We start from the raw sequence: 128859 nt of genomic DNA, 5'->3' as shown, positions 1-128859 counted from the left end.
CCTATTCTGTTGACCCCTGCTGTTCAGTAGGGACACCTCACTAGAGACACAAAGGGGTGGCTGAAGGCCACCCACCTGTGGGGATTTCGCTGGAACAGAATCTGCCTTGGTGGCTGGTCCGAGAGCTTGGCAGATGGAACCATTGGGAATCTTTATCTCCTGTGGGTAGGAGCCCCTGTTCCCTGGCCATAGAGCTCTGAGGGGGGGGGTGTTGAGAGGCAGGAACTGGAATAGCCTCTCAAGAATGAGGTGAGGGCCCCTCCCTCCCTCCTGCCTTTCGCTTGGCACAGCTATCAGCCAGCTTTCTTGGCAGTTGGGGAGGTATTGCCGCCTTGGGTGACAGGGTTCATCCACGTCTCCCCGCCATCCTGCCCACTCTGCCCATCACCTTCCATTTCCCCAGTATGTTGAATAGGATGGGTGGCAAGAGTACCCAGCTGGGTGTCAGTGCCTGGCCTCTGCCTGGGGTGCTTCTGGCCTCAAACCATGTCCTGGCTGACACTCTGATCTGCACATTCCTCTAAGAGATGTTTTGGGACCGGTAGCAGCGGCCCAGACCTGCAGGATCACTCTCTTGGGCCTCCGATGCCCACAGCTGTTTGAGAGTGCAAACTTGGGCCCCTGAGGTAAACAGCAGGGCTTAGTGATTATTGACTGGTGAACCTGTTCCTAAGGCAGCCCTGGGCTTAATAGAAATGGTCTTTTTTTGGGACCCTGACTACTAATGATGAAGAAACTGACCCAAGTGTCCTCAAAGGATTGGTTATTGATTAGGAGCAGTTTAAATTATATCCTGAGCTGTTCACAGTGGAGATGTAAAGCCACTGGCTATGGTGGTCAGGGTGTCTAAGGAGCTGCAGGACAGAGCTGGCCACGGCCTTTTGCTGTCCCCCACAAGTGAAGATCATTGAAGATGCTCATTCCATGGGGAGAAACTGCTAGAAACGTGTCGATTCTAAGACAGATGGTCTATGACTTGCCCTCCAGAATAGTCTTGGTTTGTGTGTTTGTCTGCTTGTCTTTCTGTTTATCATACAGAGAAGGACCAGGATTTCATCAGGACGTTCACATACAAATCTATAATGTACTTCCACCACCTACCTCTCTCTTTCCCCTCGTCACACCCTAGACAATATATATATATATTAGGAAGCTGGGGCTCAGCAATTAACGATATGTGCTGCTTTGCGGGGTGGGGGTGTTAGTTCCAAGCACCCGCATGGGGACTTATAACCCACCGTAACTCCAGATCGGGATCTCACATCCACTTCTAGCCTTTCAGACACAAGCATGCAGGTGGTGCGTAAACATTTATGCACACCAGCTCACACTGGTATGATTATAAAAGTAGATCTTTTACAGAATATTTTTTTGGCTTCTGTCTCAGTTAGGGTTTCTACTGCTGCAACGGAAGACCATGACCAAAAGCAAACTGGGGAGGAAAGGGTTTTTTTGGGGGGAGGGGAGTGACTTACACTCCCACACTCTTGTTCACTATTGAAGGAAGTCAGGACAGGAACTCAAACAGGACAGGACGGTGGAGGCAGGAGCTGATGCAGAGGCTATGAAGGGGCGCTGCTTACTGGCTTGCTCCTCATGGTTTGCTCAGCCTGCTTTCTTATAAGAACCCAGGACCACCAGCCCAGGGATGGCTCCACCCACAATGGGCTGGCTCCACCCACAATGGGCTGGGCCCTCCCCCCACGGATCTCTAGTTGAGAAAATGCCTTGCAGCTGGGTCTCACAGAGGCATTTCCTCAGCTGAGGCTCTTTCCTCTCTGATGACTCCAGCTTGTGTCAAGTTGACACAAAACCAGTCAGTATAGCTTCTTTCCTTTCTTCTTCTCTCCCTCCTTCTTTTCCCTCCCTCCCTCCCTCTCTCTCTCTCTCTCTCTCTCTCTCTCTCTCTCTCTCTCTCTCTCTCTCTCTCTCTCTCTCTCTCTCTCTCAACCGGAGAAAGCCTAGGGTGTTTTAAGACTCCAGATTGGATCCCCTTCCTTGGCTTCTTAAGAACTGTGATTCTAGGCTCCTACAACCACACCCAACTCCAAATATTCTTTAAATAATTATGTTTGCAGGAAAAAAATTTTGTTTTATTTGGGTTTTTTTGAGACACGGTTTCTCTGTGTAGCCCTGGCTGTCTTGGAGCTCATTCTGTAGACCAGGCTGGCCTCGAACTCACAAGATCTGCCTGCCTCTGCCTTCCAAGTGGGAGGTTAATGGCTGGGATTAACCTCCCACCTCCCACCTCCCACCTCCCCCCCCCACCTCCCACCCCCCACCTCCCCCACCTCCCACCTCCCACCTCCCACCTCCCACCTCCCCCTCCCCACCCCCCACCCCCACCCCCCCCCCCCCACCCCCCCCCCCCCCCCCCCCCCCCCCCCCCCACACCCACCCCCCCCCCACCCCCACCTCCCACCTCCCACCTCCCACCTCCCACCAACGAGAAGACTTAATACATGTCTATCTCTATAACGTGCCCTCTACACCACTGATGGCCTAGTGACAAAGACCCAGCGGTCACATTTAGCTTGGGGCCAGATATCTCTTGCTGACTATCTGTTCTGTAGACAACAACCTTGGAGCCATGCTGTTCCTATCCCAAGGACAGTTCTGATGTTGGAGTCCAGATCAGACGGGCCGATTATTGGCTCCTCGATGTCTTTTCCCAGGACCTCCCACCTGCTTGTGACCCGAGGTGAGAAGGGCCTAGAGACAAGGCTTCCTGGCCAATCTTGTGGCTTGTGTGTATGTGTGTGTGTGTGTGTGTGTGTGTGTGTGTGTGTGTGTGTGTGTGTGTGTGTCACGGGCAGGGGTGAGTGTGAGAGGGGCAGTGTGGGAGGCGGACCAGTGTGGGGAGGGTGGGGAGAGTTTAACAGAACAAGTGTTTGTTAATGGCTAACTGTGCTGTCTGTCAAAACTTGCAAAAACTTCGGCTCTGTACAAACAACCCTATGTAGGAGTGAGTCTTGGGGGAAATCAGAAGGAGCGTCATGAGCGAGGATGCTCAGGAGAAGGGCAGCAGTGGTAGAAGGAAACCGTCTGCAGCCATCACTCCCCATCTGGGTCTTGCTGTGCCTCCCCTGTGCAGGCGTCTAACACACACAGGCCCTCCCACCATAAAAAGTCATGCGGATAGAGAGGCAGCTCTGCAGCCAGGGAGCACCTGCTCTTCAGCTCCCAGCCCCACGTGGCAGCTCACATCTTTACCTTTAAAGAGAAATGAAGTTACAATCTCAAAACTCCTGAGGTGGGAGATTGGGAAAAGCAGCTTAAACGTGGCCATGTGTAACGCCTGAGGTGCCCATGTGTGAAAAATCAGTGTTATCTGCCCAAGGAGAGCGGGTTTCAAAAGATATGAGTGGAGAAGATATGAGCTGTGAGAAGCTGAGGTGGGAGGGCCACCGGAGAGAAAGGGGTGGGGTCAGCTGGAGTCCAAGCTCAAAACCAAAACCAACCAAACAGAAAACCCCAAGATGCATTCTCTGGTTCCTCTCCACTCGCCACCCACGGGAAGGAAATAAGAAAATGTCACTGTGGCACTATGGGGCAGGTGGAATTCAAGCCAGAGAAGGAGCCCAGTGCAGGAATCCCGGAGACTGGCCCTGCCTCCCGTACCCCCTGGGGGTGGGCACATAGGAGGCCAGTATCTGTGAGGGAGAGCTGAGTGGTTTGGTTTTCTTTACCTGAGAAACACGCTGCCAGCACCATGTCTGGGAACACAGACCAGCTGGTAGACCTGGCCTAGCATTCGCTCAGTCCCCAGCCCACAAAAACAGTGACATCTCCCTACTCAAGAAGGAGAGGCAGAAGCACAGGTTTGAGGTCAGGAGCTGAGAGAATTGCTCAGTCAAGATCACATCCCCAGGCAGGGGACACCCACCAGTACCAGGCACACCCTCAGTGCACTGGTAATCCCACACTGGGGACTGAAGAGCTGGTGAGCTCCAGACTTAGGAAGAGACTCTGCTTCACAAACTAAGGTGGAAAGGGACAGGAGGAACACTAAAGACAGTCTCTAGTTCCCATACACATACATACATACATATATACATACATACATACATACACACATACACACATACATACATACTTACATATATACACACATATATACATACACACATACTTACATATATACACACATATATACATACACACATACATAAACACATACACACATACACACACATATACATACTTACATATACACACACATACACACATACATATACACATACATACACAAACACATACATACATACTCACATATACACATAGATACTCACATATACACATACATACATACACACATACATACTCACATATACACATGCATACTTTCATACACATATACACATGCACACACACTCATATACACTCACACACATACATACATATATATGCTTACATACACATATACATACTCACATATGTACACTCACCCACACACACATGCTCATTCACACACACACACACACACTCACACACACACACACACAGAAAGAGAGAGAGAGAGAGAGAGAGAGAGAGAGAGAGAGAGAGAGAGAGAGATGTTTGTATGTCCTGCCTTCTCAACCCTACCTCTATGGCCCAGGCTTCTCTCCCAGCTTCACTCCACTTCCCTCTCAGTCTGGATGAGGCGCTAATCCTGAGTCTAGACCTGCAGTGTGGGCACAGTTGCTGCACTTGCCAGTGGGTATCACCCAAGAAGCAAGCGCTCCCTAAAACCTGCTTCTCCATTCCAGAGAGAATCATCTGCAGAGACACCTGTGGCTTGAATAAAAACGTCCCATCCACTTCTCCTGAAAGCCTGTCTGCTCTGTGGAACCAGGCAATTTGCGTGTTTACGGCTGCGTCTGGGCCTGTGCCGGCGGTGGCCACAGTGCCTATGGCAGCTGCTGCTGCTGTGTGCTTTTGCAAATCTGCTGCACTTTTTAACAAGAGCAAACAAGGTGTCCAAGAATGGAAAAGAGATTCTGCAGCGACAGTGCTGGGATCAGACAGTGGGAGAACTCGATTCTGTAAGAGTAATTCTCACACCATGGCTCCAGTGAAAAAGCACAAGAATGCAGCTGGGCAATGGTGACACACCCCTCTAATCCCCGCACTTGGGAGGCAGAAACAGACGGATCTCTGTGAGTTCGATGCAGTCTGATCTACAGAGAGTTCTAGAATAACCAGGGCTACACAAAGAAACCCTGTCTTATTTTTCCCGTGCTGCCACTGAGTTTCACAGAGGTAGAGGCTCTGGGTTCATTCAAGATTCGGTGTCACTCATAATCCACCGCCAGGGCCAAGGAAGGCCATATCTGCTGGAGGAGTAACGGACATCAACGCTGCTCCACTAGAGGGCCGTCGACCGCCCTCACCCACGGTGGCCTAGCACTTGGCACACGGGAAGCTGCCAAAGCCTTGGACAAGTGAAGTGCCGAGCCCATCTCTCTGTGCTTGCATCCAACTGCGATGAGCCAAGCTGGTGGAGCTGAGCACCAAATCGTCAGGTCGATAACAAGAAGCCAGGGGGGTGGGCAGAGCTCCCTAAAACTGATCCAGAGCGGAAGCCATGGAAAGCTGTTGGCTGCAGTTGTGCAGAGGTTAAGAACTATGACAGAGTCTCAGGCCAAGGACTTCAAATGCAAAAAATGAATAAACAAAATTTGGGCTCATTAAAAAAAAGGAAAGAGAACCCCTGTCTCAAAAACAAACAAACAAACAAACAAAAAAACAGAGAGAGAGAGAGAGAGAGAGAGAGAGAGAGAGAACACATGCAGAAGAACCTTCAGGAGCTACTAGTGTCTCACCCCTCCAGGGAAGACGCTGGGAATGAAACCCTCCCCTTCCTTGGTCTTAAAAGCCAACTATGTGCTTATCCTCTTCTAGGCCTGAGCATCTCCCATCTAAAGTTAGACACCCCAAAACATTAAAAACAACACCCAACAGAAAAACAGACAAAGGCATGAATGCCAGTTCCAAAGCCAGGATAAAACAGGCTAATAGGCACACGGGAACCCATTGGCCCCCATGAATAATTAAAGGACACTAAATAAAACAATAACGAGATAACATTTCGTGTATCAAATTGTCAAGCTTTCTTCCTAGTGAAAGACTATTCCCAGGAATCCTGGGACCACCACGGCGTTTCCAGACAGATGTTTTCTTTTTAAGGGGAGGGTTAGCTCTGAATACCACTTATGAGAATGGAGGTCCATTTTTCCAGAGGCCAGTCTGGCACACCCAGACGACTCACAAAGACCTAAGACAAGGGTTATGGTGGCTCGACAGACCAGAACGCCAGTCACGGAGTAACAGTTAGCAGACAGTATGAAAATGGACGTCAGTTCTCACAAAGAGCTTGAAGAACTTACGCCATGTCTTAGCCATCCACACCTCTGATTGGAACAGATACAGTGTTCTTTTTACTTCTCTGTTTTCTAGCACGCTCCTACGGAAGACGTGTATGGACTTGTCAAAAGATAAAACTAATTTGTTTAATTATTTAAAAATTTATCTGTGGGGCAAAGTTAAATAACATCTTCACCCCCCCCCAGGGACAATCTACATATTGGAGCAATGAAACCCCCCAGATTATCCCTGACTAGACCTTCCTGTTCTTGTACCTCAGTTTTGACTACCAGAGGGATTTTTCTGCATTTTCTTCATTTCACGTTGTCGGGCTATGAAGGAACGGAAGAGGAGCTAGGGAAGAGGGTGACCCAGGGGTCAAAGGGATGCTCTGACTCTCAAGTCCTGGCTCTGCAGAGTTCCATGTGACTTAGGGCCACACCTCTACCACAGGCCTGTGTGCACTACTATAAAAAAAAACCCAAACGAATCCCGGTACTGACCCCTGAATCTTGGTACCGAGACCTGAATCCCGGGACTGACCCCCGGAGTGGCTGGAAGATTTAATGAGCTACTGCACTGTGAACGGCTCAGCATGTGGCCAGGCGCAGACTACTCAATGGACACTGTCTAATTGTCTTCACCTTGGAAGCCAGACATTTCCCTCCCATGGCGTAGGCAGGCTGCACAGTGTCTGAGCAGCAATGGCTTCCACGAACCCACCTGACCCAGCCTGGAAGGCAGACTGGGGACAGAAGCCAGGCTCCAGAGCTGTGTGTCCATCACGGCCGTCTGACTGGGGCTCTGACCCTCACACCATTTCCGTCTCCATCTCTCAAGCCTTCTCCTGACAGAGCTGATTGAGGCCTGAGCCCCATGTCACCTCAGCTCACTGCCCCTACAATAAGATGGGCCTTAGACATCATAGGACAGCTCTACTCACTGACCCCCTGAACCCTATGTCTACCCCGTGTCTCCAGGGCTCTTGCAGTCAGCCCAAGGGGAAACTGCTTACCAAGATGGCCTAGTTCTAGAATACAGAGAGAGGTCGGGGAAACAGGCAGTTCCCCCAAAGTCAAAACCTTTCTTCCAGGTACCTCGATGGCCTCAGGGGCCATACAGAAGCCCTCAGACAAAATTGGGATGGAAAATGGCTATATTCTGAAAGTCAAAGGTGGAAGTCAGAACTGTTGGCCCAACCTACTCTCCCCAACTCTCCAGAATTGGGCTGCCTGGGGCTAATGTCCTCCTCGAAGCTGCTTTCTCAGGCTACAGCACACTGCATCCGTCTCTGCAATTCCTAAACTCCTTTCCCTGAAATTAAGGGCTTGGCAGAACACATGGGCCAGCTTTGGCTTTCACATCTCCTGAGTAAGGGGGAAATGACTGACTCCAGTAATCTCTCTTTTTATAATTAGTTAAGGGAGAGAAAGAAGAAAACACCCATGAACGTGCTAATGCCAACCAGAAAACAGATTACGTCCAGGGACTTCATTGAGCACCCCCACGTGTCAGCTAGTGATGACACACACTTCGCATCGGCCACCCAGCAACAAGCGCTGCCATTCAGAATGAGTAAAAGACACTGGTGCTCGGCTTGGGTGAGGGGTGGGGATGGGAGGCAGCAGGAACCCTGAGTGCCGTGTCACCCACAGAGAGTTAAAACCACTTGTACCCGGTGTGATTTGACAACTCCGTGAGCTGTGAAGGCAAAGCACCTGCAGACAGGAAGCACCTTTGAAAAATGAAATTAACCAAGTAGGAGGGACACTGGCGGGCGGAGCGGGGTGCTCAGTTCACACCCCAAGCTGCTCTCCTAGCAATCTGGCAACTGGGTCAGGGCTTCTGCCCAGTCGGCTAACCAGTCACCTGCCAAGTTGCAGGTCTTCCCCTCCGGCTGCTTTCCCTACATACACGCACACACATGCACACATGCACGTACACACAGATATATACAGATACACACAGAACATACACAGATATACACATACACACATGCTGACACATGCTCACATATACCACACGCGCGCACACACACATACACACACACACACACGCACGCATGCACATGCACACACGCACACACACGCACGCGCACACACACGCACGCGCACACACACGCATGCGCACACACATACGCATGCGCACGCACGCGCGCGCGCGCACACACAGAGGTATACACAGATATGTATGCGTGTGTATCTGTCCTGAGCTACACTCAGAGCTTGAGGCAATTAGAATTTGTAGGCAGTAGAACTGAAGAGAGAGCACGGGGATGAAGAGATGGTTCAGCGGGTAAGAGCACTTAACTGCTCTTCCAGAGGACTCAAGTTCGACTCCCAGCAACTAACACTGAGCCGCTAACCCAATCTTCCGGGATATCAGAAGACTCAGGACTCTATGTCCACGTCCCCCCCCACACACACACACATACAAATTAAAATAATACAGAAGAATAGATAGTGTTTTCTGGATTTTTGAACTGCCTGAAACCAGGGACCAAGGAATCCTAAGCCCAGAGCAGCCTGCGTATTATCTTAGTGGGAGCTACTGGTGGCTTTAACGTCCTCTGTGTGGGCTCTGGGCTCCGACCTGGTTCCCACCTCTTCTGTCTCCCACCATGGTCTCCCTGCGTTACGTGCTCCCCAGTGTGAGCAGGGCAGTGCTCAGACTGGCAGGCTTCCAGTTCACCCCAAACATCACTCAAGGAGGTGTACCCCTGTCAGGCCAGCTGAATTGGTGTTTTTCTTCTGGGGAGTGGCCCCCTTTTTGTGACTCAGATCTTGGGAATGTGGAAGCCCGCTTGGCTCCAGCTAGTTATGATCCCAGGAGCCCTCCGCAGGCTTTAAGTGAACGTCCTTGTGTTTCTTAGCTCCCCCACAACAGCCCTCAATTCCCCTCAGTGGACTCCTTTTGTCCTTGCTAAATCCCATCCAATCTTCCGTCCAAGGGCTGGCAGATCCAAGTGGAATTCAACACCCAAACACTCACACAAAGGCTCGGATTAGCCGCCGGCTTTGTCTGGGCACAGATGTGCGGCAGCTTGGGTGGGGGCACAGGTCTCCCGTCACGTGAGTCCGCGGGCCAGCTGGCTCTGCACTTAGGGGCCGGGAGAAGAGAGGAGGAACTAAACGACCGAGATTCGCCTTCGGTGCACCACGCCCCACTTCTCTGGTAGTTTTTGGGGGTCACTTAGCTGGCGACTGCGGAGGACTGTTCTGCTGAGAAGTCCCTTAGTCTACCCTCCTAGCGCTTCCAACAGGTATTCTGGTCTCAGCTCCAGGTCTACCGAAGTCTGGCCAGAGACAGGCTGCAGCAATCCTCTAAGTTACCGGAGAGCCACGCCAGCCGCCGGGTCCTTAGGGCACCTTTATTTTAGGGGGAGTAGAATGTTCCTAGAGAGGCAGGCTTTAAGCTGAGTGGCTGGGGAGGGCACGGCTGGGTTCAGAAAGAGTAGCATCCTTCAAGGGGCTTGAGAAGGAGTCAGTGGGTTGAGAGGGCACTGGGGAGCCCCTCGGGCTGAATCCCAGAGTAGGACTTAGGGAGCACGTGGAGGAGGGCTTTGTTGTTGCTAAGGAAATGACAAGGTGTTGCAGAGCCGGTTCCTACCCTGCCTTCTCACCTCCAACCTAATCCTTTTCCACGCTGCTGTTCAGTCATGTGATCTTGGAGACTATGAATGTAGGCCTCAACACACACGTGGGACAGAAATATCTCATCCCTTATTCAATGTGAGGTAAACCAGGCTCCATTCCTAAACAAAAGAGCTGGTCAGAAACACGACATTAGTCAGTTTTGGGGTGAGTGTAGGTATCTGCTCTTCCCTAGGGTGGTGCAGATATCTGCTCTGAGAGGCTTGCTGGCTTGGACAAGATGTCTCCTGTCAGGGGCACACTTCTATGTGCCAGAGAAAAATAGGAAAGAGAACAGGAAATATAGCAGGGATGAGAATCCTTCTGAAGAAGATAAATGCTCCAGCAAGTATCCTAGAGCAAAACACAGTCCCACGGGAAGCTAGGCCACCAATCGAGAGGAAGAAGAAAAACCTAAAAAGCAGCATGGGGCCTGGGCCGGGTGCCGGGGTAATAACTGTGCTCGTCTAGCTGGAGTGATGATTAGATCGGATTAAACGAAACCCACCACAGCACAGCAGAGAGAGGAGGTCAGGAGTCACGTGCATGACTCCCCTCTTCTGCCCTCTCCTGTGGGATCACAGAGGACAGGTTCCAGACCTGCCCGAGTCCCTTGCCCGCAGCGTGTGGTGTCCAGGCCACTCAGGCTCCTACACTCCTCCAGAGAGACATAGTCATCGGCTAAGCTCCCGGAGCTCTGAGATGAGGAACTGACATGACTGTGAAGGAGAAATGGAGCTACTGAGCAGGCAGCTACCTCAGGCAGGTCCGGGAGGTCTCCTGGGTGAAGGAAATGAGGCTATTTGGGCATGGGTTAAACAGGAAGAACGGCAGGAGAGCTGGGGGAAGGGGGAGGAGGGAGGCGAGTGTCTCAAAGGCCAGGTGAAGGGTTGGGCAAAGTTGCATGGTCCACAAAGGCCATGACAAGAACTCTGGCCTGGGCTCCAGGGAAGCTGGGAGGATTCTTAGAGCACAGGAGAAGCAGAATCTAACATTTGGTTTTCAGGCCTGAGGCTGGACCAACATGGCTAGTAATTTTCTAGACTTGAGGAACTCCAGACACTTTTCCAACCACCCAAAGGAGATGCAGCATGGACTCAAATCCTCCTGGCTACACCCCTTCCCTGCCCCTCCCCACCCTCTTCTCGCCCCTCCCCGTCCCCCTTCCCCTCCCCACCCCCTCCCCACCCCTTCCCACCCCTCCCCCGTCCCTCCCCTGCCCCGCCCCTTCCTACCCCTCCCCTGCCCCTTCCCTTCCTCTCCCTGCTCCTTCCCACCCCTCCCCAGCCCCTCCCCACCCCCTTCCCTGCCCCGCCCCTTCCCGCCCTCCCCACCCCCTTCCCTGCCCCGCCCCTTCCCCTCACCGCCCCTCCCCTGCCCCTTCCCACCCCTTCCTCTCTTTGGGGCCTGGAGAGATCTCAAGGCCTCAGGCAAGCTAGGCAAGCATCGATCACTGGGCTACCCACCCTCCCCAACTTCACCTGTGTCCAAATAAGGGTTGGAACAGGGACACTTCCTGGGAGGTGGAGATCCTGCTACAAGCTGAGGGTTCAGTCAGTGGGAAGTGCATGGTTTTGTATTTCCTGGTGGAATGATTTCCTCTCCGGAGTAGGTATTGGGTCAGGGTAAAAATGACCCAAGAGATTTGGCTTCAGGGAATAGCGATGCCACCAGCTATGCCACCTTCTACCCCTGGGAGCACAAGGGGCTACTGAGCCTAGGGTTGGCCGAATGAATCAGTTAGGCATGTGTGACAAACACCTCAAATCCTGACTCTTGGCAGGCAAAGATTGGAGGACTGCTGTAAACTCCAGGCTAGCCCGAGATTCAGAGTGAGCTCCAGGTTAGGTTAGCCTGGACTACCATGTGAGCCCATGTCTAAAAAAAAAAAAAAGTACAGAATGAAGACGGCTGCTTGCTTTTGCAGAGGACCTGGGTTCAGTTCCCAGAGCCCATATGGCAGCTCAGAACCATCTGCAACTCTACTTCTAGGGCATTCGGTGCTTTCCTCCCGGCTTTTCATGCACTGCACACACGTGGCACACTTACATACACATGAGCACTCATGCAGAGAGCATAAAAAAGTCTTAAAGCAAAGCAACCGGGGTTGGGGATTTAGCTCAGTGGTAGAGCGCTTGCCTAGCAAGCGCAAGGCCCTGGGTTCGGTCCCCAGCTCCGAAGAAAAGAAAAGAAAAAAAATAAAGCAAAGCGACCAGCATAACAGCACAGGTGGGAAGGCACACCTGTGTTTAGTTCTGGGCCGAGAGTGACCCATCTTACAGAGAAAGGGGTCTGGTAGGAGGCAGAGACAAAGTACAAAGGAAGAGGAAAGAGGGGAGCAGAAGAAAGCCAGTGAGGCACAAGGCTGCAGCTGCTCGGCAGGGACTGAGCTCAGAGGCCAGGACAGACATCAGACATCCTCCCCTGCGGCACCTGTTCTTCCCTGTGGCCAAGCTGAGGGGACGTCAGGTCAGGGGTACAGATACCAGGGGATGGAGACTGGAACCTGCTGCTATGGGAAAGAAAAACCAGATCAAAAGCAATTTGGGGGGAAAGTATTTCTTTGGCTTATACTTCCAGATCACAGTCCACCGTGGAGGGATGCCAAGGCAGAACCCACAGTGGTCTGGGCCCTTTCACATCAATCAGCAATAAAATAAAGTGTCCACAGCATGCTTACAAGCCTGTCTGATGGAGGACATGCTCACAGGCCTGTCTGATGGAGGACATGCTCACAGGCCTGTCTGATGGAGGACATGCTCACAGGCCTGTCTGATGGAGGACACGCTCACAGGTCTGTCTGATGGAGGAAATTCCTCAAATGGAATCCCCTCTTCCTAGATGTGTCAAATAAACAAAAAGCTAACCAGTGCTTTTGACCCCTTCTCAGCTCAACACAAAACCCCATCAGTCCCTGTTAAACCATAACCTTCCCTTTCTTGTTTATCCCCAAGATCTTGTGCTACCATCACGACATAAAACATAACTTTCAGATCCCACCGTCTTTAACATTTTCAAACGCTCAAAGCCTCTTGCCTGTGGGTAGCATAGAGAACTCAGCCACCCCCTCCTTTAGCTCTAAGGGCTTAGACAATTCCATAATATGGTAGGCTCAGACTGGCTCCACTCCATACCTGAAGCTGTACTTGGTCATCCCCTGATCCTGCATCTCCCATATGCTGGGGTCTGCATTGCCCCCCTGAGGCTGCACATTTGCTAATGGCCTCCTGGTCTCTCTTCAGGGACTCCAGCCATGCCACATGAGGTCAAGCCTCAGCTTCCTCCCATGGCCCCTTCAATCTTTGGAGACCGATTCCATTACACCCAATGCTACACCTTCACCAATGGCTGCTCCTAGCTTCTCACAGCTGTTCTTTATAACCCCTTGAATCTGCAGCTTTTGTGCTGCCAGAACCAGTTAACACTTGGGGGTTTCTTACACACTACCAAGTGTGGCCACCAGGTTGAGCAGCTGCCCTGGAGTCCTCTGAAGCTCAGCTTCTGTGCCTGTGCGCTGCTGACTCTGAGGAGATCTGACTCCCGGATTATTACACCTCGGATCGTGTTGGTCTCTTCTTAGTCGTAGCTGATTCTCCCATCCCAGCTTACCAGAAACTACAGATCCTGAATTCAAATATATCATATTCTCCTGAGAGTCTTTAAGACTCCCAAACTTCCCTCAGAAACGTCCCAAGCCAGACCCCCACCATTTCTCTCAGCATTCTTATCTTCCAAACTCCTAGAAAACATCCCATTAAGTTCTGAGCACTCAATGACTTTTCCAGCCCAGAGTTTCCAAACGCCACCACAATCTCCCCCAAAAACAGCAGGAAAAAAAAATGTCAGTGCAACTCCTCACAGGTGGCCCATTTCCATCCTACTTTATGCTGTTGCTGTGGTAAAATACTGACCAAAGCAACCAGGGGAGGAAAGGGCTAACTGGTTTATGCTTCTAGATCATGTCCTTGGTCCAGGGCAGTCGGAGCAAGAACTCAAGGCAGGAAACTGCTGGCAGGAACCGAAGCACTGCCGCTGGGAAACCGGAGGGCACTTGCTGGCTTGCTTCCCCTGGCTAGCTCAGCTATCTTCCTTCAACGGTCCAGGCCTACCTGCTGAGGGGTGGGACCGCCCACAGTGGGTGGGTTCACCCACGTCAATCAAGCCCTCAAGGAAATGCTCCACCGACAGGGCCACCGGCCGATCTGATGGAAACAATTCAAGTCATCTAGGTTTGTGTCAAAACCTAGCCAGCACAGAGGCTATTCCCTCCTTCTCTTCTGAGCCAGGATTTCTGCTTGGTGGCACGCCCACAATATCGCCTTATGTGACCTGTGGCTCCCGGAAGGCAAAGCAGTGTGTCCCCAAATGTGCAGAATGGAGCCTTATAACACACTCAGATATCTGCTCCTAAGCCAGCTGTGCCACCTTACCTAAACCTTTCGGGACTTGGGGTTTTCCTTTTTTTAACCTCAGTAAGAGGGTGATCTGAGACTGAAAATGCTTTCCATACATAGTTTTGCCCACCCTTGTGGTTCTGCATTTCCGGCTGGTCGTTGGGGTATCGGAAGGTTGCGAGTCGCTTCCTGGTGAGGTGGTACTCAGACGCGCTGGTTTGCACTTCCTCCTCGCACTGGGATCTGCCCCCACCACCACCCCACCCCGCCTGCTGCCTCCCAAGAGCCCCTAGTCCCAGCTGCTGACCAGGATCTCGCCATTTTTTTTTTTTCAAATCATGAAACTTAAGACGGCTGCCCACGCTGTGCTAGTTGTCTTGGACTTCCACTTTCTTTCCAGCAGGCGCTTCTGTACAGAGTGCAGCACCTATCTCAGACCCCGGAGCGCAAGCCCAGTTAGACCCTCAAAGGCCTCATGATGCAGAGGGCAAGCCAGAGTCCGTGTGCCAGCCAAACTGATGGGGGCTGACTGAGAAGAGGGTAAGAGAAAGAGGGGGAGAGAGGAGAGAGAGAGAGAGAGAGAGAGAGAGAGAGAGAGAGAGAGAGAGAGAGATGGGAGGATGAGGTAGGTTTCTCTCCATCAGGACTGATTGGGCAAGACCAAGGGTTCAACTCACAGTGTGTGTTGGCTCTCTGGCTACATCAGTCCTCTCACAACTGGGACACTTCTGTCCCCTCAACGGTGGGTAGGCATATGTTTGGGACAATGGGAGAGAGGTTCTCAGTGGAGAAGCTAGATTCATGTCTCCCAGTGGCCTCAGTGCCTGATGATTTCTGTTGAGATTCAAGGGACTGTGACTTCCTCCTACGGCCAGCTGTGTATCCCAGTGTTTTCATGGTACAACCTCTCAAAGTCTCCCCAAGCCTTCAGCAGGAAAGGGAGTGACTGAGAGGCTGAAGCAGGCCCTAGTTTTGCAATGCAGGAACACCCCGAACCATTCACAGCCGTCTGAAAAACACTCGGTAGCTGTGCACACATCAGAGACTGTCTCACCTTTGGACTTTCTCCAGACCCAACAGGCACACTGCACAGGGGAGCCGTGGATGGGGTTGACTTGGAGCAGCCTGACAAAGTGCAGGCTACACCGCTCTGACTTCAGACACTAGCAAAATCCTGAGGCAGCCGACTCCTCTGCTAGAGTGCAGAAACGGAGGCCACACACTTCCCATGTCTGAAAGAGAAGCCAGTCGGACTGAAGGAGGGAGGGGCCAGGACTCCCAAGGGTTGGGTTCATCTCGGACTTCTCCGGGGAACGCAGCCTGTGCCAGGGGCATTGAGAGCTTCCACAGCCTGCCACCCCTCCCCCACTTTGCCTCCAGCCTTTCTCCAGCCTGTGCTCTGTGGCCATTCCTTGTCACTGTTAAACAATAGGTCTCTCTGGCAGCTCGGCCCTGCCTGGGAGACAGAGTGGGGGAGACAGGAGGCAGGAGAGCTACAGGGCTGAGACACAGCCAGCCTGCTGCAGAGAGGGTTCCCAGCTCCAGGGACAAAGCCACCATGTGCTGTCTGATCCTGTCATGTGCAGGACAAGCCATCCCAGATGCCTTGAAGGCTGGCACCTTAGGGCATTCAAGAGCTTTTGCAAATCCTTGAGGTCTGCAGTCCAAGGCCGGCCCTCCCACTGTGATAAAGAACAGGGAGAGGCCAGATAGCCAGTCTCCTCCGGTCCCCAGAAGTTACCAACCTGAAGTCACACAGCCAAGGCAAAGGAGCCCATGAACACCCGTGTTCAGCCACAGAAAGTTCTCCCTACTGGCTAACTGCTGGTCCTACTGGCTGCCCCTCCCCGCACCCTCTACTTCTTAAGTCAGTGATGTAGGTATTTCAGGAGGGGATCCCCACCCCACCCCCCAGGCCCCAGGAAGAAAAGTCTCCAGGTCTCCAGATGAAAGGCAAGGCGTGTTGTGCTAAAAAGACTGGAGAGAAACTGTAGCTTCAGCACCTCGGCGGCCAAGGCAGAAAGACCCCGTGGGTCTGCTAATGAACCAAGCAGAATGCTACCCCTCTGAAGCCATCAATCGGGCTCCTTAGAGCAGAAGACCCAGACCCCTTACAGACTTGAGCTTGTGTAGGTTGCAAATGTCAGTTTGGCAATGTCTCTGTAAAGGGCCAAATGGCAACTCTTTCGAACTATGAGAGTTGTTGCAATTGTACCTGCTCAGCTATGCTGTGGAGGCAGACATCGAAGTAAGCATGGCCGTGGTCTAGGGCCACTCGCTGTACTGCTTATTAAAACTGGCAGTGTGTAGCTTGTGTGTGTGTGTGTGTGTGGGGTGATGTGGCAAAGTCTAGAGATGGTGAACATCCCGGGGTCCCTGTTCTTCAGAGCTGCAGTGCTGCAGAGAAAACCTGAGTGCAGCTCAGGTGAAGCCAGGCAGGATTTGTTTGGGAGCTTTTGCAGAGTCTGGAGCCCTGCAAGAGTTCAGAACAGGACGGGCTCTTACGAGGACGCAGAGATGGATTCGTGCACAGGCATTTGAGGTTGGCCTTGAAATGAGGCCGTGTTCGGCACAAAAGCGTGGGAGAGACGGAGCTGTGCAGACGGTGAGCAGGAACCCTGGAGGAAGCAGAATCGAGGCTGAGTGCTGGCCTTCTCATTCTGTAGAGCCAACTGCCAACCCCGACTCTCAGACTTCCCTACCTTTTTTTCCCTATTTTTAAAAGATAGGGTAGAGCTCAAACCTCTCAAACTTCCCATCATTCCCTGATGCCTGCCATCTCTCCATGTGCCTTGCTATGGTCCTGCCAATGTCTTCAAGGGGTTTTAGGGGCTGAGGCCGATCATGTCCTTGTAAACCTGGAGGCCGAAAGGCTTATCAAAGTTGCAGGACCAATCCATAGCAAATGTACGCTCAGTACATTGGGTTAGAATGGGAGACCCTGGTTCCCGTCTGCCTTGAGGTCCCCACTGGACTTCCTGATCATCTGCCCTGTGGTACTTTGCCAGGGCTTCCATGGCCCCTTCCAACCCAGGGGGCCTCAACTAGAGAAGCTAGAAATCCAAGGTCAGGACAGTATGGCTAGTGGTTTGCTGGCTACCACCACTGTACCCTGATGTGTAGAAATGCTGTCCTCATCTCTGCACCTGTCTCCATACAGCATCCACATGTCTGCATGGGGTACGGGAATCCACGTTCCAAAGTGGATTTAACAGAGCTCTTACTTCCCATTCTCTCATCCTCTGTCACTTCACAGGCTAGTTGTCACGGAGTTCACGGACATCCCCACCCCAATTAGTCTCTGAAGATGGTAGGGTGGTCCAGGCTGGCACTAACACAGGGTACTGAAGCCACGAGGACAAGATCAGTAACACAGACACCCGAGGCGGGTGAGGATGAGAGGGTGTGGGTCAGAGACGTGGAAACGGGAAGGTATCAGAGGACAAAGAGGCTAAGCTGAGGGACGGGGACTGCATGGCAGCTTTGCTAAACCTGAGCAGGCCAAGTGGCCGACTGGAGAAGGTCAGTGGAGAGGGTTCAGGAGACCCAAGGACTAGCATTGGAGAGTGGCGCAGTGCTATTGGACAACAAATTCTGGTCGCCCTAGAATTTCAACTAAAGCCCAACAGAGGCAGGGGCAACCCAAGTTGTGAGTGGCGTGTCGTCTCAGGTTAGTAAGTGCTAACAGTCTGGGAAAATCCTGGTAAAAATGCTATCTGGAGAGAGCTGGGTCAGGGGAGGAAAAGGAAGCCAAGGGCTGGAGAAGGCGGGGAGCAGGGGGAGAGGTGGTTAGTTTCAGAGACTGAGAGGGTTCAGGAGGCCCAAGGACTAGCACGCACAGAGCACACTGCATCCACCGTAACGGGACCAGTCACGACACGAGCTGGCGGCACTCTTGTCAGAAGAAAACTGGACATGTTTCATCTTTTAACTGTTTATTGTATAATATAAAACTACAAAAGACTGCTCATTTCCATGTACATTTAATCTGTCCAATTGTTTAGAACACAGCCCTCTGGGTTCTGATGTGACGTCTGTAATATTGCATAGAAAAGGCACAGCTCTCAGGACTGTGGGGAAAGGTCACACCTTCTTCCTCAAAATCCACGCACCAACACGTCCCCATGTACACGTTCAACACTTTAGCTGTAACGTATGGACTGCTCCTCTCCCAAATTCCCCAAAAGTCCAAAATCTATACTGGCTTTGTCTGCAAGAGCGTTTGATCCCGGCTGAGAGCCGTGTAGAGCCACCCTTGGAAGCACTGGAGACAGTCGCACATGGGCGAGCGGATGCAGACCCCGCTGGCATCCGGGTGCTGGGCGTCAACAAGAATCAACCACTTACAGCTAGGACAAGTCAAATATGCTCTTTCTGCTATTTTCAGAAATGTAAAAAGGTTCAATCTGTAAGAGCAAGGTTTCAGAGTTAAGACAATTCACAGAGTAGAGCAGCGATCGCTGCAGTCTTTGTGTCTGTCATTTAAGAAGGCTGCCCTTGCAGTGCTCATAATTCATTGTCTACTGCAAAGGTGGTAAGAAATTTAGGCTTTAAAAATGATCCATAAGTTGATACTTTGGCTCTTTGGAGCTTACGTCGTTAAGAAATTTTCCTTGATTGACCTCAGGATGGTTGGGGCTATGGCGATAAAAAGCTCAATTGCTAAAGACACTGGGGTGGTGTAGGAGGCTGTGGCCATTTCTCACCCTTTGGTATGAAGGTGGGTGCCTGTGTGTTGCCCTTCCGTCATCAAGAGAAAGTGCTACTAAGAAAACTTTAAAAAATTATCAACCCTTTTTATGCTTGATTTTCTTAAAAATTTGGAGGTATTAGAACATTCCTCATCCACACCTTTTTGCATATTTTAAATAGACCCATATTGAAGATGAGAGTTAAGAATGAATGTGGACTGTGTATCTGATGAAAAGACAGGTGGGGGCTGGCTTGGCTCCCCCTTTTAATACATACAGATCTACATTCCTACAAGCAATACATTCCTACATACATTCTGCACCATACCCACCCGGATGTTATTAGAGCGCCACAGTAAAATAAATATATTTACACAGAAAAAAAAAAAAAGGAATAAATAACTTATGGGGAAGCCATCCCTTTAAGTCTCTCAGGAGTCTACTCTCACCTTGTCACGTCATTGCACGTCACTGCCAACCACCTCTCCAGGCCCGGGCACCCCAGGCTGTCTGCCTGGTTCTGGGTGCCACAAGACTGTCTTTGTGAAGGCGAGCTGCTACCTCCAGAAAGTGTCTGGAGGCACAGTCCCCGACTCCCACCGGGACTGGGAGATCTTGTCCTGGATCCAACCCTTCCCTGTTGGGACACTGCTCAATATAAATAGGACACAGAGACCGTCAACTCTTGGTGGGCTTGCTCTTCCTGAAAACGGCCGTCAGCTTCCCATGCATGTTTCAAGAATTAGCACTTTGCCTGCCGGTGTTGGGGGTGGGTGTTTTGATTTTGAAGCCCAGCCTTACAAATGCACTAGAGTTAGAGAACCAAGTTTGGGCAATGCTTCTCTGTGCTTATTTGAACTGTTGCCCAACATATGGGATTGTTTAAACACACGATTTGCTAATCCAACAGAAGTACAGTTGTTCTAAGTTACTGTAAGTCAGTGTTTGACAACGGCCATCAATTGTTTTGTGCCGTTTTGCTGGGAATAATCAACACTACTGTACATGCACATGTATGCAGATGTGTGTGGCATGTGGCCAGTTCACGGGATCCTCCCGTTATAAAACAGAGTATGTCGGATCCACTCTCTACAAGAAAGCAAAGTTCTTAAACTGGAGAGGCACAATGACACTTGGAAGCATGTACAACCCTCACATTACATATGGTCCCTGGTCCTACATGAAAGGAGACATAGGCGTGAGAGGCCGTGTGGAGGGCGCCTGTGGGAGAACCCCGGCATCAGCTTCTCACGGCTCTGGGGCTGATAATCAGCCTGTCGGACACTTTGAGGAAAGGCAAGTCAGAGACTAATCACGCCGTCCACAAATCTTCTACTTGAATGAGCAGTTCCGCCATCACAAATGCATTTGCTTGCCATGTGCATTATAAAAATAAAACTATCTATGGCTTGTTTAAAGTGCCATTTATAAAATTTATCTTTTTAATTGGCCAGAAAGACCCACTTTATCCATGGCAAGAAGTGAGCAGAATTGGTTGGTGACTGTACATTGACAAATGACCAACAAAGACAACAAAAACAGAAACGAAATCCCATAATTTAAGGTTTTTAAATAAATATAAAAGTCATTTCTAGGGAAGCCATCTGCATACCAATGTAGGTTGGAACCTGCACTCAACAGCTCAAGTTCCCTGCAATGAAGAGCCGAGGGACAGAGGTGGCTTCAGCGACAGGCATGATCCGCTAAAGCGGAGGACCGCATCTCGCCGTGCACGTGTGGGGGAACCACTGGAGAAAGAGCTGCTGCTTACGGGACCTGCACACGGAGGAGGCCAGAGACGTGCACAGAAATCCCTGTCTGTGTGTTTGGGGATAACAGCTTTGTAAAGTGTAGTTAAAGTAGCAGTTACCTAGAGAAAGCAACCAGATTGGACACCATGACATAAGGTGGTGAGCTGTGGCTCTGGTCGCAGATGTCAGGAGAGCAGTGAGGTGTGCTGATCAGAAAGATGCCATCGCAGCTCTTGGCAACAGGAAACAAAAGCCCTAGGGAAAGGACACTAGGAGAGGCAGCTCAGCCACGATGGTGCCTTCAGGGAAGACTTTCTTCTTTATGAGCCCTAAGAACTGCAGCAGGGCTCACCTCTGCGGAGAGGTCAGTTGCTTGTTGTAACATTTTGTTGTGTAAAATTGTGGTCTCATCATAAAAGCTATGCCAAAAGGGAAAGACTGGGGTTTCATTTTAAAAAATTAAAATAAAAACAATTAAAACAGCAACTTGGCATAAATACAGTTTTGTTTGTTTTTTTTTTTTATCCCCCTGCTGCCCCCTACTACCACCACCACCTTGAGACAGGGTTCTCACTGTATAGTTCTGACTAGACTAGAACTCAGAAAATTCCACTGCCCCTGCCTCCCAAATGCAGGGCTTACAGGGGTGTGTCACCACATCCTGCTGAGTCCATTCTTAAAGAAGACGATGCAGCCTCTGCTCAAAAGAGGGAGCTAAGGAGCAGTCACGTCAACCTACCCCTCCCCCACCCCAGATACACAGCCACCTCCCCGCCAACTGCTTAATGCAAGTTTGATGAGCAGACAGGGCTCTGGCTTTGGAAGTCACAGTGCTGGCGGGTGACCTTGCCAGGGGCTGGTGCTTGTGAAATTTGGGTGTCAGATCACCTGGCCCTTTATTAAAGCGCTGTGTGTATTTGCATTGGGGACATCAACTGCAGATTGACGTGATCCGATTCTCTCTTGCACCATACACATATAAAACATTACGAGTCTATAAAAGTACAAGTGCACCTTGTACATCTCACGTTTGCAGGAACTGTGTGAGCAAATCCTATCAAAATAGCTATTTCATATGTATAAACAGCATTTGTTTTTAGAAAAACAATATCATAAACTGCAGAATCTGTACAAAAATATAAAATAAATTTGGGTAGCGGTTTTCTAAACAGCCATGTGAATGCAACACTTAGGAGTAGTTAATGCCTCTAAAAAGGCCGAGTTGCCAAGTCAACTTACACAGGGCAAAACGCCAGAGAAGGTACTGAGATTATCCAAATAATATAGATATATATTCTTTTTTTTTACCTCTTGCAATAAAACTTATAGAAAAAATAGACAAATATGCACATGCAATTTACAGCTTTTCCAACTTAATCCTTGTGCTTCACTTGAACCGTTCATGTTCACCTTTCAACATTAGCAACACAGTCTTCCAAAGTCTTCTCTCCTACGCCAGGGCAGCAGGTCTCTGAGGAACCCACTCAGAAGAGTGTGTTAAAGTGGTCATACTCGAATGAAGGCACTCCAACTCTGCTTGAAGAAAATACTAGTGTGATCCTTTTGTAAAATTTTCTTTTTCTCTGAAAAAGGCAAGCAAGGGTCCATGCACAGTGCGGAGAAACTGTCGGGGCTACAAGGGTGCAGGGCCTGGCTGGGCGCAGTCAAGGGGCCCCAGATCTCAGGAGCCAACAAGTACCTCCATGATGTGGTCCAGCTCTGTGAGATCCATTTTGAAAGGCTGACTTGGGGCAACAGGCTGATTGCTGTAGGGAGCCAGGGTCTTGAGGAGGTCATCAGCTGACACAGGGGCCATCTTTGAGGCTGTCCCTGATGCAGATGTGCAGGGGTCAAAATCATACATGGATGTATCAATGTCAGCAAACAAGATGTCATCCAGGGTCAAGTCTGTCAGGAAACCCGTGGATGTTGTTATTTCAAAATTCCCAGGCAGAGAGTCCATGAATCTTGAGTCGTCTGTGCGGCCTTCCTGGGGCCCCTCGGGTTTCTGGACACTGGTCTCACTGGAGGTTCCTTTCGAGCCCTCAGGGGCTGCTGCTGCGACAGCCTCTGTGGAGGTAGATGTGGGACAGAGCTCCTCGATCTCGTCCAAGGCGGAGGAGAAGCTGTCCTTCTCTGCTGAGAGAGCTGGAGAAGAGAGTCTGGTGGGAGCCGCAGGGTGCACAGCCTGCAAAGTGCAAAAAGTGTCATCGTCGCCCTCGAGCAGCGAGGCAGGGGTGAGGCAGGCCTCCAAGGGTGTAGTGCTTCCTAGGTCACAGGGGTGAGCAGGAGGCGAGGCCAGGGGGGTGAAGGCAGGTGGGGCCTCCCGGTAGCTGTCACTCAGTGAGTCGCTGGGCTGGGAAGTGGGGGTGAATGCAGGCCTCAGGCTGCCTTCCTGCTTGAGTTCCTCCTGGATCCGCCTCAACATGTTGTTAATTAAGACAGTCTTCTGCAAGCTGGGCTCTGTCAGAGGCCTGTGGTTATACAGTTTCATAAGGGAAATGTTGAAGATAGTCTGGCGCTGTAAGGTGTAAGACACCCTGGATGGAGCATCGGAGGGGGACACGACTTTGCCTTCCAGCCCATCTTCATGCTCGTCAAACTTCCGCTTTCCTCCTTTACCCAACATATATCTACAAAGGAGAAAGACAGAGAACAGCATGAATCCCACGAAGACGCGGACTTCGGTCTTGTCTGTGTACTTAGTCTCCTGCCTAGAGAAGCAGGTGAAGTCAGTTGGGAAGGCCCTGTCCACAGAGAAGTAGGATCCACCCTTGCATGCCTGCAGGGCGATTTTTATCACTAGGTAACCCAGGCCAATGTACTGTGTGAGTAATGTGTACGACACAACTCAGAGAAGTTAGGAGTTACCATGGAAACCATGATTTTTACTTTCTCAGCTCATGTACTTGCGTTCGCTTGCCTAACATTATCACACAGGTTCAAATTCCCTCCCCCAAATGGGTTTATTTTTAAAGCTTACGAACATACAATGCATGACCTCAACAGACAGAGGTGCTGTAAGTTACAGCATGAATACGGCGTGAGTGAGGGAGAGCGTCGTCCGAGGAGGAGAGCACACACAGTCCTGGTAGAAGCAGTGTCACTCTCTACACATTTCTCCCTCCTCGAGTTCCCGAAGCCTTGCTGCCTGACCACAGGGCTGAGCTGCCACTATCTTCTACTCTAAGCCAAGCGGCAGAACGCACATTCCTGCCCTGGGTCTCCGCCTGGCTTGCTTTCCCAGCCACAGGGAACTGTCTGGATAAACTGCTTTGGAACTGAAGGACCCTGCTGACTGGAAGCCCTGCTACTCCGGCACTGGACACATGTCACAACAAATACCTACTGTGACCCCAGAGATACCTGGGTATTTGAAAGATACAAGGGACTCTCTACCCCAGACCCTGAAAACCTGATGAGGTCCCTTTGTGAGAACTGTTGTCTAGAGGTCTCTTTCAGAACGGCAATCCTACCTCCTAGTCTCCATTGACCATGGTCCTGTCTCAGAACTTCTGCTATGGAAAACCTCTCAGGACCAACCTTTGTCTCATCTTTTAGACATTTCCAGGCAGGCTTTCAGTATGAATAGATTCATACTGAATTTTTATTCAATTGCGTTGAATCCCTCAATAGACCTACCAGTGTTGTAACTCAGCACCACACCCAGGCAGGTTAGCCGCTGTCTAAGCACTGGGTCAGAAGAGCTCACCCTAGACCCATGTGAGCCCGCTCCAAAGGTTCGTTTTTCTCTCTCTCTCTCTCTCTCTCTCTCTCTCTCTCTCTCTCTCTCTCTCTCTCTCTCTCCTCCCCCTCTGCAGCCCCTCACTCCCATGCTTACTCTAAATCTACAGAGGCTCAGGTACTCGCCAGACCACGTGAACTCCGTCGTATGCCTCACAAGCCATTCCAATTTCAAATCTGAGTGTAAAGAAGGCCAGCACAACGAATACACTTCACGGAAGTTCCTTCCAATGCCCTGTTTAAAGGAGGGCCATGCAGCCCCTGCACAAAGCAGACCTCTAGAAGGCCAGAGTCTGGCACATGATCCCATAAAGGATGCTTGGTTCTGATGGGAGAAGTGAAGACGGCTGCAGCCTATCCACGCCAGTACGGTTTTGAGATCTGTGATGCTTATAAGGAATGTGGAACTCCTTGTATGAAACCATTCCCTCATTTCGTAAGCATCAACAAGATGGATATCATCATTAGGACCAAAGACCAGTCCCATAATCAACACAATTGTTCATGAGACAAGGAGGGTCTAATGACAACGGCTTCTCTTTCGCCTCTCAGAGTTCCTACTGCTTAGTGGGCCCCACTTTGTGTCTACTTAGCACTGACATTTCTTGTTTGCAGTACCTGCACTCGTTTAAACTTGACAAACCAGAGAAGAGGTAGTTTTATTTCACTCTGCAAAACGCAATTCAGCAGAAGCATTATAGACAACTTGATTTTGAAGCAAGTAACTGTGTTCACAATTTGATGTGTATTTGTTTACAATTTGAGCATTTATACTCAGGGGGAAAATGCCACTTTGCCCGAAGAGCTTGTAAGTGCATTTAATTTACACACAATGCTATCCGATCTATGTTATGCCACCCTGTGATCAGGCCACTTAAATGTGTAAGTGCACGCGTGCATACATGCACACCCTAGGCCAGCGCTTCTCACGCCATGGTCCACAGGTGGGGCTGGGTGTGAACTTGGGCCATTCAGAGGAGGAACAAAGATTCTGTATTACTTAGGGAGCAGCACAGCAAACTGCAAAGTGCCTGTTAGGTCTGTGAATCTGACCCCTTCACCCCCAACCCCACCCCTGTCAGGTCTGTGGATCTGAGCAATCCCCCCATCCCCCCTCAATCAGGTCCATGAATCTGACTCACAGCACCAGCTGTTTCCCTCTTTTTTTTTCTTTCATTTTCCTTTTACTTTATTTTCCAAATAATCATTTTACTAGAATTCACAAAGTACCAGGTAGGAAGGTGAAAATATCAAGATGGCCCATCCACAGAAGTTTGAGAAACACTGAAATATAGCTAATATCAAACCAGAAACTTATTGCCACTTGGCACTTTTAGTGATTTTCAATAGTAAAATAACTTTGGTACCAGAGTGTAGACTTCTAATCACTAATATAAAACTGAGTAAGGACTTGTTACCAGAGTAAATGGGTCCTTCCCGAACTTTCTGCTCTCTCCCTCCCCTTTTCTCCTCGGTTTTACAAATGAGATCTCTGCTGACAGACCGGTCTAAGCTTCTAGACCTACACAATCTGCTTCCTAAGCAGCTGGGTTATAGAGATGTGCTGCCATAGTATCTTTTCAATAACACACTTCTTCTGAAAATTCTTATAAATTAATTTGTTACACTGGGCAAAGTGGTACAAGCCTTTGATCTCAGCACTCAGCAAGTCAGAAGTTGGCAGATAAATGCATTCCAGGACAGCCAGGGCTCCCTGGAGAGACCCCGAGCTAGTGTTGTGCGTGCATGTGTGTGCTTGCACATGTGTGCATATGTACATATGGGAGGTCAGGGGGCAACTTGATGGAGTTAGTTCTATCCTTCCACCATGGGTCAGAGAGAGAGAGCAATTAAGGCTCTCTCAGCAAGGACTCCTGAGCCATCTTGTTGGCCTAATAACATATTTCTTTTTTTTTTTCGGAGCTGGGGACCGAACCCAGGGCCTTGCGCTCGCTAGGCAAGCGCTCTACCGCTGAGCTAAATCCCCAACCCCAACATATTTCTTTAGAGATAATTGCTGCTTCCACAGGGTCACACCTAGGGGCTGGAGAGATGGCTCAGGGTTAAGAGCCCTTGCTACTGCTGAGACCCAGGTTTGGAAGCTAGCACTTCCTTGGTGACATCTACCTGGCGTCAGCAGAATCCCAACAGCTGCACCTCAGACTCCACACGAGCAGACCTAACCTCAGTCAGAACGCTCCATCTGGCTAGAGCTGCAGGCTCACCCTGGTGGTTTAGGAAACCTGTGGAGACATCTGTGATGCTCCCTTGAACAGGAGGGTGAAGTCCCTGTAAGGAAGTTCTGTGAATAGGACCAGGTTAACAAGCTAAATATTGAGTGTTTTTCAAGTGTATAAATCAGGACCTCTGGTGCAGTATATGTCAAAAACGGCTTACTTTCATTTTTTTGTTTTGTTTTGGAGCAAACAAAATTGGCTCCACGTACCCAATGAAATTGCAAAATGCACACAATCTAGGTAAATCATATAGAAAAATAAAAATGCAACAAAAACAAAGCAAAGAACACCAAAGGTAGCAGCTCTGCCATCCGCCTGCTCAGAGGACCTTCAGCTCCACAGAGACAGGGCTACACCTCTCACTCAGAGGGCTTTGTATAACCTCCTTAAGCAAGACAAAATGCGAAGACAAGGCATGCCTTCAAGAATCAACAGCAAACAGCCAGGCACGTGGCCCCTTCTGGTCGCTTTGAGCCTGGCTCAGGTCCGACTGGGTCAGGGTGGCCAGCTCCTAGGAAGCCTCTTTCTCCTCAGACACTCTGAAAAAAAAATAACAATGTTCTTTATGGGCTGTCAGAGAGGCACGTGACCTTTCCAAAGGCCTCAAAGGAGAGCAGACTGCAGAAGCAGTATCGGGAGCTCATTAAGGGATTCCTGGGAAGGTTACCCTACGCAGTGGAAGGGCTCCGGAGTTAGGGCCCTCTAAATAAGCACTGGATGCTAACTTGCTTCCTGGGCTACCTGGCCTTTGGTGCTCCCCTATACTCCTCCTCAGCGTTTGAACAACCAAATCTTCTATCCAGACAAAAACTCAAAGAGCTTCCCAGGGCCCAGGGCCCAGGGCTGGGCTGGAGTAACCCTACAAAGGGAAAACAGGTGGGTGGCTCCTTCCTTTCCTCTCCTGTCGCCCAAGCCTAAAAACCACCAACTGTTCTTCTACTGACCATCCACTGGCTCTTACTATAAGGTCTGAGATCAAATATGGCCTCTTCCAAACTGTTAGGAAAAAAACCCTGACATTCTGCACTCAAATTGAGGCCTGGGTTCAAACTCAAGTCTCACTCACGCTGGGTGCATGCCCAGACATGGAGCTATGATGCTCTCAGCCTGGTCAGTACTAACTGCAGCAAACTGAACTCTAAAAGAGAAGACCAAACACACACAAAACGACCCACGTGTGCCAGACAAGGCCTCCACTTTGCAGCTCCTCATTAGGAAAGGACCCTAACACCCCAAAGCTACATTCTGTCTGATCCCAGCACCAGGAAGGCAGAAGCAGATGGCTCTAGACCACCACCACCACCACCACCACCACCACCACCACCACCACCACCACAACAGTAACAACAACGGCAACAGAAACAGGACTATATTTTGTTGAGGCTGATGCCCAAGTAACAAGTGTCAGTACAAATTTCCTCGAAAGACCAAGGTCTAGACTCCAGAGGGTCAGGAAACTTTTACCTGCTGCCATGGTTCCACCATTCCTGGTCCTAAGTAAGTCACACCTCAGGAAATGTGAGAGGACTGCGGCTCGGCTTGGGTGATCAGCACTTGGCAGCCCCGTTTGCATGTCTGTCAACCTCCTACGGACTGCAAGGCCCTTAAAGGCACAAAGCTGTCTTGTTCACCTGACTACTCTTCGCTTAGGGACCTTCCCTGATACCAAAATGGTCCTCACTAAATGAACAGTAAGTGGAACAAATGAAGAGACACAGAGCTCATGCATGGATGTGGTCCTGACTGGAGGGCATGAGAGGGAGAGAGATGGAGACACCACCTTTGAGCCCTCATACTGACTGACTCTGCTCTCCCACTTAGGTGAGGACCAGCCTCGGCTGTGGGTTGTTCTAGCACAGATGCTGGGCTCTAGGATCTGTATTTCTGAGGTTTCCAGGGGATGCTGGACTGAGGATCTCAGAACTGTATTTCCTCTGGGCTTTGTCAGGCCAATTTACACTAAGCCTGAGCACACTGCTACTCACCATCTTGACAATGAAGGCCTCTTGTTTTTTTGTTTCTAAGTGTGGAGGGCAAAAAACCCTCAGTGAGTAGCACTTTATGATGGCAGCTGACATGTGATCCTCTATCTCCTGCTCTAAGAGATGGCTTCTCTATGCTGTCCAGGTTGGTCTTGAAAACTTGGCCTTGAGGATTCTACCACCTCCACTGTGAAAAGTAGCTCGAAGTACAAGTCAGCACCATCTGACCTTGCCGGTCGACTCCTACCTAGTAGCCACGGTGCACACACAGTCTAAGACAGCTCAGGCTTAGCTTGAGAGACAAGGCTCAGCGTCCGGTCACAGGAGCTGTGTGGTCTCAGGTTGAATCTTGTAACCCTTAGTGACTAGCTGGAATGTCTCATGCCCGGGGTCTGAAGATTATTATAAGTTGGACCCGTGCACAACTTAAACAATGTCTTTATTTATAAGGCATTTAGAGTCCCCTCCCCACGTAGTGAGAATTTAAAAGTTACCTATAATTCTTTTCCAGCTATTCAAAAAACAATATCTTCCTTTCAATTTTTTTAAATCACTGTACTTTAGTGTTATATGGACAGTCAAAATTAAACACCAATAATCTTCTTGAGACAAATAGAAAAATCTTCTTTTACAAGCAACCATTTCTGTTATCCTACCACCATCACCAAAAACCACTGCTTTTACTGCAGGCTTAGCACAGCCCAGGATGGACTGCAGGATGGGAGCCTTTTCCTGCCCATGAAGACTGCAGACTCTGTGCCCCTCAAAAAGAGCTGTCAAGTCCATTTTAACCCAGTTCATCCCAAACAATGGTCATTATACCTGACAGAAGAAACACACAAAGTTCCTTTACTTCTTACTCAGACAGGGTCAAAATTGACAACTGAGTACCAATTTCAAGGAAAGGAAACAATATCTTGTACAGGTGTCTTCTTTGGACAAGAGATAACAAATCTCATATCCATTTAATTTTAATTTTTGCATATGAGTGTTTTGCCTGTATGTAGTTTGTGAACCACTTGCTCATCTGGTACCCAAAGAAACTAAAACAGGTGTCAGAGCTCCTGGAATCGGAGTTAACAGCTCTGAGCTGCCATGTGGATGCTAAGAACCAAACCAGGGCCCCTTGGAAGAAAACTAGAGCTTTTAGTCCCAGAACCATCTCTCCAGCCCCAACACCAGATTTTTCAAAAGTCAGTGCCAAACCGATCTATGAGGGTAATGCTGATCCCGCCATTGCCTCTACACCAATTTACTACTTTTTATTATTTTTATGGATATTTTGCCTGTGCAAAATGTATGTCTGTGTACCATGTGCTGCCAGGTGCCCAGGGACACCCAGAAGAGGACTTCAGATCTCTTGGAACTAGAATTGTGTGTGGATGGTTGTAAGCCAGTATGTGGGTGCTGGGAACTGAACCCAGGTCCTTTGGGAGAGTAGCCAACGTTAACCTCTGAGTCATCTCTCCACCCACCCCACTCCAATTTACTACTTTTGAAGAAAAAAGGAGCCAAGAGGGAAGAGAAGGCTCCCAAGAGAACATCAGAGATTTCTCATGTGCATCTGGGGCTGCCAGAGCCCTAGGCTCTTGACTTGGAACAGATTCCCTCGACTGAGTGGCAGGGGAAAGCATGTTCCTAACTAAATCAACTGTGTGGTAGAATTTAGCGTCAGAGACAGACAGGGAGTGGCAGTAAAGGCCCAATAAGGGAAAATTCCTTCTGGCAAGTGAGTATAGCCTCCAGCTGAATAGAGATCTATTATCCCAGCCGTGCCTAGCCAATCTCCCAGTCCAGGGACCACCTCTAGGAAGGTCAGCTCACACTTTTAATCCTAGCACTGGGCAGGCAGATCTCTTTGAGTTCAAGGCCAGCCTGGGCTACATAGGGAGTTCCTAACTGGTCACCTACATGGTGAGATCTTGTCTCAAACAAATAGCCAAAGAGATGGTGGAAGAATATTTTTCTTTTAATGATGATACTGTATTCTTCTTTGTCACCCCTCCCCCAGCCTAGTCCATCTTGGCCACCATGAGGTCACTGGGTCTGCCGCCATTTCTGAGACCCAAGTCACAAAGGCTTTCTTCCTCTTTTGTCTCTCAGACTCTGGTCAGAACCTAAGGATGCTCTTGTCTGATACTCTGGGCTTCCTCATTCTTTCTAAAGCCTTCCTCCCTGCCTCATGGCTCCTTGCTCTCGGTGTGTCTCTCCTTTCCCTCCTGTGGGTAGCTGCCAACATTTACAGCTTCTCCACCCAGGGGGGTTTCTTTTAAACTCTAGTAAGTGTCCCCAAGCTTTGCTGAACTCTTTCTCACATTCTTCTATTAATGAGACTGAGACCCCCTTCCTAGGAGCACCCCCAGGTCCACTTTATCAGTAGTGGCTAAAATGGGGCTAGAAACTGTGCAGAGACAATTTCTGAAATGGAATTTCCTCAAATCCTTATCTTTGCTCACCTTTGGTATCCTGCCTTTGAGGTGAGCTTTTGTTCTCCTAGAGCCTGGTCTCCCCTGCAGCACGGCAGCGAGGACAAACCCCATCCTGCGTCAATGGGAAACCGTACTGGCTTAGACAGCTTTCCACACTTGCACGCACGCAGGCATGCACGCTCACCCATTGGAACACACCACACTGGGAAACCTGCTCATAGCTAAGCTCTTAACACCCAGCTTCCCCTCGAGGCTCACAAAGAGCTAGAGCAGAAAGAGCCAGGGAAGTAGTGGTCAGGGACACTGGCACAATCATAAGAGAAGCCACAAGAAACAGCAGCCTCCAGGCCCTGGGCTGCAGCCAGGCAGGAGGGTACATGATGAGGGGGGAAATGACATCAGACAATCTTCAGACGCCAGTGACTGCCCCTGGCCCAGGGGAACAACAGTCCAACAGGGCAAGAAGCTCTACCACTTACAGACAGGGAAAGACAACTGCACTCTTACTCCTTTCCACCTATGCTAGTGACAAACTGTGATGCCGTTGGGATCCACAAGATCTTATTTTTAAACTAAAGCCTACCCAGGGTTTCAGAGGTCTCTGCAGTAACATCCATGCTAATTGGTAAGTAAGACAAAGCCTCCCTAACAAATCAGCACAGTAATTATAAAGCCACTCGCTAGATCAGGCAGTCCCTGTGCTCGCTCAGGCTGCTGTAACCCGACACCCACCCGCGGCTCCACTCAGCCAGGCCCGCAGTCCCGCAGGCCAGCCCTGCCCACCCAGCCAGCACAAACTCCCAGCCCTCCAGAGGGCCACCATAGGCTGGGATACAAGTTGAAGTGGCCAGGACGCCAGCCGCCGTGCACATTTACACAACTTTACCATGTGGGGTTGTTTCTAATGTCTACATTTTAACACACTTTATCCTTCTCTTAGGATTTACTATCAGCTAAGCTGGATACGATTTCTAATGCTGGTTTATCAAATATAATCGGTTCACATGAGAACAAATGGAATTGTAACAGGTGACAATCAATTACACTGAGTAAACCAGAGTCAAATTCTAGAAATGAATATTTCTTTAGAATAAAGAAGAGAGATAGGGAAGAATAAAGTATGTCTTGATAGTAAAAATCTGGAAAACAAAAACAGCTTTTAAAACAAGTCAGCAGTGTTTCTAATACCCCAACTCGTTGGTTTTCTGTCCCCTGGAAATCTTAGGTTGCAATGCCAACCCTAATGAATTGGGGATAGCAGTCTTCTTCTAAGGATGATGATGGACCGGTTAACAAGTCCTCGATTTCACCCCAGGATTCTGGCCCAAGGTGAGGTCTGAACTTACAGTTTCACAGATACAACATGATCTGAGGCCTCAGTCTGGCTAGAAAATACTCGGAAACAACACCAGCATGGCAATGTAGACGGAACAGTCAACAGAATGGTGGCTCCTCTAAAGCTCAGTGACGAGCACAGGGCACTGCACTGCACTTTGACTTCTGAGTCTGTCTGGAATTTTCCATAAGAGTTAAACAACACATCCCCATATATTAAAAAAAAAATCAAATAAGAACAGCAAATTTCTTTTTTTTTTGCCCCACTTTCACACAGCAAATTTCTCACATGAGAATTACACTAACCCTATAAGCATATTTGTACACATGAGTGTTTTATGTAAACAAGCATGCCCAATGCAAATTGAAATCCTATAAACGCTGAAAGACTGCACCACATCTACCACAAGGGGGTGCCACAGAGCAGCAAGGCATCTTCCAACTCCAAGTCAGTTCCTACCTACAGAGTTCTCAAAGCATTTACATTTCCAAATTCCATCTCCCACTCAGGGATTCACACGGCAATGCTGAATGCTAGAAGCCTTCCCAAATCCAAACTAAACTATGCTATGTTATGGTACAACCTTTCATTGCTTGTATATATGTAACATCAGTGCTCACAAACCACAGTTAGGATCCCTGGAGGATTACTGGAGTACACACACACACACACACACACACACACACACACACACACACACACACGATCAACCAGGAATCCAAGTCACAAAATGTGGACTCAGAGGTGCCAACAGTTCAGATCTCCAGTGGGGTTCTGAGGCCGACTTCCAAGCACACATCCAGCCTTCCACATTTACAAGGAAGACTTTTCCCATAACCCTACTGCATCTTCACAACAGTAGACTACTCCCACACTGAACAATGCTTCAGGTACTTATGTAGAACATCCCTCATCAGGAACACAGAGCAGAAGCCATCTAACTGGAAAATGTAATGCAGTTTCCACCTCGGGATATCCTGAAGCAAGTTACTGTCAAACAGCAGGGATTCTCCCTAGTCAGATTACTAGCTCAGGTTATGTGATGTCTGTTCAGTAATGATGCTTCTACCAGATGAACTAGTTGTCTTCCCTCCATTTGCAAACCAGTAATTGGAAACATACATATTGTAACTTTGCATTAGGAAGCTGCTTTGTAATCATTTGGTGTCCATGGTAGGTCTTCAGCACCCTGAGTCTAAGGTCTCATTAGCACTAAGGAATCTTCAACTTTGACTTTTCCCCAGGGGACCGCCTGCCAGGGAAGCTCATCTAACTTTGCACCTCCCATTCCCCCGCAAAATGAAAATATTTTTTTCTCCTGTATTTATAATTGCTTAGATGGGATTCTAGTTTCAATCCTCTTGTAGCATCTTTTCCCCAAAGATGCCTTGTTTTTCCCTCGAATAAGTGATCCTTAATAAACAATGTCAAGGGAAAATAAAAGACTTGAGTAGAAACCAAACGATATGTCAAAAAGCATGTGAGAGTTTTTATTTTTATTTACTTATTTTTTTGGTGACCAGGTATATAAAACAGTCACACCAACACAGTAACTTTAAGGCCAATTCAGTGAAAAATAAAACTCCATTTTAGTTAAAACTAAAGGTTGCTTTCCATGTTAGCTAATTAGTTTATCACTAAATAAAACTGAAAAATAGAATATAAGGATGAAACTTTAAGAGATATTTTTATGGGAATATTTTTTAAGAATTAAAACATTAAATTGGGAGAATAGATGGTGAATCTGAGGCCCGTGTAAGTAACCTACATATTTAGAATATTTATTGTAATTGCCTTTACAAGTTAGGTAGACAGGGGATAGAGAAATGGCTCTATGGTTAACACCACTGGTTGCTGTCTTCCAAAGGACCTGGGTTTGACTCCCAGCACCCACATAGTGGCTCACAACAATCTGTGACTCCAGTTCCAAGTGATCTAACATCATCTTCTGGCCTCCTTGGGTACTAGGTACATAGGTGGTATGCACGAACAGAGGCAAAACACTCATACACATAAAATAACAAAATCACTTAAAAATAAAAGAATTAGGCTGGTAATGTTTTACACAGACAATTTAAATTTTGTATCAGATACCTGAATAGTTCACTCAATAGAAAAAGTAATGAACTCAGCTGGGTGGTGATGGTACACACCTTTAATCCCAACACTCTGGAGGCATAGGCAGGAGGATCTCTGTGAGTTCGAGGCCAGCCTGGTCTACAAAAGGAAACAGCCAGGATTGTTCAACACAGAGAGACCCTGTCTTAAAAAAAAAAACAAGGGGGTGGGGGAAGAAAATATAAACTAAAGAGTAGTGAATATTTTGTAAATACAGTAGCCATTTTTCTAGGCTGTTTTGAGATTTTAATTTTCCCCCAAGGACCTTGGATATTCATAACTTACTGAATTTTAAGCAAAGCCATTTAGCTAAATACAATAAAAATAGAGTGCCATAAAAGTGTAGTAATATTTATCTCTAAAGAAAGCACTTAGTAGGTCTACTTTCACTTGGAGGGACCCTTGAGGAGAGCTCTCCTCAGTCCATCTAGCGCCTGCCTCCCTAACCTATTTGTCCCACCTGTCTCTGAGCACTTGACAAAAAACAGAGGGGAAATCTCACTTTGGATTTGTAAATCAACTACTGTCACAGCTAAGAATCACTCCCAGGTGAAATACACTTCATTTTACATTTCTGGTCACAGTAAAATAATTTTTAAGTCAATATTTCAAAAATTGTTTTGTGCTTACCTGGCTTATGCAAGTCCCAGGTTCTTCCCCAGCATCACAAAAATCACGTAATTGTTTGTCCCGGCTTAGCAGTAGAGCACTTTGCTAACATGCTCAGCACTGGGGAAAAGCACCACTTCAAAAAAGCTTATCAGACGTCTCACCAGAAGAGTAAACAAATCTGCTGAAGCCGGAGCACCCAAGTTTTGCTAGATAGGTTTCTAGGAAAGCACAGACCCAAAGACAAAGGCATGTGTAAGCACAAGATGCGAACATGTCCCCTTCAGAGAGGAAGAGGAATCTGAAAGTCGAGGGTCAGACAGTACTGCCTGAACACCTCATTCGTGCGGCTACAACTGTATGCAAAAACCTGCTCTGGTACAGAGATGACCTTGGGACTTTCGGATTCTCAGAGTCTATCTTGGGCAATGCTTCTCGACACAGGGTGGGGTGCTCCAGGAGTCTACGCCAAGCTCAGGAGCTGCTGCATGGGCTGGGGTGATAAGCACTTAGGAGAGGAGAGCAAAGGGCTAGAAGTTCCATCTGCAGTGAGGGACTCTCGTGTGGCCACCGGGTTTACAGAGCCTACTGTAATCACAGGACCTTGAGTCCTAGAGTCAGAACCCCTTCCCTTCACTGTTCTAAGTAAAACTCCTTAGAAGAAAAAAGAAGTGTGGTCTAGTGGCTCCTTCTTAGTCGGTTAATGGAGGGTTTTAAAGGTAAAGAAAAGCTTAGATTAATTAGGAAGCCTGCAAAGCTTCAGTTTTTTGCAAAGAGACAAGAGTAGCATTGCAGATGTGGTTGAGTTTAAGAACTTAAGTTTGCTGCTACTTAGAGTTACTGGGGAAACAAAGCTGCCTTTGGGCACCTTAAACTAGTCAGACTGGCTATAGCAGTTGCACAGCCTGCTGCTGCTCTGTCCGTGCTCTCCCTCAGCCCCCACCCCCACCTACCCACAGTTCAGTCCACTCTGAGGCGCCAGCTCCACAAGACTGCCTTGGTGTGAGAGGCCAGGCAACTCCATTCCGAACTGAAAACTGCACTGGGGGCAAATGCAGCTTAGGTGACTTACAGTTCTACAACAGATCTATAAAGCCATTGTGCTTCCTCGAATTATAGTAAGTATTTTCAGTTGAGTTCAGACGGACAGAGGATTGCCCTATCAGAAATCATGTATTTTAAAAGATAATATGCTGCATTTATCTTGAAATGTAATTTATACATTTTCCAAAAAAAATTTTTAGACAACCAAACATGTTTTTGTCTCATGATCTTTGGGGGTGGGGGAGCACCAACAACAAAGAGTCTATTTACTACCAGAATAGGAATGCCGTCTTCTTAGGCTGACATATGCCATTCACAGAGTCATACAAAGAATGAACTGCTAGGCAGTGCTAATGGAGAAAGACACAGCCCCACACAATGAGTGATGGACGCTCCGGGGGACTGCTCTGTTCATAAGGGTTTCCCAGTAGTTGTACAGGACAGAAGTTTGCCTTTAATACTACCTACACTGGCTATTTAAGACAACTTTTTTTTTCTTTAAAAAAAAAAAAAATCCAACTTTGGTCAGTTGTTTTTTTCTAAAACATTAAAATCAAATTAAATAATCAGACACTTTTAAAAGAGAAGTTACAGCCTATAAGTTCCTACAAAATGTTTAATGAGTACTTATTAGTGGCAGTAGAACATGCTCTACTTGTGCACATCCACTCGGCCACAGCACTTGTAAACTTTCATGTGTTTCTAGTCAGAAAGGGGCCTGAGAGATAGCTCAGGCAGAGACAGTGCTTGCTACTCAGGCTTGGAGAGCAGAGTTAAATCCCCAGAACCCATGGAAAAGCTGGAGGAAGGCGGAGCCCACAAAGCTGTCCTCGGATGCCACATAACCTCCCCCCCAACACACAAACAAATACAAACTTTAAAAAAAGATCTAAATGTGAAAGCCCGCACCCCTCTCCATACCAAGCATTTCACTTAAACTGAAGCTTGGCCTCTGGTATCTTTAGCATAGGTTTGACCTTTGGACTCGACAATCAGAAACACACACACACACACACACACACACACACACACACACACACGCACTTCGACTAGAGCTTTCACTTGACATAATATGCAAAGACAATACATGAAAACACCCACAATTGCCAAGTCTAGGGAAGTTCTCAGTATACTAAATTTTAAAGCTCACTCTTCTGAATACAAGGCCTATCTATTTTTCGTAAATAACTTTGGCTAAGAGGTCTTCATTTTGAAAACATGAATGAAATTAAAACTCATATTGGTCTACAGAGTGAGCTACAGGACCTACCCAGAGAAACCCCATCTCAGAAATCCAAACAAACCCTCATACTTTTACTATTGCTCTTTACTAAGAAACCACGACAAAAGAAACCTGTAACAATGCTGTGGCTTTTACCTTTCTTAGTTTCTAGAGTGTAACATATTTTGAGTAAGGGCACTACTGAACCAGGTAACTTTTACTTTACCATGAGAGTACTGTTTAAAATGCTCCCCCACCCCCAGGCCCTATAAGGACCAGCCATCACAGGTAAATTTAAGTGACTTAAAAACAGAAAAAAACTATGCTTGTTTTTTATGTCCATTGTTAATAGTTTAGTTGTAGTAACTAGGTAAATTTATATTTCTGTTCCTTAATTAAATTTAAAAAGCTGTTAAGTAGGATAACTCAGCAGTGGGAGCAGAATGAGTTTCTAAATCTGAGTCAAACTCTTCTCAGTTCTTTTATCAGAAGCTGATCTGAGCAGCTGTTACCTACCAGTCTGTGACACTTGCCTGACAATAAAACTACTCCTAGGACACCTCCTGCCACACAGTGGGTTGTTATAAAATGAGTCCCCTCCCTACCTGTTGAAATAAAGTAAGGAACAGACTTGGGGGCTTGGGAGGAGGGAGCTACCAAGTCTATGGACACATACATAACAGTTGAATATATTTTAATTAGGAGAGGAAAGACATTATTTTAAAGCACACTAACATGAACATAATCACTGGATGGCCCTGAATTCACTGTGTAGATCAAGCTAGTCTTGAACTCCTACATAAGTGTATGCCACCACAACCCAGGCCAGCCCTGTGTACTATTTAATAAAGAATTTTTTAATAAAAATATCAGGATAGTAAGGATCCACAACTATCCGTGTTCATGTCTGAGTTGGGCTCTAGTGTCTTCACCCTCTAATCAGGACACAGAGATATTAAAGGGCTGGGGTGAAGTAGCCACTAGATGAGGTGAATAACTAACCCAGCAGCAGAACCCAAGGCTCTCCGGCGTGGAGCCTAACCGGGGTTAAGTGGAGCCCTGGCCCAACTTGCTCCTGTCAGTAACAAAAATTACAAAAAGTAACTGAACAGTTAGGGCCTGGGCCATCCTACTGGTGAGTACAACCTCCAGGCCCTTTCCCACAGGTTCTGAACACTTCTTAACAAATACTAGGAAATCAAAAGCATGTTTCAAGAACAATGCTTGAAAACACCGACTGTCTCCGAAAGCCAGCTAGGGTTTGACCGATTCTGCTCAAGTAAAAACTGCTGTTTCTGAGTCTGTCCCTGCTGACTGCCCTTCTCCATTCAGTGCCTGCAAAACCGACTTTCTATTCCTGAAACTACCTAGATGCGAGCAAAAAGTTATTCTAAAACAGTCTCATCGCTCTGCAAAACTTAGCATTCAATTTTCAACTCTATTGACTGCTACTATGTCTGCTAAAGCAAAAGAAAACTTATGGTAAAGAAAATATGAACAATTCGGTACTTTCTCTCGACGCAATGTTCCTCTGAAGGGTGCCCAGTGTCAATGGTACAAAGTCTACGCGTCGGGACAGCTGGCTCCCCTCAGCGCCGCGCCCCCCCCCCTTGCCCCGTCATAGGCGGTTACCACCAAGATGACTTGTAGATTTCTAATTTAAAAACCAGGAAGGCGTTAAGTTTAATATACATTTGGGTCCAAAATCAAGTCACTTGGGTATGGAAGAAAAGAGGGTGAAGAGAGCTGTTTTAACGCAAAACCGCCGGGAAACTCTAGAAACACAATATAGCAAGTTGGATGCAAACCCAGACACGGAACTCAAAAGTGAAGCAGCCTCCCTGCCAGCAAACCCGAATCTTTAAAAAAAAAAAAAAGTCTCGCACGTTCTCAGCACCACAACCACCACAGCGAGCACACACACGCCAGCCGTGACGGCAACAGCTCCCGCCCTGGGTCGTGACAGCCGGGGTCTTCAGGCGGCGGGTGGGAGCTCCCCAACCTGCCCGGCCCGGCCCGGCCTCCGCTGCCTTGGGCTCCCGCCTGGCCCACCCCAGCACCGCCCCCCGCCCGCCCGAGCCCAACCCCGGGGAGCCTCCAGCTCGGCCGGGAACTCACCACAGGCAGGTCCGCCCGGAGCTAACACATCGGAGGGGTTTCCGCCCACCCCTCAAGCTATGCCCGCTCCATGCGGGGCACCCCGCCGCGGGGCCGACGGTAGCAGGGAACTCGGCGAGGCCGGAGCTATGACTCCGGCGTCCTCTGCCTGCGCGTCGGGAACATTATACAATGGTGGAGGAGGCTGCGGGCAGCCGGGAGGAAGCAGGAGGCGGGCGGAGGGGACGCCCGGGCCGAGAGAGGTACGGCTTGTGCTTCAGCACTCGCCGAGCGGGAGTGACGTCCGCCTGCGAGCCTCGGGCGAGCTCCGGCCAGGCCCCGAAGGCCCCACCCCTTGCTTGGCCGGGCCCCGCCCTGCCGGCCCCGCCCCTGCAGTATAGGCCCCACCCTGTTCCCCCTCCTACATCTAACCTCAGGCCCCGCCCCACCCCCTTCCTCAGGTCCTGCTCCCCACAGGCCCCGCCCCTAGCCGGTCGGGACCCGCCTCAGCTTCGCAGGCCCCGCCCCGGACCCGCCCAGGTGCCATAAATGCAGATTCCCGCAGGGTGAACGCTCAGGAAGCGGCCGGCAGACACCAAGCTTCAGCAATCGGCTCTGTAGACTAAAGGAAAAATAGGAGAAGTAGAAATGGGGGCGCCCGAGCCGGACGGCTACTACTAACACTACTAACCCTCACACACTGAAAAACAGGCAGATGACAGAGCGGGTGATGACAAAGGCGGCAGCGCGGGTACTGTCCACAGAGGAGCACGACCACAAATATGACAGGCATCCGAACTATTTGGCCACTTGGGCCGGTTGGCGGGAGGGTAGGGTCCACCAATGGCCCTCGGAGATATCGGAATGGGGGGAGGGGTCAAGGGCTCCATCTGCAGCTGACGACAGAAGGGAAGTTCGACAGTTGAAATGGGTCACCAAATAGTACCTTTGGAGGCGGACAGACCAGAGTTGGAGACCAAGTAGCCAACTAGAGGGAGATGGAGAACACAGAGAGCCAGAGGCGTGGTCCTCTGCCACAAGTTTCAAGCTGATAGCCTTATCTTTCCCCTTAAAACAACAACAACAACAACAACAACAACAAAACCCTAGTGTTTTTAACTACTCAAACCCAGCAGGGGCTTTATACCGTCCTTAGTATTAGCACGAAAGCGTGTATCTAAGTGGTTTGAATTTAAGAGCACTAAGAGGCCAGGGACAGCTCAAGTGGAACATTTATGATTACTTTTAAAATGACATGTACATTCTACATAAAGATATTACAAAAGATATTCAGGTACCTTAAATTTTTGGCTGCCACTCCAATCAATAATTTCTCTTCAGACTACTTTGCTGTTTAATGGTCCACTACACTAGTTGTATTTAAGGATGATAAAGCTTTAAGACCAACATAAGGGCTTAAACATCAAGACAAATTTAGTCCAACTTAAACTGTTCTGTAATGATTTGTTGTCAATCGAGCTGATGATCTTATCAAAATTAAACGTGAACCAGCAGCAGTTGTGGGACCTCTCTACACTAGGTAGGCAAAGACAAGCAGATCTCAGTTCAAGGCCAGCCTGGTCTACATACACAGTTGTAGGCCAGTCAGGACTAAACAGTGAGAATGTGTCTCTAATTATAACAACTATTATTATAATGTGTGCTAACCGGTAAGGAGACAATGTCTGGTTTTACCAATTAGGGAAGTAAAAAGGGTTTTTGGTTGCTGTTTTTAGTGAATCCTTGATATTATCAAAATCTCATACAGATATTTCATGAGGTATAACCAATATTAGCTGATTGTTTATCTCTTTGGCATGTCATTATAATAGCATTTAAAACAGCATCACATAAAGTATGCTCATGGCCCTATGAGGTCTTGCTCAGTGGCATAACCTTTCAAACATTTTGCTGGAGAGCCAAGGTATTTTTCATTTCTAGAGTTCTGCGTTTGGAGACAACACCAACTCCTCACGGCTCCCTAACCACCCACTCACTTAGACTGAGTGCTCACTTTGAGAAACTGCCATTGAAATAGAAGCTGCACTAATCTTCCTGTGGGGTCTTTGTGGGAGGCCAGAGGTATCTAGTTCTGTTGAATTTAATATGAATTAAACTGTTATTCATGAGTTGAAGTTAGCAAAAAGATGGGGAATTTAATGACACTTGGCTATTTCTTAACAGATGGCTTCCTAAATACAGTGTTCCTGCACAAAAGAAAAGCCAATATGAAAGGGACATCTCAGTGTGTCCACAGAACGAACACTTGCTGTCTCAAGTCTGAGTTCGGAGGAAAGGAGCCCAAGGTTACCTCCGGGTGAGACATCACAGAGTTTTGTGTTTGAAGGCTTGATAGCTTATCAGTGCACGCGTTACAATTTCACCAACGTCTAGAATCTGGTGTATCCGCCCAATCAGTCAGTGTGAAGTGGTAGCTTCGACAGCTGCCAGTGCCGTCCAACGTCAGGTACTTGTCTTCCCGCTCCGTCTCCTCAGGCTGGACTCTATGTAGGTCGGCACAGCAATCCAGCTAGTTCCGCCTAATCTGAGACATTCGAAGATGAAGGAAGAGCTCCCTGAACTTCTGTGAACCATGTGCATGCCTTGGCTCAATGGCGCTCAGAAAAGGGTGCTGGGTCCTCTGGAACTGGAGTTACAGAAACCTGAGCGAGCGGCTGTGGTGGTGGGAACCAATCTGGGGTCCTCTACAAGAGTAGCCTGCACTCTAACTGCTGCACCGTCTTTTCAGGACACTTTCCCTGAACTTCTGACGTATGCTCAGTGACCAAGAAGGGTGTTTTGACTTTGAGACTGGCTCTCTCTACATAGCTCCATCTGTCCTGAAACTATGTAGACCAGGTTGGCCTCAAACTCAAAGAGATCCCCCTGTCCCTGTCCCTGTCCCTGTCCCTGCCGCTGCCCCTGCCCCTGCCTCTGCTGGGGGTAAAGCTATACACAACCATGCTGGGCCTGAACTTTTTTTTTTTCTTTTTAGAGAAAAATATTAGTTACTTCTACAGAATGATCGAGAAGTGCTAAGTGAACCTGTATGTTTGGTTTATAAATTTTAAAAGCCCATTTAAAATAATCTTAATCTTAGGGCTTCATCAAGAATTCAGAATTTCTCCATCACAACGTAGTAGGTCACATTTAACTCTGAGGAGCATATCAGTTTAGGGAGAGCAGAGGCATTCCTTTTCTTCAGTTTCTTTTAGAAACTCTAAAATCATGAGCTCATCCAGAAAGCTCTCTCCTCTCATGGCTGAGTCCTGGATACCAGTTTACAGTCCCTGCTTCTCCTCTGAAATGCTATGTATGGCCTTATGTCTTACAGACTAGTACAGTAGGGCACTAACTGATGGGTGCTTTTAGCACTTAATTAGCATGGCAAGAAAAACAAGGGACAAGTCAGATATATGAACCAAGAAACAAACATTATTTAGTTATTGGTATCTATGTATGCTTTGTGTGTAGAGAGGATGGGACTCAGGGTCAGCTATTGAGCTATAACCACAGTCTGAAAACAAAGACAAGCTTCAAAAACTTCCTCAATTTCTCTTTCAACTTAATTCTAGTCTAGGTTTGAAGCTGAAATATTAGCAGTCCTCTATCTAGCAACATTCTTAGTCTTAGTTTAAAGTAAAAAAAGACAAAATATTTCAGTTATGAAGCCACTGTATAGAAAAGACTGGGCTTTTCTCATGGAAAACATGAGATATTAACGGTTGACTTACCATGATACCAGAAAACTTGGGACGGGTTTTCAAGATCAAATTCTGGAAGTCACATCTCGTCTGTGACCAGCAGGGATTCCTATGGATGTGAAGGCCAGCAGACAGCTAACAGTGTTAGAGGAAAGCCTTCCTCATGCCCAAAGACCAAATAAACTAATGTACTCCTGTCATTGTGTTCTGTCCTCTGCTCTGTCAGGCCTTTCTCCTCCTCCTCCAAGTCTCAATTCACCCAAGCAGAGCTGCAGCCCTAAGGTAGGGGTCTCTTTCTGAAAGTTACCACACTTACAGACTGTGGCATAACGGCTACAAGCTCTACTCCCCCCCCCTCCCCCTCTTATTCTCCCTCCCCCTTCCCCTCTTCCTCTTCCTCCTTTTATAAAATGTTAGGTCTTTTCTTTTTCTAAAAATCTGACAGTGTCTAAATCTTAGCACAGAACACAATCTTTAAAACAACATTTGAGGAAGAAAAAAAAAAAAAACCCAAAACTTTGCCATTTCTCAATGCAGCACTACCTGCCAGTCTCCACACACTGGTTCTACGTCACATCGAGGGAGGAGTGTATCTACCTAATCCTTAGCAGGGATGCTCTTCTTACACTCAGAACACCTGGGTTCCACACACTTCCGATGACCAATGTCAGAAGGGCCAGGTAGGTGAAGGTTCTTCACAAAGAATTCAAAGATTTACAACTCCATTTCTGGAACTCTGTTTTCTCCTTGCACTATGGATCCAGGGATCAAACTCAGATACCCCAGGCTTGCCCAACGAACACACCTATGCACTGAGCCATCTAGCTAGCACACCTACCCACTGAGCCATCTAGCTAGCACACCTATCCACTGAGCCATCTAGCTAGCACACCTATCCACTGAGCCATCTAGCTAGCACATGTATCCACTGAGCCACCTAGCTAGCACAACCTAACCACTGAGCCATCTAGCTAGCACAGTCTGGGACTTTTGAGTCTCAATCTGTTGTGTCACAGATCTCAGATCATCATGGGTTCTACTGAAGCGAGCACTGGGTTATATGCTCGGACAGCCCCAGCACTGGGAGGCAGTATTAGAATCTTGGCACTGCTGAGCTTGCTTCTGTACCTGGCGAAAACAGTACTTTGGACTCTGGTTTCTGGAGCCCTTTCTAGGAGCGAGCAGTCTCTGAATGGGAACTTTCACTCCCCTTAGTCTTGTGGAGGAGTTTTAGGGCTGAAAATAAGACATAATGTTTTGTAAGTTGCTCAGCTTGTCTAGAAGAATATAAAACAAATCCACCTTCACACAGTTCTAAATGGAGGTAGAAATATAAACGGTAATAATGTGTTCTCTTCAATAAGACAAGTTCCTCAAACCTTTTCATGTCCAGATAATCACTCAAACCATCTTCTGGTCTCAAAGTCTGGAGGAGAGTAGGGCATTTCCCCAGGCTTCCCTCACGGACCTGCTTACCTTCACAGCACACTGCTCGACCACACACAGGGCAGGTGCAGCTCTCCATGTCTGCACAGAGGAAAGGAAATCAGGAGGGCCTGACACTCAACTCTAACAAGCTGACACCCAGGGACAAAGATGACCTCAAGACTGCATGGCCTACCCTTCGTTGAAGATCTCTGGAAGCAAGAAGGCACCTTGAGAGGCAAGGTGCTTTTTGCTCAGGAAGGAAGAGAGCCCGAGTTAGGGTATAAGGACAGACGGAAATGATGCATGCCAGCACTAGGCGTCACTGAGACCCAAACATAGACTGGGCATAGATAAAAAACAATTATTTCTCTTACCAAAAACTCCAACCCTGTCTGTCCTTGGCCTTATTTTAACCCATAGAATAAACAACCCCAACCACAGAACAAATCATCATCAGTACACCCACCAGCCCTTCACTAATCTCCAAGCTGCTCACAAACTAGCCTTTCTGTCTGTCACCCCATCACTAGCCTCCAGGTCAGCATGTGGCATAGGAAGTGGTCACTGAGTGTGTACTTCCTAAGGACTGGAAGAAGAAGTGGAGAAATCACAGGGTTAATCCTTTATAGATATAAATTTATTAACAAATGGGTAGTAATATTTTACACAGCCTAGTTTTAAACTTAAGGGCTCATATATTCCTGCTGCTTCTGCTCCCAAATAAAGAACTACAGACCATTTCTTGTCCTGTTCCAACTGTGTACATGTGTGTGAATGAGTGTGTATGCATGCGCACGTGCATGTATGTGTTTGTGTGTACATGCATTTTTTTGTGTATAAGCTTAAATACTCACACAGCGTTTTCAAACTATCGTGACCACAGATCACCACTGTAATATAATATTGTATTCATGACTACTTTTTAGCATTTCTGTACTATCTAATTCAAGTTGAACCTAGTTAAAGGAACTAACTGCACTTACAAAGTACACTTTGAATGTTAACACATGTAGACGTCCTACTTGGTAAGTCATATATACAGACATAGCATTCAGGGGCTGGAGAGGGGGCTCGATGGTTAACAACACTGGCTGCTCTTCAGGAGCACCTAGGTTCAGTTCTCAGCACCCACACAGCAGCCCACAGCCATCAGTAACAGCAGTACCAGGGGATCCCAGACTGTCTTTGACCTCAGGAGGCTACCAGGCATACACATGCTGCACAGACACTCATTCAAAACACTCATCCAAATAAAATGAAAAGAAATAAATCTCAAAAAAATTAGATGCCAGTAATCAAACATGCTGTAAAAATCAGCAATCAACTTCAGGCCAGCCTGACCTACACAGTGAGTTCCGGGGTAGCCAGAGCTACAGTGAGACCCTGTCCAAAAACAACAGCAGCAACAAAACTAGCTCTCAATTTTAATTGCAAAGAGAACTTGCCTAAATGATAGAAATAATATTTTTGTCAAAGCATTACTCTAATGCCAGATGTCTCTTGTGTTCTAAAATCAAGTACATTTAATGATTAGCTAGACTAAATTGTATTTTCTATCATAGTTTTATATCCACCGTAGTAACTGTCTGAAATCATCTTCTAAGCACCTATGAGAGATGGATGTGGGAGGGCACACCATCCATAGGGCACACCTATGGTCTTAGCCACAAGGAAGTAAAAAGCAGGCAGATATGGATACCTTAGACCAGGAGAGTAAGGCAGCCTGGGGCACATGTAAAGACCCTGCATCTCAACAACAAACAAATGGAAATTGTAAAGAAAGACCCTTTGAGCAAGAACAGCACAATGCTTATAAGATGATATATTAAAATCATCTTTTTAAACCATGACTGTAACATTTCTGCTTTGAGAAGGTGAAAATTCAAGACTTTAATGGGCACGTCTGTGGGAAACACAGGCAAGGATACAGGTCCCTCCCACTGCTGTGGGGACAGAACCCAGGGTCTCACGCATGCTGACGAGGTGAGCTGCCAGCCACGAAGCCGCATCCCCAACCCAACATTACCTTTCCTTGGTACTGCGTGTAGAATTGTTGTTTAAAAACGGGCAGGTGGGGATGGTGGCAAGGCCTTCAGCCAGCACACACTAACCTCAGCTTTCTTTGTTCCAGCCTTGGCACAAGGGGCAGCAGGAGCATCTCCATGAGTTTCAGACCAGTCAGCCTGGTCTACATAGTAAAAATTTAGGCTGCTCTAAGCTACACAGAGACCCTGTCCCAAAATAAAATAAAATAAAATAAAATGAAATAAAATAAAATACAATGTAATCCTAGTCCTTTGCTTGAAATTGAAAGCCTTTAATTTATAATTTTTTCATATTTGGAATTTCCATAACCACAGTTGCTTCTGTGTGGCCTTCCGTCAGGCCGTCGATTCCTCCTGTGTTTTCTGGAGGCTTTGCCCACGCAAAACCATTTCCTCCCTGCTTCCACTTTGGACAGACAGTCAGTAGCTGCTTCCTGTTATCACTGGTGTTCCACGTCCCAACTGTCCCATCTGTAAAGTCCCTTCATTAATGTCTCCTTGGATGAGTCATTTATGTACAACTTCAAAAAGAAAAAAAAGATAGTCAAAGCACAAACTACAGGTTGAACAATCAATAACTCTGGTCACATTGAAAGCTAAGTATCCATTAAACAAAGTAACTTAATTCTGAAGTTAAAGGCAAGGTAAGGATTATCAAATTATATATGAGGTCCACACACTGGACAAAGTACTCAGAATCCATAAGGAATTCTTGAATTAGCTTTCTGTCTGTCTGTCTGTCGGTTAGTCAGTTTTGTTTTATTTGTGACAGGATCTCCCTCTATAGCCCTAGCTATCCTGGGACTCCCTCTGTAGACAAGGCTGGTCTTGAACTCACAGAAATCCACCTGCCTCTGCCTCTTGAGTGCTGGGATTAAAGGCAAACAAACAAACAAACAAACAAACGGAAAAACCAAAAAACAAAATCATATTCTGATAAATGATTATGACAGGAAAAAGAGTGCTGGATCTGAGGGGACAGCTCCGAGGGTAAAGCGCAGAAGGTCTGGGATGTGTCCGCCCTCTGCCTCTGCACAGCTCCAGCAGTGGGGCGCCTCTAGACATGTGGGTCCCCGGACCTCTGACCAGCTAGTCTAGGCGAAACAGGGCTTCGGGTTCAGAGAGAGGATTTATCTCACAAAGGTGGAGGAGCCAGGCGTGGTGACACAGTCCCTTAACCCCAGCACTCACGAGGCAGAGGCAGGTGGATCTCTGTGAGTTTGAGGCCAGCCTGGTCTACAGAGTGAATCTCAGGGCAGCCAGGGCTATACAGAGAAAGCCTGTCTCCAGAGAAAAAAGTATATGGTGGAAGGACAGGAAGGACAGGCAGGTGACGTGTGTGAGGAGAGCCTGGGTCCTCTGAACCCATGGAAAGTGAGCAGGTGTTAGAGACGGCCACTGAAAATCTCAGCGCTTGATGGCAGAGACAGGAAATACCCAGGGTAAGTCGGATAGCTAGACCAGCTAGATGAAAGGTCTGAGTTGTGTGAGAGGCCCTGTCTCCATGTACAAATTAGGAAGTGACCAAGGAAGACAGTGAACATCAACTTCAGGTCTCCACATGTGCCCACACATGCACCTGCACACGTGAAATACGCAGATGCATACCACACATACACACGCAGACAAATACGTAAAGGGGACTGAGAACATTGCAGTGTCAACCTGGACAGACGGGGGGACACACACACGCACACTTTGGAAACAATTGGCAATGACTCAGTTATAAGCTGAGGGGCACACTCATACCTACACACATGTAAGCCTTTCTTAAGTAGTGTTCAACAGAAAAGTAAGTCCTACAGAAAATGACTTAGAAAGCATACCCTCGGGTCTCCAGGACGGTGTAAAGCCAGTGATGTTCTGGCAAATATTCAACTACAGGACAAGACTCTAATGGACTCCTGTGGCACTGGGCATTAGTTCTCTTGAAGAGTTCTTGATGGAAGAGCTATGTCCAGAGTCTAGAAAATTTTGTTTTTATCACCATGGAGCCACAAGAGTTTAAAATAAAAAAAAAAAAAAGACAAAAACCAATTCACTACTTAGAACAGCAAATACTGGAAACAGCATTAAGATTCCTCAAGATGAGGGCAAATCAATGCACCTCAACACTTTCGAAGAACTAACATCACACACATATCAACATATGTCAATTCTCAAAAAACAGCTCAAGACAATAAAGCAGGCTACAAGATGTACCTACATAACTCCGCCCATAGACAGCGGTATATAAAGTGGGGGCACATGCCTTTAGCACTCCCTAGCACTGGGGAGGGAGAGGCAGGTGGGTCTCTGTGAGTTCCAGGCCAGCCAGGGACACAGTGAGACTCTGCCTCAAAACCGAGCACGCCGAAGCATGCGCTGTACTGTCTTACAAGGGCATACATGGGGACCATACGAGTTACAGGACAGATAGAGAGTTTAGGAAAACAGTGGCCACTGTTAAGGAGAGGAGGAGGGGGAGAGTTGAGGAAACACTCACAGAGTCTAGAGAGTTTGATTTCTTTTAAAAACATCAAAACCAAAAAAATGTGTTACAATTTAAAAATTCTAATTTATTGTTTCAGAATAAATTAGATATACATTTTCTTCTCCTTTTTCTTTATGAATCCCATAATGCCGAACTCATAGGAGACTTTTACCTGCAGTCTCTGGTGTCTGTTAAAGCCAGGACGGGGCCAGAGAGAAACCTGGCAGTTAAGAGCCTGTTGCTGGGTTCAGGGCCAGGTTCAGTTCCCAGCATCCACGCGATGGCTCACAGTTACCTTCTGACTCCAGTTCCCAGATCTGATGCCCTCTTCTCACCTCCAAAGGCACCATGCACACATATGTGTGCACAGACATACATACACATAAAAATAAAATAACGAATACTGGACATATGTAGACTCTCATTATCTCCCATGGCTTTACGGTAATTGTCTCTCTCGTTAGTTTTGAGGTATTGTCTTACATTAAAAGTATAATTATATTCTTGATAAAGGGCCGAGCAGGAAGCATGGTGTCACATGTCTGTAATCTGAGTGCCTGACTCGAGACATGAAGGTGCCAAGTTCAAGGTCTGGGTTACGTAGTGAGACCCTGGTTCAAAAAGAATAAGCACAAAGCTCACGGCAATGTTACAGCAACCTGAAGTTCTTAAGGAGAAGGGAGTCCGACGGGGCTCATTTCTCGATTGCTAGCTAATGTCTACCATGCCAGAAAGATCCTAAACTTTCTCGAAATATGAAGGTCATTTGGCTATCTTCTCAAGACTCCAAAGAATTTATTTAACATATACATTTATTCTTTTATCTCCTTATTTACTTTGTCTTGTTGCTCTGGAGTTGGACCAAGGGCCACACAAAAGTAGGCAAGCACTTTGCTGTTGGGTTGAATCTCTGTCGTCTACTGTCTTTGACATTTTAGTATGGAGACAGTCTTGCTAAGTTGTCACGGCTTGCCTAAAACTTGCTGTCCTCCTGCCTCAGACTCCAGAGTGGCTGAGATTACAGATACTTGCCACTAGATCCGATATGTTGTTTTAAAATGGAAACTAGCCTCCACCCCCAGACCCCCCTCGCATATACCCAGTATTTTTCTCAGGGATATTCAGGTAGCCACTCACTGCACCGACAGAGCTGGGCTCTTCCTTTGTGCGTACTGACACCCGATCTTGATGTCTGTGCACATCATGTTGTCGGAGTGTATGAGTAGTGTGACTCATTTTCAAAGAGACTGTCTTGAAACAAGCCTAAGTACACGCTTCTCTGCAAGCTAGCAGGCATTCGAAGCTAGGTGGTTCTAAATAAAGAACTCTAGTCAACAACAGGAAATAACTCCCACAGAATACAAACTCTCACCAGCTCTTGCCCACAGTTCACAACAGCCTTTTGTTCGCCCCACAGCACGCCTGAGGCCTCTCCTTCTCAGAGCATGCTGAGGCCTCTCAGAGCCATGAAGCATTTCCCATTCTCCTGCTTGTGTCCTTGCTTTTTCCCCTCTGAGGAAGTAAATTTACAAAAATTTCTGTGAGACAGAAGGACCAGAAAGAAAACAAGGCAATGTGCTATTGTAATGTTGCTGCGCTGTCTTAAATGCTTTTCAAAAACTTTTCTTCTTTTTTCTTAAAAATTTGCTTTTGCCAGGCATGACGGTACACACTTTGTGCTGGCTAATTTTATCTCAACTTGACACAAGCTAGAGTCATCTGAGGGGAGGAAACCTCGATTGAGAAAATGCCTCTCTAAGATCAGACTGCACACATGCCAGTAGGGTGTTAATTAGTGACTGATGGGGAGGGCCCAGCCCACTGTGGGTGGGGCCATCCCTGGGCTAGTGGTCCTGGGTTCTACAAGAGATCAAGCCATGGGAGCAAGCCAGTAAGCAGCACCCTCCATGGCCTCTGCACCAGCTCCTGCCTCCAGGTTCCTGATCTGACTTCCTCTAATGATGGACTGTGATCTGAAGTATAAGCCAAATATAAACCCTTTCCTCCCCAACCTGCTTTTGGTCATGATGTCTCATTGCAGCAATGGAAACCATAACTAAGACCACATGCTTGTGGTGCTAGTGCCTGGGACACTGAGGCAAGAGGATCATGAGTTCAGGACCAGCTAGGTCTATCCAGAGGAAGTGTCTCAAAACCAACAAACAATAAAACTCCTGTTTCCCATCCAATATGTATGACACCACATGCGGATGCACACACACACATTTACAAGAATGTGCTCACCTGAACTGTTTGTTTCTACCCCTTTTAATAAAGATGCAGTTACCAGCCCATGAAAATCTAGTTTGATGGATTATCAACATTTTATCCTTGACATTTTAAGAAAGCGGAGCAACCAGAAGACACGTTCATATTCTTTTCAAGATGTCCATCTCCAGTCTTAAGAGAAAGAAGAAACTTAAGACTTCAAGCCAACCAAACACAGGGACAACTAGCTAGTGCTTTTCTTTCTCCTTTTCTTCTGGAATCTACTGTGGTTGGTTTGACGCTCAACCACAACACAGGCACTCCCTCCTGACAGAAAGCAGACTACAGACTGGCATTTCTTAAATCCCTTGAACGTTAGTGTCACCTTCTAGCAGACAACAAAACACCGACTCGGTGGGCTCTACCTTAACACAGGAGGACTCCTCCCCCAGGGGAAGGCTGTTCCATGGTGGGCGCAGGTAGCTCTTCCTGTCTTTACCCTTCACAGTTTCACTCTGGTTCCTGCTCCGAAACAACTGCACTGGCCAGCCCAGAACAGGGTCCAGGGTCCAGGGTCCAGGTTCATGTCATGACGCTTCTTCGGCTGCTGCCACTGCCCACCTCCTGCTGGCTCTTCTGGTGAGCTGCAGTCTCCCAGCTCTTCCCACTCTGCCCATTGTACTTTGCTGTTTCCTCTCCCTCCGGCCTTGTCAGAAACCTGCAGCTCCAGATTTTTCCGTCCAGGTTGCAGATCAATCCCACCACTGTACACACTGGACATGTGCTCTACCATGAGCTATCTCCAGCACCCAGAATTAAAACAAGCAAAACTCCTCCCAATAAGCTCTGGCTACAGTCCGAGGCCAGGGGGATGTGTGCACTGGAGTGGGGTAAGCAACAGCGGTGGTTGGTTAGGATTCCCACCTGTAAGGAGAACTCTCCGCAGGCCACTGTGCTAACTGCACCCACTCTCAGGGCACCTATGCACCAATGACCTCGCTCCGGCCTTATGCTTCTTTCTTCTTTTTCTTTTTTAACGTAGGCAGACCATACATGCATCCTAGTCCAAATCAGAGCCATTCCTGGAATACGTCTGTTAACATGCCAAAATTATTAGTAGCATACTGTTCCAATCTCCAAACACTGTTCCTTGCAACAGTAACTGTATAATTTGCCTGTTTATACTCCCCTCCGTGTCGTCTATCTCCATTGGTTATCTAAGGACATGTCCAACTCACAACACATCTAAACTTGGCCATGGAGATGGTGAGATTAATCGGCAGGTAAAAAGGCATTAACCACCAAGCCTGAGGACCTCAGTTCAAACCAGGGGATCCCTCAAGCCGTCCTCTGACCTCCACACAAAAGCCATACATGCACCTGCCTTGCCCCATTTCCAAATAAAGAAATGCTAACTAAATAAAACCAGCCTAGTCATATCCTCCTTAAATTTGTGCCTCTTCTGAACTCCCACAAACAGCTAAGCCGCCCGCACCCACTGGTGTCTGGGTTGGAAACTGGGGTTTCAGAGAGTCACGCTCCCGTCCTCATACTCACCCACGCTTTCTCCTGCTGCTTTCCAAGCACACCCTGTCTCTCCTGCCACAGCCCTAGTCGAGCCCCTAATTTGTCTTTTCACCATGATCATCATGACAATCTATTTTCAAATTTCTATTCTTGAATATTTTCCTCCAATCCATTCATATCACAAACTATCAGGTGGTAGCATGGTCCATACTGACATTCAAAATGGAGGGGAGGATGAGGGACAGCAGTGGGAAAACTCTTGCCTAGCACGTCTGAGGCCTGGATTTAACTCCTAGTACAACCACAAAAAAAAAAAAAAAAAGACAACAAAATGCACAAGAGATGCTTCTCCAGAGCTCTCAGGAAAGAGATCCACTGTGATACTGTGATCCACATGGTGACTGAAATGTGCCCAAGCTAGCAAGCAGAGAGACCACAAAGCCAGGACAGTGAGGAAGCAGGCACTGAGGTGCAATTTTAGGGCTGTCAGCCAAGGACACTGATCAAGTTTACTACAGGCACATGGAGCAGCCTGACAAAGACAGGGAGGTAAGGAAACAAAATAAGACAAAAAACAAACAAACAAAACAAAACAACCCACAGGATACCGACGAGTATGTGTGGTTAAATTCCAGGAGAAAATGGCCCCACAGAAGATCAAAGAGATCAACAGAAGGCTGCAGAAGTCAGGAAGATATTTTGCATGGAAGAAAGGCAAGAGGACATTAAATCTATAACTATTCCTAAACCTGACACAGAATGGTCTTAGAATTTACTTAGAACCAATGGAGGATACACACACACACACACACACACACACACACACACACACACACACACACACACACACACACACACACCCCCCAAGCCATGTAGCTGTGGCTGGCCTGGAATTTACTGTGTAGAGCCCATTGATAACTGAACTCACAGACATCCCCATGTCTCTGCCTCTGGAGTGCTGGGATTAAAGTGCACCATCACACTTGTTTCAAAAATAATTTTAAATGACTTATTTTAGATTTATTTATTTTTATTTTATGTGTATGAATTTTTTTCATGTGGGTACTGGAAATGGAACCCAAGACCTTTGCAGGAGCAACACGTGCTCTTAACTACTGAGCCATCTCTCTAGCCTCTCAAAAGTATTTTTTTTTTTTTCGGAGCTGGGAACCGAACCCAGGGCCTTGCATTTGCTAGGCAAGCGCTCTACCACTGAGCTAAATCCCCAACTATTTTTTTTTTTTTGAAAAAGGAGTCCAAATTATTTTAAAACTACAATAATTAAGAATTCAGTTCTGGCATTAAAAAAATTATCTTTATCAAATACTTGAAGCAACCCTACTAACTACAAAGGCTTAGTATTTTCAAGGTGTTACTGATAGCATGTGCACCATGGGCGCGGGAGAAAACTGAACATGGCCCTTTCGGTTTATACAACAAGCAACACGCCACACATTAAATAACATTACAAATCATAAACATAAGAAAATCTGATGAATATTGTAGATGGGCAGTGATTTCAAAACAAGATAAGATTTTTCCAAATAAAAATCATAAACATAAGAAAAGCTGACTGACATTGTAGATGAACAGTTGTTTTCAGAACTAGATAAGATCTTCCCAAATGAGCCAGAGAGAAAAGATAAAATGATGCTAAAAAAAAAAATCAGACATTTAAATCAAACATATTAAGAATGGCAAGAAAAACTGAAAAAAAATACAAGCTAGGAGTAATATTTGCAACACAGACAACAAAGACCATTTGGATTCTATAAATTAGGAAAACATCAACACTAAATTGGAAAAACATTGAAATCAGGTTGCCATTAAAAGAATGGGCAAAAGGCAGAAGCTAATAAATACCATAAAAATACAAATTCACCTAATAAAAGCCATACAAATTAAAAAAAAAAAAAAAAAAAGAATGTCCATGATCGAAGCTGGCCAGGGATGCTTACAATTCGTGAGTATGGAGGGCAGGATGGCCTCAGGTCACTGATGGGTATGAACAGATTTGACCTCAGGCAGAAGAGGGCTTGATCATGTGTGCCCAGAACCTTTGTTTGTATCTGTAATGCAGGCATCATTTCTAGCAATTCATCCTACTTAATCAACCAGATCTCTGCATATATTCAACAAACACACATTTAATGCCCACTGTATGCCCTAGGTCATAAGAGAAAAACAGAATAAAACTAAACAGAGGTGTTTGAGTCATTTGTTGGGTTTTCTGTAACGTGGGTAGAGGCAACATAGTAAACCACACACTGGTCACAACTTAGCTTGGTGACTCCAGAGAGGTGGTCAATAGAAAAATGCAGAGGAAGGTCTGGGAAAGCGATGATCTTTCCCATGTGTCCCACCCAGACACACAGAATTAAGATGGTTAAGTATGGACACTACATGGGTGAGCAAACACCCCTAGGAGATCTGTAACCCTCAGAGTCAACTTACCTGAAGAATTCAGTAATAAAGGTCCCACCGATGACTCAGGATCATGAGAAATCAAGGTATTTATGTCTCAAAGACTATGTATCACTGCCGATCATTAAAGGAAACTGAGGCAGACAGGAAATGGCTGTGGTAGACAAAACAGTTCATTCTGAGACTCCAGTGTTTCAGAATGCACAAAGCAGGGACAACTGTACTCTTGAGAGAGAAGAGCATCACAGGGCCCATGTGTTACCACACTCGCTAACACCCATTCCTGCCTCACTCTTGCTTTTCTCCCCCCCCCCACCTTTTTTTGGACAGGATTTCTCTGTGTAGTCCTATCTGTCCTAGAACTCACTCTGTAGACCATGCTGGCCTTGAATTCAGAGATCCACCTATCTCTGCTTCCCAAGTGCTGGGGTCAAAGGCGTGAGCCTCTACCACTCTGCTTTTAATTTTCAATATATTTGGCTTTCCCCTTTTAAACCAAAGACTGTAAATGAAACTTTAAAAGGGAGTATGAAATAGGCAAGAAAGGAAGAATGAGCAAAAACATCTATCTATTCTATCTATCTATCTATCTATCTATCTATCTATCTATCTATCTATCTACCTACCTACCTACCTACCTACCTACCTACCTACCTAGGTTTTTAGAGACAGGGTTTTTCTGTGTGTCCCTAGCTATCCTGGAACTCAGTCTGTAGACCATGCTGGCCTTGAACTCACAGAGATCTGCCTCTACCTCCCATGTGTGGCACTAAAGGTATGTGCTACTGCCACCCTGCTAGGGAGGACTTTTAAATCCTGACATCTTTTTTAAAAAAATATTTATTTGTTTTATTATATGAGTTCACTGTAGCTGCTTCAGACACACCAGAAGAGGGCATCAGATCCCATTACAGATGGCTGTGAGCCACCATGTGGTTGCTGGGTATTGAACTCAAGACCTCTGGAAAAGCAGTCAGTGCTCTTAACCGCTGAGCCATCTCTCCAGCCCGACAACAGTGCTCTTACATATCTGATTTGGGGTGATTCAAAGCTCTTACTTCAACAGAACACCTTAGCATTCTAATGGTTCCCAATCATGAGAAAAGGAGATACCAGCATTGCAGTGAAAAAAAAAAAAAAAAAAAAAAAAAAAAAAAAAAAAAAAAGGCAGTGCTGACAAGGGCAAAAAACGTATAAAGTGAAACTTTCATAGACCATGCTTGCGTTAAGCAAGTCGGACACACCTAGATTTAATTTAATCTCTAGATAGAACTCAAGCATATAGAATGCCAGTATGCTACATACATGAACTTCCTGTGTGAAGTTCCCATGGTGGCAAATCTACACATACTCTGCTGATTCAAAAGAAACTTCCCAGCACCCTAAGTTCTCAATAAATCTGTGCTGTTGGGGAAGCCACTGTGACATTATCTTCTTTGTGGATGAGGATGGTGACGGTCCATCTGCTGCTGTGGGGTACATGACAGTAACGCCACACCCCTGAAACCGTGACCACTCTTAAGTCGTATAGCGTGCAGACTGCAGAGCACGATCTCTGGAGCGGGCTGCCGCTCTGCTATGCACTACTGCACCAGTAGAGATGTGCACCACTGCAAATTCACAGTAGTACTTTGGTTAAATGTCAGATGAAGGCTCTTTGCCAAAGCACATTTCTAAAAACAAACTCAGAAGAAACAGTGTGGTGATCTGTCTGTCTATCTACCTATCTAGCACCATGAATCAGAAAAACGTTAACATATCACTTTTTAAATATAGCCTGCCTCTTTCTTTTTAGTATGCCCACACACTAGCTAGTTTCTATAAACTGCTTTAGCTTAGAGTGATTTCTACAACTGAGCCTTAGGACGCTTAAATACAAAGTTGCAGTTGATTCATTCACCAGAAGCCTTAGCTTCGGACAGAGAGCCCTGCATCCAGGCAGACCTGACAGGCACTTGCGCTCTGTGGAAGGGCGCAGGTCCACTGTTTATGTCACTGCTCTGTATGTCCCCAAAGGAAGGTGACATGCTTTCATGCTGCTCAGCCCACACACGCCGATGACACACGCAGAGCCTACCATGCCAGGATGAGCCATCGGGTGGGGCATGAGGCCGATCCGCCTAACTCTGCTCACACCTCTCTGCCCCCAGCATGCAGTGGGCACTGCGTGCGACTCCACAAGCGGCCACCCAATCCACCCCTCGTCTCAGATGCCATGCAGTTAAAACGCTTTGTTTTATTTAAAGATTTACTTATTTACTTCGTGTGTGTGGGCACACTGTAGTGCCTTAGAGAGGAGACGCAGCTCCATCCTGGTATAGGTCAGGCTGGAGGACTGAAGAAGCCGCATTTACTGAATAAATCTTCTCAACAGACCAGCATCCAAAATGCCCTCTGCCGCTTCAATTCCATATCAAACCAACCCCACTACTTTTGTTTAACACTAGCGGAATGCATTAATGTACTTAATGTATATAATGTATACAATGTAATATAATTATGAGGTCCTAGGCAAAGCTTAGGCAAGACTGTCTCACGAGTCACCAAGAGAGAAGGCTAAGTCTCCAACTGGCCTGCTGCCGTTTTGGTTTAGTTCACGGGGGGCGTTGTTCTTAGACCCACTTGCCTGCATCCTCCACATGCTGGGATTACAGGCATGACTGCCACGCCCAGCTAAATTCTGAATTGCCTGTTACCAGCCTTGCTCTTTTGCTTTAATTATACTCCAAAAGAAAAACACAGCAAAGACTAGGAAGGGCCGGCTACTTTCTTCAAGAATATTCAGAGTGCAAGGGCTGGGCAGCCGTGGAGCACGCCTTGAAGCCCAGCACTGGAGAGGCAGAGGCAGGCGATTACGCAGCCAGTTCCGGGACAGCCACGACTACACAAAGAAATCCTGTCCTGAGAAACGATCGATCAAACAGAAAAGCAAGCAACAAGAGGGAGGCCTGAGAAACAGAGCACATACAGAAACCATGGAGAGCTTTAAGGCCTGCTGGCATGGACACGCCCACCTCTCTGCTCTTAGGTGCTCGCCACAGACGTGCCTGTGAACCGTGGTGGGGAGGCTAACTGGCCGCAGTGGTACACTGACAACCATCAGTTTGAATGACCGCTCAGTTCCCTGATTCTCACTGTAAGGCTATGGACTGACTGGAAGACGGTTAAAGGTACAGCCTCCTGCTCTTACAGCCCCCCAATGGCTGCTATCCATTAGGTATTTCATTCATATTTTAGGTAAGAAAAAAGGTAAGTTCTCTTTTTAAAGTTTTGTGCTTTTATTTTAAAAAATACATATTTTATATATTATATAATATATACTTATATATTTATATTGTTAGAAATATAAATATGTATAATTTTATATTTCTGGTATATAAATATATAATCTGTACTATATATTCATACATAAACATCTACACACACACACACACACCCTCCTTAGGGACCCCTACTCAGGCCTCTCAGGTCTGTACAGTGTGACTACAGACAGCTCAGCTATGAGAAACTAAGACATCAATAGTTTTTTACCTTAGCACGATAATACCCATGGTTCCCGTTAAATGCAGGGAAGTCTTTGATACAGGTTAGTGGTCAAGCACAGGCTTAGCATGCATGGGGTTCTAGGCTCAATCCCCTGTACCATAAAACAAACAACAACAACCACCATCACCACCACCACACAGGTAGGAGTAGGGAAAGAGACTACACACAGGTGACAGAATTTACCAAAACTGGTTGCTTTCACTGAGGAGGAAAATGAATTAAGGTTTCAAAGGGGAACTGTCTTTGGTTGGTAATTAATAGTGAGGACCACAGAGACTACTTACTGGGTGAGTTCCCTGCTGAGCCCTACACAACACAGATGCAGTCACCTCCCGCACCCCCCTCCAGGAGGACACCCAGGACAGCTTAGCCTCTTCCTAGGCAGAAGAGGACAACTGGAAGGCGAAGGAACCCCGTGCTGTTCTCAGACAGGTTCTGTCTTCTCACATCTGAGGCAGAGAAGGATCAGAACACACACAGGTTACAGTTAATGGGTGAATATGACCATCCAAGCCCTGAGCCAGGGTTGCTGGGCCTTCAGGGGGAAAGGCTATTGGATCCCAGAGCAGTCCCAGTGAAGAGCGCGATCCCCTCTACCCGACAAGTCTACACACAAAGCCTTGCAATAGGACACACAGGGCGACCAAAAGGTCTCGGTGGTTAGGGTCATCCAATGGGGCAGGCAGTGCCAGACTCTCAGAGGAAGAGAGGGGAGCTGGGAGGAAAAAAAGGAGGGGGGGAGGTGTCACTGAATAGCTCCCTAAAATTCAGATAAAATAAAACCACATTGCCTAAGATATTATTCCCTTTATTTTATTCATTTCCATGTAGACGAGTGTTTTCCTTGCATGTATGTCTGCACTGTGTGTGTGCCTGGTTCCCTCAGAAGTCAGAAGAGGGCATTACATCAGTTGGAACTGGGGTTACAGATGACTGTGAATCACTGTGTGGGTGCTGGGAGTCTAACCTGGACCCTCGGGAAAAGCGTATAGGGCTCTGACTGATGAGCCACATCTCCACTCCTAAAATTATCCCTTTTAATTCAGATATAAATCCATAAATGAGAGCTTTGCTCTGGGAAAAAATCCAGAGAATAACACAGTCCCAGAATGCATCCAAACTGAGGAGGGTACCACATAGCTATTCGGTGACATAGTTTATTCTTGAACATATAGGCTTTCTAACTCAGAGTTTATTCTCAAATCTTTAACCACTTTGTAGACTAAAAAATAACTATTACTAACTTAAAATACTAAGAAAAAATTGAAGTACAATAGAAACCATTCTTCTCCAAGAATAACTCTTGTTATTAAAAGAGTTGAGCACACACAGATCTGTAGAAAAATACTCCGTAAGGTCTCAGAGCCATGATGCACGAGGCATTCCTAAGACTAACAGAAAAGCTGGGACTGCTACAAGATCAGTTCTCAAATATGTACATGTCTAACCAATTAGCAATTCTCTGTTACTTTTAATGAACAAAATTACCCTACACAAAATGGTTGCATCACAGGCACGATAGGTCACTTCTCAGAACAGCAAAGGCAGTTTAACAGGTTTTAAAAGTACACTAAATAAAGTCCCTGTTCTTCAGACAACAAAACATATACACAGCCATCAAGCTTGGTGTCGGCGTCCTGTCATAATTGCTTATGACCCTGCAAGTAGTTAGAGCAAAAACCCTTCATTAGAACTCCTTAAAGTTCACAGTTACGTAGCTGGGTACACGGTTGCCAACACTAACTATGCAGATCACATGGTCTCAAAAACACATAAGCTTTCTTTCCCTTTGTACAGAGACTTCTGTTCTATTGTTTGTTTTTGGAGAATTGATGTGATCGTGGGACAGGGCAGGGGACAACTTTAAGGCTGGAAGAGGCCTGGGAAGTTCATCCAAGACTTTCACTTAAAATAGTCATTGGCCCCATTTATTGAGCAGTATCTGCCTGGCTGTGATGTGTTTCTTTTAGGAAGGGAGTGTGTATTACGGAGTTTGGCATGGTTTTTTTTTTTTTTTTAAATGCAAACTCCCCATGTGGGTTTAGTGAATTTTTTTTGTGGTGGTTGTTTTAAAACTAACAAAGAGGAAAAAAAGTAAAAGTTTCTTCCCCACGTGGACAAAGACTTGGGCCCAGTGATGTCTTGTCTTTATAACCTGGAGACAGATTGGGCGACACTCAGTCTCCGAGGTTAGACCACTCAGTGAAGACTGCACTGCTCCTGCTCTCGCCGTCCTCTGGGCGTGCAGGGCCCCACACTGCTGCCTATGCTGGCACACTTATGCTAATGAGCCCCAGCCCCAGTGCAGCTGCCTGAGTCCACGCCAAAATGCATCTGGCCCCATCTATCTCCCCCTCACCCCCATCGAAATTCACCTCTGAAATCACACAAAGCAGCGCGGGCTGCCTCCCTGGGCCACAACAACACACCCCTTTGTTTCATCAAGACTGTGAAGCAATTTTAGACTCGTGTTTTGTTATTTTATTTTAAATTTACCACATATTTTAGCACAGTGGCTTTTGAAAGGACCAGTGGAGGGCTGTTTTTAATACAGATACCACTAAGACCTGAAAACATTCTGTAAACATTTCCTCGACCAGCAGCGGCCTGGCTCTGGCCGCAGCAGAATGTCGCAGGGTTTGCCAGTAGACACAATGCTGCCAACGGATCCCAGACAAGAAGGCGAGGCTGCTTACAATTCTTGAGTTGTCACGGTTGTTAAATATGCTGCACCACAAAACCTCCCGGTCCTCAAGGCTTTCTCCTATCAGTTCTATGGCATTAGCAGAAATGCTGTTTTAGCAAGGAAATTATTGATGTGCGCTTGAAACATTATTTTCAAGAACCGTTATTTGAGAGAATAGTGTTCCTTAGTGTACACACACATTAATTTTAAATGTAGTGTTTAAACAATATACTCTTTGTGAGCATAATAATGTTCCACTGAAGAAGTAGAGGCCAGAATCTCTCAAGTTCAAGACCAGCCTGCACTACACAAGACTGTGTCAGAAACAGAGATGAACCCTTCTAACACTTTAGCTGGCTCATTTCATGACGACTGGCTCTCTCCTGGTCTTCTGATGATAATGGTCTGTATATACGGGGACATTATTTTCTTTAATTGTGATGACTACAACTTGAACTATAAAGGAATAGAAGAACCATGTACCAAAGAGTCTACATGAAAGCTCTCAAGTCACAGACTACACCTAAGAAAGACCCACGTCAGAAAAAATCCAGGGAAAGGGTTTTTTGCTTATTTATGGATCTTAATTGTAAGACAGGCAGACACACGGGAAGATACGCTGCCAGTTCCCTTACAGCTTTTAAATATGTACTGGGAACTGAACCCAGGTCCTTGAAGCTGTTAATCAAATGCTCTAATGCTGAGCTGTACCTGCAACCCAGCCCTAGTTTCAAAAAGCCCTGTGTAAGTGTATATGCTCTTTCAAGCTTTTTGTCAGTATATAATTCAGTAACAAACTTCTCACACACTAGTACAACCGTTACATTATCCGTTTCTGAAACTTTGTTACGAACCCAAACAGAAAATCTGCACTGACTGAACAATTATTCTCCCTCCTCTCTTGCCCAGCCCCCATAGCCTGTTTTACTTTACTGCCGCTATGGGCTGGGTTATTTTAGGCATTCGCATGCCAGCATATAGCATTTATCCTTTTATGTCTGCATTCTCTCACTTGGTATGCCTTCCAGATTCATAAATGTTGTGCCTTTTTTTTTTTCCTGTTTGTGTTTTGACACAGAGTTTCATTCTGTAACCCAGGCTGACCTTAAACTCCTGGTGATCCTCCTGCCTCAGTCTTCCAAAAGCTAGGATTATGACTACACAATACCACATCTAGAAAATTTTTTCCCTCCTAATTTTCATTGTAGCGATATCCCACATTTTGTTTACCTACTCAGTTCTGAATGAACATTTAGAATTTTTACCTTCTGACTATTTTGAATGATGTTGCCACAAATACTGCCGCACGCTTAGCTGTGTGAACAGCTCTTTCCATTTGGGAGGCAATATACATAGAAATGGAATGAGACTGTTGGATTATAGATGCTTAACAAATCTTTTGAAGCCTCCTTTAGTCCTTGTACTGATCACAAGTTACGGGCATGAGTAAGGGACTCCCTCTGAGTTATGTGGAGGCTGCCAGTTGCTTTCCTTTGCTAAGCAATGGCCACAGAGCTCACCTGACCTGAGCTGCTCACCTGACCTGAGCTGCTCACCTGACCTGAGCTGCTCACCTGACCTGAGCTGCTCACCTGACCTGAGCTGCTCACCTGACCTGAGCTGCTCACCTGACCTGAGCTGCTCACCTGACCTGAGCTGCTCACCTGACCTGAGCTGCTCACCTGACCTGAGCTGCTCACCTGACCTGAGCTGACCTACACCGTTCAGCACTCCCTCCTTCAGGAGCACTCTGTCCACATGGCTTCCAGGGCAGCACACATCGCGCTCGCTTCCCTTCTGCTGCCTCACACTTCTCTCCGGCGGCCTCTGGCCTTCTCTGGCCTTCCTCTAAAACTCTCGTCTCCTGGTGGTGCTGTCCTCGGGTGTCTCTACAGAACTTCGTTCCTGCAGCTCCAGCATCTTCAGTGCGACTTTCAGATGTGTCTCCAGCCCGATTTCTTCCCTGAGCTGCAGACTTGAGTCTCCAATAGGAAATGTGGACACTAGACCAACGTCCTCCCTCCATTTACCCTGAGAGCTGAATGTTGCTTACACGATAGCACTTATCCAAGGCCCCAGCTCCAAACGCCTCAGAGCCACCATCCTGCCCTCGGTCTCTCACTCCCTACCCCACCTCCCCACCTGACTCCATCCATCCACCCACCTACCCATGCACTCACTCACATATCTGTCTGCCACCTGTCTGTCTTTCCATCCCAGGGTTGGGACGTAGATGAGGGGTAGAGACTTATTAAGCACACACAAGGCCCAGACTCCAGTCCACAACTATAGACACAAAACAACAACTGAATGTGGACAGACATGGACTAATGACAACTCCAGAGTCATCAGCCTCTCCGAGTCACTGTCACCTCTTACGCTGGAGCACTGGCGTAACTTCTGAAGACTGCGCTTTCCTTTGTCCCCTAAGATTCATTTTACTTTTAACCATGTGTATGTGTGTGGAGGAATGCATGTGAATGCAGATGCCCACAGATGCCAGAAGAGAGTTCAAACCTTCTGGAAATTGGAATTACAGGTGGTTGTAAACCACCCACTACGTGTACTGGGAATCAAACTCAGGTCCTCTGCAAGACCAGTTTGCAATCGTAACTGCAGGGCCATCCTTCCAGCCTAGGTTATACTCTCCCTTCCCACTGCTGACTCTCACACAGCCAGACAATCCTTTTTAACTTCACTTTTTCAATTTTATGTACCTGAGTGTTTGCCTTTATGAAGGTATGTGTAACACACACACACACACACACACACACACACACACACACACACACACACACACACACACACACACGACTGCTACCCTTGGAGGTCAAAAGAGGGTATCTGATCCCTTGAAACTGAAGTTAGGGGTAGAGTTCCATGTTGTGCTGGGAACTGAGGCCAAGTCCTTTGCCAGAAAAGCCAATGCTCCTAAATGTAGGTTGGGTCATGCCATCCTTCCTCCAAATCATCCAACAATGACCTCCCATTTCAATCAGTAAAAGCTAAAAGACTCAATACCTTCTCCATCCTTACTGTCCCTGGAACCCCTTCACAAATTCCTCTCCTTGCTCACTCTTATTCTACCAACTCTTCTTGCCCTTGCTAGCCCTCAGGAGTTTATGTGGACAGGCTACTCCTCCTTGGAGCTTTCTCCTTCCAGGTCTACATGGCTACAGTCAGGGTTCCAGAGAAAGGGGGAGGGGGAGAGGGAGGGGAGGGGGGGGGGGGAGGGGAGGGGGGGGGGGGAGGAGAGGGGAGAGGGAGGGGGGGAGAGGAGAGGGAGAGGGGAGGGAGGGGGAGGAGGGGGATAGGGAGGAGGAGGAGATAGTCCAACTAATCCAACAATGGCTAGCTATGAATGAAATTCCAAGAATCCAGTAGCTGTTCAATCCACGAGGCTGGATGTCCTGACTGGTCTTCAGGATAAGCTGAGATCTCAGAGACGTAGGCTCCAGTGCCAGTGAAGGAAGAATGGCCTTGTTAGTGAGGGGAGGACCGCTGAGCAAAGAGCAAAGCTTCCTTTGTTGTTGCTGCTTGTTTTTTGAGACAGGGTTTTTCTGTGTAGTCCTGGACTGAACTCGCTCTGTAGACCAGGGTGGCCTCTAACTCACAAATATCTACCTGCCTCGGCCTCCCGAGTGCTAGGATTAAAGGTGTGGCCACAGGTAAAAGCTTCCCTGCTCTGTGTCCTGATACTGGCTTCCAGCAGACGGTGTGGCCCAGGTTAAAGGTGTGTCTTCCTGCCTCAAGGGTCCAGACTAGAAGTAGATTCACCCACCCAAACCAGCAGAAACAATCTCTCACAGGTGTGCTCTTCACCGTACTTCCTTCCGGATGCAGCCACACTGAACCAAGCAAAACCAGCCAGCACAAGCCTACCCCTCGTCAACCTGACACAGTCATGTGTCTCCTATGTCATGATTAATTTCCAAATGAAAAGCACCACAGGTCATAACAACCCCAAAACATCACACACACACAATCACAAGGCGTTACATATTTAACCAGGTCATAATTGTACCTAATGATACAACTGTCCCTCCTACAACTGCAGATGCATTAGAAACTTAGAATAGGTGCCAACGTCCCTCAGGGGACATTCCTTTAGTATCTCAAACTTAAATATGATAACCATATTTGTCTGACACTTAAACATGTATGACAGAAGTAACCAAGAAGGGCATACTTGAATTCTTTTAACATTTATTTTTATTATTTTTATTTACGTGTATCTGTCTCTCTCTCTCTCTCTCTCTCTCTCTCTCTCTCTCTCTCTCTCTCTCTCTCTCTCTGTGTGTGTGTGTCTGTGCACGAGTGTGCCCTGTATGTGCCTGCAGAGACTAGAAGAGGGTGTTGGATCCCCTGGAGCTAAAGGTACAGATGGTTGTGAGCCACCAAGTGGGTTCTGGGAACCAATCTCAGGTCCTCTGAAAGAACAGCCAATATTCTTAACCACTGAGCCATCTCTCCAGCCCTGGTTATTGTTTTAAGTTAATTTGTTACATAGCAAAAGATACTAACACAAATATTATAAAAATAAGTATCATGGTAAGAGATTATTATTTTAGAAAAGCATATATACATTTCATTTAATGATTTTTTAATTTTAAATAAATACTGGAAACTTAGAAGTTTGTTGTGTGTGTGTGTGTGTGTGTGTGTGTGTGTGTGTGAAAATAAAAGGAATATATAGCTCTGAGTAGTCTGAGGCAGAAAGGTTGGAGGTTCAAGGCCTGTCTGAACTACTTAGTGAGATCCTGTCTCTGAAGAATAATATATTATCCAGAGTGTGATAATAGCTTTCTATACAATTTGCTGGTATAGAAAAGTCATTTTGTTATTTTCACAGATAAGTTCTGAATGCTGCAATACTGACCTGCCAGGCAGGATGCGCCCACTGGTACAATCGTGGCCTGAAGGTTAGGAGGGTAACCAACTGCTTTCTGACTGAATTTGAGGCCTGTTCCACAGGAAGGAACTCACGCCCAGTGTTAGGAACCTGGTCAAAAGCCATGGCTCCAGAGGTTCCAGGCCCTAAGAGGACCTGTTACTATGCTTTACTAGATTAGACATATAGACTTAGCTTGTCTGATTATACCAACACCTCAACCGTGGCTGGAAGAGCGGCTTCTGCAGTGAGCAGGGTAATGCAGAGGCTCACAAAGGTCAAAGCACCGGGACTAAAGGACTGTCAAATGCCCGGCTCTAAACGGAACGTCTGTGTCAACCCCTGCAAGGCTCCAAAGAGGAGGCAAAAGAACTGATTCGAGGAGGGCTGCAAAATGTTGTCTTCTGACGTGACACGCAGAAGAGCACGCCATCAAGATTAGCCACCATCCAGCAGGCTGCACTAACTGGACTCTGGTCTGCCCTGCCCGCAACCCTCCCCGAAGGACAAGAGCAGACATAAAGGAGAGGAGGTGATGTACTGGGAGGAATGTGCAGGGGAGTGGGGGAGAAAGTAAAGCAGATATGACCAAGAGACTATGTATCCATGACCTGAAAAAAAAGAAAATGCCTTTGTTTTATACCTATAATCTGTATATTAGCAACTGGTCTTTGAAAGTTGCTGAAATAACTAACTCTATTTTAGTCTTTTGAACCAAGGATTTCATTTCAAAATAATCACCTATATTATGCAACCATATAGATTTCATACTCTTTTCAATCAAAACAATGTTACTTCATTCTGATTGAGAAGAGTGTGAAATCTGTGGGGCTTACAAAATGCTACAAAATTCATGCACAGTATAAACAACAGCGACAGACTCCTTCTAATCCCTACCTCCAGACTCTTAATACAGTGACCAGCGCTGCGCTCGCTCTCTCTCTCTCTCTCTCTCTCTCTCTCTCTCTCTCTCTCTCTCTGTGTGTGTCTTCAGATTGATTCTTTGAAGTTCAAATAATCAGAGAAGCATTTTGAAATAGTTTCATTGAAAAAGAATCTGTATACTGTACAATCCACCCATGACTCATCCAACTCATGTGTTTTCACATTGGCAGGGTTGAAAATCCTTGCACTTGGTGTTTAGACAGGATGTGACAGGAAGAAGCCAAAGTGGGGGCAGTGGGGGTGGGTGTATGTGTGCATGGGGGCGTTTTGTGTGTGTGTGTGTGTGTGTGTGTGTGTGTGTGTGTGTGCGTGCATGTGCGCACACGCACGTGTTACAGAAATCCCTATCCTTTTCAGAGGTTAAAATCTACTTTCCAAAGTTAACCTTCACAATTTCTTTCCAAACGACTGCCCTTCAGCCCTGCCCCTTCCTCGGGCCTTGGAAAGAAGGGTCTCTAAAAGCACAGACTCCCATGGAGCCCCTGTGCCATGTGCAAAGCGCTGGACAGGAAACAAGCATGCTGAGGTGGTGGCTGTCAGGGCGGGGACTTCTGCCAGGCCCTATTCCGGGCTCCTGCTGTGGAATTTCCTGCCACCACACTGAGGAAGTTGGGAGACCCTGTTGCGGTTTAGCTGATCCAGTGGACAAATGTCTGTTGATACCAGCCATGTTCCAGTCATCCTCCTACGTGCAAGGGCAAGGTGAGAGTGTCTGACAGTCCAGAGCAGAGCAGTAACTTACAGCGAATGTGCAATCAGCTCCAGGTGCAGGCAGGACGCTGGCAGTGCACATGTCTGGGCCGGGCTTGGGAAGCCCACAGAAGACAAGGGACACACGCGGTCTCTAGGTAAGGAACAGCTTGGTCATGTAAGGGGCAATTCCTACCATGCTCACCACCACATTCCAACACCGCACTGGCTGGGCTTCCCCACTCTCCTCCTCTTGGGCAATGTGACCCAGTCAGAGTAAACCTTCGTCTGTCTCCACAGAATTACTAAACTACAACCAAAGCATGCTCGCCATGGTCTTCATGCAGGGTCGAAGGTCACTCTCTGTGAACTTCCATAACATGAATTCCTTAGTTCTACATTAAGTGCTAAAATTAATTTCACTATTTATGGCCCAGGATGATGCAAAGGTATTTTACTAGAAAATTTTACAGATTTCACAAAATTCATTTGAAAGACGCTATCTGTCAAATAAGCCTTGATTAAAAAAAACTAAGGCTAACACACACACACACACACACACACACACACACACACACACAGAAGGTTAGCAGGGTGGGAAGGGTGACATAAGAGTGACCTGAGAAATGTAAAAATTCATTACATTTCAAAAATTCAGACCAAGAAGCACCGAACTTCCACCAATCTGAACCAATATGAATGCTCAATAGGGAACAACCAAATTGGAAGTTATGGTACCTGTTTCAAAAGATGTGACTTTCCCATTGTTTATTATGTGAATCTGTGCACAAGTGTGTGCTAGTCCCCAAGGTAGCCGGAGGCACCACCTCTCCCTGGACCCCTCCCGCGCTGTAGTTACAAGTGGTTGCCGGCCACCCAACGTGGGTGCTGGGAACCGAACTCTCCTGCAACAGCTGCAGAAGCTCTTAGCCACTGACCCATCTCTCAGTCCCTGCCACAGGGTCTTTAACTCCTCTCTGTCAGCTACAAAGTCCAATCCATACTCAAGGAGAGAATTCTACTTCTTAAAGAAAGTGTAAAACAATCCAAGGACAGAGTCTTTATTTTCTTCATCATCATCATCATCATCATCATCACCACCACTACCACCATCATCCTCACCATCACCACCACCATCATCATCACCACCACCAACACCACCATCATCATCACCACCACCATCATCACCACCACCACCACCATCATCATCACCATCACCACCACCACCATCATCATCATCACCATCACCATCAGCATTTCATATATTACATCCTAACTGCAGTTTCCCCTTCCTCCTCTCCTCCCAGCATCCCCATCCCCTATTAATCAAACATGCTATATCAAGTTGCAGTAAGACTAGGCACCTCCCCTCATATTAAGGCTGAGCAAGGCAACGCAGTAGGAGGAAAAGGGTCCCAACAGCAGGCAAACAAAACAAAACACCCTCACAGACAACTCCTGGCCTCACTGCTAGGAGTCCCACAAGAAGACCCAAGCTACACAACCATAACATACGTCAGTCCTGTGCAGGCCCCCTGGTTGTTGGTTCAGTCTCTGGGAGCCCCTGTGGGGCTGTGTTAGTTGATTCTGTGGGTTTTCTTGTAGTGTCCTTGACCCCTCTGGTTCCTTCAAGCCTTCCTCCCCGTCCTCCACAAGATTCCCCAGGCTCCGCCTAGGCTGTGGCTGTGGTTCTCTGCCTTTGTCTCCACCCCCTGCTGGATGAACCTTCCCTGAGCACAACTGTGCTAGGCGCGAGGACATATTCTTAAGGACTATAATTATTACAAGATTTCTTCTTTATACCTGATGATGTCTTACTCTGGATCTGCCTTTTCTACACGGCTAAAGTCACCAATGTTTCTTCCTGATTGATGGGTAGTTTATTTCTCTCTGTTCTTGTAACTTTTAGCCTACGTTTATGTGATAAACGCACAGATAACGTAACTGTTGGTGTATACCTGCTTATAGGTAACAAATATTTGAGTTTGGCTTCCCACTTCCTACACTGGCTCCTATAAGCCGTCTACAGTTAATATAATTTATGTTATGGGTTGATTCAAGTCTAGAGTCTTGTTATTTGTTTTCTTTCTTTCTTTTTAGAAGGAATGACAAAATTGTTTTCAGTTTGTTTTTTTTTCTTCTCTTTTGAACTAAGTATTTTATTTTCCCATTCACATATTATTATTTTTATTAGTGCTTATAATATCATTTTAATTTTTAAATTTCATTTTTATTGTATTTTTGTGTGTGTGTCTCTGAGAGAGAGAGAGAGAGAGAGAGAGAGAGAGAGAGAGAGAGAGAGAGATAGATAGATAGATAGATAGATAGATAGATAGATAGATAGATTATGGCATGTGTATATGGGTACCCCGAGGCCAGAAGAGGGCACTGGCCCCTGAGGGCTGGAGTTAGAGGTTATTGAGTATTGGATATGGATGCTGGGAACTGAACCTAGGGCCTCTGTAAGAGCAGGAGACACTCCATCACTGGGCGGCCTCTCCAGCCCCACTCATTTTAAACTGAGGACATAACCCCCAGTGCTGCTACTCTTGCGTACATCTAAGTTTCCATCTGGGCTCTTTCGTCAACTTGAAACCTTCCATTATGCCTCTTTATGTGCAGGTCTGCAGGCAATGCGTTCGTTCAGCTCTTGGTGTTAAAAGTCTTGGTTCATCGTCATTTTTGAGGGGTTTCACCTAATACAGTCTCACATTGACTGTTTTTCCCCTCAGCATCTTGAACATGTAATTCTATGGTCTCCTGCTCTGTGGTCCCTGACCCGGGAGTGTATGGGTCTGACATGACGCTTTTTTTTTTTTTTTTAAAGCAAATGTAGTTATTGTGTAGTTTTGTGTTTTCTTCACTAGGTTGACAGAGCTTCTGGTTTTCATCTAATTTTGGTATTCAAATCTTATTTTATTCCATTTGTTTTTGCCCTTTAGCCTTAGAATGTGTACTGGGTCACTTAATAAGGCCTTCCCTCTCACTCAGATTCTCCATCCATTTCTTTTACAGTCACATTCCCTGTGCACACCGGCAAGTTCACTGGTGCTCCAGATTCTCATCTACCGTGACGCCCGCGTGACGCCCGTGCAGTGATGCCAGTGTAGTGATGCTTTCATTTCAGATGCTGTGTTTTCAGCCCTAGAAATTCAGGTATAAATGAACTTTCATTTTAGTACTTAATATGTTCCTGGCTTACCTTAATAAATCCTTGATCATATTGATAAGTGGTCTGCTACTTAGTCTTATGTTATTTCTAGTCCTCTTGACCCCTACCTCTTCACATCCCCAGTGGCTTTTAACTAGACACTTGACATTTTAAATGATGAGCTGTTAAGTGACTATAGACTTCCTTTAAAATGTCTGGATTTGAGGCTCACTCTACAATAGGGTATCCAGATCTGGTACTGGAAACCTTCTCAAACACTCATGGCCGGAGAGGTCAGAGGTCTAAGGAGGACTTAATTCTGTTGTTTAGACAAGTTGACAAGTCTTACACACACACACACACACACACACACACACACACACACACACACACACCACCCAGCAAGCTTTTCGAGAGCACGAATGTATGTACACAGTGTGTGTACTTATATCCACAGACAATGATGATTCTCAACCTTAATCAGAAGTCTCTCCAATCCAATCAAACAAAAGCATTTGTTAAATCCCTGCCAAACTTTAGGAAAGCTGAAGGTAGAAAGACGGAGAGCTGGGAGGCAGACAGCGGACTAGAAAATGTTATCTTCTGGAAACACATAGCCATTGCCTTAAAAAACTCAACACCTAGAGATGCAATGCGTCTGTAAAATAACGGGCCCATTAACAGACGGCTGGGAGTGGGGGCGCTCGGGAGAGGGAGAGGGTCAGAAGGGGGGCGCGCGGGAGAGGGAGAGGGTCAGGAGAGGGGGCGCGCTGGAAGCAGCAGCAGCACAGGCCTCCGGTTCTAGCACTCAAGGCAAAGGCAGGTGGATCTCTGTGAGTTTGAGGTTAGCCTGATCTACAGAGCAAGCTCCAGACCAGCCAAGTAAGACTGTATCCACAAACAAAGAAACCCCCAAAATACAATAAATACAAAGACTGAATGAGGGACTCAAGGGCCCTACTCCTCACTGCACAACTATTTCTTTTTTTTTTCTTTTCTTTTTTTTTTTTTTAATTTTTTTTTTTGGTTCTGGGGACCGAACCCAGGGCCTTGCGCTTCCTAGGCAAGCACTCTACCACTGAGCCAAATCCCCAACCCCTGCACAACTATTTCTAACCAGTAGACTCAGGAAATGGGGGGAGTCATTGCCTTTAGCTGTTGTACCCAACAGGAGCCATGCAGGGCTCTACCATGTAGTCCTAATCCAATGATTATGCTGATGGCCCTAGTTAAACCGAATGGGTCCTAAAGCAAAGCCAAAAGTCACAAATCTGGGAAAGAGACATATACAGACAACGGGAGGTGGGCAGGAGTGGGAGGGAAACAGAGGTTTAGGAGAAGAGAGTAACCTTTTACAGAGACATATATATATATATATATATATATATATATATATATATATATATGAAGTTATCAAAGCACTAACAATTTTTTTAAGTTCACTAGCATTTCTAGGTCATTTGCAAATTAATTTGATCTTTTCCAGATTTGTTCTTATGTCTGTTAGCATCTAGATCAGAATTCTTGACTTTGGTTCTCCTGACATCTGAAGTCACACCACTCATCCGGGTTACTCTGCGGAATGCAGCTGTTTTGCGGCATTCCTGGCTTCTGTCCCACATGTCAGCAGCAACTCCTGGTTGTGACAATACGGAATGTCTCCAGAAACTGCTAAATGTCTCCCAGACATTCTCCTAGTTCTTTGCCCAGTATGTGGGATAGAATTAACACGGCAGGATTGCACCAAGGCTCTGGAAAGCCTCCTGGTGGACAGCATCTCACACGTACATGCTGTCACAACTCATTGCTAAGGGAGCCAGTGTATCTCACCCTGTGTGATGTCACTGGGAGGGGACTCTTACAGTCTTGTGCTCCTGACTTCTCTGCACACGCCTTGTCTGTCTGCTGAGTCTTGGCTTTCACTGCACTGCGTCTTAGGTTTGAGGGACTGTATCTAGGTCCTGTGCATTCATTCGCTTTGCACGCAATCAGACGCAGGGTGACGTGGACCCACCAGCACACCGTCAGGCAAGGTAACTGAAGACTGGCCTAGCTCAGCGGTCTCCTAACTCAAGGGACCCTGGGCATATGTGTGGGGCTCTTTCTCTGCGTGTATCCTTCCTCTCTGGTCTCACAAATACCACAGTAATTTGATCTTTTCCAGACTTGTTCTTAAATTATATTAGAATCCAGATCTCTAGCTCTTTCCTCAGTGCAGGTCAATTACAGATGTCCAAAAACCAGTGATGACCTCAGGACGTCTTCTGTCAGACATTAGGGTCCATGCTGCCTGCCTCTGGCATATCAAACAGTTCCTTCGTAGATTTCTGCCCAGTCTTCTAATGATCTAAGCTATGTACTCTGTAGTGATGGACAAAAGGATCCTCACCGTAAGGTATTTTGGGAGCAGTGAAAATGGTTCAGAGGGTAAAGCCACTCACACCTGAGGGCCTGAGTTTGACCCCTGGAGCCCACGAAGGCTGGAGAGAGAACTGACTTCCATGAATATACCGTGACATGTTAGCACTTGTGTGTAATTGTAAGAATTTTAAATATTTTTAAGATCTATTTTTAACTATGTGTCTGTGTGTGGGTATGTGTGTATGTGTGCTGGTACCCAATTTGGCCACGTCTCCTGGAGCTGGACCCACAGGTGGTTGTAAGCTACCTGATGTGGGTGCTGGGACTTAAACCTGGATCTTCTGTAATAGTGTTTTTATTTGACTCCTGAGATAGAATTTTTATTTTAGTATTAAGCTAATCTGAGGTATTAAGTTTAAATACTTAATTCAGCAGCGTTCCAATTAAAGAAACACCTGCAAAGGACCAGCCACACCCTTGGTTATCGGCACAGATTATCCTGGTATTATAGTTATCAGTGTTTCTTCTTATTCAATCTAGTTCTTGATGGTGTGGGTGGTTTTGACTTTTTGGGAGTTTTTGTTGTTTATTCTTTGTTTTGTTGTTGTTGTTGTTGTTGTTGTTGTTGTTGTTGTTGTGAGACACTGTTTCACCAAGTATCCCTAACTGGCCTATAACTTTCTTTGTAGAGCAGTGAACCATGACCATGAACTCACAGAGATCCACCTGCCTCTGCCTCAAGAGTGTTAATGGGAATACACATGTCTGGCTTGATCATTACTTTTTACCCACATCTTTTTCAGGTAGATTTTGTCCCACAGGTCAGCACCCTCTCCCTGGCCCCTTTCCCATGTTACGTTCTAACATGGTTGACAAGCACTTAGTAGAAGGTGGCCTGGGAGCATGGTGGCAAAGTGCCAGAGATCTAACTCAGTCCCTCTGCTTACTGGCTCTGTGACTAGAGAGAAGGAGCTTAGCTTCCCCATGCCTCAGTTTCCCGTCAGTTGAAGGATAAGTGGCCCTTCAATCATAGAAGCACTCTGACCAGAAAGCACTGAGGATCTCTGAGGGCCGTGCTGTTAATAAGTTCTTGACACCATATCTGGTATACACAGACTTATTTAGTGCTTCCTACAACACAGGCTGACATGCAGGGGGACCTCTAGAGCTCTCTCTACAGCACAGGCTGACATGCAGGGGGACCTCTAGAGCTCTCTCTACAGCACAGGCTGACATGCAGGGGGACCTCTAGAGCTCTTTCTACAGCACTGGCATATGGAGAACCCTCTAAGAACACCTACCAAAATTCTAAGAAAGTATCAAGCCCCACCATAGATGTTGGACAAGAATGAATATGACATTTTAAAATAAGACTTAAGGAGTTTATGACTCAGTAAGAGGCACACAGCAAGAATTTGTTTCTTAAGGATTAAGAACAAATAAATCATTATACGATAACACTTATGGAGCACTAAATACCTTTTCCTCTCACTTACTCTTTGCAGTGGTATCCTCTGGAATCAGAGATTACTGTGTCCATTTTACAAATATGAAAACTGAGTGTTTTCAAGTTTGTGAAGTTACTTAATTACCTGTCACTCAGCTAGCACAGAGCTGGAATCTGAATTCGGGGACTGTAATTCCACAGTAAGAGTTCTGTTGGCTCACATAGCAGGGTTATTAAGGGCATAAACAAAAGGAAACCCGATGGATTGTGCCTAGCGAGGCCAAGGAAGAAATAACATTTAAACGGTGTCTACTTCACAGCACAGAAACTGGGAGAGACAGAGAACGGACCACCAAGGCAAGGAGTGAAATGGCAAAGCACATTTAGGACTCTGAGGCTTTTCTGATGCCACTGTAACACTAAATGCACTTGGGAGGTGGTGCTGATGCAGCCCCGAGTCACCGGCTGCCCCTGTGAGGGTGCGGAGAGGGAGGAAGTTCCAAACTTCATACCATGGCACATGAAGAAAATGGAGGAAATCCACAGTAGATTTAGTGGGCAAATGGCTGGGTCAGACACCTGAGGACTAGAAGAGCCGGGACCTACCTGCCCTGACCCCAAGAGTTCAGGGGACTGGACATGAAGAGAGAGAGGGGGAAGGGAGGAGGCTGAAGTAGGATTCCAGTTAGATGACTGCAGTACAGAAAGTAATGTTGGGAGGAGAAAGAATTCAGGAAAGGAAGGTAGGGGCCAAGGGAGAGAGAAGTGGGCTGGGCCATGCTGAGTCACTGCCTCCAGACCTTCCCTTCCCAAGACTATTTTGCAACACCCTGCCTTGCTGGAGGTCTGGAGGAGGACCTACCAGTTATTTGACTCATCAACCAAAATCCTTGTTTTCCTACCTTAATTAATCATTACCTTTAGAGCTGTTTTCCAACCCTGTCCCAATGTCTTTCGGTAACTGCATAAACTTTCAAACACTCAGTTTTAAAATTTATGAAAATGGTGGATAGTTTAGAGAAATGGGTCTATTGTTTTGAGGAGAAAGCAGAAGGGTTAGAAGTTAGAATAATATTTCTCACGTTTTTAGAAAAGATGACGAGAAGTGCTTCCGGTGCACCCTTACTGGAGCCACCTTAGAGCAGCTGTTACAAGAAGGGAGCAGGTGCTGAGGAACGTGGAGTTTGCTCGGTACTCAGCAAGGTAGGGTGCAACTGTGTAACACGAGTCTGCCCAGCCCACTGGAGTCCAGTGGCTAAATGTATACAACACTTCCCACCGCCTAGAATGGGGGAAAGTCTCTTTTCCTATGCATTAAAACAAAGTGTCCATTCACACTGACTTTCAGTTCCTGGTACTAATTCTGAATGTGACCAACAACAAGGGAGTAGTACAAGAGGAGAGAAAACATGGTGCCCTGAAATCACAGAGAAAACTCTTCTAGTGACCGCAAGAGCTTGATGTATTAGCATCCATGGAGAATGTACCAATGTTTAGATTATGTTTTCACAAGTGGACACTGATTATCCTATAACCATCCTGTATGGCTAATGAGGTTACACTGTTGAACATTCTAGAAGGGTGAGAATACTTGCTACAAAGTACCATAAAAGAAGAGATGACTAAGAACAGAGAATGGATGATGACTAAAAAGTCCCTCCATGTTTTTTTTTTTTAAACTCCCTGCCAAATGTGGTCTGTCATAAAATTATTCACTGTTAAACTCTCCACTTAGACAACAAATACGTGCTGGCTCCAGGGCCAGCCTTTGTATAAATCACTCAATTGCAAAGTGCCAAAATAATAAGACCATCAGTGAGCGAAAGTGCCAATCAAACCTTGCTGACTGGGTGGGAATGGGTTAACTCCAGGGGACTCCTGCAGTTCAGAAGGCAGAGACACTGCTCTGACTAGGGACTGGGCACTGTTTCTGACACATACGCACAGAGAAAACATCCTCAGACACTGGGGAAACCCTCGCCAGCCCATCACGGCCTACCTCTGGTCAGTCAGCCTTTTCTCCCCAGATAAGCTTCGACCCCAGCACAGTACAACTGCAGCTTTCAAAAGAAACAGATCTGGGGCTCAGTGCAAAGCTCTGGTTTATTACCAACCAAAGCCAGTGTCAGATCCTGGTACCCAAAACTAAACAAACAAACAAACACACCCTAGTCCGAGTGTGGAAACACAACCTCAACCTGGCTGGTTCGCTCGCTTTGTTTGTTTAACTGTGACTGTGTTACACTGCACACAGGGTAGTCTAAGACTATTTCCTCCCGACAACGACTGGAGACGATCATGATAATAGCTACATTGTTATGTAAACATTCACCCTTACACTCTCAGGTAGCTGTAGCTGTCCTGTCATTTCCCCACAGGGAGACACACTAAGACCCATGTTTGTTTCACCACAGCACATTGTTTTCTCCATGTTTCTCTGCTTGTTACAGGATATTAGTGACATTCAAGGGAGAAAAGATGTTGAGCAAGTGGTGGCTCAGACAGGGGAATAGCTTCAAGTGACTGCAGGAGTAGCTGGCAGCACACACGTGATTGAGGTGGGGTTTTTTGTTTTTGTTTTTGTTTTAAAGTGTTGTACTTTTGGTTCTGCCGGTAAATGTTACTATCTAGACCTCTAACCATGCCTCTTTCAGATATCACACATATACAGAATTTAGTAAGATAGGCATCTTTACCATATATGAATCTTGAATATTAAGAACCCATGTTCCCTGTCTTTCATTTATCACGGCCCAGGCTGACCTCGAACTCCTGATCTTTCTGACTCTGCATCTTCAGCATATCCCACTGGTGTTTGCCACTACACCTGGCTCATTTATCATAATTGATCAGACAGAGTGAGACGATGCTTATTGGCATTTTATTGACTGATTGGTTGATATTGATTTTTTAAAGATGAGCTCTCCTGTAGCCTCAATGACATTTTTGTATCCTTCCTCCTAGTGACTTATGTCTAGTAAGAAAAAGACAGATTTAATGGATACATTTTAATTTTCTGGATCAATCATGGTTATAAAGTGGCACTGTGCACAGAATCAATATTGTAAACATCAAAGCACACCACAGAGAACACCCAACCACTCTAGCTGCCCCTGATCCCTTTCTCCAGGAAGAACTCCCTACTGCGAAAGTCCTGCCCCTCTCTTTAATCCAGTTGATTCACTCTCAACTCCAGGGATGACCACATGACCCTGGCCTGGCCAATCAAAGCACTTGCCCTTGCCATAATGACTGAATCACCCCGATGCTGACATGCCCCAATTAGGTCAAGAGACTGAACATCAAGGTGTTTCTACACCCATTAGTGGGATGTATCCTCTTTCTACATGGAATATTAAGAGAATGAAACCTGCTTCTGGCAGTTTTTGCTATCACAGCAGACAATGTACCACAGGGTAAAACGCTGAGGAAAAGTGAGACCACACATTGACCTCAACTACTATTTGAGTAGCAGCAGATCCAGGGTCCATGTCTGTCTTAGTCCTCCTCTAGTGCAGGCCCACATCTTCCTGGATTCTTCATTTCCCTCCTTCTCAGAAATGCTGGAGAGCCCCATACTACCTCTGAACTAAGTAGGCCACTGTCAGCTCCTAGTTTTGCAATCCAAAAGCCTGGTTAGTCCAAGGGACACAACTCTTTTATAGGCAGAGAAAAACAGACATGACTATGTAAACAATAAAGAGTAATAAAATAAAAAATGGAGCGTATGCAATTCTTAAGATTACTAGTCAACAAGTACATAAAAGGTACTGAAATTAATGAAAATAAATGAAGCTTTAAAAAAATTTTAATTCAGTTTATTTTATATGTGTGAGGATTTTGTACGTATGTCTGTGCACACAGACCTGGTGCTCTTGGAGACCAGAAGAGGGCATCAAATTCCCCAGAACTGGAGTTGCAGATGTTTGTGTGTTGCTATGTGCGTGCTGGGGACTGAACCTAGGCCCTCTACAGGGACAGCTACTATGTTTAACTGCTGAACCTCTATCCAGCCCCAATTCTGTTTCCTATGTGTGCTAGGGGACAGGAGGTATACATGTCATGGTGTGTGGACCATGGGGGACCAGGGGAGATACATGTCACAGTGTGTTGGAGGCAGGGTGTACATGCCACAGTGTGTGTGGGGGCAGGGTGTACATGCCACAGTGTGTTGGGGGCAGGGTGTACATGCCACAGTGTGTTGGGGGTAGGGTGTACATGCCACAGTGTGTTGGGGGGCAGGGTGTACATGCCACAGTGTGTTGGGGGGGCAGGGTGTACATGCCACAGTGTGTTGGGGGGCAGGGTGTACATGCCCCAGTGTGTGTTGGGGGGCAGGCTGTACATGCCACAGTGTGTTGGGGGTAGGGTGTACATGCCACAGTGTGTTGGGGGCAGGGTGTACATGCCCCAGTGTGTGTTGGGGGGCAGGGTGTACATGCCACAGTGTGTTGGGGAGGCAGGGTGTACATGCCCCAGTGTGTTGGGGGGCAGGGTGTACATGCCCCAGTGTGGGAGGGGTGAGGACAAGTCTCAAGTTGGGGTTCTCGTTTCTGCTCGTTGGGTCTTAGGAGTTGAACTCAGGCTGTCAGCCTTGGTTGTAAGCACCATTACCTTCTGTGCTATCGCATCTTACAGGATTTAAAAGCAAGCAAGCGAATGCAGAACGATTGTAGCTTTTCAAAAGAAATCCTGGCAAGGCAGAAAAGAAAGGAAAGAAGAAAAGAACGAAAGAAAAAGTATCTGAATTGTTTGTCTTTGAGCCTCCAACATCCAGACAGAGGATTGAGAAAGTTACTAAAACAATGCATTAGTCAAGTCAGGAAGGCGACACTGAAGAGCTGGGACAGGCCAGACCAGCTCATGCATTGTTAATGAGGTAGAGCCAGGACAGCTCCTGGAGCAGACTGACATCACAAAATACTTGAACATACATTTTGCTAGAATTATGGAGCCCACATCTACAAATTTATCCTGTGGAGAAAAATGGAAACACATTGCAAAGACAGAAATGAGGTGCTGTTTCCAGAACTGTGTTGCTTGTAACGAATGAAAGAGAAACAGCTCAAATACCTGCCACCATGGCTTGCTGGCTATATAAAATACAGCAATGGTAGAACACCATCCTGCAGTGGAGAGAGACCAGGGAGTGCCTGCAGTGCCAGGGAAAGACCCCTGGCAGAAGAGTTAGAAACCAGGAGCGGTCTCAACAGGCAGCCCTGACCAGCTTAGTCGGACTTTTGTTTGTGTATTTCTTAGGGAGAAAGGAGTTTAGAAGTCGGCTAGGTTTGTTGTTGTTTAAATCAACATTTTGCTAGTAGGTTCTCCATGAGGAGACTGTAGGGATACACTTGAATGGCTTGGCTTTCTTGTGCAAGCATGTATTATCCTTGTAAGCAGGTGAGTAACAAAATACACACACACATAGGCACACACACAGAATTAGTGCAATACACACACAGAATTAGTGCAATTTCCAAAGGAGTAAGATTTAATATGGAGTTGGCTAAAACAAAAGAATTTCAATCTATTCACACGATAGTGAAGACCTAAAAACGTTCACATTTACCAACAAGAAGCAAAACCCCACACTTTAAACCTTTGCAATTCTCACACAGAACCAAGAGGACCGTGATTTAAACACAGCCTGGGCTACCCAGCAGAGCCTGTTTCCAAATGTCAAGATAACATAAAGTCTCCTTTTCCCCTTAGAGGATAGGCCTAGATTATCTAGCAAAGTACCGAGAGAAGTAGCCTGCTTTATCTTGCTCTTCTGAAGCACGTGCACAGCAAGCTAAGGCGCTGAGCAACTGAGGGAGGAAGCTAGCTGAGGGCAAAGCTCTGAGGGCTGCTGCCCCCTTCCTCCCTCACGACACCAGGGACAAGTGCAGCCTGGCTTGGTTTTGGTGCTTGGCCATAGCACCAAGGCACCTCCTCAGCTTGCTACTTACCTTAGCACACATGATAAAGCGGAAGAACTTGGTACTGAAAGTCTTCCTTCCCACCGTGGGGCCGCCATCTCCCTCTCTCAGAAGCAACTGACTTCTTTACACAGGGACACACCTCTCCTGCCTGGCCCCACACCTAGGAAGTCATCATTCATGTCGCCAACAAGAGTCTGCCTTTGGGGGTTGACACAACCCACAGAGTAGGAATCTACTACTTTAATTACCACTTGCCTTGGTCTGAAGATGGGCCTTGCTCCCTGGCAAGGGTATTTGTTTTGTTCTGAGTTTTAGGAGTGATCTCTTTTAGGTGCATTCAATCTATCACAGCTCCACCCACTTTCATCATGAGCATCTAACCTTGGCCAGCAGCTCTTTCCTACAGTGCTTGACTGGAAAGGCAAGATTACCTGCTGAGCCACACGCCACTGTAGTAAAACTCTGGCCTTGCAGCCTGACACCACACTGTGCTCACAAGTCAGCACATACAAACCACCAGACCCGCGCCCAGGGCTGGACACTGAGGCAGTGCATAGTATTTTCATGCTGACTTGACAGGCTAACAGAGGAACAGACAGAACACAACATGAACCAATGGAGACTCATTTTTCTTTTTTCGTTCAGTGTAGGACCTCAGCCCATGGGAGAGTGTCACCCAAGTTACTCCTCTTTGGAAAGCTCTCACAGACACATTCAGAATAGGCCTCACCGATGTGCTAGGTGTTTTTCAATACAAGCAAATTGGTAATCAAAATTAACAGTGACAGCAGCCCAGCTGACCTGCCAACCAGTATACAGCCCTAGGCTAGACTTAAAACTTGGGCATGCTCCTGCCTCAGCCTGACAAATGCTCAAGCTAGAGGTATGCTCTACCATGTTTCAAAGACTGGGCTCTTAACTACTACACTTCAACAACAAGTTTGTGCAAACAAAAAATACAAACACAACTCCGGAAGCAATGGCACACGCCTATCGCCCCAGTTCTCCGGAGGCAGAGGCAGAAAGGACAGAATTCAAAGTTATCTCTGTGTATACAGCAAGGAAGAAGCCAACCTGGGCTACACGACAGGTGTGTCAAAATACACTCACTATATACCACACGTGCGTGCGTGCGTGCGTGCGTGTGTCACACACCACACCCATACATGCCACACAGCCAAACACCAGAAATACAAACACAGCGAGTGGTGTGCTCTCATGGTTTGATCCCCAAATTCAGTTACACATGCTCGAACTGCAAAAGAAACCTGGAGAATGACCCTTCCTCGGTGTCCAGAGGACCTGTCCTTATTGACAATATTTAGTTAGGCTGAGCAAGGCTTTTCAGTGCAGAGTCACATTTTCCCACCGATGAGTACACAAAACCCAACTATTTCACCTTGCTGCTGCGAGGATGATGGGAATCCCCACCACTCACCTCCCTAAAAGATTTTAAGAGCGATTTTGACCAAATGCAATTCTTCACACAATAACTTGAAAACCTGTGTAACTGCCTTAGGTATCACACCCCTGCATGTGTGAGCACTGTACGTTACTTCAATATCAGAGCCGTAACGGTCACTCTGGGGGAGACAGGAGGGCCCCCACAGCCCCCACTTACTTTCACAGTCTGCACCCAGCCTTTCCTGCCGCAGACAGAAACAAGCCAGTCCTACTGACCGACCGAAACTGTACTCCCCCAAACAACTCTCCAGTCTGTCTGTCCCTCTGCCTCCATTACTGCAAATCTGGAGTTCAAGAATGAGGGACACCTGAGCTAGGTCCTGCTCTCAGGTCCCAGTACCACAGCTTTGAAGGGGAGTGTGGCACGTGCTTCAGGTGGTTCCGACGCGCAGCCAGGGTCATCGACGTCAGCTTACTTATATGAGCCTCTTGGTGGCCGTGACCTCCTCCTTACCTGGTATTTCTACTCTCCTACCTCTCTCTTCTACAACCTCACGTGGCCATTCTGACGCTGGCAGATGTTCATCTTCTCCGGGGCAGCTAATCTGAGGGCTCGAGAACCCTAAATGTCCACCTGCTCAAGCCTCAGACTCAGACTCAGACCATTACCTCACACCAGTGCTCTCTAGAGTTCGAGTCCGGCTGTGTCCACAAACATGCTACTGCGATGGGACTCTCGCTCCTCTTTGCTCAGTAGCCACTCCAAACTCTTCCACAGCCCCAGACCCTGCTCCTTATCTACAACACAAATCCTTTCTTCTGGGGCAAGCAAGATGACGTCAAATAAAGCACCTGCCCCAGGAGCCTGCTGACCTGAGTCGGGTCCCTGAAACCACACAGGAGACCCAGCTCCACCATCTGCCATCTGACAGCCATGGTTTGCTGTGGTGTGCATGTCTGAACGACCCTCCGGCCCTTCCCCTCCACAAACAATTTTAATTTCCTTCCTCTGATTCAACGAGGAGAATGGAAGCCAGCACACTCTCTTAACTTCCAACCTGACCAGGTAATCCACTTCCTCCACAGCCCTGCCCTGCTCAGGCTCCTGCTTCCTTCGCCTTTTCCTGGGAGGCAGGTTTGCTTGGCTGTTTTGTTGGTTTTGGTCTTTGGGCTGGGGTGGTGCTTGCTCTTGAGACAGGGAATCTCCATGCTGCCCAGACTGGCCCCAGTCTTTCAATCCTCCCGCCTAGCCTTCCGAATCAGGGGATTTAATGCATAAACTTATAATTCTTAAACTGACCACAATAAGGTTTTCTGCTTCTCAGCCTCTCGGAGGCTTGACCCCCTCAGGTGCTCCTTGGGCTGACTTCCATACCCTGTCGTCTAAAATATTCTTCTGTGTAACTCCCAAAACACCAACTGTGGACTTGGTACTGATGGCTTATATCTCCACCTAGAGCTTCATGATATTCAGAATTACAAATCCTAACGCCTGACTCTATGTTTCCTGTGAGACAATATTGATATTTTAAGTTCAGTGGGTCCAAGGCAGAGTACACTCTCCTTTCCCAGCCTCTTATCCTGTCGGCAAAAGGCAGCAGCACCACTGACCTCGCTTCCCAAGGCAAGAAACCCACACTGGAAGAAAACTGACTTCACAGTTGTCCTCTGCCCACATCAGTGCTGTCACACTTACACCTACACCTCTCTCTCTCTCTCTCTCTCTCTCTCTCTCTCACACACACACACACACACACACTCTCTCTCTCTCTCTCTCTCCCTCTCTCTCTCTCTCTCTCTCTCTCTCTCTCTCTCTCACACACACACACACACTTTCTCTCTCTCTCTCTCGCTCACACACATACACACACTCTTTCTCTCTCTCTCTCTCTCTCTCTCTCACTCACACACACTCTCTCTCTCTCTCCCCCCCTCTCTCACACACACACTCTCTCTCTCTCTCTCTCTCTCTCTCTCTCTCTCTCTCACACACACACACACACACACACACTTTTTAGAGTTCCACTGCTGACTGGACTTGCCCTTAATCTATAGACTATTTACTGTGTGTACAGGGTCCCGTTTTAAAAATGTTTTCCAACAAAAGTTATTTATATTTATGTATCCTATAGGATTATTGCTAAGATATCCTCCTAAGGTAATTTAAATTTTAATTGACTAGGACTTTTAAAAATCATGTTTTCAAAGCCACCCTTCGTAATCTACAGGACACGACCCAACTGTGAGCTTAGGCTGCATCCGACCGCTCTGCTGTGCCCTCCTGTGCTAACAGTTAGTACTCGAGGAGACAGACGGTATCAGGTTCCACAGGAAAGAAAAGAAGCAAAACCAAGCAGCCACAGCAGGTTTGCACATAGCACAATGAGGTCTATTTAAGAGAGGCTGGGCTTAAAGCGACAAACAACACTTCTCAAAGATGTCTTCAAAGTACACAGAAGTTCAGAACTCCAGCCAGGGGAGAGCGGTCAGGGCTGGACAAGGTGGTGAGATTATACATATCAGGTAAGAGTTGAAAATGATCTTTATGGGCAAAGCTCATGCCAGGATTAATGAGAAAAAAAACCAAGTTTCCTCCTCCAACATCTGCTGTGCAGAACAGAAAGACAAGTTTAAACTGCCCGGCGGTGTCATGTTGCAGCTGAGCCCACACCCCTTAAACGTCCTTTTCTAAAAGGACTTCAGGAGACCAGGAAGATCAGGACCCTCCCGACTGTGGCTCTGGCTACCACAAAACTGCCCTGGGAGTCAGGGGGAAGAAGTTCCCACTGACAAGAGTGAGGCCGGAGCCAGGGGAGGGAGGAGGAAACGCTGAGCTGCGAGGTCATGGTCAGGAAACCAATCTGGCAAGGCGTATGGAAAAGCGAGGGGTATAGAACCAAGTACCTCACACAGCAATGCACAGCCCAGAGCCAGCGTCGTGTTCGGTAGCAGCACTCGAGTGGCAGGGTGGAGGCCAGCGCCTGACATCACAGAGGACGCCACCCCGGAACCCTCCCACCCCAGATTGTTTTCTTCCAGTCATTCTTCTCCATGACACAGAATCCAAAATGGAGTTTTGGTCGAAGGCTGTATAGATCCTAAGAAACGTGTCACAATAAATGCCAATGGTGACATCAGCAGAACACTTCTATCGCTCTTAAACAAGAACAATGCTTGTACCTCTACGATGGAATAACACTAAGACACAGTATATATAGCTGGTATCTAACTTTGTGAGCATGTGTACTGCATAAAAACAAGAAGCACAGTTATCAAAATGTTTAAAGTGACTATCCAAGTAGCAAAATAAAGCCTTGTTTTTATTTTTTTAACAAATTCTTCTACACTTTTACCTTTTTAGTTGTTGTCCTACATCTGTGACGAGATACCATGACCAAGGCAACTCTTACTTATAAAAGAATGCATTTAGCTGGGGGCTTGCTAACAATTTTAAGAGGTTAGTCTGTGGTGGGGAGGCATGGTGCTGGAGCAGCAGGTAAGAATTTTACATCCTGATCCAAAGGCAGAGACACAGATAGACTCTGGTCCTAGCATGGGCTTTTGAAACTTCAAAGCCCATCTCCAGTGATACACTTCCTCCAACAAGGCCACACCTCCTAATCCTTCCCAAACAGTTCTACTATCTGGGGACCAAGCATTCAAATATATGAGTCCACAGGGGGCATTCTCATTCAAGCCACTACACATAATAAGCATATAGTGAAGGAATAATAAAGAAGGGTTGTAAGAAACAAGACTCAAAAAGTTAATATCAAACCAAAACAATGATCACTATAAAACAAGATTTCAGACTACTTAGCAAGAATAATTCTGATTAAATCTCTCAATTTTAATATTATGAGTAACATAGGATGACTGCAGACCTAATTTTTCCCTTTGAAGAATACTAAGTGGGCTTTCAGGGAATAGTGTAAAAATCCAGGGAAGCCAGTGTGGGAAGACAAAAGGAGAGGATGAGGGTATTCTCTCTCCCTCATGATGCAGCCAGGGCAGAAGAAGCTAAGGAGACAGGAGGCATCAGTCTCTCACATGACGATGCCCACAGCACCAGCCACAGGGCTTCTTGCCAGCTCAGCCACACAGTAGGAGCAGCAGGGATAGAGGCCAGCCCTTCCTCAGCCAGGCCTCTCTCCATCAGAGCCCACTAGATGCCTCATACCTCCAGAGTCCCTACCAAGTCCCATGTCTCCTCCAAAACAAAGACCTCTCTGTAAGGCAAGGCTCCTGAAGGCAGCTAAGAGGGCAAATCAAAGAACTGCAAAACGAGCCTGGAGATGTCCACCAGAGGAGAGCTGCTCAGTCAGGTAAGTGCCTGCAGCCGGATCTGCTATGCTCAACCAAGCACTATTTGCTGGACCTCTCCTAGGCAGGGAGTACTTGTTAGGTGCTGTAGGGAATATGAAGAATTGTCCACAGCACTAAATGAGACAGTGCTGACAAGGCAGATGGTGATGGAATAACTCAGCCAATGATACCGTGACACAGTGCAATAATAAGTCACACAGTAGGCAGCTAGCAGTGGAATGACAAGTCCCACAATAGGCAGGTGAGAGTGGGCTCTTAGCTGTGTGACCTTGACAAGTCACTTAACTTCCCTGTGTCTTAGTGTTTCCTCTGGGGTATGAGTGGTACAGTTCACAGGGCAGCCTGGTTGTGTAGTTAGAACATAATGCACGCTAAATGAACACCGGCTGTAGCTTTGTGCCCATTATCTAGAAATGCACTGACATTTATGTCTTAGATTATTGATAAGGTAGCCCTATTCGTCATGCCTGTCTGGAGATCAGGGCTGGAGAATCCAGCAACTTGGAGATGGTTTGGAAAGAGGAGGAGGCTCTGCCTTCCACCTGCTAGAGCACAAAGCTTGCACCGTTGTTACTCCTCTCCCTCCTAACACTGACTTACCACTTACCCTGTGCCATGACTGCTACGTGTGCAACTGCAGCTTTCCTCACAAGCGATGAGTTCCCATCTCCAGGGCAGAAGTCCACCCACCAAGAGGCCTTCCTCAAGCTGAAAGCACTGAGCTGCAGGTGCAAATCCAGCCTAAGCATCTCTAGGCCTACGGCTGGTTGCCCTCACTAGTAGGGCTTCAACTGGCGGGCTTTAAGAGAGAGTAAGGTTTTAATCAGGTAAATCCGGGTGAGGAAGGAGCTGTAGGGCCCTTCCTCTGCTGTGTTCAGGATGGCAAAGGCATGTTTCATTGGCGTTATAGACACCAGGGTGACAAGTGTACACTTGACTCATGCAGAACTGGAGGCAGCTAAGGTAGACCAGCAGGTCCTGCGTGGGAAAGGAAAGCCGGAGTGAGGAACAGACAGGCAGGCTGGCAGGACAGACAGGCAGGCTGGAGAGATAGACAGTTGGGAGCAGACAGACAGGCTGGAGGGACAGACAGTCGGGGAGTTATGCTACAACGTGGAGCTTACTGCAGTCTTACAAAGCTATGCCATGAACAAACAGAAAACCATCATTGGGGAAGGATCCACCTGAAAGCAAGAGAGCTCGCAGCTTACGGAAAAACTGCACTTTCATTTTTCAGGTCGGTGTATGTCAGCTGAAATAAAACTGGGCTGGTCCGTCCTTCTGTCCATCCTTCTGTCTACCCTTCCCTCCCTTAGTTCTTCCTGGAAACAAGGTCTCACTCTGTAGCCCAGCCTGACCTTGAATTCATGGCTACTCTCCTGCCTCGACCTCCCAAGTGTAAATTTCAAAACATGCTGAACGTGTGAATATGACTGAGCCAGCGAGGCACACACTGTGAGGAAGTAAAAGCTTTTAACTTTACACAGATGTAGAGCTTTAGTAATAGGCTATAAACCTGGAAACGTTAGGGGTGGCTTGATTGACTGGGTGTTCGCTCAATGGAAGTATTCTAACATTAACTTCTATTGTAAGAATGATCTTGAAATACAATAAGATGATTATTATAAGTTCAAGTGCACATTCTGGGACAGAACATCGTCTTTTATGTTTGTATACACATGAGTGTGTATCTACATAAAATCACACCTGCATGAGGGCAAACAGGGAAGGTTCAGGGGTTGAGGGGCTGTGACTGGGCAACTTCTTCAATGTCCTCCTGTCTTTCACCATCACTGCACAGACTTCTCAATCTCTGACGCAGGGAAGGCTCCCCAGGGAAGGCCACCATGCCACCCTGATCTCACACGTCAGACTCCACTCCAGGGTCTGTGTAACGGTGTCACGTGCAGGGCAGCACTACTGGTTCTTCCCATCCTCGGCCTCACGCTGAGTGGGAGTCACAGGAATCACTACACGGCCTGGGCCAAGGCCAGCCAGGCAGCACACGCCCACATCCTCCTCGCCATCTAGAGAGGCTGGTCTGGTCACTGCATGCATGGCTCACGACAAAAATTCTTCTTACTTACACATAAAGCATGCTCTGTGCTCCTACATGGAACTGTGTTTATACTCTCCCAAAGGGTTCCTTTCATCCCCCAAAAAAGTCTGACAATGGGAAGATGAAATTTAAAGAAGAATTCAGACAGAGGAGTCAGGAGTTACAAGAGGACTACAATGTCAACATCTAATCTCAACTGGCTATTTTGCATCTCTCTCTCTCTCTCTCTCTCTCTCCCTCCCTCCTCCCTCCCTCCTCTCTCTCTCTCTCTCTCTCTCTCTCTCTCTCTCTCTCTCTCTCTCTCTCTCTACACGCACACTCCAAATGGTGATAGAATCTGGCCAGCAAAATCTTGCATGCTAACATGGTGGCGCTGTGCAAGGGTGGGTAGACTAGAGTAATGAGCTTTCAGTCCTATGACCCAACACCTACTCTCATCCAGTCATCTGCACATCACCCACTGCCACTGTCCGAGGCTCACCCCTCCTTCACAGCCACTGTCCACAGCCCACCACACTGCCCCACCACCACAAACACTGTCTGAGGTCCACACATGCCGTGGCTACCACACTCCATCCCACCCCACGTTCACACAGCCTTTTCTTCAGAAAAATATGTACACAGAAGCCTGCTCCCAGTCCTCTGTCTACAGAAAGACACCTCCCCTGAGTCTGCTCATCATCTTCCTCTCTGTGTCTGCACCAACTTGTCAAATTCCTTAACACAAGTTGAAGGCTCCCTCACCTGCTGCACCTGTTTTGTTTTGTTTAACCCCCTTTAAATTTAGAATCTCTCTACTCAACACCACTGAAAAGCAATTACTGTATTGCCTTGAGGTGTCCCATCATGAAGGCTTTCTCTACCACATTCCCCTCTCTGATCTGCTTCTCCCTTCTCATCTCTATAACCCAAGATGCTATCTGGGACAGGATCTCACTATGGAACCCCAACTAACCTTGAACTCACTATGTAGACCAAGCTGGCCCGGAACTCACAGAGAGTCGCTGCCTCCAGAGTGCAGAAGGTAAGGGCATATATACACCGTTGCTGGGCCCCGTGTTTTGCTTTAGTGTTTCAAGACAAGATCTTATTATAAATAGCTCAGGCTGACCTTAGGCTTTCCAGTGCTAAAATTACAGGTGTACACAGTAGTACTAAGTCTAAGAAAATCCAGTTCAACAGGTATGTGCTTCAAAAGGACTTCCCTGCTGGCACTGTTCTACATTGGCATTCTATAAAACGTCTAGTGGCACGCATGGTACCTTGGACATCTTGTGGCCACTTGTGATTAAATCTCTCTACTTTAAGAGCTTTAATAGTAGCATCTCTCCTACCTCCCTTAGTCATCGGGAAGGTAGACCACACATGAGGAGTGGGGATGGAGCTCCATTTGTGTAGAAGTCTGAACAGGTGAGGTCTGGGCTGACCTTTACAATAGGCTTCCTCTAGCTCACACATATTTCAGAAGGTCCTCAGCCCTGACCACTGCTGCTGGATCTTGCTAATAGAAACTCACTTGGGAAACGGAGGCAGGGGAATCACATTTAAGGCCTGTTTGGCTACTATACATTGAGTTCAAGGCTTATCTGCTTTGTGGGGCCCTATGGAGGAGGAAGAGAAGGTCACCTAGGAGGAGAAAGTGGTTCAGACTAACAGATTAGAAGGGCCCAGACATGCGATTTGTTTTAGTTTTAATTTCTCTGGTTGATTAAATGTGTGATGGATATACACATATGGTACTCGTTAATAGTTCTGATCCCAGCAACAACGAGCACAGGGCTCATCACAGGTAAAACATCCACCCCACCTTTATAATGCCCTGCCCCTCATTTCCTAGGTCCATGTGATGCCCTGATCTCCTGGGCTCCCCACCTCAACCTGCCCTTTGCCCCAGCATCCACATGCTAACCGTTCCCTGCGGCCTTCACCATGCCAGGTGCTCCAGGGAACAGACTCAACCAGATGCCCGAGACGAAGCACTGTCTAGAGTGATCTACACTGCATAGTCAGTTATACACTCTCTTCTGGTCTGAGGGCTCACTAGGGTGGATAAGCTGAACGGTATTCTGAAAGGCAGGTACAAAAGCTCCCATTTTTAGAAAGTAAATGAGACTTAATTTGGAAGTTGAAGCAAACTGTCTGAAGGTCACAGGGCTGGAAAGTGGTATATCCCCACTTCTGCCTCCTGGTCTATGACATAACCTCTTTGCTGTAAGTTAAGGCCTTGTGTTAGGCTGCACACCATAGTGTATATGTCTATAATTTCAGCACCTAGGAAACTGAGGCAGAAGGACTTGCTTGGAGTTAGAGACCAACCTGGGCAAGACCTTACCTCAAAAAATAAAAACAAAACCCAACAACAACAAAAAAGCAAAGCTCTGCTGCTCCAAATGTCATGCAGTTCGGTTACGCACACGTCAGTCAGCATGTGACAAGGGTGAATTAGGAGAGCAGGAGCACCCCAGGGCTGAGCGAGAGGGCAGGACTGCAATGTGATAGGATGCAGTCCTCTCTGGAGTCCCCTCCCTTCCCCCACACCCACTCTGACTCCCTTGGCCACCACAGTGGCTTCTGCAGCTGCAGCCCAGGCCTGGCTGGAGGGGCACCTGGGGCAAGAGACACAGGCATTTGTAAGGAGGGGCTGCTTACGATGCCGACGCATTAGGAAAGGCAGGGTTCGCAGGTTCATTTGGATTTCTGCTATATTTAACGTGTCAAACACTCGGGCTAAGACCATATGCTTACAAATGATATCATGGCTGGGGTTAATAAGGAAAGTACTCACTGAAAGTAATCTGGGTCCTGGTTGGAAATACAGGGCCTTCCTAGCCTCAAATGTTACCTATCCATGGGTGACTCCATTCGAGCATGAGAACTGTGGAGGCTAGAGTCAGCGTCAGGCATTCTCATCAAGTAAAGCACTCATCACCGTATTTTGTGAGTCAGAGTCTCGCCCACTAAATCTGGAACTAAATTTGGTCAGAATGGCAAGATGGCAAGTCCAAGGGTCCTCCTGTCTCTGCCTTCCTGGGGCTAGAATTCCAAATACTTCAAATATGCACTGACATCCCAGGCTTTTTATGCAGATGCTGGGGATTTGAACTTGGGTCCTCGTGCTTGCACTTTCCCCACGCAGCCAGCTCTCCAGCTCCTAACAAGAACAATTCCTAAGTTTTAAATCAAAACAGAAGTGAGTGTGGAGCCTCTGTAATGTTAAGCACTTAGGTGGGTGGCTAAGGCAGGATTGCCATAAGTTCAAGGTCAGCCTGTGCTATATAATAAAGAAGAAAACACAAAGACTGACTACACTGAAGCTTTCTAAGCTGCCAACAGGGCCTTCGGTCTGCACTGAGGTGCGTGAGCAAAGGTTTATTCTCCATGTCTCCACTGCCGAGATGATGGTAACATGTGGAGGATCTGTGAGGAAGGCCGTGGACTTCCCATCCTCCTGCGCTCCCATCAAGGACATCATCTCAGGCCAGTGGTGGCACTGGGGAGGCAGAGGCGGATGGATCTCTGTGAGTTCAAGGCCAGCCTGGTCTACAGAGTGAGTTCCAGGGCAGCTGAGGCAACAAAGAGAAACCCTGCCTTGAAAAAGAAACAAAACAAAAAACAAGAAAAGAAGGAAAGAAGGAAAGAAGAAAGAAGGAAAGAGAGAGAGAGAGAGAGAGAGAGAGAGAGAGAGAGAGAGAGAGAGAGAGAGAAGAGTGTCCTCGCATCCTTTGGTGGTGGCTCCCGGTTTAGGTGCAAGAGTGCGTGCAGGTATTAAAAGAATTATCCTCGTGTAGCTGCAAGCTAGACAAGGGCGCTGGGCTTTGCTGTGTGGGGAGTGGTGTCCTAGAGCTCACTGGTTTAGGCTGTGTAGGCAGTCTTCACCAAGGTGCCAAGAATCCCCAATAACACAGCGAGGAAAGTTGTTAAAACGAATAAAATTCTTTTATAGTTTGTGTAATTCAAAACACGTTTCTTCCATGAAAAAGCACACAGTATCACCAGAACCCTAAGGTGCCCTCCTGCATGCATGCCATCCTGCAGGGACTCATGCATGCCTACCCAGTCTGCAGGGACCTCGGGCACAGCAGCCATGCAGGCCCTCAAAGCAGCGTCCTGAGGGTGAGACAGAGCCTGTGGCTCCCTAGACTCTTTCAAGGGGCACACAGTCAGACTGTGATCATAATCCTGATGTACTACTCTTTCAAAGTTGGAGTTTCAAGGGCACACAGTCAGACTGTGACAGATCATAGTTCTGACGTACTCTTTCAAAGTTGGAGTTCTGAGCAGGTAAAAGGGCTGGGGCCTCACGCGGGCAAAGGTCGGAGAACCACGGTTGCATATCCTTCATGTCCACGTCAGTGACCGTCAAATGTTCAGGTAAGGACAAGTATTACTGTATTACTCCTCCCTTGGAGCATGAATCCTGACTATCCTGTGTGGTGAACAAGAGCTCACATAGCAAGCACTGGAGTCAGTCAAGGTCCACAGGCCTGAAAAGCCCCCCGCCCTGGTCGGCTCTGAGCAGATGGCGTTTGTCAAGCAAGGGCCATTTCTGCTCACCAGCACGACAGTCATATGCCTGGTGGTTAGTCCGACTTGAAAGGAAGGCAGAGAGTTTGGGTGGCAGCCATATAATCCAGGCCTGTAAGTGCAAATGAAAACTCGGGATGATTTGCAATTGCCACCCTGAGCATGACACCTCAGTGGAGAAGTTAGCAATGTGACATTTTAATGCTGTGCAATAAAGAAAGTCAGCTGTGGGAAATCCTGCATAACTCACTAAATCAGTATTTTCCAAATAATCAATGGACGATATTCCCTAGTCATAAGCAAACCCTATTCAATATTCAAGAGAAGCCACACCTACTATAGTAAATAATTAAGAGTTCAGGGACCTGGCTTCAGGTCTTGTGCTGCACCAACCTTTCAAGTTTTAATTGAGTATAAAAGGATGTCCATAACTATTTAAAAGGTTATTTAAATACTCCTCCTCCTTTCCTTAACTACATATCTGTGTGAAACCACATTTTCACCATGTTCTTCAACCCAAAGAACTGCCTGAATAGAAAATCGGGTATGATTATCTAGCTGTCCTCTACAGGGACGCTGAACAGATTTGCCACTGAAAACTGACATGATTCTCACAGCAATGCTGAGTGGCACACTTTAGTCACAGCACTCAGTGGCAAAGGCAGGTGGATTGTGTGAGTTCCAGGCTAGCTGAGGATCCTATCTTGGGGGCGAGGGAAGGGGAGGCAGGGATAGGGTCAGGGCTCTGTGTTAGAGTGTGCCCCTAATATGCTCAAAGTCCTGGGCTGATCCTAAGTATACCAAACAAAACACTGTTTGCATCAACACCATATTTTAGTTGGTTTTTCCCTACCAGGCACTGAATCCAGGCCTCAAACATGCTGAGCAAGCCCTTCTACTAAGCTACACCCCTAGGCTCACAATTGTTTAATGGGAAATACTTAATGGTTTTATTTGTTAAAATGGTAGGTAGCAGATACAATTCACATTTAAGCTCTTTGAGGTCCTCTGAAATAGATGTTAAGTGTGAAACGAGATCAGAGGGCAGGAGAAACTGCAGCATAAGGATCAACCCAGGACAGTACACCAAGCTCTCTCCACTCAGGCCGAGGACACACCCATCTGTAGTTCTTTAGATATTCTGAATGCAAGCTGCTTATTATGTGGGTTCTAAATACTTTCCTCGATCTGTTTTTCAATGAATAAAAATTAATCAATACTAGTCATATTTATCCATCTTTCCTGTTCTGATCAATGCCTGCTATGTTTTGCTTGGGAAACCTTTCCCTCCTCCTATATTAATCAGACAGTTAGCTCCACAGTCTCTGACTGTGAGCAGCAAGAGACTACCTCTCCTCCTGCACCCTCCTCCTCCTCCTCCCTGCATCCTCTTCCCCCTCCTCCCTGTACCCTTCTCCTCCTCCTCCCTGCATCCTCTTCCTCCCTGCACCCTCCTCCTCCCTGCATCCTCCTCCTCCCTGCATCCTCCTCCTCCCCTCCTCCTCCCCTCCTCCTCCCTGCACCTCCTCCTCCTCCTCCCTGCATCCTCCTCCTCCCCCTCCTCCTCCCCTTCCTCCTCCCTGCACCCTCCTCCTCCTCCCCCTCCCCCCTTCTCCTCCTCCTCCCTGCATCCTCTACCCCCCCCTCCCCCCCCCCTTCTCCTCCTCCTCCCTGCATCCTCCTCCTCCCCTGCATCCTCCTCCTCCCCCTCCTCCCCTCCCTGTACCCTCCTCCTCCCTACATCTTCCTCCCCACCCCTCCTCCTTCCTGCACCCTCCTCCCCCTCCCCTCCTCCCCTGCATCCTCCTCCCAATCCTCTTCCCTGCACCCTCCTCCTCCCTACAACCTCCTCCCTGTTCCCTTTTCCTCCTCCTACCTGCACCCTCCTCCTCCCTGCACCCTCCTCCTCCTCCTTGTATCCTCTGTTCCTACAGTCATGACTGCCAAGCTTCCATATCGTCTGTCAGTGCAGCTAAATAGATGGAAAGTTAGGGATCCAAATGCTTCCACAGAAGATAAGTTAGAGACCACCCATCTTCTTGAAGCACAGCTGTGGTCAGACAAGTTGGCTATCACTCTTGTTGCCATTTCAAGAAAGCTGTGCAGGAACAGAAAGCAGGCTGGGGTAGGGGTGGGTATGTGTCACCTCTGTGTCTCAGTACGTGGGGAGGGGAGGCTGGCAGCACAGGACACTTGTATTTTGGGGAGGGGGATGGAGAGGACACTTGCTGCTCTTGCACATGACTGGGATTTGGCTCCCAACACCCACATGGTGACTCACAAGCATTTGTAACTCCATTTCCAGGGAACTAGATGCCCTCTTTTGGCCTCCTCTAAGGGCACCTAGTATATACATGGTGCATATACGTACAAGCAGACAAAACACCCATAAACATAAAAATGAAATCTAAAGCAATATTCAGAATATTCCTCAGTAGGAAAAGGTGCTGTTACATCACTACAGAAACTCAGAAGGACAATGGTGTCACGCATCACTCTCTGACAAGCTAGCATCTCTGCACAACAGTCATTTCTTCAATTCAAAAATGCCCACAATAGGGGCTGGGGATTTAGCTCAGTGGTAGAGCGCTTACCTAAGAAGCGCAAGGCCCTGGGTTCAGTCCCCAGCTCCGAAAAAAAAAACCAAAAAAAAAAAAAAAAATGCCCACAAGATACCAGCTGAACATGGAACTTAATTCCACTCTTAATGTCTAGCACAGAACTTTTCAAACTACAGAAACAAGTTGTGAGATCAGCAGGGTAGGTTACCATTAGCGTTATCTTTACCGACCACCACCGATCAGTATCGGTGAAGACCACAGTGCCCAGAACACAATGGGGTGAGTATTGATTCGCAGTTTTTTTCTTTTCAGTCAAACTTGTGTATACACACATGCCTCAATGCAAAATGCATTATTTACTACAAGTCTCTGTTTAGGCATCTGAAAGGCACTAGAACCTTCAAATTGCTATAACATATATTTATAGGGATTTCCTCCCCTTTTTTTTTTTTTTTTTTTTTTTTTTTTTTGGAGCTGGGGACTGAACCAAGGGCCTAGCAAGCGCTCTACCACTGAGTTAAATCCCCAACCCCCACCACCTCTTTCTTATCTAGGGAAATGCTTCCCACTTAATAGCCATATGGCTGCAAACACATATTGCCATGGTTCCACACAACCCTCACATCTTCCTAGCCCGTGGTCTCAGCCTTCCTAGTACTGAGACCCTTTTACAGAGCTCCTCATGTTGTGGTGATTTCATAGCTGTAATGCTACTGTCATGAATCGTAATGTAAATATCTAATATTCAGAATATCTGATCTGCCACTCTGAAACTGTAAGCCAGCCCCAATTAAGTGTTTTTCTTTACGAGGTACCTTGGTCATAGTGTCTCTTTCACGGCAATAAAACTCAAACCAAATTCCATTTTGGTCTTCACTAATAAAATTAAATAAAAGACATCTGAGGGTAAACTTTAAAGTCTCTTTAGCAAAGTTCATTTATATATACACTATTTATATATACTAGACTGTATATATACTATTTATATATACTATACTATATATACACCATTTATATATACTAGACTATATTACACTATTTATATATACTAGACTGTATATCCACCATTAATATATACTAGACTGTATGTACTCCATTTATATATACTAGACTATATATACACTATATATACTAGACTGTATGTACACTATTTATATATACTAGACTGTATGTACTCCATTTATATATACTAGACTGTATACATACCATTTATATGTACTAGACTATATATACACTATTTATATATACTAGGCTATATATACACTATTTATATATACTAGACTATATATACACTATTTATATATACCATACTGTATATATACCATTTATATATACTATACTATACTATATACACACTATATATACTATATATACACTATTTATAATAGTCTTTTTCTGCCTCTGTACTGATTGGAATCATGAGGTAGCAGACAGGTAATACAGAGACCACTGCCAAAAGAATAGCTGGGTTTTTTTTTTTTTTTTTTTTTTTTTTGGTTCTTTTTTTCGGAGCTGGGGAACGAACCCAAGGGCTTTCGCTTTCTTGGTAAGCGCTTTACCCCTTAACTTAATCCCCAGCCCGGGTTTTTGTTTTTTTAAGAAAACCCCAAAGCACTCTGTCCAGTTCTTCGGCCCTGTGATGGCAGGGTCCCTGGATAATAACTGGGTACTGCTGAGGTGTTTGCAGTTCACGGCAGTGGAGGCCATGAGATAGGAGAGAATGAAAGCTGTACATTTGGTTTCTATACAGTAGGAACAAAGACAGAGTTGAGCGTACTCTAAACCAGGCCAGGAAACGAAGCACTGGTTTTTAAACTAAAGAGAAATACTCTTCCTCTAAGCATGTAACAAGCTTCCTCCGTATGTCCTATTGGATGCCAGGCTGCCTCTGAGATGTGTAACCCATCTGATTCTGTGTATATCTGAACGTGTCGTGCAGTGACTGGCCTTTTACACAACGTTGTTGGCTCCACTCTGGAAGAATCTACCAAGAGACACAGGGTGGGATTATGTGATATTCTGTGAGGATATTGGCAAAGTGTTCTCTTGTAGGACGGAACTTGTAATTACTTGATCTGTTCCTCATACTCTATCAAGTCGGTGCACCTTGGAGACCACCCAAGTGGTGCGGCACATCTCCAGAGGGTCACCAGAGCTCCTGAAAGCTATACTGCTTGCCGACACTGGCTCTTTAGAAATGCATTCCCAGGAATGACAGGCCAGCATCAGAGCTTTGATAGCAAACATGAGAAGCATGGTTTTCTCATTTAAAATACTGAAAGCTGGGAATGGTGGCACTTGCCTAGAATCAAAGTGCCCAGGAGGTAGAGGAAAGGTCAGAGGTTCAAGGCCAGGCTCAGCTGCAAAGTCAATTCCAGGAGTTGCTAGCCTAAAACTCACTAGGTGACCCAAACTGATCTCAAACTCAAGATCTTCCCACTCCAGCTTCCCAAGTGCCAGAATTAGACCGCCATACTTAGGAAGATGGGCTGCCTCCTATGTGTCTTCTGAGGCTTTCATACGGCAGAACACTTAGCACTAGGGCCATTTCCCACAATACCCAAACGCAGCATGGCAGGCTGCTCACATTTCACAGGGACGCCTGCAGAAAGCTGAGGAAACTTAGCTCCCAGGGGACCCCTTCACAAGAAAGGGCTGAGGGATTGGGCCTACCAGAGCCCATGTACTTAACTGAAGCTTCTACGCATGCACGTGTGTGTGTGTGTGTGTGTGTGTGTGTGTGTGTGTGTGTGTGTGTGTGTGTGTGTGTTCCATGGGATCCTACAACCTCTTCTGGCTTGTGTAAGTACCAGGCATATATACGTGGTACGTGGTACACAGACAATTTACACACATAAAATAAAAATAAATGTCAAAAACAACCCGTTTTAAAGCCGAGTGTGGAGTGACTGAGGATCAACAGTAGAAAACTTGCTAACAGGCCTTAGGTTCATGTCTACCACTAAAAGTAAACATAAAAAACTCTTTTTTCCCTTTCCCTTTTATTTTTTTCTTTAATTTTTCAAGACAGTGTTTCTCTGTGTAGCCCTGGCTATACTAGAAATCACTGTAGACCTCGACGGCCTCAAACTCAGAGATCCAACTGCCTCTGCCTCCCAAGTGCTGGGACTAAAGCCATGCAGCACCACTGCCTGGCCAACATGAAAACCTCTAATGGCCCCTACGTTTACTCCGAGAAGTGGCATGGGCCCTCTTTTTATTCCATTGTTAAGGTCAAAGTTTAACCAAGATGCTGCCACTTGACATGAAATGGCCACCAAGGTGGACTGTGGCTTTCTGTGGATGGAAGGGAGGACTAGGAAGTCAGGTTATCCATGAGCTGGTTCCCAGAATAGCAGAGGGGATTCTGGAGCAGTGTGGTTCTAGACAAGCTGTAAATCTAGAACCCTAGGATCTCATTTCTAAAACAGGAAGACAATACTTCACAAAGCAGCTGTTGCTGAAGTGTTTATACAGGAAAACGTTCTGAGAGCACTTAAAACTGTAATGTTGCAGGGGGCCCGGGAGGGGCTCGGTGGAGAGGCACAATGGTTGTGCGTGCCCGACAACCTCAGTCCCCAGAACCCACCAAGAAAGAGATGAACTCCTGACAGCTGTTCTCACACACACACACACACACACACACACACACACACACACACACGTGCACACACACACACACACACACACACACACACACACACCATGACACCTTATATTTTTTTTTTAAATGGGAAAGAAAATTTAAAAAATCATTCAAATCTCTTATATTACTTGTATTTTTTCTCAAAAATAGTATTTAATAGTTTTAATATAATATCTTACTTAATTAAGGATTAAAATTAAAATTTTCTGTGTTCTACTGTGGGTCAGACAGCAAGATCATTTGCTTACACATTACAGTGGAAGCACCATTTGGCTCTCGACTGCAGTGATCTAACTTGGCCTCCGTCCAGAACTATTTGTTTACAATTATAACAGTTGCATGCATAGCTGAAAATGTCCACTGCTATAAAATGATAAACTGGGACACTGTAGTAATCTTTTTTTTTTTTTCCCCTTTGTCATAAAGAAACACCTAAAGTCGTCTGGGACGGATCCTACGAGCACAAGTATGGGTTCTCCCGCCCACAAGGTAGGATCGGGCACTTTCCAGGCTGCTCTTAGCTGCGTGGCCACGCCCTTCACAGCAACTCAGGCCCCGCCCCAGCCGCCAGAGGACGCCCAGCCCGCAGCAGCCGCACTGCACAGTTACCGGGTCTCTGCTGAAATGAATCTTTGGCTGGCAGCTGTTGCTGCTCCTTTTCTTTGTCATTCAGAGAAAGAAGTGGAAGGTGGTGAGCACTGACTTGTGTTCTTTGTCTGGGCCGGGTGTGTGTACTCCGCCTCTACTCTTTCAGTCCGCTATGGATTTAAAAACTGGTAGTATCCTCTTCCAGAGCACAACCCCAACCCCCAACCCCCACCCACGTTAAAAGAAATAAAATGTAGAATAAACAATCCTTTTGGTTCTGGTAAAGTTATTCAGTAAGATAGGTTTCTTTTACTCTGAAATGCGCTTGGATACTGTGAATTATTATACAGATTCCAGTTAAGGTTGCTAATAAATTATGAGTATGATAGTTATATTTAAACGCATTTTCTGAGTACCTACTACGTGTCAAAGTTCAGTTTTGAAAGTAATGTATAAATTAATAATTTTGGCATTTTTTTTTTTTATTTTTTTGAGAAGGGTCTCCGCCAAGGTTGGCCATGCGCCTTGAACTTCTTCTAATCCTCCTGCCTCCAGCTCCCTAGTGCCCTGATTACAAGCACGTGTTACCATTCCCTGTTTTATGTGAGAATGAGGATGGAGACCAGGGCCTGGCGTGTGTTAGAAAAAGACTTTTAACAACAGAGACCTATATTTGCATTTTTAATGGATAGGATTTTAAAACATCGTGTTAAGGATAAATGAAGTCAACATTAATTTACATTCCCTAAACATGTACTCAAAATCAAGTAAGCCGGGGGTCCTGGCTTTCTTGTTGCCATCTGCACAGTTTACTGTAGTTAGTCAACACCTTTCAAACTGCTTCTTCGGTTTCCTCTGTCTGTTTACTCTTTCTGTTTTTGTTTTGGGTTTTGTTTTTCTGAGCCAGGGTCTCTCACTGGCCTGGAGTTCATCAGAGGCTGCCATGCTGGCAGTCTGTGAGCTCCAGGGAGCCACCTATCTCCCCTTTCCTGAGACTGTGAACACCACGGGTCGCCTGGTTTTTTGTTTTGTTTTGTTTTGTTTTTTGTTTGTTTTTGAAATGTGGGTTCTGGGGTGCGGGTGGGGTGGAGAGGTGGCTCAATGGTTAAGAGCAACTACCGCTCTTCCATAGAGTTCAGTTCCAAGCAGCCACAGCCAGCAGCTCGCAACTGTCTGTAACTCTAGCACTATGGGTTCAAACACCTCTGTGGGTACCTGCCTGCCCATGGTACACATAAAATTATGTAGGCGTGTGCACACACACACACACACACACACACACACAGTAATTTTTTAAAAAGGAAACAGAATGTGGGTTCTGGGGATTTGAACCCGGGTCCTCTTGCTTGCCAGCAGGCACTTTGCTGACTATAAATCACCCCGGCCCCAACACGTTCCATCTTTTCCTGTGCCCTTCAGCTTCTTCCTCCGAGAGAGAAATGCTGGACACTTTCCAAACCTTACTTTTGTCTCCACCAGTTAGCAAGAAATTAAGTTCACACCCTTAGTTTTTCGTAGCTTTCAGAGGCAGAGTAAGCAATAAGGCCACTGTCTTAGTTAGGGTTTTCCTGCTGCGAACAGGACCATGACCAAGGCAACTCTCATTAGGACAACATTTAACTGGGGCTGGCTTAGGTTCAGAGGTTCAGTCCATCATCATCAAGGCAGGAACATGGCAGCATCCAGGCAGGCATGGTGCAGGAGGAGCTGAGAGTTCTACATCTTCATCTGAAGGCTGCTAGCAGAAGACTGACTTTCAGGCACCTAGAAAGGGGGCTTAAAGCCCATGCCCACAGCGACACACCCACTCCAAGGCCACTCCTGCAAATACTGACACTCCCTGGGTCAAACATATTCAAACCACTACAGGCATCATTGTATCAATAAATCCTCTTACTCCCTGGTGAGTATTGACTTACTCTCTGAGCTTCAGACGACTCAGTAGCAAAGAGCTATCCCCGTGTCTACAGGTTCCTTGCTGTATATGATTTTAATGCACGAAGTCTTGACAGGGGCAGAGGGGGGCATGGGAGATGGTGGGAGGAGCCTCATCTTCCCACAGTTTAAATGGGAGAGGAGACAGCACCAAACAGCTAACAGTTACTGTTCTACACAAGGTTCTCAACAAGTAAAAGGCAGGAGACCCAAAGTATAAAGCGGGTAACTCCAACATCAGAGGTCTGAGCCCAGCCTGGACAACAAAGGGTGGCGGTGTGTGACTTTAATCCCAGCACTCAGAGGCAGAGGGCTCTCTGAGTCTGAGGCCAGCCTGGTCCACAGAGTGAGTTCCAGGACAGTTAGGGCTGCATAGAGAAACTATAAAAACAAAAACAAAACAAAATTTAAAATTTTTTTGAAAAAAGAACAAAAGTGGGGGAGACACCAAGGGTCTATATCTGAGTTTCTGTCGTTGGTACACTCCTAAAATAAGAATAGCCACCAATGTCTAGCTTGCCGTGCTGGCTTGTTGTTTGGAATGTGTATGAAAATCCAAGGACAAGTACTGTACCTTTAAAACTTTTAAAGGGCTACCACAGTATTCCCGACTTTACCCAATTACTCAGCATTGCATTTGCTTGAGTGCACCAGAAGAGAGCCAGGCCCTTCATGGCTCTGAGATGGGTCCTATCACATCCCGGCCAGGCCCTCCACAGCTCTGGGATGGGTCCTATCACATCCCAGGTGACGCCAGGCTGCTGTTTACAGGACGCAGGCTGCCAACTTCCACCGAGCCCAAGGTGGCAAGGGCCAGGCTCCCTGCTGCATGTGAGCAAAAATGGACTCTATGTGGCACAAGTACACGTACACTGAGTCATATTCGGGAACACGATAGGATCTCTTGGTGTGTGTGCACCACACTTAACTTTTCACACATCACTGACATTAAGCAAACCGATCTAAACACAACTTTCACTTTTGTTGTTGTTCACTACAATAACAGAAGTAGAGAACTGTCACACAAACTTCATCCTTTATTTAACCGTGGGGAGACTTCTTAAAGCAGACATTCTGGCCTTTACAGAACCCTCCTCCAGGTTCTGCAAATATTCACTAAGGAGAATTATGAACAAACTTCAAAGCAGGTATATATTTTGGTCTGGTGATCATGTTTTAGTTTTATAACAACTTTGAAGAGTCGCTAGGGCTAAATTTATACTCAGTTCAGGAAGCAATCGCTCATGTACCACCACACGCTAACCGAGTCCACTGAGGGAGAGATTTTGTTACATTTCTTACTTCCTAGGAAGGAAAAATATGGCTTATGAACATCCGCCCATTCATGAAATTCCCTGACAGAAAGCAACCTGTGTTGCCGGTTAGAAGGGCAAGAGGAAAATGGGCCATGGCCATAACTTCCTTCAAGCCCCCCACCACTTCTGGGGCAGCAATCCGATCAAGACCAGGAAGTGGATGATGCTTACAACCTGGGATGAGCCTGCTTCAGAGACTCACCTAAACCCTAACGCTTACACACTTAAGAGACATGGGAATGCTATCAGTGCTGAGCACACACTTACTTTCTTTTTTTTTTTTTTTTTTTTTTTTTTGGTTCTTTTTTGGAGCTGGGGACCCAACCAGGGCCTTGCGCTTCCTAGGCAAGCGCTCTAACCACTGAGCTAAATCCCCAACCCCACACACTTACTTTCTAAGGATATCTAAACTAGGGAGAAAGAATGGGTCAGCAACAAGAGGAAGCCAGGGAGTCCCATGTTTCTGCTCTGGCTCTCGCTGACTGGAGCAAAGCCTTGGCTCAATACTTTAGCTGAGATGGGCTTTATTGTCAGCATCTGAGAAATGGGAGCGGGAACAGCAGATGCTATTTTACAGTTTGCAGAGGAGCACAAAGGCGAAGCTAACAAGTAGAGTTTTATACAACATCACACGACAGGAATTACAAACAGAAGCAGGCTGGGGTGCTGCCTGATACTGGCCAACTCCTCTGAAGGAGGAGAATCTGCTAAATAAGTAGGAAGTGTCATTAGCACTTCCTTCATTTTATAGTTAGACACAACAACAGTAGCACAGAAACATGGCAGCACTTCAAGTTTGCCAGGGTCGCCTCCAACAAGTAAGACTATTTCACAACACCCAAGAACCTTGATGGCTGCCCTAGTTCCTCCTGAGATGAACCCCAGAGACTGATGCCAAAGCCTTCACAGAAATATACAGACATAGCTTGAAAATGGCTGTAACCAGTCTTACGGCTTCACATAGTAATGGACACCTGCAAGCACCCTCTGAACTATGTCATTCATAGCTTTTGCTTATGGAAACAAATGTTTATATAAGGCAAAGCAGTCAACTCGCTATTGACAGCAACAGGCATGAGGGACAGGAGCACAACACAAACCAAACTAACGGACACGCTCACTCACTCTTTATTATCACACTAATTCACTTCCGCACTTTACTCCCGCTTGCATCGCACTCATTCTTAGTCCCCTTCCTGACTTAAACACTTTACGGGGGGACTCAGCACAGTGCTGGCCACACAGGCTGAGTCTGGTCCCCAGTAGTCACGTACAAGGCCAGCGCATGCCGGAAGTCCTAGAACAGAAGGCCTGCCAGCCAGCCCGCCTCGCTGACACATGAGTGAGTGTCAGTGAGAGACTCTGTCACGAAAAGTGGAGAGAGCCCATTAGGAAAGACACCTAGAGAATCACGCTCTGGCTTGCGCATGTATGCACTCATACATGCACATGTACACGTGCGCACACAAATTCTAAAATTGGCTATTTGGATCTTTTGTTTCCTTTATGTTTAGCAATCTGACATTCTCCTTATAAACCATTTAGAGACATACATGAAAAGACTAGGAACATCCGAAGCATGGAAATTATAATCAGATTGACCAACTGTACAGTTTCTGCTCGACGCCCCACAGGTGAATTACTTCAGCCAGACCATCCCCTGCCGTCTCTACGCACGCTGCTTCGGAAGTCACAACACACGACACTCGGTGACTGCCCCTGCGGAGCGCAAAGGAGTCCAGGAACGAGCTGCCTTCACACCCATAGGTGACTGCAGCCCTGAATCACTTCAACATAGCTAATAAAAGACTCTGTTCCAGTTCAGTGGCTGACTCAACAGAGAATTCCTTACTCAAACCGTCTTCCTAGTCATAGAAGAACAAATCTTCCAAGTGCATCTTGCTTTGTACCTGGAGCTAGCTGGAATGCCAACCATTCACAGTGAGGAACGACTTGGCAGGTGTGAAAAGGCATTACTTACAGCAGTGATGCCGATCAGCGCAGGAATGACGGACATAAGACGAACGATCCAAGTGCAGTACGGCAGACCTGTAGGCCGAAAGCCACAGCACTCTGTAAGCTGAGTCAGGAGAGCCGTCTGAGCCAGCCTGGGCTATGCGGTGAGACCCTGTCTCGGAAAACAAAAAACATCTTAATGAGGACGCAGCTCAACTCAGTGCTTTCCCAGCATGCTCAAAAGCCCCAGGTTCAAACCCCACACTTTAACAAACTAAGCACAATAGTGCACACCTGGAGCCCCACCCCTGAGGAGACAGAGCAGGAGGATAGGACGTTTAGGGATATCCTCAGCTACACGGCAACCTTTAGACCAGCCTGGTATATCTGAGACCAGGTCTTTAAAAAACTCTTTTAAAAAAAACCTTATCCACACAAGTAACAAGTATTCAATACTGAAGTCAGAAACTATGCGAAACGATACAGTTAACGGCGCCAAACACGCACGGGGGTACTAAGCACCTCTTCAACATCCCCGCAAGGTCCTCAGCCCATCTCTGCTTCATCATCACGGGCGGGACGACGGTCCTGTGGTTACGCAGGAGAATGTCCGTGCTCTCAGGAGCTGCACTGAGAAACTGACTACAGACTGTCACGTCTGAACTTTCAACTACCACAAGGATGGTGTGAGCCGGCAGACAGAGCGAGGAGAGCAAGGCAGAAAGGTTATGGCTGAAGGTTCATAGCCACCAAACCTAGGGAGACGAGGAGAGGTGTTTGCTGAATGATCCTTTCAGGTTTTCTCCACATTTGAAATGTGTGGTTGTGGGTATGAAGTTAGCACATACCATAATCCCAGCACTCAGGAGGCCAGCCTGGTCTACATAGTGAGTTCCAGGGTAGACAGGGCTACATAGAGAAACCCTACCTCATTTAAAAAAAAAAAAAAAAGGTTGTTGTGCAGGGAAATAGAGCTCGAGACAGCACTGTAGAACATGTCTGTACATTCGAGTTACCTAGGGACTTCCAAAAGCACCAAGGCCAGGGCCTCACTCCTGGATTGTGTCCTCTGAGGGGTAACTCTGCATGTGTTCTGTTAACATGGCAGAAAGGGCTTGAGTTGTTAAGCCACAGCTCATCAACACTCTGACAGCCCAAATGCCTGAGTCAAAATTCTAATTATCTTTTTCTTGACTCTTTTTAATCAATGCGAAGTTAACTATGCTTTCAAACTCAGTGTAGGCATTAAATGTAACAATAAAGAAATGTACCCAAGGGGTTGGGGATTTAGCTCAGTGGTAGAGCACTTGCCTAACAAGCACAAGGCCCTGGGTTCGGTCCCCAGCTCCGAAAAAAAAAAAAGAATAAAAAAAAAAAAAAGAAAAGAAATGTACCCAAAGCACACACTGAATAACGTAAGAACTGTTGCATTCTGTGCACTGGTTTAGCAGTGGGATGACCCTTGGCTCCATACTCATACCATAAACAAACAAACACAACAACAAAAAACCTTGGAGTCATATAATAAGATGGATTTACTTCTTCTTTAAACAAACCTACAGAGTCTATAGCCCAACATGCACAATTCGATTTAGAGATGATAGGGGGGGCTATATTTAAGAGACATCAGCTATTTATCCCATGTATAAAAAGAGCAGGAGCTTTGGTGATGGCTACAGAGTAAGCATGCGGACTTGAATTCAGACCCCCAGCACCCAGGCAGGCCCAGGCAGTGTCTGTCTGGAACCCAGTGTTGGGGGCTGTAGTGGTGGACAGGGAGATCTGGGGGAGGGCGTTAACCAGACCATCTAGCAGAGAAAGCAAGTTCAGTGAGAGAACCCTGTGGGGGGGGGGGTAGGGGGTAGGGGGTAGGGGGACGGGGGATAGAGGACACCCAGTGTAGAATTCTGGTCTCCACACAAGAATGCATGAGTATATGTGCACGCGTGCGCGCGCGCGCACACACACACACACACACACCCACACACAAACCAACACCCTCCCGTCCCCCCAACACAGTCTTTTAAAAAAGATAGTTTTACTTTGCAGTTATGAGTGTTTTGCGTGCATGCCTGGTGCTCACAGAAATCAGAAGGGAGAACCGGATCCTTTAGAACTGGGGTTAGACAGTTGTGAGCCTCCGTGTGGGTTCTGGGAAGCCTGATCCTCTGGAAGAGTAACCAGTGCCCTCAACTGCTGAACCATCTCTCCAGCCTCCCACAGAATTCTTAGTATAAAAATAAAAAGAACAGAGAAGCCTTACTAAAATTATATTCTTATCTCCGTGTCAAAGATGAATCATGGTCAGCAAACCTGTAAGGAAAGGATCCCTGGGAGAACACATAACTTCCAATCTCCAAATTCAAATCTGTGCAAACTGTTTAAGGACACTCCAGTGAGTCTTATATGTGAAGAAAAGCTCTCCGAGGTCTGTCCAATACAGGAGTTTAAAGCACCCATTCTCCATGCCTCCTCAGTTCTATTTGTCTTTCTCATTTGAAATGTGTTTGTGGAACAAGGTATGAAACACACATGGCTAAAAGTTACATAAGAGAGAAATGATTAAAAGTCACAAGCTCAAAGCATGCTTCACAGCCAAGTATGGCTGTTCACACACGTTACCCAGCACTTAGGTAGCTAAGGAAGGAGGACACCTAGAACGTAAGGCCAGCCTGGACTACATAGTGAGTCCGAGGCCAGCCTGGGCTATAGAGTAAGAGCCTATCTCCTCGCTTGATCTTAGCCAAAAGAGTGAGAAGCGATGAAATCCTGTTGGGGAAAGAAAGAAACAAAACAAAAATTCTGGCAATAGAGGTTGTCATAACAATGTACCTTACAACCTAGGTGGCTTTAATAAAAAAGTTTTATTGATTATACATTAAGAACGTGCTTTTAAAATACTGAATTTGGAAACGTTTGTTTATTTTTGATACAGGGTGTCTACTGTTTTTTCTAGTTCTTTTTTTTTTTTTAACTCAATCCTCCCATCTCAGCCATTCAAGTAACATGGATTACAGGCATGTACCACTGTAGAGTCAACTTTGTTAACGCTCTCTCTCTCTCTCTCTCTCTCTGTCTCTCTCTCTCTCTCTCTCTCTCTGTCTGTCTCTCTCTCTCTCTCTCTCTCTCTCTCTCTCTCTCTCTCTCTCTCTCTCTCTCTCTCTCTCTCTCTCCAGGTAGGGCAGCTTGTGGTTTTTGTTTTCATGCAGTCCAGGCCAGTCTCAAACTTGTCATGTAGCTAAGGATGACTTTGAACTCCTGATCCTTCTGCCTTCACTTCCTAAGTGCTGGGATTACAGGCATCAAATGTCATCATGTTAGGCTACAATCTGGTACACTGTGCACACACACTCACACACACACACACACTCACACACACACACACACACCTTTGAAATCACTTATGACAGATAATGTACATAGCCATGCTAGCTGGGCATTTCAATCAGATGTAAAAGAGACAATAAATTCTGCAGGAAAAGAAACTCTTTATGGGTTGTTTTAAGTCTCCACAAAAGTGTCTAAATACTTTCATTAACAGATAAACTGTGAGATTTTGTACTTTTATCCCTAAATTTAAATCTATGAGACAAGAATGCATTATATTATCCTATCTTAGACATAGTTCCAAATAAAGAAACATATGTGATCTAAAAATAAAGAATGTTAGCATTTCAAAACACTCAGAAAAAAAAAATCAACAGACCCACAGTCACACAGTACTGTGTTTGAATTTAAAGCCACGGCTAGAGCACTGCTGCTGGGTGGGAGAGTGCTGCCAACATTTAAAAAAAAAAAAAAAAAAAAAAAAGGTAGCAGGCCTGTCAGCTAAATTTCGAAGCAAAATAATTCAGAAAGATTATCTGTAAATTATAGCAATATACTCCGACTTCTTACGTTAGCTAGATTAGGTGTAGGTATTGGCAGTCAGGGCTATTCTAGGCAAAACTGGGGAAGGAATCTTGGGTAGCTGCCGGAGGGCTGACTGTTCGCTCTTCCCCAGGGAACTCCCCTTGTCTACAGCACCTTCATTGATGTTTCGGGGTTCCCAGCACTGGGCCTTTTATGTATTTACTTTTGACTCAGGAACCTAAAATATATCCAAATGGTGTCTATACACGCTGTTCACAGGTGCGATTTCTGCTTCCCTGGGGGACAGTGAGGCCTGCTCCATTTTTCACTGCTTCCCTACTGAGGGGCTGTGCAGTTGCTGCAGAAGAGACTACTCTTTGTTCAAGACACAAAAGCCTTCTAAGCAATGTTACTTAAACTAACGGAAGGATGATTCCCAAGAAGGCCACCCAGGACTTACAGAGGGCAGGTCCGTTTGATCTAGGAAATATGAAACAGTAATTCACCACCATCACTACATGTAATGCTACTTTATAAAACGTAGGTATATTTACTTTGGTATTGGAGATGGAACCGACACTAATAGTTTCATTTGTGCAAGAAATTACAAAATTGCAGTCACTGAGACAAAACCTTAGCTCCCACTGTAAGCAGGCAAAGCAAGTCAAGGTTCTCTTGTTAATTGTTTAATATCGCTGGGACAACTACATGGCTACATTCCCATTGTGAAACATTCTTTGTTACCATTTTTTTTTTCAGGCTCAGTCACAAAGGAAACAAAGGGATAGGAGAAAACAACTTAAGAAGTTCAATAAAAATCTAGGAAACATTCCAGACCATGGTCATCATAAAGTTTTCCAGGGTTAATAAATAAGGAAGATTCATGATTTCTGAGAGAAACCGACATATTATGTTTTGATGTCTCAACTCAAATTCAAATATAAATTGTTTACTCAAATGGATTTTGTGGTCAGAATCAGGATTCCCTTTATACAAAATCAAAGGACATAAAAATGCACATTAAGATTCTTTCCTGTTATCATTTCATCAGTGTATAATGGTTAATTGTGGCTGCTACCAAGCTCTGACTTCCCCAAAATCCTCTGGAACCTGGTTTTCAGAGTGGGAATATGCCCTTCTTTTCCTCCCTGCAAGCCCACATTTCTAGCTGGCCCACATTAGGGACTCGAGAATATAGTGGTGTCTAATTTTATTTCAATTAAATAAAATGTACAACAGGGACTAGAGAGATGGCTCAGCAGTTAAGAGCACTGGTTGCTCTTCCAGAGGACCTGTGTCCTATTCCCAGCACTGACAGGGTGGCTCATAACCATTTATAACTCCAACTCGAACGGGCTTGATTCTTTCTTCTGGCTTTTACAGGCACCAGACATACAAACTGTCCACAGATGTACCTGCAGACAAAATACCTATACACATTAAATTAAATTAAAGATAAATTAAATTAAAATTTTAAAGTAGCAACAGACTGCTTTCTAAATCAGGAGGACAAGCCAGGCAGCCTGCTGGTGCACATCTATGATTCCTGCATTCACTGACAGGGTTGACACAGCAGGATCAGGTCAGCCTGACTAGGAGCAAGTTCAAGGGCAGCCTGGGCAACACAATGTGTCTGAGACCCTGTCTCAAAAGGAAGACCTATGTTTTATTTAATGGGACTTAAGGACTTCTGACTTTTGATGTCTGAATAATGTCAAGAAGTTTGAGAAATCAGTAAATATTCCTACCAAGTCAAAGACTGAGGTCCTTGGGAAATCTTTTTTACTCACAAGATTTTTCTGGACATATTACTTTGAAACATATTTTTGGATCTGGAGGGATAGCTCAGTGGTAGATCACCTGCTGCATATGCTTATGGGTGACTTTCAGCATCACAAAGAAAGAAAAAAAATTCATTTTTATCCTCTGATTTTTTCTAGGTAAAAGAACCCTTGAAATCCAAACAACAGTTAACCCAAAGGGGACATTTCATCTGAATTAAAGCCAATGGAGACAGTAGCGCTGATGTGACTTTAGCGGGGACATTAATCATGCAACAGTGAGTCTGGAAAACTTCACTGTGGCTGAGGTCTGATGTCCTGACAGGATTTCAAGAGTTTAACAACAAAACAAAAGGAACTGCAGTTCCCCGTACAGTGACTCTCTCAGGAAAGTCGCCCTCAACGTGGTTGGGGCAGTCACCACACACAAAAGAAAGCTTCTTATAAACTCACCAATCACTTGGCATGGAGCAAAACAAAGCCCATGTCTGAGACACTTTACAGTAACGTCCACAGATAAAAGGCTGTAACAAACCTCCTCCCCCGAATCCAGATTAACAGAAAAATCAGTAAATAATAAATGTTAACATTTTTTCTGTTGCCACCTCTCTCCTGTACTTTGAGCCATGTCCTAGGTTTACATCGTGGCCTTTAAACTTATGCAGGCAAGATGACCAATGCTCATCTTTCCATAAAACAAAGAAAGTCCTTCTACAGAAAAGGCTTTTCCATTGGTCCAACAGAGCAGTCTAAAATAAATGAAAGCCTCCACTCTGTGTGTTCTGCATTGGCAAACGCACATAGAGCTGAGGGAAAATTTTACTGTGGTCAAGGAAAGGAACTCAGAAACATGTCACAAGCACACGCATACGCCCTTGTGCATATGTACATACGCATGCACATGCATAGACACACAAATGAGTACAAACTCATTCAGAAAACTGAAAACAACTTTTCGACAAAGACTTGTGGGAAACGATAATTAAAAGATGGGATATCTTTATTATTTAATATATTAATAGTAAACGTTCAGTGTTAAAGGCTTACTCACACCATCACACAAATCATAACAAAAATATGGACTTCAAATTCATAAGCAGAGAATGGATGACGTTGGTGTTTCAGTCCAGTGACTACTGAACAAATAGGTAAGTTGTTGGGAGTTTTGTTTTCTAAGTTGATTCCTGGGAGCAGGCTGGAGAGATGGCTCAGCAGTTAAGAACAAATTAAGTGGGGTTGGGGATTTAGCTCAGTGGTAGAGTGCTTGCCTAGGAAGCGTAAGGCCCTGGGTTCGGTCCCCAGCTCCGAAAAAAAAAAAACCAAAAAAAAAAAAAAAAAAAAAAAGAACAAATTAAGTTCCCAGCACCAAGTCAGGCGGTTCAAAACTGCCTTTTTTAACTCCAGCTGCAGGCAATCCAAGGCTTCTAGCCTCACATGCACGCACTTAAAGTAACACACGTGCGTGCAATTAAAAATAAATTGTACGACAAAGAGTTGCTTATTTTGGGGGGTATGGGGGTTGTAGCTCAATAGCAGAGCTTGTGTTGAGCGTGCAGAGTGCATAGTTCAAGTCCCGGCAGTCAGAAAAACATTTCTGCTTAGCAAACTCACGAATCTGGGGGATTAGTACTCACTGTCCTCAATACTGATTAGACCCAACAGCATCTCTGTGTAGGACTCGCTTGTTTAAATACGTCCTATTCTGAGCTCACTCACATTTCACACTCACATTGAAAGTGAACAATACAATACTGTGGTAACTGGTAATAATTGGAGAAAAGTGAGGCTGAATTCTGACAAATTTATATAACAGGCAAACTGTAAGCCTATTTTGAGGGGAACAGACTCTCATGAGACCCAGGTAGCTAAAACTCCTGATCCTCCTCCCTTCGTTTGCCAAGCTCTAGGTCTGGAAGCACGTGCCACACCTAGCTACCCTCTAATGTTTGCTTTTATATTTGTTTGTTTGTTTGACACAGGGTTTCCCCGTGTAGCCCTGGCTGTCCTGGAACTCGCCCTGTAGACCAGACTGACCTCAAGCTCAGAGATCCACCTGCCTCTGCCTCCCAAGTGCCTGGCTTTACCTTCTAGTTTTTAAAGGCTCTTAAATCCTAACTCCTGCAACCCCAACACTTGGAAGGCGGTACCTCATCAGGAGGATCAGGAGTTCAAGGCCAGGCTAGATCACATGAGACCTAGTCTTAAAACAAAAAGAAAACCTACAGCAAAGACTACAGTGAAGGCTCCCTGTCCACTTTTAGAGGCAGTGCAGAGCCATCTTTAAAGTACAGCCTTTCGGTACAAGCTCTGACAATCTCCCTAGGTAAAAGGAACGGAACAGGATAAAGTAAATCCCTCACGCCACTCTACTCTGCAGTGAGTAGATTCCACTGCGTTCAAATGGGACAACGTGAATGGCTACAAAAGAGGCTCCCAAAGCCAAGCGCTCCCTTTTCTTTGACTTTGACTTCATTTTAAGTTTTCTATGCTTTTGTTTGAAAGAAATCTTAGGCCTGGCTCTGTGTGTGTGTGTGTGTGTGTGTGTGTGTGTGTGTGTGTGTGTGTGTGGAACTGAACAGTTATAGACAGCTGTAAGCTGCCATGTGGGTGCTGGGAACTGAACCCCAGCTCCTCCTGAAGGGCAGTCAGCACTCTTAACTGCTGAGCCATCGCTCCTCTCTAAGGTCTATAGTTACAGTTTTCTGTTTGTGTTTGTTTGTTTGTTTGTTTGTTTTTCCTTTGTGGGGAAGGATTGGTATTGGGGATCAAACTGGGCTCCGTACTTTTTTAAGGTTTATTTTTTAGTTTATATGGATGTTTTGCCTGCACGTATGAATGAAAGCCAGAAGACGACTGTGGATCCCTGAGAACTGGAGATATGGTTGGTTGTGAGCCATGTTGTCAGAGTACAGGTCCTCTCGATGAGCAACCAGTGTTCTTAGTCACGAGCCACCTCTCCAACCCTCAAAAACATATTTTAGGCCAGGCAGGGTGGCACAGGCCTTTAATCTCATCACTTGGGAGGCAGGGGCAGGGGCAGGGGCAGGGGCAGGGGCAGGGGCAGGGGCAGGGGCAGGGGCAGGGGCAGAGGCAGAGGCAGAGGCAGAGGCAGAGGCAGAGGCAGAGGCAGAGGCAGAGGCAGAAGCAGAGGCAGGGGCAGAGGCAGAGGCAGAGGCAGACAGATCTCTGAGTTTGATGCCAGCCTGATCTACAGAAAGAAACCCGATCTCGAAAAGAAACAAACCAAACCAAAACCATGCTTCAAAGCCAGGCACAGTGGCCCGTGCTAGTAATCAGAGCACGTTAGAGGACAACACAAGAAGAACAGCCATTAGCTGGAGACAAGTATGGTCCACAGTATGAGTACCAGGCCACCCAAGGCTACATAAAATAGTGAAAGAAAAAGTACATAAACAGCAAGATGGCTGCATGGCTGCGATCCAAACACTCAGAAGGCCAAAGCAGGAGGACCACACGTTTCAGTGCTGCCTGGCTTACACGTGAGACCTGGTTCTGTCTTTAAAAGGAGGACATTTTTCTAAAATTTGATTATTTTAGCCAATGAAAATGCATTACGGTGAACCAAACCATGTAACATGATTTGATTAAGCAGAGGATTGTAAGCACAGACTTACCTGGCTACAGGGGATGAGTTTACACCTCAAGAGGGTTTTACAGTGTTATAAAACTCAGCCATACTCCTGATTTTGTAAATGAGGATCCTTCTTTTAATTCCTGCATTTTATAACTTCAGAGGGCGCAGTAACCAAGCTACCCTGTATTGACAAGTGAAATAACAAGTTTCCACAAACTATGCAGGCTGTGGGCCCTCCAGCCTTTCTGTTGTTTTAAAAGTAACGGATTTCTCAATTGTGTAATGCCTATGAAAGTGTGGGAAAGTCTGAAAACCGTCTCGTTTGCTGATTCCACATACATGCCCCACATTTACTGTAGCCACGTCAGCGGCGAATTATTATTACAACGGTTCAAGAGAGAGTTTTATTCCTGAATGGACACAGAAGCAATGTTTCAGTCCTTGAGGAAGTGACGCCATGTAAGACTCGTGCTCTCTTTATTAATTCTGAAGCAGAGAATTATTTGAGACATTCAAAAATCTAATTCGTACGGTTCACATTAATGAAGAATAGCATTCAACTTAGTGATAGAAAGCTTACAAGTCAGAAAAGGCTATGATTCAGACCTAGACATGTCGGGTTAACAGAGGGAGAGATCAGATGCACCTTTTCGGAGTACTTTAATTTAGTCTTCAAAACAAAAACCATTAATAAAAAATAAATCATAAATTTTACTTACTCTCTAAGCACTAAAATAAAGTAAAAAAATACCCCCCCCACACCAAGTGATGGGATTAAGGGTGCGAGCCATTAGACAAAGTAAAAATTCAGTTCGAAAAGTAACAGTAATATCTTCAGTACTTTGAGATAAGGGCTTGTTCTGAAGTCCCGGCTGACACAGAACTTTATATGTAAACCAAGATGGCCTTAAACTTGCAGGAATCCTCCTGTCTCTACCTCTGGATTACTGGCTTACGGGTGCGCGCCACCATTTCTGGCTTCTAATAATAGAATTCAACTATTCATAAACAATGTGAAAACCCTGTTTTACTGCTTGCACATGGCTTTTCATGCCTTTATATGCCAGGTGCCTCGCTGGGCACCAGGCAATGGACTCTGGAATGAAATGTGCCTGTTACCTTTACAGATCTTTCTGTTTAGCGAAGGAGAAAAACCACGGGCGACGACAATCATGTGATTTCTGTAACAATCTTGTAGTTGAGGCAGGCGCATGATACTATGCAAATTTAAATGAAAGAAAGCCAAAAATGGCGCTTCACACTTGGAATCCTAGGGCTCAGGAGGCTAAGCACGTTTGAAGCCAGCTAGCCTAGACCGGAGGAGGAGCTTATCTCAAAATGAAGAAGGAGGAGGAGGGGGAGGAGGAGGAGGAGGAGGAGGAGGAGGAGGAGGAGGAGGAAGGAGGAGGAGGGGGAGGAGGTGGAGGAGGAGGAGGAGGAGGAGGAGGAGGAGGAGGAGAAGAAGAAGAAGAAGAAGAAGAAGAAGAAAAATGACAGTGTGGACAACTCAGGTCATCCTATAAACTCGAGCCACTGTTCTAAAACAAGGTCGCACTGTATCGTCCCCTCAGCCCTTAAACTCTGATCATTTGGCCTCAGCTTCCTGAGTGCCAAGGTTACAGGTACATACAGTATGTCTTGCCAATAGCTGAGTTTCCTTCCTTTCTTTCTGTGTATGTGTGTGCGTGTTCCTATGTGCAGGTGAGCATGGACATGTATGTGACAGGGAACCTCAAGTATCATTGCCTAGGCACTATCTACTTTGTTTTTGGGACAATGTCTCCCACTGGGCTGGCACTTGCCAAGTAGGCTGGGCTGGCCGGAGAGCAGCAGCAGCCTGTCCTGCAGCACTGCAACCCCGAGTACACTCACCGGAACCAGCTTTTTAATGTGGGGTCTGGGGATGGAGTCAGGTCCTTGTGATTATAAGTGACTTAACAACTGAGCTCTAGCTGGCCTTTTGAAGGGATTTTGAGATAAGGGCTTGTTCTGAAGTCCTGGCTGACACAGAACTTTATAATGTAGACCAAGATGGCCTTAAACTTGCAGGAATCCTCCTGTCGCTACCTCTGGATTACTGGCTTACGGGTGCACGCCACCATTTCTGGCTTCTAATAATAGAATTTCTCCATTTCAAGCATCAGGCATATTTATAAGAGTCTTCTTTTATTAACAGCAATGATTATTAAATTCCTAATAAAATATTCTACTAAGACTAAGAACACAGATCAGTGGTGGAGCAGTTACTGTTACAAAGGCAAGGTCCTGGGTTTGATTCCGGAGGGCAATAAGAAAAACAAACACACTTCTTTTTTAAAAGACACCTGTCTACAAGAAACAAAAAACAAGCTAGACTTTGGAAGACGGCATACACTTTAAAATTTCCGCACATATTAACTTATGTGTTCTCCTCATAGCAACATGGCGTAGGAACTACTACTGTTCTCATTGTATCGATGAGATAACTAAGGTAGCCTGGCCAAGGGCACATGGATGGCAAACTGAGACTTGAACCTTCAGGACCGGATTCGAGAGCCCACTCTTTGCATTTTGTTTTGGTCTTAGTTTGTTTATTTGGTTATTTGGTTGGTTTTTGAGAAAAAAGTCCTACTGTGGTCTGCATCTCCTGGGCTCATGTCATCCTCCTGCCTCAGCCTCCCTGGCAGATGGGCTCCTGATGAGCACCAGCAGCCAGATCTGGAGCTGTACTCTTTCCCCCGTGTATGTATGTATGTGTGTGTTTATATGTGGATGTGTATGTGCATATGTGTGTATATATGAATGTGTATATGCACATGTGTATATAGGTGAATGTATGTGCACATGTGTATATGTGTGTATATGAAAGTGTGTATGTGTATATATGTGAATGTGTGTATGTGAATGTGTAGATATGTGTATGTAAATGTGTATATGTGTATGTATGTATGTATGTGTTTATATGTGAATGTGTGTATGTATATGTGCGTATGTGAATGTGTATGTGTGTATGTGTATGTGCACGTGTATATATGTGAATGTATGTGCATATATATGTATATGTGTGTATATAAAAGTGTGTGTGTATGTGTATATATGTGAATGTGTGTATGTATGCATGTATGTGAATGTGTATATGTGTGTATGTGAATGTGCATATGTGTGTATGTGAATGTATGTATGTGTGTATGTGTATATATGTGAATGTGTGTATCTATGTATGTGTGTATGTGTGTATATGAATGTATGTATGTGGGTATGTGTATATATGTGAATGTGCGTATATATGTATGTGTGTATGTGTGTATGTGAATGTGTATGTATATGTGTGTATGTGCATATGTGTGTATATGAATGTGTGTATGTATATGTGCATATGTGTGTTTGTGAATGTGAATGTGTGTATGTGCATATGTGCATGTATATATGTGAATGTGTGTATATGTGTATGTGAGTGTGTGTATATGTGTCTGTGAGTGTGTGTATGTGTGCATATGTGTGTGTGAATGTGTGTGTGAATGTTTATGAATATCCCTGTATCTTTGCAGGTAGGTGCACATGCACATGCATGGTGGTCAGAGGTTGGCATCACGTACCTGCTGCATTCTCCTCCATCTTTTACTGAGATAGACAGGGCCTCTTGCTTGAACCCAGAGCTTGCCCATTTGGCTTTTCTAACTAGCCAGTTTACCCCAAGAACCCTTGTCTCCACCCTCTCCACCCCCAGTGCTAGGGTTACAGACAGGACGGCTGCCACATTTCTGTGGGTACTGAGAATCTGAATTCAGAAAGTGGACAACCAACTGAGCAATCTCCTCAGCCCCTGGGGCTTCACTCTTAAATCTACATAGGCACCTGTCTTCCAGTGACAATGTTGTCTATGGTGAGCAGTGTATAAATCCTTGGGGGAGGGGAGGTCTTTCAAAGAGGAGTCTTTTTGGAGGAATAACTGGAGAAAACCACTACAGTCCAGATTATTTTGAATTTGTCCAAGGTCACGGAGCCAGGGAGGGAGAGTGATACTGGCAACATTTAAATTCAGACAGCAGGATGCCCTGTGCTATGGGGCTTCAGCCTCGTGAAAAAAGTCACACAGTAAATATATTAAACAATTCAAAACAGCTGTGTAAGTCTTCCTGAAACATACTGAAGGGTCTTGAAGCTGGTGACAAGCACTTCTTTAAAACAGCATTTACATACAAGTCACTTCTAAACTTCATCACTTTGGACTGATCATAACCACATCTCTGCTCTTTAAAAAGAAATCTTTCTGTACCAACTTGGCAGATTTCAGTACAGGAACAGTCTATTCTTTAAAATTAAATTTAGTAACAACTTATTCTGGTTAGTCTGAAAGAGAAGTAGAAAATGAACTACTAAGAGGTCTTTGCTGTACTTTAATATTTCAAAATATGTTTGGTTTGGCCTAATTTAAATCTTGTGGACAACTAGTGCAGAACGCGATTTCAAGAGGGTAAAAATCAACTTAAAACTGCTGAATTCTACACAGCAACCCCAGAAGCCAGCTCGGAGTAATCATTTCTTATCAGTCTTTCACCTCAAAATAAAGATCGACACAGTAAGATTCTCGTGAAGCAGGCAGGGGTGGGCATTTGTAGTCCGGAGGCACTTGAGATGGAGAAACCAAATTAAAAACTGAAGAAATTCTGTAGAAAAACGTTGCTTAAAGAGTAGTCAAGAACAAAAAATATATATAACCCAAAGAAACAACCTCTAAACTGCTCTCGTATACATAAAGCTCTACACTGTATCCAGTGACAGAGAAAGGCAAAATGCTGCGTTGCGATGCCTCCCTAGAGCAAAGGAAAGCCGAAGTGGACATCCGTTGGATTTTCATCCTCCTGCTCTCTTCCAACAGGTTTAGACTTAATAACCTTTAATAGCGAGTTCACATTTTTTTTCTGAAGAAAACCCATAAAATTGCTTCAAAATAAAAGCGCCAATGCCACTAGGCAACAACCAGTATTCTCCTCCATCGCCATACACTCACGTTACAAACACCTTTTGCTTTGCCTTTATTGAATGAAAGTTAACTTCGATTTAGAGGAAAATGTGCCCCCATTAGGCATTCTACACTTTCTGCAGGGCACTCAGTCTATCGGATCACATCGCAGACTATTACTGCTCACTTAGGCATTCAAAAGACAGAGAGCATGCCAGCACCAATTATTTTACAGGCGGCATAATGCCCCGCTGGTGGAAGTCTGGCAATACCTACCATGTACAGCAAGACAGGAGAAGGAGGGGGTCAAGGGCGGGGGGGGGGGGGGGGGGGGCCAAAGAGGGAAGGAGGGAGTCGCCTCCTCACATCCACGCCGGACCGAGAACCTCCAGCCACAACCTGATCCCTGCCCTTCCCAAAAGTGGCCTGGCCACCACATTTTTTTTTTTCAGACCACCCCACCCAAAACCCCGCTCCGTACTCACCTTCCGCGAAGAAGTGGGCGCCTGGTCCAGCCCCCGGGCGGGTCGTACGGCCGCGGGGAGAGGACGTCGGTCGGCGCGTCCCTCGGTGCGGGACGGGGATCCCGACGAGTGGGAGCGCGGAGGAGCGGGAGGAGGAGCGGGGTGGGGGCGCCCGCTCCTGCGGAGCCCGCTGGTCCTCCACCGCTGCCCCGCGGAGGAAAGCCGACCGAGTGATGGGGCTGACTGTCGGGGAAACGGCGGGGACGGGCGAGACGGGCTAGAGGGGCGAGACCGCGCGCGGACTGGACGGGAGACAGCAAGAAGCGGCTCGGGGTCTAGCCCATGCCGTGGCGGCCTGGGGGCAGAGGCTGGCTGAGGGGAAGTTGCCGAGGCTGGCGAGATGCGGGAGGAGGACGCACCGGGAGGAGTACAGCCAGCCAGCCATGGATAGCGGGGCGCCGAGAGCAGGGGCGGCCGGCGGCGGGGAGCACCGCCCGCTCGGCTCGCTCAAGACATTTAATTGGATTGATAGGTTGTGCAGTGACTCACAGACTTTAAAGAGTCCTAGGGCAGTCCCCGCCCAGCTGGACCGGGAAGGAGCGGCGGGGCGGGAGGGGTAGGGGGCCGGGGAGAGCCGCGAGGGAGGAGGCGGCGGGGCGGGAGCGCGGCGAGGATGCCCAATGGCAGGGCGTGCCGCTGTGACGGGCGTGACCGTAGACCAATGGCGGTGGGGCTCGCTAGGTGGCTGGCTTCGCCCCTGGCCCAATGAGTCTTCTAAGGACACCGTCGCGCACCGGGCGGGGGAAGTGATGGGGGTGGGGAGAGGTGGGTGGACGTTGAGCAGGGGGAGGAGAAAAGGAGCCGCGGGAGACCCGCGGAGTCACTCTGCCCTCCTCGTTCTAGAAGTGAGCTTTCCGCCAATCCGAGCGCCACCTGGGGGTGATGGACGTCGGCCTGTGGCCAATGAGAAGGAGAGACTGGCGGTGTGGAGCGGGCGGGCCCGCGCTCTGGTTCCCTCCCCCCGCGGGGTCCTCCAACCCGCCCGGCCCGTGTCAGTCACACAAGTAACCGTGTGAGAGCCCGGCCGCGCGGGGCGGGGCGGGGCGGCGCGGGGCGGGGCACCGCAGCTGGCAGTGTAACCCCGGACCGGCTGGAGGGGTGCGCCGGCGGGCCCCTTGCGGAACCTGCCAGCGGACCTGCCCGCCGAGCCCACTCTCAGGGCGGTCCGATTCGGAGTGGATCCGATCCAAACTTGATCCGCGTCCATGTAGTGTCCACTCCTAAAACAGCCCCAGTGGGCACGTGCCTTGGGATTTGAGGAGCCGAAGACGCAAGGCGTGGCAATCGCTTTGGCCCAGGATTTGCCGGTTTTGTGGGGAAGTCGCCTAGGGTGTGGACAGGTTGAAACAGCTCCTCAGAACACATGTTCTTTTATTGGGTTTATAGGAAAGGCACTTCTTAAGCCCGTGTGAACGACTCTGTTCGGGCTTTGCAGTACATGTGTATGTCTTAGCTTTCTCCAAACGTCCCTCTGCACTCTCTCCCACTCCCTCACCTTGAACCCTAAGGCAGCGCCTGGGCGCACCTCCTCAGTACTCATTCCCAGGAGCTATGGCCTGTCTCAATATTTTGGCTGCTGTCCAGTAATCACTTCACAGACTTTAACCCATTGTATGCATTAGTACTTGAAAGAAACCCCCCAAAAGCAAACACTGGCAGAACCCATCTTCTTACCCTACAAAATGCATTGTTTTTTTCTGGTGTTTTTAAGACAGGGTCTTGCTACCTGGTCCCAGCTGTCCTAGTATTTGCTGTGTAGCCCAGGCCTTGACTTCTTCGGCTTCCTGGATTCAGAGGTGTTTTCCTGAGGCTAAAAACAGTTGCATTCCTATTCAAATCTACTTGAATACCCAGCACCCACTTTTAAAATAAGTCAAATACTAGTGAGACAATGTTGCTTTAGGGTCTTGAAGTGAGTGAGAGTCTCCCCTCCCCAAATCCACGGTACTCTGGAAATGGGTAAAAAATAGAAATAAGGACAAATGTTTACTCTGGTCACATTGGGGCTTTCCTAAATGGTGCTCACTTTAGGACACAGACTTTTCTGGACACAACTCGACGCCATGATTGCTTTCTGGAGTCCAGAATCTGCTAATGAAAATGAACTATGCCAGTAACATCTTGCAGCACACATCTCATATATGCATTTTTCTCTTCATGTGTTGAAACCATGCTGGTGCTATACAGGGCAAGGGACCCAGTGTACTCACCTTCAGCCTGATTGATACAAGGTGAACAATGTTAGTCAGGTCACCTTATGAGAAGGTAAACCAACCAGACCTCTCACTGTGACAAAAAAACAAAACAAAACCCACCATTTCTAATCTGGGTTATTGTACTACATTTTATTTTATGCATACGAGTGTTTGGTTGCATGTATTTGTGTGTACTATGTTAGTGTCTGGTGCCTATACAGGTCAAAAGAAGGCATTAGATCTCCTGGAGTCAGAGAAGACTGCTCTCACAGCTGTGTGGGTGCTGGGAACCAAACCTGGGTGCTCTGCAAGAGTATCGAAGTGCTTATAACTGCTGAGCCATCTCTCCAGGGTGTGTGTGTGTGTGTGTGTGTGTGTGTGTGTGTGTGTGTGTGGTCATTTTATATATAGGTGAATGTAATGAATTATTGTATATACCATAATGGTCTAATTTTGACTCTCTGAAAGATTCCAAATAAGGGTTATCATCTCATGATGGAAGAGCTGTGGCTTGCCTCCAACCCTTACCATGTGTCATTCTAATTCTGTGCCCTCCTTATTCCAATATTTCTTTTTTTTTTTTTAAGGTTCATTTATTTTACGAGTACACTGTAGCTGTCTTCATGCACACCAGAAGAGGGTGTCAGATCCCATTACAGATGGTTGTGAGCCACCATGTGGTTGCTGGGAATTGAACTCAGGACCTCTGGAAGAGCAATCAGTGCTCTTAACCGCTGAGCCATCTCTCCAGCCCCCTATTCCAATATTTCTAAAAGCGTGGAAGGCCTGCTAAATTCCTGGGTCTCCCCTCAGGTCCATTGGTTATTTGCTGCTTAAGCAATAGTTCGGGTGACTTGAATATTGACATAACAACCATTTCATTAGAAACCTCTGCTTCTTCTTGTCTTTTCTCTTTTTTCCTCTCACATTTATTTCTCTCAAGGATTCTATTTTGTGATCACGTATATATTTGCTGTGCACAAGTCAGAGAGGAGAGTGTTCTGTGCTGCTGTTCTTGGGAAGACAGGAACAAAGGTCTGATTACCCAGGGCAAAGCTAAGAAACACTATCACAAAAGTTCAACTTAGTGAGTGAATGAATGAATTTCTTGGGGTTACTTACAGGGACATGGATTACTCAATTGCAGTCACGTCACAGAAAGCCCACCCCAGCATGGGTGACAACTCACCAAAGCTGAGATACTGGAGCTCTCTCCATGACTTACTTGCAGCTTCTTAAATCAAAGAGCCTCTTTCCTCCCCACCTCCCCAGTCCTTACTGCTTTCACAACCTTAGGGAGGGAGAAGTCATGTGAATCTGGTGTGTTTCAGGGACTTTTTGGATTTATGAGTTGTTTACTTCCTGTCTTTTTTCTTTTTTCAGCCAGGGTTTCTCTATGTCCTGAAACTCACTCTGTAGACCAGGCTGGCTTCAAATTCAGAAATCTACCTGCCTCTCTGAGTGCTGGGGTAAAAGGCATATGCCACTATTGCCTGGTTGTTTACTTCCTGTCTTAATAAGCCTCCCTTTAGAACTCCAGGAACTATTAGGCGTTCACCACAGCACTGCTTGTAGAAGCATAGTTCGGGCAACCTTACTGATGCTATTGAGACTCATCTCTAGTTCAAATAAGCTAGCAGGTTTCTCTCTGTCTCTGTCTCTGTGTGTGTGTGTGTGTCTGTCTGTCTGTCTGCCTGCCTTCCTGCCTGCCTGTCTGTCTATCTATATCCACCACAGTTTTTGCTGCCATGGCTCTCCCTCCATCCCCAAGTGTTCCCTTTGTAAGTTCAAAGACTGGGAGCAGCTGAGTGGCTGCTCTATGGTGGAACAATCTCGTTGCTCTGCGGCCCCTTCTGCCCACTACTGTTTCCGAGTCAGAAAGAGTCAAGCATTTCAGCATTTTAGAAAGCTTTATTTCAAGACTAGCCCAAATAAGTTTACTTCCGTGTTTGTGTGCACCTCACAGGAAGCAGTCAGTGCTGATCATAACCGCCCTGATAAGCCATAGCTGCAATTGTGATATCTGTCATGAGTTGGGAAGCAAGCAGTAGACACAAGGCCTCCTCACAGTTGGACCAAAGGGAAGGAAATTATCTGCGGGAGTCAGGTTAGATAGTGCCGCTCCCCTTTGAAATCAGGGTGGATTGACAAGTGAAAGCATCACCAAGTGTTTTAGGGATAGATTCAGGGTGCTGCTTAGCAAGGCAGGGTGGTGAAGAGAATGTTGCTTATATTTTCCCATGCACTATTTGGTTATGACTATCTCCTCCACGGGCAAGTTGAAAACAGTCATTTCCCACAAAGGTACACCCAAAATAACCCTCGCTGTCTGTGGATCCTCCACTTTAGAAGCTTGCCTCTGCTGAAATCCATCCTTGATGACTCATTACTGGCATACTGAACTCTGACCTTAAGTAATGGCTACAGCTTCATGGCCCTCATAAAGTCATATACAGGGGCAGACCTAAGCCTAAACTGGGAGTCTGGCAGCAAGGTATATGGTGTGATTGAGCCCAGCTGTCTGCATCCCTTTCTGGTGGACTGAGAAATTTCAGGCAACTCCACCTGCAGGTTTCCCGACCCTGTAGGCTGGGGTGCTGCTGTAAGATGAGGATTTTCAGAAGCACATTTCTCAGGACTCCCTCTGAGCGTCTGCACTGCTTATCACTGCTTTCCAGTCCTGGGACCCTCACGCTCATAAACCTAACCCGACAGACCCAGAGTCTGCTTTCTGCACCCCAGGAGCTTATAATGTCACACTCTGGGTCTGCTTAATCACTACCTAATCTGCACATGGACCAGAAGATGGCTTCGCTGTCTCCCAGAGCCTGACTTGAGGAGGCCACGCCATTCCCATAGGTCTGAGGCATCTGGGTCCTTGATTCGGCTGTGCTCATATTAAGGACGAGCATCCGCTTAGAACTTCATCTGCTCCCCACCTCTGGAAGGTGTGAAAAAGTCAGGCTAGGACTTGGACCAACTGTGCAGACGTCCTGTAATCCGTTGTGAATTTGGGGGGAGAGGAATCACAAAGAAAATAATTATCTATAACTCTGTTTTCCAGAAATAACTATTAAATATTTGGCCTATATGTGGTTTTTTGATATATATATTTTACTGAATATGACTCATTTTACTGAATATGACTTTAGAAAACAAAGTGGTTTTGTTCCTGAGATAGAGTCCAGTAGCCCAGGCTGTCCTCTAACTGACTCACATGGCTGAGAACACACCCACCCATCTTACTCAGCTTCTAGAAAGTGATTCTTAGTTCCCCTCTGCTTAGTTCCCCTCTGCTTTTGGTTCTTGGGACTGAAACCAGGACCGTGCTAGCCAAATGCTGCCCCACTACACTACATCACTGGCTCTGGAATTTGTTTTGTTTTTGTTGTTATTGTTTGCCTTTGATTTTTATTTTTGTTTTTGTTTTTTGTTTCTTGTTTGTTTGTTTATTTGTTTGTTTCTGAGACAGGGATTCTCTGTGTAGCCCTGGCTATACTGGAACTCGATCTGTAGACCAGGCTGGCCTTGAACTCAGAGATCTGCCTGCCTCTAGCCAGCTCCTTTTTTGGATTCCTGTATTTCTCTCCTGAGAAGACCTCTGCTTGCAGACTTTTCTCCCTAGAATTGTTTGTTCACACTACCTTAGAAAACAGAGGTCAAAAGCTGGCAGTGGCTGCACACCTTTAAACCCAGCTGGCTAGAGGTCTGGAGTGCGAAGATAAAGTAGTGAATTGGTCAGGGTATCTCAAAAAAAAGAGAATGTTAGTGAGAAAAAGCAGAATTCCACTTGCAGTTTAAGTACATGCGAGACTGGACAACACGTTTTTCAGAAAGCATTCAAACAGTCAAATCAGGTGTCTTCCCTATGCCTGCATTCCTACCTACTGTGGAAGTTACCTGGGAGGATCACAAGTTCAAGGCCAACCTAAGCACATAGGAGAACACGGCATATGGAATATTAAAAACTAATATTAAAGAAGAAGAGGGCAGAGGATAGTGTGGCTCAGTATTATAAAGATCCTGCCACCAAGCCTGACAACTTGAATGTGATCCCTAAGACCCACTTGGTGGAAGAAAACCAACTGCTTGCTAGAAGTTGTCCTGTAACCTCCACATGTGTGCTGTGGTACATGCAAGGCTTTGCACACACACACACACACACACACACACACACACACACACACACACACACACAAAATAAATAAATAGATGAGTGGGTAGGTAGAATAGATGATAGGTAGATAGATAGATAGATAGATAGATAGATAGATAGATAGATAGATAGATAGATAGATAGATAGATGGATAGGTGGATGAATGGATGGATGGATGGGTGGGTGGATGATGGATGGATGGATGGATGGGTGGGTGGATGATGGATGGATGGATGGATGGATGGATGGATGGATGGATGGGCAGGCAGGCGGATAAGGTTTTTTAAAAAGTAATCAGGGAGGAGGATAGTTCAGTTACTAAGGTGCTGGTTGCTAAAGTGCTTGCCTTGCAAGCTCAGGGACCTGAAATGGACTCCCAGTTTAAAAAACAAAGAAAAAAGAAAAAAAAATCGGGCAGGATGGCACTTACTATTAAACCCAGTGCTGATGACCTGGGGGGAGGTAGATCCCTAGGGATTGCTGGCCACCCAGCTTAGCCCACATGGTGAGTTCTAGGCCGGTGAGACACCCTATCTCAAAAAGAAAAGAAAAAAGAAAGACATTCAATAACTGAGCACTGGCCTCTGGCCTCTGCATGCATGTATGTGCACATACATGAATGTGCATGTACATGCGTAAAAGAGACAGACAAGTAAGAGGGAAAAAATGAAAAGAAGCAAGTGATAGAGGCCTTGTCTGCAGTGAGGAAGGCCAGGATTTCATCCCTGTTTTTTAAAAAGAATAAAACAATAAAAAAAATTTCAGGAAAATAAAATTCTGGGCACAGAACCAAGAGAGGCCTTTTTAAAATGGTTATTACAGGGGTTTCTTGGGGCTGGTAGTGCTCTATGAAAATGGGTGGTAGACTCATGAGTATCACATTACAGTGCTAAAATGCACACCTTGCTTTTATATACACTTTGTTATGTGCACAGTGAGACATAGGCTTATATACCTTAGGGCAGTTGCAAAGTAAGGCTTCCTCAACCCCTGTATCCTGAGGTTTTGTAAACAGCCTATAAAAGTGGTTCTTCTTCTTCAGAAAACACTCAAATTCACCATTCACAAAACTTAATCTCGTTGCTCTTAAGCAGCTGGCGAGAGTACATCTACCCCTAACATGGTCTTTCTGAGACAGGCAGCAATGCAGGAGGCACTGAATGCATATATACAGACACACGAAACAATGTAACAGGGTTGGCCATGCACCGGAGAGCTAGGGAAAGCATCTGGCACGGGTAATAGCTAAGGGAGCCTAGCCTGCTTTTCTAGGGACCGTTTCCTCCAGACCAGGATGCTGGAGGAAAGCAGGGCCAAGCATCTCTTGGCTCAAGTTGTTCAAGTTACGAGGTGAGGCTGCCTATTGCCATTTCTACTTTCCCCCAAACCACAAGGGCCCTGTGTAGTGGTCTTTGGGAAAAATGGGTCGAGCAGGAGATAGCTTTAACCAATGACTCAAGGAACGTAAGACCAAAGAGACTGTTTTCAATCTCTCCAGGTTCCAATAATAATTCCAATAATAATAGTGAACTAGTTTTTTTGTTTGTTTGTTTGTCTGTTCGTTTCTGCCAGTCTCTGAGGAAATGCTATATGCAAATTACTCATATATAAGTGGAACCAAACCTTTGTTTGCTCATAGATACATCTCAGCATCTTTAATCTTTACTATAGTGGTGATCCTCCTGAAAACCTTCACGGAAATGACGTCAGTCCTCACCCACTGCTGTGATGACCAGTAAGAAGCTAACACCAGCCCAAGTTAACGAACATCTGCAGTGGGACGCCCCGGCCAGCACTGCTTCCAAGCCGTCTCAGTGTGTGTGTGCGTTTTTATTTTTATAACAAAAATAGAAGCACTCTGTGCACATTACCTCACTGGAGCATTCTGGAATCCCACTACTTGATCCATGGCATAGGAAGCCGTTGTGGGAAATATGTTTTGATTACCCTTCCATTCTTGTAAGTGTGCAGCAATGTAAAATGGATGAGTTGTGAATCTCAAATAATTATTCTATAATGGACGTCAGTCTGCCGTTATTCCAATCCACGACATGCCGGGGAATAGAGAAGGAGCACAGCAGCTCCTTCTTTCAAACTGCTCGTAACGATTCTAGCAGCCTCTCTGCAAATCGCCTCTATGATGATTCAGGGCCGGTCCAGCTAGGTAAGGAACACCGAGAACGAGAACGTAGCTGTTTGTGGCTTCACAATAAACTTGTCCAAAATAACAGCCCAGAATCCACACACTGGCTATCCACGGTGTGGTCTGAGGGCTTCACAGTCTAGAGAAAGAGCAACCCAAAGATTTGCCTCCAGAGATGAACACGCTTGTAAATTAAAGAGAGGACCTAGCATACTAAGGTAGATTTGGAGAAGGAAGTATAAAGCACTTTTAGCAGAAATTTCAACAGAGG

The 128859-nt window shown here is 46.5% G+C and overlaps 1 protein-coding gene across 2 annotated transcripts; it reads right to left on the bottom strand.

Moving 5' to 3' along the window:
- Nucleotides 1-21868: 21868 nt before the first annotated feature.
- Nucleotides 21869-105567, bottom strand: Sertad2 (SERTA domain containing 2). 2 transcript variants are annotated; one of them, XM_032916056.1, is made up of 2 exons: nucleotides 105425-105567; nucleotides 21869-23449 (listed from the first exon to the last, which is right to left on the bottom strand). In XM_032916056.1, the coding sequence occupies exon 2, from the start codon at nucleotides 23443-23445 to the stop codon at nucleotides 22498-22500; it is 948 nt and encodes a 315-aa protein (XP_032771947.1). In that variant the 5' UTR covers nucleotides 23446-23449; nucleotides 105425-105567; the 3' UTR covers nucleotides 21869-22497. The 2 variants fall into 2 exon arrangements, with proteins under 2 accessions (XP_032771947.1, XP_032771946.1); XM_032916055.1 differs by lacking the exon at nucleotides 105425-105567 and adding an exon at nucleotides 39656-39957.
- Nucleotides 105568-128859: the final 23292 nt, after the last annotated feature.

Source organism: Rattus rattus, chromosome 11 (assembly GCF_011064425.1).
Source record: "Rattus rattus isolate New Zealand chromosome 11, Rrattus_CSIRO_v1, whole genome shotgun sequence".
Taxonomy (NCBI): domain Eukaryota; kingdom Metazoa; phylum Chordata; class Mammalia; order Rodentia; family Muridae; genus Rattus; species Rattus rattus.
Note: the sequence above shows the minus strand (reverse complement) of the source record. Positions and strands in the feature narration are given on the sequence as shown.

Excerpts from the sequence above, each read along its gene's own strand:
- Sertad2 (XM_032916056.1), bottom strand. The coding sequence starts at position 23,445 with ATGTTGGGTAAAGGAGGAAAGCGGAAGTTTGACGAGCATGAAGATGGG.